The 144,179-nt window shown below is 35.4% G+C and overlaps 4 protein-coding genes across 8 annotated transcripts in view; 3 read left to right on the top strand and 1 right to left on the bottom strand.

The window, feature by feature from the left end:
• The window catches only part of LOC142351050 (uncharacterized), a 10,359-nt gene extending 745 nt beyond the window's left edge, over positions 1–9,614 (top strand). For 2 of the 3 annotated variants that reach the window (XM_075403119.1, XM_075403118.1), the window contains exons 2-3: positions 4,733–5,531; positions 8,652–9,614. In XM_075403119.1, coding sequence (XP_075259234.1) covers positions 4,733–5,531; positions 8,652–9,409 — 1,557 coding nt within the window. In that variant the 3' untranslated portion in view covers positions 9,410–9,614. Of the gene's footprint in view, positions 1–3,920; positions 4,416–4,732; positions 5,532–8,651 lie in introns of those variants that run through there. The other variant, XM_075403120.1, reaches the window with a different exon arrangement.
• A 6,622-nt stretch (positions 9,615–16,236) lies between these two features.
• On the top strand, positions 16,237–19,707 carry LOC142350503 (uncharacterized). The gene has a single exon (XM_075402353.1). The coding sequence runs from the start codon at positions 16,237–16,239 to the stop codon at positions 19,705–19,707; it is 3,471 nt and encodes a 1,156-aa protein (XP_075258468.1).
• A 34,855-nt stretch (positions 19,708–54,562) lies between these two features.
• LOC142350905 (uncharacterized) lies at positions 54,563–111,576 on the top strand. Of its 2 annotated transcripts, XM_075402912.1 has the most exons (13): positions 54,563–54,772; positions 55,653–55,904; positions 60,645–60,709; positions 83,878–83,931; positions 87,073–87,379; positions 100,039–100,207; positions 100,958–101,244; positions 103,273–103,457; positions 106,511–106,575; positions 106,876–107,064; positions 107,899–108,098; positions 108,642–108,702; positions 110,906–111,576. In XM_075402912.1, the coding sequence occupies exons 2-13, from the start codon at positions 55,798–55,800 to the stop codon at positions 111,449–111,451; spliced, it is 2,235 nt and encodes a 744-aa protein (XP_075259027.1). In that variant the 5' UTR covers positions 54,563–54,772; positions 55,653–55,797; the 3' UTR covers positions 111,452–111,576. The 2 variants fall into 2 exon arrangements, with proteins under 2 accessions (XP_075259027.1, XP_075259026.1); XM_075402911.1 differs by lacking the exon at positions 54,563–54,772 and having other exon boundaries at positions 55,494–55,904.
• LOC142350907 (uncharacterized) lies at positions 66,707–71,364 on the bottom strand. 2 transcript variants are annotated; one of them, XM_075402916.1, is made up of 7 exons: positions 71,164–71,362; positions 70,650–70,811; positions 69,863–70,042; positions 69,346–69,500; positions 68,888–68,956; positions 68,295–68,480; positions 66,707–67,143 (listed from the first exon to the last, which is right to left on the bottom strand). In XM_075402916.1, exons 2-7 carry the CDS (start codon positions 70,780–70,782, stop codon positions 66,892–66,894), a joined length of 975 nt encoding a protein of 324 aa, XP_075259031.1. In that variant the 5' UTR covers positions 70,783–70,811; positions 71,164–71,362; the 3' UTR covers positions 66,707–66,891. The 2 variants fall into 2 exon arrangements, with proteins under 2 accessions (XP_075259031.1, XP_075259030.1); XM_075402915.1 differs by lacking the exon at positions 66,707–67,143 and adding an exon at positions 67,285–67,863 and having other exon boundaries at positions 71,164–71,364.
• Positions 111,577–144,179: the final 32,603 nt, after the last annotated feature.

Genomic DNA, 144,179 nt, shown 5'->3' with positions numbered 1-144,179 from the left:
TATGCTCTCGGAAAACTAATCGAAATTTCGCTGAATTTTCCCAGTAAATAAGGTTATCAGTTCTATGATTTAAGATCCATTAAATTTCTCATGATTAAGGGTCAATGGATATGATAGAAAGAAACTGCCAAAAAATGCAGCCTAAAGTTGATAACAAAAGCAGTCAGTCCACCATACAAAATTGCATTTTGAGCGTTCACTTTTGTCAACGAGTTTAGAATTTTTGATTGGATTTTTTTTGTGCTAAAGAAACCTTCTGCGCAAGTTAGTTTGTTTGTTGGTTTTTGATTAGTGGCTAATTATTTTAAACATGCTAACACAAAAGATACTCCTAAAAACCTGACGAATCTGGCATTTGCACCAGTTTCATGTCCCTTTTGACTTCAAAACGCTCTCTCATAATGCTTGAAGAAAGCGGTGTTAAATGTGTTGTACTTTTGCCAGCTCTCAATTGTTTATATTCAATTTGTTACAAAGGATGAAGTCCGCGACCCAAAACAGGTATTGGCCAGACCGACTTGGGTCGCGGACAGGGGGGTCCGGTGCGACCGTCCACAATGGTCTGGAAAACATTTGGGTCGCGCCTTCCGTCTGGCCAATGGCAATTTTGGTTGTTCGGTCTGGCGAATACACATATTTCGGTCTGGTCGGTCTGGCCAATGGTCTGGATAATGGTCTGGCCTAAGGTCTTTTCGGTCTGGCCATTAGTCTGGACAACGGTCTGGCGGATGGTCTGGCCAATACCCATATTTCGGTCTGTTCGGTCTGGCCAATACCCAATTTTCGGTTTGTTCGGTCTGGCCAATTCACAAATTTCTGTCTGTTCGGTCTAGTCAATACCCAATTTTCGGTCTTTTCGGTCCGGCCAATAACCATATTTTGGTCTGTTCGGTCTGGCCAATATCCAATTTTCGGTCTGTTCGGTCTGGTCAATACCCAATTTTCGGTCTGTTCGGTCTGGCCAATACCCATATTTCGGTCTCTTCGGTCTGGCCAATACCCATATTTCGGTCTGTTCGGTCTGACCAAGTCCCATATTTCGGTTTGTTCGGTCTGGTCAATACCCAATTTTCGGTCTGTTCGGTCTGGTCAATACCCAATTTTCGGTCTAATCGGTCTGGCCAATAACCATATTTCGGTCTGTTCGGTCTGGCCAATACCCAATTTTCGGTCTGTTCGGTCTGGCCAATTCCCATATTTCGGTCTGTTCGGTCTGGTCAATACCCAATTTTCGGTCTGTTTGGTCTGACCAATACCCATATTTCGGTCTCTTCGGTCTGGCCAATACCCATATTTCGGTCTGTTCGGTCTGGCCGATACCCAATTTTCGGTCTGTTCGGTCTGGCCAATTCCCATATTTTGGTCTGTTCGGTCTGGTCAATACCCAATTTTCGGTCTGTTCGGTCTGGCCAATACCCATATTTCGGTCTCTTCGGTCTTGCCAATACCCATATTTTGGTCTGTTCGGTCTGGCCAATACCCAATTTTCGGTCTGTTCGGTCTGGCCAATTCACATATTTGGGTCTGTTCGGTCTGATCAATACCCAATTTTGGGTCTGTTCGGTCTAGCCAATACCCAATTTTTGGTCTGTTCGGTCTGGCCAATAACCAATTTTCGGTCTGTTCGGTCTGGCCAATTCCCATATTTTGGTCTGTTCGGTCTGGTTAATAACCAATTTTCGGTCTGCTCGGTCTGGCCAATACCCATATTTCGGTCTCTTCGGTCTGGCCAATACCCATTTTTCGGTCTGTTCGGTCTGGCCAATACCCAATTTTTGGTCTGTTTGGTCTGGCCAATTCCAATATTTCGGTCTGTTCGGTCTGGTCAATACCCAATTTTCGGTCTGTTCGGTCTGGCCAATACCCATATTTCGGTCTCTTCGGCCTGGCCAATACCCATATTTCGGTCTGTTCGGTCTGGCCAATACCCATTTTTCGGTCTGTTCGGTCTGGCCAATTCCCATATTTCGGTCTGTTCGGTCTGGTCAATACCCAATTTTCGGTCTGTTCAGTCTGGCCAATACCCAATTCTCGGTCTGTTCGGTCTGGCCAATAACCATATTTCGGTCTTTTTGGCCTGACCATTACCCATATTTTGGTCTCTTCGGTCTGGCCAATGGTCTGGATAATGGTCTGGCCTAAGGTCTGTTCGATCTGTTCTTTAGTCTGGACAACGGTCTGGAGGATGGTCTGGCCAACACCCATATTTCGGTCTGTTCGGTCTGGCCAATGGTCTGGACAATGGTCTGGCATAGGGTCTGTTTTGTCTGGCAATTGGTCTGCACAACGGTCTGGCCTAGGGTCTGTTCGGTCTGCCCAATGGTCTGGACAATGTCTGGTCACTCTGGTCAATGGTGGCCAAAGTCTGTTCAGTCTTGCCAATGGTTGCCAAAGTCTGTTCGGTTTGGCCAATACCTATCTTTGGGTATGGTCGGTCTGGCCAATGCCTGTCTTGGGTCGCGGACTTCATCCTGGGTATTTTTTCTTCTACATTTCGTGGCGAATAGCTTTTAAGGATATTAACACCAAGGATTATAAGAAATTGATTTTCCATTCATGACAACCTTCATGACAATCTTCCATTTTCCATTCATGACAACCTCATGGTTTCTGTTTCACACTTATCTTGCTTTTCTGGCGTTTAGGATTTTTCATTTTTGTATTTTGATATACTGAACACCTTTGAAAATGGCAAAAATGGTAGAAATTTTGCATTTCATCCATTTTTGGTTTGTTTGTTTAAAGTTGGGGTCTTAGATCCTATCGATGGTCAATTAATTTGCGGTGCTGATTTTGGCAGCAGTCATGAGTATATTTTGATGTTGCTGCTTTTTTACCAATTATTCTATTCAAATTTTGTTTACCTTTGTTCATTAGTTTAGTTTTTTTCTTGTGCTTCCTCCTAATTAAGAAATAATTAATAAATTGAAGGTTGTTAGAAATAAGCATGGCAATCAAAATAACGAAGTATGTCTATTTTGCAGCTATAATCTGGCAATTTTCTGGCTATTTTGGAATTTTTAAACCACTTTCGTTCCATTATATATGGACGTAAAACGGGTCTAATAGTCGGTCTAGCAAAATTTTTGCTAGTTGCTCTATCAAAGTGTAACCAAAGTCTGTTCGGGATGGCCCAGAGCCCGGCTTTGGTCTACTTGGTATAGCCCAATTTCTGGATTGGCATTTTCGATGTAGATCAGGATCTAGCATCGTCCTTCTGCTTGGTTTGGCTCAGCTTCTGCATCGAGTCTCTACAATCTTGCTCAAGGTCTGGCCTTTGGTATCTCAGCGTCCAGATTGGTCTGTTCATTCTTGCCAACGGTTCAGCCTTGAGTCTGTTTAGTGTGGCCCAGTGTCTTGATTGACTCCTTGGATCTAGTCCAGTGTCTGTCCTGAGGTCTGGCTCAAGAATAGGCTTAAGTATGTTCGGGGTGGCTTCAAAGTCAGTTTTGTCTGGCCCAAATCCGTCTGGTGCATCCCTGTTTCGCGTGGATTGCCTTATTTTGGGCAATATTATCTTTCACTTTGCCTTGCTTCACTGTGGATACACAAAATTTATACATTGATTATTTGCAACTCTTAAAATAGATATTCTCTTAATTGACAAATTTTTTCAATTGTATCTGTCATGGTTTTAATTTTTGCATATAAAGGAAAGTCGTGTTTTGTGGTTAATATTGTTTTCCCAAATTGATTAGTGTTTTCGGATCTATTCTGCCCCCCCCCCCCCCCCACCTTAGTGGGAATATATTTTTAATGACCCCCAGGCGCATATGCATTAATTTTATATAGTAACGTGCTATATAAAAACACATAATTTGTAACTGGGGTCATAGAAAACACTGGGGGCGAAGGAGGGGGGAATAGATCCGCATTTTCACAGCAGGCTTAACCCCTAAACATTGGTGAAATAAAGGTAGATAAATTTTTTGTCTCGCTTTTCCACTCTCCACCGGTGGATTACTCGACCCTGGGAACATCGTTATGAAAATTTAGAAAGCGCTCGTGCTCGCTAAAGATTTTACAAATGAAAGAAAGAACTCGCCTAGACGTCTTGTACAGCTTTGATAGAGATAAGCTGATCCACCGTCAAAACAAGAAGTTTCATCTTTAAGTGTCTTTCAGCCGACGTCTCCTTTTGAGCTTTCGTTATGCAAACAAATACATACTTTTCTTGTACCTACGCATTCACAGTCTCTACGTGAACAGTTACACTCTGAAAGAATTTAAATTTACAAGACTTGAAGTCCAGCCTGGAAAAACTTTAGAATCTAATCTAATATTCTTAGGGCAATTGTTCCCTTTCTTCCATCAGCTTACTGTTTTATTTCGGAAGATTAAATCTGTTTGACATTTTGAAGTTTGTCTCTCTCTGAGCCGATATTGAAATGTATTTTCCGGTTGTCATTCGGAAGGCAAGTTATGTATTTTTTGCATTTTTTCTGTCCCATAGAATTGAGTTTGCAGACAGGGTTCAGAGACCAGACGAACAGAATTAGTTTAAAACATTTTGCTGAGAATTGTTCTGGAACTGGACAGAACCTGTTGAAAGATTTCCATCACACCCCCCCCCCCCCCCACACACACACACACACTCATACGCACTCAAAAAGTAGGGGGGCTTCTTAAAGCTATAGTAATTTTGAAAACCAGCTATCTGAAATTCAAGATTGTAAATTAAACTTGACCAAAAAATCGGATATAAATTCTGATTATGTCAATCACTTTTTAGGCAATGAAGTCTGTCCCAAAACATCCAGTCAGCCCAAAACCCGAGACAGACCCTAACGCATGTTCAAAACACGCCAATTCCTCGCTTGAATACTTTTGCAAACGATGTGAAATCTTCATTTGCAAACAATGTTGGAAGTCAGAACACAAGAACTCTTCCGATCATGACGTTGTTTTACTATCTATGATCCAAGAAGAATATCAAGACATCAAAACTCTGGTCGAAGTGTACAAAAACCCGATTCAAAAGTGTTCCAAAGCTGTCATGAAGGGCGAAAGGGCTTTATCAGAGCTTATGGCTGAAACTGAAGACACCGTTAAACGTTTAGACTCAATTTCAACAGAAAGTTCTGCTCGAAAAATTTTAAAAGAGTCAAAAGAAATCTATTCTGTGCTTGATGGACATATTAATTATCTACAGTTAATAAAAGAAGAATTGATGGAAAACATAAATGTCCATTTTGACGGTGCTGATCATGCTTTAAGAATGGCCGTTGGCCAAATGGGGGAGCTTACATTGTTAAAAAAACATGACAAACCGGAAGACACACCGAATTCGAAAGTTTTACACCACACCGGGTTGAGCATGGCAGTTAAGCGGTGTTACGAAATCCCGCTAGAGGGCTGCAAAAAAGCTGTTATTGATTCTAAAGGAAATGTTTTTTGTTTCGGAGATTATTTAGAGCAACTTTTCCTCTGCCGGAGCAGCTTGGAGAATGACCAGATGATTTTTAAGGAGGCGTTTCCGTGGACTTCGAGGAAAGATGGGACCATTTTGACCAACATTTGCATGGCTTCAGGTGGGATTGCTGACAATGTTTTCTCAAAGGCCTTTCAATTTTTTTCACAACAATTTTTTTTTTCAAAAAATTGTCCTATCCTTGCATTCTTTTCATCCCAATTCTTTTAATCCTTCATATCCTAACCCCATATCATTTCGCCCCTCGATCATTTCACCCCGCAAATTAGCAGCAGACATTACAAGCATTTTCTTATCATTATTTTCGTACACATTATTTTCTTGTCACTAAGCGAATAATTTAGTTCCATGTTTGGTTGTGATAGTTTATTATCAGGCCACACTGACCGCTGATGCAAGACCATGGCGCTTGAGACATGATGAAATGATTATTTCAATAGGTTTTTAGTGCGAATTATACAAAAGAACAAGAAAGCTCGTGCGAGTCTGCGCGTATGACAGTATGTTGCGACATAACTCCAAATATGTAAAAAAATGATTAATTTTGGTCAGGGAAACCATTGGGAGTATCCGAAAGCAATTTATATGAATTGGAGATAATTGCTTGTCATGTTTGAACCAAACGCATCCATTTTTACCAGATAAAAACGAAAGCTCCTTCGCACATTCTAAAATGATAAGTGTAGTACAATTTGAAAGACACAGATGTGAACAGACCAAACAAACACGCACTTCACATACATTACACAAAAAAATTGCGCAAATACAAACCTCAGCACCAAAAAAAAACAATTTGAAACTTTTTCCCTTTTGTCAACAGATCTTTATACAAGGATCGTAACGTTAATTTAAGTCTTCTTCGTTTTTCTTTCTAAGTAAATAGGTGTGAACTAAATGGAGCAATTTTTCGGATAATTACTTTTTTTGGCACTAAATTTTGATATTAAACTAATGAAAATGAGCATAATGAAAATATTATTATTTTTTAAATCTTGCGTATTAGTTGCTAGCAGGATTTGAAAAATAGAAATCCGTTTTGGACAAAGTTAAAGCTACATTTTATAACAATTACGTAAGTTCTCAATCTTTTTTGACAGTTTTTGACACTCTGCATCTATTTATGTCCAAGAATTTTAGGAAATAACTCTCTCAATGTAACCCTCGTTCTCTCTTTTACGCACTGATAACACTCTCATTAAACACACAACATACAAACTTACTAGTATAGAAAGAACTACACGGGCGCAAAAAGGCGGGAGCAGGAAGAATCATCTTTTCAAATTTTCTGTATTTTTGATGGCAAGATTTAAATTGAATATTGAATTTTTTCTTATTTTTTTTCCAACAGTTTCATCACATTTGCTGTTTCCTGAGAATGTTGGGTCAATTTGTTTTTTTCTTCAAATTGAAACTTAGCAGATACATAACTAGCTACACTTAATATAAACACTTTTTATATATAACATATTTGAAGTAGCAATTTGCAGCAACTTTTTAGTAAATTTTCCATTCTTAATATTTCTGACAGTTTTGGCAATATGCCTCTACTTGTGTCTAACATTTAAAGTGATAAATTCTCTCAGTATATATCTGTTTCTTACCTCACGCGTAAACAAAACACATTACACACACGCACGCTTTCACATACACACCAACGCACGCACACACAAACAGCCAAAGAACCCTGACACAAAAAATTACTTAATATTTTTGGCAACTACTCTTCATGCATGGATCGCATCGCTTTTTAAGGCTTTGTTTGAACTATCTATGAGTTAGGAGTGACTTTTGATGCTATTGTATTGGTAGTTTGCAAAGAATTGGGTACTAAAATTTGAAATGAACTTTTTGAAATTACTTTTTTCCAAAATTTTTCTCTTTTTGATGTTCCATGAGCATAATGTACCAGTTAGTTTTTTTTCAACATCGACCAGATGTGTTAGCAACTAGATTCATTAAGCACATTTTTGGTTTTTAACATAATTGAAAGAGCTTTTTGTGGCAATTATTAAGTTATTTTTCAAATTTTTAAGATTTCTGACAGTTTTTGCACGCTGCCTCTATTTTTGTCCAAAATGTAAGGAACGTTAAAAGCTGTCGTTAAATGCTCTAAACTAGTAGTTTTGAAAATAATTGAATATCAATAAATCTTAAATTGTGGCCATTTAATTCTTTGGAGTATTTCTAATAAGGTGAAACATGATTTCAATTTTTTTGTGAAATGAAGAAGACTTTCACAATCAATGAACTAATCTGTTTTTTAATTTACAGAAAAGCTATTAGTCTGGAAAAAATAAATTTGATGAGCAATTGCAAATTAATAGGAATGGAAAAAAGTTTTTTTTCTAGTTTTCAAAAGAAATTTTGAACGTTTGAATTAATTTTTCCAATCTCCCGATCAAAAACTGGAAACTCTCTCCCACTCAAATTTATTTGCATTGCATTTTACCAGAAGAAGTGAGTTTCAACGATCTGCTCGAACAGCATCCGCGGTTCTGCAAATATACAAATGGTTAGTTGTGTTGCGATTATGAGAAATGTTTGCTAAAACAACGCTTGAATTTGGAAAAAATGCATTTTTCTGCTTTTAGTTTTAAATTTTCACACTTAATTTTTGGCTATTTTGAGAGCTCTAAAATTCCTGAAATCTTCTTTTTTCAGCAAAGAGTGTTGGAACAATAAAATCGGGATGAATTGACAGCGGATTCAACAAAAGGGGTGAAAATGCGGGACACTTTTTTCGAAATAGTTCAATAAATTTAATCAGTGATTATAAAAAAATATTAAAAGAAATGATATTGGCGTAAAATACAGTGAAAAATCTAAAAATTAGAAGTTAGAGCTCAAACTTAACAAAAACATTTTGAACTGTGATGACTAACATTATACTTTTCAGCTCACCGATGCAAACGAAAATCTATTTTCCCCGTTCTAATGGCCTCATACTTGACACCAAAAATGTCAAATGAAGTCTAGTTTTCTTTTTTGAAATTCTCTAAGGAATTCTAAATTAAATGCTGAAAATATAAATAATAAAAATGCTTTTTTGAACCTCCATAAATTTTCGATTTCAAACGATGTGACGATAAGAATTCAAAAGCTGAGAATTAAAAAAGCTTCTGTTTTTTTTTTGCGTCTAAAACCCCATCATTGAAACCTTTTGCTGTACGTTAACAAGCAAAAATTTCGGAAATATGTCAGCATTTTTTTTCGTTCGCAGATATGTTGATTGTCATGGCGAAGAACGCGAAATCAAGACAGGTTCATTTTGAAGTTCTCAACAAAGTGACCTTCCAAACCGAGCGAAGGTTTTTCATTCACGACTTGGGTCTTCAGCCACGAGACGAGTCGGGTTGTCTTTATTACATAACTGGATTCGGCTCAAAATTTGCGGTTTTCACTCGGCGGGGTGCAAAAATTGAAGCTGTTTATTTATTCAATGGAAATATTCAAATTGCCAAACACAAAATAAACATCAGCGTTGGGGTTCTGTACCACGCCACCTATCTTCTTTGGGAAGATTATTTACTGTTAAAAGTCAACAAAAACAAATTGTTCATTATGAAAATAAACAACAACAGTGACCCGGAGAAGATAATAGTCAATCTCGACCAAATTGACGAAATCTTTTCGTTCTGTTTCGTACCTTTCGATGACGCGCTTAAAGGATATCTTTGCGTCTCAAACGACAGATTTCCGGCCAGTAATTTTAGATCTGAAATTTTCGAAGTGGATTTGGAATTATTGCAAGATGGCCAAACATTGCAACCCTACGACAACTCGAACAATGATTTGTTTGAGAAAAAGGACATCAAATTTATTGCGACACTGAACAGCTCGACAGTTATGTGCAGAGATAGTTATTCTCAACGTCTCGAGAAAAACGACGTACGCAGTGGATATGCTGTTATGAAAATTCACAGAAAGGATTCCGAGTTTGAAAAGGTACCAAAAGTCGATTTACCGAAGTACAAGTAAATATTGGCTGCAGCAACTATTGATAAGAAAAAGTTACCAGCTAGAAATATTGATTTTGATATAGCCTTTAAACTGGCAAACAAACTGCTCAAATCCCATTGATGAACTTAACATAATAATGTTACTGACTTGTTTAAAATGGTTTAAATATACTGATGATTTTAAATGATTTTGATGACAATATATCTAATTAAAGATGAGATGCAAAAAAGTTTCAGCATTTAAAGAAGGATTTACGCTATACACGAGAGTAGTCAGAATTAAGTGCGTATAGAAAAAAAATTGGAGGATAACTAAGTTGTCTAATAAAACCGACAAAAGAATTTGCAATAAACCCCGGCCGCAGCACAAAGCAAAATTAGATTGAAATAAACTCTCTGAGCAAGTTTTTTTTTAAATCACTTCATCTCCGGACAAAATATTCCTCGGCAAAAAAATCCCATAGAAACAAGGAGGCTCGCCAATGTGCGCTTGCACATAGTGATCCGACCCCACCAGTTCAACCAAATTTTTGATTTAGTTGTCCACCAAATTAGGAAGAGATAGAAAACTTCTAAAAAATCACTTATAGTTCGAAAACAATTAGTGTACCCATTAAAAAATCGCTTTAAGCTCAAAAAACTGTATAAAATAAACAAAAAAACAAGAAAAGGTCAATGATATCTGCCTTTAATGAGAGTAAGATACAAGGCATACAACAAAATAAATAAAAGCAACAAGCGATACTTACGAACAAACCTAAATTTTTACCTATTTTTTTTCTTAAAATTCTATAAAATGTCAAAATTGCATCAAATAAAAACTAAACTAAAACTAATCACTGGCAATTCACCGGAAAGGATATGGGAGCGGACCATTTTGAGAGAAAATAACGAGTAGATAGCAAAAAAGGACAAAAGCCGAAAATACGTTTACAATGTTTGAAAAAAAATTCAATTCAAAGTCTTGCAAGCACTTAGCTATCAACTGAAATCATTTATTTGCTTCGTTTTGTATAATCAAAAATAAACATTGAGACAAAATCATTGTCATTTTTCAGAATATCACTTTACAACAAATTAAGCCGGATAAAGGCAAAAATCAAAAATTCATTTTAGTTTTGCGAGGAAACGGTTTCAAAGCTTATAATATCAAAATCTAATCACTAAAAATATATACTGTAATCAATTGCGCCTCATTTTAGCGCCTTTAATATGATATTCGAATTTTTAATGTGCCATTATGTGATGGTTGGACAAGGCAGCAAAAGAGAGCCTCAAAAATTAGAGAATTGTGTTACAAAAATAATTTATGAAAACCCTTAATGTTAACACAAAAAACCTTTGTTTAAACAAAAAACAGCAATGAAGACTGGGATAAAACCTTGTGAAAGAAGGCAATCTCTTTCTTTGCTGAAAAAACGCTGAGAAATCGCCAAATAAAGATTGAAATTGGAAATCTCAAATTACCATTTTTTCAAAAAAAAAAGAAAACAATTACTTTAAAAGCGTAAGGCACAACAACCGTAAAATTCCATCTTAAAAACGGTAAATAGTTTAATATGCAACTACTTGTGAAACCAATTGCTCTTTTCGTTTGTGACACTAAACCCAAAATCTACAAATTAACACTGAATAGAGACAGAACTCTGAAACTTGCGAACAGTTTTATGCAAATGTTGTTGAAGTCAAAAAACCGTATGCTTTGCGCTGAAATCATTTTTTATGCTGATTATAACGAAATCTAATTATTAATATAATTTTTAAATATAAATATAATTACGATAATAACTTCAGCAGAACATCAAATGCTGGCAAAACTCAAGAAGATAATTGAATTTTAGGAAAACATTGTTGAAAACATTATTAATTGTCGGAGCCATTAAAAGCGTGAGCTTTTTTAATATAATTTAAAATATTGCCTCGTTGAACATTATTGGACCTGAAAGAAACTTTTTATCATTTTACGTTTTTAAATGCAATACGAAATTTAATTGTGAAAAAAATACAAAATGTATTTCCTATATGACAGACCCAAATTAGAATCAGAATCCGTTTTCAATGCAAAAATCAATGATGAGGCCGAAACCGGCCTTGCTATCGCTGTGCGGCTGTTAAAAACTTACTTGTGGAGGCAAAAGTGCGTAAAAAGACTTGAGAAGATCTTAAAATATTCACAATAAACGATAAACCTTTTCTTATGTCGGTTTAAACTTACAAAAGAGCGCAAAAATGTCATTTCCAGATGTTATTTCTTAGAAAATGGAGGTAAAATTAGCCCAATTCCGCAATAAAGGAATTTGGTTTAAGCGTTTTTGATGTTTACACTAACGGTCAATCTGGACAATGTGGAACAAATAGGCATATTTGATTCCATTTTTTATGACAAAAAAATGAAAATTGCTGCATTTTCAAAAAAATAAATAAAAATTTTGCAAAAATAGTTGGTTAAAGCGCTCGCCTATCTTTCATCCTAAAAAACCATCGAGACTATCGCTAACAGTTTTTTATTTTTTTTTGCAAAAACTAATCAAAAACTGAGCGAATGTTACGCGAAAATAGAAACAAAACAACGGAAGTGAGGCTGACGCTCAAATGACCTTGAAACTACTTAACTCCTCGGCAAAAATGAAATTCAAAGTTCTTTATTTGAAATAATATGTTAGACGAGGTTTCTAATGAAACTATACACAATCCTGTACGATGAATATATCCATCGGCGAAAATTGACCTAATAAAAAAAATCTGAAATGGGTGGGAACAGTATTAACCCGCTATAGAAGTTTTATTGATTGCTTAATTTTAGAATAAAAAATACCTTCTGTTGCGGAAGCGGTTTAAATTTTTCACTTCATTTTCAGAGCTTTACTGTTTCCGAGAAAAAAGCTCCGAAAAATTTATGCCAAGAGTTTTCTGTAAAAAGAATACATGCGAGACTCATAATGTTTGTCGTTTAAGTCAAGATTAAAATGCGTAGAGATTTTGTGGAGAAGTCGTTTTTGCTGGAGGAAGACAAGGCTGTAAAAACAAAAAAATGTTTGAATAATTTCGGATAAAGTCCTCCGTTTATTGATATTTGTTTTAAATATTTCCTTCGACAGTTAAAACAATATATATACATATATATATATATATATATATATATATATATATATATATATATATATATATATATATATATATGCATATATATATATATATATATATATACTCGTATATATATAAATGTTTATAAATATACATACATACATACATACATACATACATACATACATACATACATACATATATATATATATATATATATATATATATAAACATACATTTGTGTTTGCATATGCATATTGTACTACTGGTCGTACTATTAGTACCTAAACGACTGTGTTCCTTTATATTTTATCTCCCCCACACCCTCATTTTCCTCCCCCCACCTACACTTTCGTCCTCCAAAACCCTTTCATTTCATGATTTTCATTCCCCCAACCTATTTTCGTTGAAGCTTTTTATATGTTGATTTTATTGAAGAAGTCAGAAGTGGTTGACGTTCACTTTCAATATTATTTATAGTAAGGGATTTCCCGTTTTTGACCATAACGTGTGTGCCAATGGCGCGAATTATGATGTATTTATAGAGCTTGATTTGCTACCATAGTTGCGACTTTCAGAAATACAAATATTTATGAAAAGTTGTCTTGGTATGCAAGACTTAGGCCGAAGAGCATAAACATTTCTGGCGTATCCTAGGGTCAAAAAAGGACCTTTGAAACTTGCTCGACGCAGACTGGGGAATTTTTGATTTTATAGGGGGGAACTTAGACATTTGACACTTAGCACATTTTAAACTCTGGTTTTGATAACTTCACACTTTTTAATCAAAAACATCACAATCACAAATGATCCAACTGATTTTTAATCTGGCCCTAGAAGTGAAGACTGAGATGAGAGTTCTCCTGAAAAGGATGCTTGCGTGGGATGCCTAGTCACGACAGATGGGCTGGTCTTGCTTGCGGATTTGAATGTCTTCATTTCAAAGGCTGGATTTTAATAAGCGACTAGTTATCGTTGGATCAATATAGTATCTTTCCGCATTAGTTTTGAAAGGAGTAGGTCCTCCTCTAGGTGAAATTTAAAGCACCACCAACACACACATTAACTTAGGATTAGTTGCAAGGCCTGGTATGCCCTTGCTACCTTAAGGTTTATAGGAACGTGAAGTTATCCCCCCACCAGTGTCAGTAGACAAACACAATAGTCGAAAGTTAACCACCACAGGTTAGGGTTCCTTCTGTCGCGCTCGAGAATCAAATAGGCAACCAGACAAACATCTAATTTATCTAAGTTTTTAAGAATTTCACTGATTAGTGGAAAAGTTTAACTCTATGCAACTTCTGATTAGCATCATATCTGTATCAAACATCACTTAGTGATAGCGACAAGCATAAACATAGCAATCAAACATTAAACAAAAGCATTCGCTAAGCACAGTAAGCAACAGCCTCATTTAAATAATAGGTTTAACATAACAAAAACTAGAATAGGGCTGTTACAAGGAAACATAGTGCAGTAACAGTGCAGTATAAACTTTGTAAAATAAGAAAAGTCTTCTAACACAATCAACATGCCAAACAAGTCCAAAGCATCATCAACAGCAAAGAACAGCCTCAAGCAACAACTTCAGCTGAAAGTGATAGAGTGGAACGCAGTAAAAGACCTCTTCGAAGAACAAAGCAATAGTAACGAAGGTCTAAGCATACTACGTGAAACTTTGGAACTTTTGAGGTCTCAAAAAGAGCAGTTGGACAGAAGTTGCAGTGAACTCATGAAGCTACAGCTAACAAGTGAAGAGTTGACAACACTTGCTAATGAATCTGCTGAAAGAAACATAACCATGCTGAAATGCAAACAGAGAGCAAAAGCACACAGAACGGATGCAAGTGACACTGAATCTGCTTTCAACACATCAGCAGCGCCTTCCCCTAATCTACTGAGAAAACAGTACCCTTTACGCAATAGAGCAATGAAACAAATGAAACATCAGTTGGTAAGCCGCAACAATCAGGAAACAAACAAAGCTGACTCGTCCGACTCAGAAGACCCTGATAATTCTCAACCCGTTTTTAACATTGAAGAGAGAGGAAGGAACAGAGAATTTCTCACAGGGGCCTTGAGAATAGATGGGGGCTGGCAAAATTCAATTCGATCGAGAGAAGAGAACCATGTTCGAGGACAGAACCAGAACCAACATGAGAGTGAGGATAGAGCTGGGCATTTGCAACAACCACTTTCTTTTCACATCAATAGCCAAGCTGGTCCTACCATGAGCCATAGGTACACACCACAAAATCAACAACCACTGAACAGTTGTACCGGGCATGAAGTACACTATAACAACGGCTCTAACAACAACTTATACAATGGCTTCCCGAGTTTCCCGAGTTCTCCACCAGACTGGATGCAACACCAGGCACTGATGATACAGAACACAATGAGTTTGCCCAAGATATCAATTGATAATTTCACAGGTGATCCTTTGAAATGGCACCAGTGGTTCAGCTTCTTCAAAGCGACCATTCACAACAACAGTGGCCTCTCAGACGCTCAAAAAATGACATACCTCCAAAACTCTGTAACACATAAGGCAAGAGATTCCATAAGTGGATACTCATACAATGGGGACTACTACCATGAAGCTATCGCTGAACTGACCAGAAAGTTTGGCAAACCACAGCATATTGTCGCTGCATACCTAGATCAATTGGAGAAGTGGCCGAAACCCAGACTGGACGAACCAAACACTTTTGTGAGCTTTTCATCCTTCTTGAGGAGACTGGTACAAACATTCAGGCTTCACAACTTTGAAGCTGACCTCAAGTCTTCAGCCGTCCTGAGAATAGCCAGAGACAAACTGAACGCTACCATGATAATCAGATGGAATCAACACACAAGAAGCCAAGCCTTGCTGCAACCTAACCTTACCCACTTTGCTGATTGGATTGACTCCTACGCAGAGGCGTGTGAGGACATCTCCCCACAACGGAACCAGAGAACCAGAGTGAACAGTTCTTCTAGAAGGGGGCCACCAGATGTGTCATGTCAACTCTGCTCACAAAACCACAACCTTGGTCGATTTCCCGAATACTTGGAAAAAACAGTGTATGACCGACAGTGTTGTGTGAGAAGGTTCAATCTCTGCCCTAACTGTCTAAGAGGTCATGAAAAGGGTCTCTGTCAATCAAAAACAAGGTGCCTTGTGGACAGATGCAATGGCTTCCATCACTCAACACTCCATAGGACAGATGCAAGGCAGATGCAACAATATGCACAACCAAATGGGAACTGGAACCAAAACTCACAAAATAACTTCAGACCCCAAACCAACCAAAACCAGTCAAACTATGGACGTAACTTTAACAATGAAAACCAAAGGCAGCAGACGAGTTCAAACTACAACCAACAGAGTGGAACTCAAAACAGACATGGTGGATCTAACAGCAGTACTTCACACAGGGGCAACTGGAACAAAAATGGTTTTCACCCTCAGCCAGACAGCAGAGTAGCAATCAACGCACTGTGGCTCAGCAGCAGGCAACTACTCCGCAACAAAACTACACCTGCAGCAACCAGCAGGAGACTTCTTGGATCAGACCGCAGATTCAGTTGCAGGCAATACCAGTAACACTTTTCAACAGAGATCTTTGCATTGAAACCTACGCATTGCTGGACAGTGGCAGTGACAATACTCAAATAACACAGAAGGTTGCTGATGCACTTCAAGTTCAACAACCAAAAGACATAACCCTACCACTAGCTTCACTTCATGGTGAACACTCAGTCAAAACAGCAGATGTCATGATTGGCATAGGAGCTTTGTACAGCAGTTGTCCTGTGATCAGAATCCCTGTGTACGCAACAGCAATGGACGAGTTTCGCATGCCAAGAGTTCAAATTGAAATGTTGAATGAGATCTGCAGAGACCATTCTCACCTCCAGAGCATAAGATTTCCAACAATCAGGGACAACCGGATCGGAATACTGATTGGAGCAGACGCATTCACAGCAACAGTTCCCAGACAGTTCACAACGGGACCCACTGGTACACCATACGGAGTCAACACTCTGCTTGGCTGGACACTGACAGGGCCCATTCCTCAGAGGTACACACAGAAGAGGGTCGGACAGTCAAACAGCACAAACATAACACTTTTCAATCATATCAAGAGACGGCAAGACGATCCAGATGAAGATCTTCTCCAGCTCTTCTGGACAATTGAAGGAGTGAACTTCAATCAGTGTTCCTCAAAGGGACAGTCTTCAGATGACAAGGAGGCGGTTTCCATCCTCAATGATACCATAAGACACATTGGTGACAGATACCAGATTGGACTTCCATGGAAGAAAGACATCACACTACCTAACAACTACTTCATGGCCAAAGTTCAGTGGCACGCTCTGCAGCAGAGGTTGGAGAGGGACACAAACTTGAGAGACCGCTATGAGGAAACAATCAAAAAAGATTTGGATAAAAACTACATCACAACTGCAGACCCCAGTTGCAGACACTCTGTCTGGTACCTTCCCCATCACCCAGTGATCAACAAACAGAAACCAGACAAAATCCGCAGAGTCACAAACGCTGCTTCCAAATATAAGGGACTCTCACTCAATGATGCATTGCTGACAGGGCCGGATCTACTCTGCAACCTGCATGGCCTTCTTCTCCGCTTCAGACAGTACTCAGTGGCAATCACAGCGGACATCGAGGCAATGTTCATGCAGATTGGCATCCAACCAAAAGACCAAGACTATCTCCGTTTTCTCTGGACAGAGGATGGCAATGAAAAGATCTTCAAATACAATCGACTCATTTTTGGTGCCACATGCTCACCTTCTTGTGCGATATTTGTTCTGCAGAAGTGTGCAAATGACCACAAACAAGAACATCCAGAGTCCTACACATCAATCATGCAGCAGTTCTACATGGATGATTTCATGCAGACCTACCCTTCTGAAGAGGAGGCCCGCAGAAGTGCAGAGGAGATCAAAACTGTTTTACATACAGGAGGATTCAATCTGACGAAGTTCTTGAGCAACAGACCAGCCGCATTAGAAAACCTACTGGAAGAAGACAAGGCGGAAATGAAAGCCCAAAGAATCCTTGGTCAGACGTGGGACCCCAAAACTGACAAGTTGATGTTTTCAAAACCGAAGTTTCTCTACACAGGACAACAGATGACACAAAGAAAGGTTCTCTCAATGGCAGCTTCTCTGTTCGATCCAATCGGACTGATATCACCCTTTGCCATCAGAATTAGATGCAGCCTCCAAAGAATCATTAAAGAGGGAAGAAACTGGGATCAACCTGTGTCAGAATGCTACCAACAGGAACTACAGGAGTGGATGGATGAGTTCGACAACATGACTCCAATTGAAATTCCCAGATGCTTGATTCCCAGCACCAATGGAACCCATCAACTTCACACGTTCACTGATGCCTCAATGAGTGCAATTGCTGCCATAGTTTATGTGAGGACAACGAACGCCGATGGATCTTCCACATCCCGATATGTGATCAGTAAAACAAAAGTGGCACCGATCAAGCAGTTGAGCATTCCAAAACTGGAGTTGGAAGCTGCAGCACTTGGAGCAGAGCTAGCTGGGTTCTGTGAGAACGAGATGACAACTACAATAAGTTCAAAACACTTTTGGACAGACAGCACCGCTACACTTGGTTGGATCCAATCCAAGCAAAGACAGAAAATGTACATTGCCAACAGATTAACCAAAATTCACGAAAATTCCAACCAAGAGAATTGGAGACACATCCCTGGAAAGATGAATCCCGCTGACCATGGAACACGAGGCCTCACCCCATCAGACATACCAAAGCTGTGGCTCCAACCACCGGACTTTCTGAGCAAACCTCAAGACTCTTGGAATTTTGCCGAGGACAGTGATCCCCACATCTGCGCCACACAAGCGACACAACTTCAGAAGCCGGTCATTGAGGTTGACAAATTTTCAACATGGAGTCGACTGCTCAACTCTACTAGAATGGTGTTCCAGGCAATAAGACGCTTCAGGGCAAAAGTTCGAACTAGAAGACAAAACGAATCACCTGAGACATCCAACACTAACACTTTTGCATCAGATGAGAACAGGGCAAGGAACTACCTAATCAAAATGTCCCAAAACGAGTTGTTCTCAGGAACAATTTCTGCACTGTTGAAGGGAGGCAATCTTGAGAAAGGAGACAAGCTGATGCCCTTCACACCCTTTCTAGATGAAGACGGACTCTTGAGGGTAGGAGGAAGACTCAACAAGGCACCTCTAACCTACAATGCAAAACATCCGCTTCTTCTCCATAGCAGGAGCAAAATTGCAAGACTGTTGATTGAAAAGGCGCACCATGACTGTGGCCATCAGGGTGTGGAACATGTGAAGGCTCACCTGCAACAGACTTTCTTGATGATTGGATTGAGAAAAGTGCTGCGAAGTCTGGGGAAATACTGTTTCATTTGCAGACGATGGAGGGCAGACAATGTGAGACCCAAGATGGCCGATCTTCCTGAATTCAGATTTCCAGATGCAAACAAGCAGTACCCTTTCGTCAACACAGGAATGGACATGTTTGGACCTTTCTACATTGAGGACAGGAGAGAGGGCACCCAGATGCACTACGTCTGCTTGTTCACATGCCTGGTCACCAGAGCTGTCCACCCAGAAGTATGCCATGACCTCTCAACTGATTGTCTTCTCATGACAATCCGCAGATTTGTCTCACGACGTGGATACCCTGACCTCATTGTGAGTGACAATGGCAAAAACTTCATTCGAGCCAACCAAGCAATGAAGTTAAAGTTCCAGAGAAGCTACAAGCCAGACAATGAGTACATCAGACTGCAATTGGCTCAACAGAACATTCAGTGGACTTTCAACCCTCCATTGGCACCACACTTCGGAGGAGTATGGGAGAGGCTGATACAGACCGCGAAGAGGAGTCTACTAATAGTGCTGGGCAGTCGGAAACTAACACTCTCAGTTTTCCAGACAGTTGTGGCAGAGGCCGAGGCAATTTTGAACTCCAGGCCATTAACTCATGTGGGCTGCAGCATCTCAGATGAGGGACCACTTACTCCGAATCACTTCCTCCTTCGCCGACCTCACATGTGTTTGAAACCTCTTGTGAACAGCAACCAGCGGTTCTCCACTAAGGACTTCAAGTTGACGCAGACACTACTTGATCACTACTGGAGCAGGTTGCTGAAGGAATATGTTCCTGAGCTCAACAAGAGAACGAAGTGGCAAAGATCACATGATTAGCTGGATGAAGGTGACATTGTGTGGGTGCTCAAGGAGTTCACACCCAGAGGCATCTGGCCTCTTGGGAAGATTGTGAAAGCACACAGAGGTTCAGACGGGATAGCCAGGAGTTTCGACATCCAGACGGCTACAGGAATGGTACAAAGACCAGCAGTAACCCTAAGCCGTGTGTTCCCACAATCGTCAGGTGCGCCAGAGGGTCACTGAAACAAGTTCATCGAAACACACACACACACTCACACACACACACACACACAAAACTCAATGTCGGCAGGAAAACTTTTTGCTTTATTGTGTTTACATTTTCATATCAAATGCTTGCTTTTGTTGCCGGGAGTGTAAAGGAACCAAGTTCCTTTATATTTTATCTCCCCCCACACCCTCATTTTTCTCCCCCCACCTACACTTTCGTCCTCCAAAACCCTTTCATTTCATGATTTTCATTCCCCCAACCTATTTTCGTTGAAGCTTTTTATATGTTGATTTTATTGAAGAAGTCAGAAGTGGTTGACGTTCACTTTCAATATTATTTATATTAAGGGATTTCCCGTTTTTGACCATAACGTGTGTGCCAATGGCGCGAATTATGATGTACTTATAGAGCTTGATTTGCTACCATAGTTGCGACTTTCAGAAATACAAATATTAATGAAAAGTTGTCTTGGTATGCAAGACTTAGGCCGAAGAGCATAAACATATATATATATATATATATATATATATATATATATATATATATATATATATATATTTATATATAAACATACATTTGTGTTTGCATATGCATATTGTACTGCTGGTCGTACTATTAGTACCTAAACGACTGTGTTAATTGCGGGACCACTTAACTTGAGAGTTTGAGCACTAGTTCTACGTTTGGCATATTCTGAAATTTAAAAGAAACTTAATGCATTTATGAAATGATAAATTATGTCCAAGAGCATCAAACAGGAACCGAGCATGAAAAGATAGAGATATGTAGCGAACGAACTAAACAAATTGTAAACACTACTAATTGAATTAGAAAAAAGAGAATTTTATGATTTAGATTTTTTGTTTTTAAAAAGGGATTTTTTATCATTTAGATTTTATTGATTTGTAAAATTTTTATGATTTTTATGATTTCTTCATTATGAATTGGTCACAAAATTACGTATGTTAAGATTTATCTCGAAGAAATGAGATTGAGGCAAGGGATAAAATAAGGGTGTATATATTTTTCTGAAGTTAACAGGGACTCTGAATTGGTGGCGGGTGAGCATGCAAGCTCTTTTTGTAGTTATTCAAAGTTACGAAGTAATTGCTTCACATGAAACCGTGGACTTTGGTCAAGATAGGTTTGGTCTTTACGCACTATAACATAATCCTAAAAATAATTGCACTAGATTAATTTGCGCACGTTGCTGAGTGTAGCACCCTTCAAAACACTTTTTATAAAATATAAAACCTTTTACTTATGAGCAGTGCAGTATAGAAACGTCTCGTTTACCAGCGTACTTGTTTGGAAAAACTTTCAGATTGTTTTGTTGATATGAATAATGGAAAACTATTTTCAGTTCTTCTTAAAATCCTTGTTTCTATATCGTTTTTGTCCTCCAGGTATCTGTTTTTGGTTTTTGTGTGAAATTGTTGTATGGAAGTTGCAGTTTGCAGTCGGTTTGATCATCGATAACCACTGCAAAAATTCTCTCAGGTGTTTGATGTTTTTGAAGGATTTGCTGCTTTCAAAGATATTGTTTTTGTGAATTATTCTAATGGTTTTTTACGGAGTTGTAACCTCAAGACTCGAGGGCTTTATATTGTTGTCAAGTGATTGCGCTAATAAAAGTAGTCTTGAAGATGTTAGATTTGCTCAAGGTTTTGGGGACAGAATTTGATTTGACGATAAGTTTTGATGATTGGTATTCAAAAGTTTTTCAGTCTTTTTGCCATTTTTAAGTGTTTGGTAAATTGGTTTACGCTTAAATTTGGCCTTCATTCTTGATTACGCCAGATTTCTCCGATTTGAGTTATTTTTTCTGTTAATAACAACTTGATCAAAAATAGTATTCAAATTTTTTCTAACTCAGTTAAAATTTTTGAATACTACTTTTGCGTTTGTTGTTTTCAAGGTTGAAAAAAATGATATGAAGTTATTGAAAGCTTAGCAAACAAAAGAGAAATAGACTAATACCGGCAGGGGCTCAAAAAAATTAGAAAAAATGGACGTCATTTAAGTATCAGTGGATCGTGCTCAAAATTACTAGTCCCGAAAATTGTATATGTATTTGATTATTTCTGAACAAAATTTATCATTTCAGCCAATTCAATTCAACATATTAATTCAGTTTGCAAACAGTATTTTTGGACTATCTTCAAACGTCAAGATAGTTACAAAACCCGCAACCAAGTTCGCACAAAAATTGAAAATTTGTGACGAATAAAAAATAGACGTCCAATCCTGAGTGCCAACAAGCTACGAACATCAAGAATTTCTTTCCGATATTTTAATATAAAATCAAAAATTGGACTGAGGAACGAGACCAACATTTTTCAGTTGGCATGTAAGAACGGCAATTGACTTGATTGAAATGTACTGTTTTTTTTCCTGGTTACACCTCGTTCGATGTTTTTAAATTCCTTTTCATAGATATATACTTATAATTCACCGGAATTTTTTTTTCACTCAATAATTGTAAAAGAACATTGTTATGTGACATATGCCAAAAGTCGATAAAAATTTCACAAACAGCAAGAAATCACAATTGCATATTTGGAACTTATTATTGACAATTTTGCACTGGTTGCAAAGATTATAGTTTGTTTAAACTAGCACTTCGCTGGTGACCTTAAAAATGTTTCTTGCTTCAAATTAACTACTTTTAAAGACGCAAACTGGTCTGGAACTAATTTTGAAAATGGTTGAGAATTTCGATTTTAAACATTTCATTAAGTTCATCGGGACCATTTGCTCTCTTAACAGGTGGCCACTCAAAAAAAGATCAAATCTCAGGTTAAAAATATGTCTGTACTAGTTCCTAGTATATCGAGCCAAAAAAATGTTGTACTTTTTATATAGAATCTCGAACAATCTTAGTATTTTGATGGTTTTATCAGACGGATGTCCAGGTAAATATCAAGCAGACATCAAGGTAGATTCTGTCACAATGATTTTGTATCGCGATTTATGTTTCGCTTGGCAGTTTTTTTTCCAAATCTGATCTAGAAGAGTCACGCCTACAATACAACGCACAAATTGTTCAGGTTGTTTTTTGCTCTTCAGAAATGATTCAAGTCATGCATTAAGATCCTCTATACGTTCTCTTGTGCAACAGAATTAATCATTGGTTAGTGAAAACTCTCCGCCCTTAAAATCTTAATCCGCTCAGAAACAAACAGATTATCAGAACACAAACAAACGCGTGATCAGAACTCAGATCATATTGCTGAGGCACGCCCAAAATAACCTCAGCAGATAAGTTAATCATAACTTGATGTAGCAAAAATGCACAAACATTAATGTTAATTAATACACAAAGACTATGTGAAGGACTTAGAATAATCCAATTTGATTTCTGTTTAGCTGTCTACGCAATTGTTTCGGGTTCCCGACTGAAAAAAATGCGATTTAATTTAATTTGATCCGTGCATTTTCAAATGTACTGGACTTGTAATACAGTGAGCTTATTCCTGGATTTAATTTAGAGTACAGCCAAATTTTGTTCTCCAACGATTCAAATGCACAAGTTGTCATATTGCTTCGGTATTGGTAATTTAGTTTTTCCTAAGAGTTACGTTACTCTGATGAATTCTAAACTTCATCAGGTTAACATAACCATTAATCAAAGCAGAACTATCATTGTCTAAGAAATATGACAGTGGCAGTATTTGAATTGTGTGAAGCAAACTTTTTGGTTCAAATCTAAATTAAATGATGAGAAGAAATCTGGCGTTTGTTAAAAGAAATACGCACTCCACAAGGTTTAAAATTCTCTGAAAATTTGCAAATCCATTAAATCAAAAATTGTCAAAAATTGTTTGTAAAAAAAATCTAGAATCGGACACCAGAAATCTTTCAATTCACGTGCGTTTTTCTAGTGACCATAGCGAGTAGTGTTTCCTCAAAGAAGAGGATACTTGACTCTCCTAAACTCAAAAATCAGACATATATGTCAAACCGCTACTCGGTGTCCGATTATTGGCAGGTTTTTTCTGACATCTTTGGAGAAATGTAACCTATATTTGAAACACTCATGTGTGTGTGCAATTTTAGAATGTAAGATACCATTATATACTGCGCTAAAACTTAAAACTAGAAAGTTTGCAACTTTAGTGTTTCAACTACAAAAAAAATTAAATCTGGCACTGTGCATAGAAAACTTTGTTCTGCAATTTTCCATTTCAAGGATCTGCAGATAAATTTTAAGTCATTCGTGTATATATTACGAGACTTTGCTTGAAGCCACAGAGAAATTTCGGCGTTTATCGAGAGTTACGCAATGGTTAAAAAATTTTAGACATCATTTTGTAGTTACTTCTGTAGTATCATGTTACCTCGCTGAAAGACTGCAACTTGCACGTTTTGAAATGAGGAAAGCCCATGAAAGTCAACGTCCGGCATTTTATAATGGAACTTCTGGTTTTTCAACTTCTTGCACTGCAGACTTACGAAATCTTAAAATTATCATAAGCGAACGTAAAAGACATTTTCTGCAGAGTTGGATACGTATTTCTTTCATTTTGTTAAAACTGAAAATATGTTAAAAAATTTTCTGATGAATCTAATTTTTGACAAGCTCAAGTGAACCAATGGTTTCAATTCTTATCTCAATGAAAAAGGAAGAGTAAATGATATTAATCAATAACGGTTTTTACTTTTTTTGGGTTCTAGTGTAAAAAAAAATCAAACTGCACCGTTTTTTTGGTGTAATTGGTAAGTATTTTCACTTGCTTTTGGATAATTTGAAATATGCTATTGGTTTTTCAATATGAAAGGCCTTTCCTTAACCTGTTTTTGAGACATAAATTTTGGTTGATTCCGTTTGTTTGACAATATGAGCTAAAAGTAACCCTAATTTTGTGGCGAAAATATCTGATACTTTTCAAGCGGACCATAAACAACACTGGGGAAATTAAAATGCTCATTTAGTGGTGTAGGAGCATGCCAAAGTGCAGAAATTTATTTATTCCCCATCATGAGCGGAAAATATATTGTTTATAAAAAAGTTCGGATTATTTCAACAAAATCTCAAATAAAAAAGATTTAAAGAATTATGGTCTATAATAGGAATTGGTTTTGGTGTTTCAGAAACAAACAATCACGGAATCGACAAAAATAATGTTTTACTGCATATAAATATTAAATAATTTGAGTTTTAGCGAGGTATCGGAAATTGCTTTAATATCACAAACTGATTGATTGTTTTAGAAAATTCTGAGTAAGTGTTTTTGTAAATTGTTATGAAAATCACCCAGCTAGTTATTGAACAATTGTATCAGTTAAATGTCATGCGAAGTTTGAAGCTAAAAACAAAAAAAGAAGAGCTCTTTATTCACTGTGAATTAAATCTAGTGGCGAGTAATGTGTATATGGTGACCTCCGCGCCATAGAGTCGCGACACGGTCACCATATGCACATTACTCTAATTCACTTTATATATCCACTACTATTTATTCACTTCTTTTATATTTTCAATCTATCATTTCTTGTCTCACTTAGTGCAAACCACTAGTACAGAGTTAAGCTGGTAATTAACAATTATCAGACGGATAGTTCGGGTTCTATCCCCACTGACTCCAGTGGACGTCCCCAGATACTAGTATAAAACTAGTGAGATCGTGTAACAAGCACGTAAAACCAACTTGCGAAAATCTGTGAAGCCACTTTGTGGATTGTTGTAACCACTTTGTGGATAACTTGAATAAAAAACCAGCTTAACTCTTTTATAAATTTTAACTTTTTGCTAATATTTTATAAAAATTAATTATCTGCGAAGCAGCTTCACTGGTAAAACCTAAATTCACCATTACTATCTCTAATATTTTTATCATCAAATGGATCGATAGCTATTTTATATTGTTCCTTAGTTTCTAAATGATGTCTATTGCTATCAATAGTATAATTAGTTACATATTTACTTTTACCTTCATATATAGCACTAGTATAATCTTCCAAAATAATTTGGTTTTTAATAGTAGCTTTTGTTATTCGGTTTAACTTCTTTTCTTCTTTTCCTTTAACTGTACTAAAACAATATGCTTTAGCTTCAAGGAAACAAGCTTCTATAATAGTATCATTAGGTATTTCAGCTTTCATCTTACCTAACTCATTATTAAGTAAAATATCTTTTATCTTATTCATTACAGTTTCTATATTACCATCTAAAGGAACCTTTATGTTTATAAATATACTATCTGTATCTGTGTAATGATAACTACAATCTAATTCTTTTTCAAAGTAATCATATATGGTTTTATACATATATAGCTTAGCTTTTTCTAATATAACAAAACCTATATAATTAAACTTATCTAATTTTACATTACCTCGAGTTTTATGTACAGCTACTAATTCATTATCGAATTCACAGCATATTTAAAACTAATATTTTTACTAATTTTATATACCTATCAACATCATTAACTAACTCTATATCTTGTCTATTATATACATTTTCTATTGTTTTTCCATAGAAGGATTTATTCATCAGTTTAAAGAATACATCTCCAAGTTTATCACCTTTAGCTTTAGCTTCTTTTCTTTTCGGTATATTAAATTCAACATAGGGCTTTAACCATTCTCTCTTACTATATTCAAACTTTTGCTTAATTGTAATATCTTCTAATTTCAAACCATGATCAAAATACCAATCTAACATCTCTCCATCTATTACATAATCTACCTTATCTGTTAATTTTAGCATTAACTTCTCATTAGGTTTATATCCTTTCTTTTTATTTACACTTTGATAATCTTTAAATTGATCTACACATGCTTTTGTTGTCTCAGGGAAGATTGGATACTTATTTGTTTTCTGTTTCAAATCATCACTATGCTTAATATCAATGGTGTAGATATAACTTGTGTTACAGCTAGATCTAGTGTAGCCCAATTCTTCACATACTTTGATCTCACGATTAGGTAAAGCTTGAACCATAGCAGAAGCATATAATGAGTTGAAGTCTAAATATTTTAGATAATTCTCTTTCCCTGTATACTCAGGGTCTATTTCTTTATTTTTACATTTTACCTGGTAATCACCTAATACTGAATTTAACCCACCTCTAATACCATGTTGTATTGTATCATAAAAATTAACTGTATTTTCTTTATAAAACTTAAGTCTAACATTAGTATATTTCAACCCACACAACCAGGTTAACCCAGGAGTAGAATATGTGTAACATGGATCTATTTCATAGTATTCTAAACACATAGCTCTAAATTTCTCAAATACATCAACTGATAACAATACATCTATTTTAAGATACAACACCATATAATCCTCTATTGTCTCACATTCAGTATCTTTCCAACAATCAATTGCTTGCTTATATTCTTTATCTGTAATACCACTTTGTTTCAACTTAGAATAGAATGCTTCCTTAGGTGGTAATTTTGTTTCATGTAGTTTATCTGTACTATCAAACCTTTCATATGGGAATATACCTTTACGTCTTTCCAAGCCACATTTATTTAATGTTATACATTCTTCATTACTCAATGTCTTACTTATAGCATCTAAGCTAAGTGGATGGAAGAACCTAAACATATCTAAAGCTTTAGCATAACCCATGTCAATACTAATATAATTCTCATCACTTTTAGTTAATACTTTAAGTCTAATGGGACTCTGTCCATGGTGTTTCTCACCCATCTTCTCTGCTAGTTTAGTTATAAATAGGTGATTATCATAATTAGAAGAATTATATGCATACATTGGTAAAAATGTGTTTTTAGCTTGGAGGTTACATTTATTGTGAGCATATCCTCTAAATTTACCATTTAGATGATCATGATCTCTAACGATGTCTTCACCCATGTTCTCATTACAATAATAACATCTACTATATAACGGAGTAATAGTCTCTTCTTTCATTGAAATATTTATACTAAATATATCTTTAAATGATTTATTATAATGATCTACTCTATCCACAAACCAATCAACTACTTTATCACCACAGTTACATTCATACTTATCTTCTAATATATCAGGATAGTCACTTTTTATATATAAACCACAAGCAATAGGTAAGTGTTTACCATCTTTTATCATGCTTTCAAAATCATTATACATAGCAAATGGTACTTTGTTTTTATAATGGAACCTATCAAACTTTAGGTAATCATCTTTATGGAATGTTCTTCTACCTATACGTTTCTGTGTATTACATAAATCCAAATGTTTATTTAATGCATCTTCTGTTCTAAATGATACACAACATTTTAGACATGGATAACATTTATTATGATTAGATGATGTTCTTAATAGGAATGATACATCTTTACACAGGAAGTAATGATTATCCCAGTATAACATGTTACATCCTTTATGATCATTATGATTAATTAATACAGGATTAATAGTTTTATTTTTATTTAGATTGAATACATTAAATAATACTTTATCTTTATTTAGTTCTTGAATTTTCTTTAAGTGATAATAATCAAATGGAGGTGTAACCCCATTTGGTAATTTTATCTCATTAATATATTCCGTTTTATTATATTTACTAACTCTATTTGGATGACATTAGCAGGATGCAGATAGGATATTAGACACCATAGCAAACATTTACTATCAGTATTATGTATATTAAGTATATATCTAGACGTGAATGGTAACTCAGTATCACATCCACCACTAGGATAAAACCTATGTATATACATTGTTCTTTTGATAAATCTTTGCATACTCCATCCAGATTGATTCATTTCTTGTTCCTGCATTCTTGTCTCTAGTTCCCCATTCAGTAAATCCAAGTCATGTGCACCATTATATTGCCTAGTCATTAAACTAAAGGTGAATTCGTTTTCTTCTGATTTATCATCCGTAGGTTTTGTATACTTAACTACATCGAAGGTGTTAAACTTAATATGGGGATGTATGTTATGCAATGACTCCAGTATATTCAAGAATTTAGGATCTTCATAATTACTACTAGTTATTATTATTTGATTATGCTTCATGTTATGATCTAATCCTAACTCACTAACTTTATCTCTCCACTTCTTATCATCAAGTTTTTTCTTTTTAACATTTTCTTTATGTTCATCTGATCCACTGTGTTCCTTTTTATTGTTGTATCTGGTATTACATATATTGCAATATCCTTCAGTTATATTATGGGTCTATGGAACCATGTTTCACCATTACCTTTTATCAATATCTTTATATTTACCATCGGTGAAACCGCTTCGCGGATTAACATTATCCAGATGCATCTTTGTTTTTAAGTGTTGGTCAGCACTATTTTGACTCAGAGTAGTCTTCAATATTACACAATCAAACTTATTCCCGTTCTTTACTATTTCCTCATTAACTAGTCTTACATTGTTTCTATGTTTTAATGTTGTTACATGTTTATTATAAGCAGTATTATTATCAAGATACATATCACAACTATCACAAAATTTTATTCACTCTAGTTCAGGATACTGCTCATCCAACTTTTGTTCTATATCTTCATTAGTAACTTTTATTCCATCCCCATTAGCACTCTCAAGAATTTTACTTCTATTACAAAATCGCTCATTCTTTTTATGTTTAAGTGATCGAATGTGTCTGTTATAATTGTTTCGAGTTATCTCTTCATCACATTCTTCACATTTAATCTTATTTGTTTTAGGCTTTTGGACATAGACAAAATCATCAGATGAATCTGAGTCTAAACCTGAATCTTTAGATTGATCTAAGTCATTAGATTGATCTAAGTCATTAGATTGATCTAAGTCTTTAGATTGATCAGTGAAACTGCTTCGCAGATCTAAATCTGGAAAGTATACTGCTTCTGTCTTTCGCAATGACTCACGCATATCTTCTTCTCTTTGTTTTAATTTTGCATCCTGTTTATCATACCACTCCTTTATTTCTTCATTTACACGATTAAACCTTCTGATTAATTCTAAAGATTTTTCTAATTCTTTCTAATCTTTTGTCTTTCATTATCTACTGGTTTGATTTCGTCCCTTGGTTTGTTTTTATTTTTTAACACTTGGACCGCCATGCTAGTAGAACTAGATTGAGCTTTCTCACTTCCAGATGGACTTGTTCACTTCCAAATTGGACTTGTCCATGAGATTGAGCTCGCTCACTTCCAGATTGGACTTGTCCATGAGATTGAGCTTGTTCACTCGTGGAATGAATGTAACCGGAATAATCTTGTTGATTCATTTTTATATGTAAAATTTTGAAATAATTTATTTATATAGATTTTCAATACTATAAAAATGATTAGTACCAAATGTGATAAATGTAAAAATAAGGCCTGGGGTTGGAGTTGTGAAGAGTGTCAAAGTAAACCATTCCAGTGTTTTGTATGTAATAAGATTATAACAAATAGACACAGACATAATCATTTGCAAGTGCACTTTAATAATCCCAATCAATATTTAGTATGCAGAATGTGTAAAGTAAATAAACACATGTCTCAGTATAGATTTAAACATTTCTATTGTAGGTTATGCATATATCTCCATAGATATAGGTTTCATCATACAAAAGAAAGATTCTTAGAACATGCAAAGAAGTATAATATTAAAGTAAAGCTATAACTAATTATAATAAGTTCAATAAAGAATTAACAATTTATGATGACAGAAAGTTTATTCATGCCGCTACTAGATTATATAATGCATTGTGATAATTATTTTTATAAAAATGACTAAACTAGAAACACTCATAGAATTAAACACTCTAGAAAAACAAAACAGAAAGAATAGATTAGAAGATAAAATAAAACAACAAGAGTATTATGGTGAAATAGAAGAGTTATTTGATCCTTTAACAAAAACTTTAAATGCGAACAGTGAACACAATCTAGCATTAAGTGAACAAACATTCAGAGCAATAGATTGCCAAAATTAAGAGTTAGATAGACAAACTAAGATGATAGAGCAAACTAGAAACAGGGCATTAATGACGCCCAATTTGTCCAATGAAGTCGTGGAGGAAACTCAAGATATAGCACCAGTTTATGTTGATACAAAAACAGCCAAACTTCTTCATGACATGGGGGCTCAAACTAATCCTCAAATAAAATTAAATATTGTAGATTTGCCTACAAGAAGATATAAAATGAATGATGTTGATATAACCCTAGACCAGGACGCATTTTTAGTTAAGGATAATATATATGAATTTTCAGATTGATTTATTAACTTTCTCACTAAATCAAATGTAACATATGATGATAAAATTGAGGAAGATGAAAACAAAATTAAAACGTTTTTAAAGGATATTGGATATGATTTAGGAAAGGGGGATAAGAAAAGTGCTAGATATAGAGCAATGAAACGTACAATAGGGGTAAAAGATGATGTATATGGTAGGGGATTAAATAGCAACCCAGACCCAAATAGTTTAAAAGAAAGACTAGAATTATTATACTAGAAACAAAAACTGGTCATGATGGATTATATGATGAAATGCTAGATATATCTAAGCAACTATTATCTATGAATATTATTAATCAAGACCAACTAGATAATTTTGTTTTTAACTATGGTGAACAAATAATGATAGAAAAACAACAATAATAACAACAACAACTAGCTAAAGAAGTATTCAGTCCTCGAATAACAAAGTTTATAAGAGAAAGAATAATACCATTATATAAAGATGAAACATGGTCAGTTGATATAATTGATAAGTCATCTCTAAGTAAATACAAAAACAATTATAAGTTTATATTAACTGTTACAGATATATCCACAAAATATGCATGGGCTATTCCATTAAAGAATAAATCTGGTTTATCTATAACTAATGGTTTTAAAATAGTATTAAGTGAACATCCACAAGGTGGCTCTGAACCTAGAAAACCAAAAAAGTTATGGGTAGATAGAGGTAGTGAGTTTTACAAAAAAACATTTAAATCTTTACTTACAGAATATGAAACGAAACTATATTCTACTTATAGTGATTTAAAGGCTGCATTCATAGAGAGATTTAATAGAACAATATTACACATAATAAAAAAACCTATGTTCATCAATGGCGATGGTAATTGGGTAAATATATTAAATGATGCGGTTGTAACATATAACAATAACATTCACTCAACAATTAATATGACACCAGTTGATGATTCTAATAATCCTGATAAAGTTAAATACGCTTTTAATTTTACGAATATTAAACCTAAACTTAAAGTTGGTGATTATGGTATTAAGATTTTAATGGTGAGATAATAGAAGGTAAATATTACGAACAAGAATTAATAAAATCCGAGTTTGACTTTGAATCTAATGATAAAATTCTAGAATCATTAAATATATATCTTTCTGTAAACATCCATCGGGGAACCCGCTTCTCGGATCAACATCAACATCAACAAACAACTTAACACTAAGTAAGGCTCGTGGGTTATTCCTAGAAGATAATGATAATATTGATATGAATGATACCTATAAAATTACAAATGTACATCGTCCGATAGATGAAAAAGATGTTGTTAATAAAGAGTATTGTGACAATAACTTATTATCCTCTTCTAATACAATAGACATTTTACGTAAAAACATAACTGAACTAAGAAAGGGTCACTTTGATAAAGTTACAACTAAAACATCACAACTGAATAAAGTTAATGAAGAACTAATCAATGAGTTTATTGAATCAACAAATGAAGTCACAAATACTGTTAAGTTTTGCAATAAAGTTGCTGCTGATACTATCTCTAAATATAATCTATTAAAACAAGAATTTGATAATAATAAGTTTAATCAGAATATCACTAACATACAACTAGATGAAATGTTTACTACTGGGCTAAAAGAATTTAAAGAAGTTAAAAAAAGACTAATTCTTTTATAGATGAAGCCCTTTTAAAGAATAAAAGGACAATAGTACAATATATAGTTGCTATGTTTTTACGAAGTACGTTAGTTGATAATAAAGAGCAAGCAAGACTTGAGATGCATTTTGGTTTTAAACAGGAAGATATAACGAAAGAAATAGAAAGAATTTTTACTAATTAAAATAACCGAAACTATGACTAACCCAACAGCACCGAGTGAGAGATTACTATATCCAATATTGTCAACAGTATCAGAAAGACTGATAAACGAAAAAATCCAAGCTAATAATAAATTTAACAACAATATTAACATTATAAAAGATATTAGAAATTATTTTGAAACTGAAACTAATAACTATAATAAGAAGTTAAGTAGATATAAGAATTATATTAACGTAGCTGAGATAACAGAAATAGTTTTATCATCTATAGCAACAACTGCAACATCAACATCAGTTGCATTAACAGGTATAGGATTAGCTTATTCTATACCAACAGCTTTTGCTACAGCAACTGTTTGTGGTTCATTATCAAAAACAATTAATACTAAAAAATAGAAATATAATTATAAAGTATTCACAAATGTATATTTTAAGTGAACAGTTTAGCGACAAGTTTAATAGACTATATACTAAATCAATGAATGATAATAAAATAGATAATGATGAGTATAATGAAGTAGTTAAGGTATATGAGGATTATAAGAAGAACAAGAAAAATAAACTGAGTTTTTTTAAAATAAAGTTAATAGTGTTTAGTAATAACAGTATGTTTAGTAATAATAATATTAGTATTAATATTTATCGATAATCATAAACATAACAGAAATATAATCATATTCATAATCATAATCATAAACATAATATAATCATAATCATAATCAAATAATTATCTCTTCTTAGTACCTAAGTATAACCCTCTTCCTTTTTGTACTACATTTATACCTTCACCAGTAGTTGCAAATTTAATTAAATCGGGTGTGGCTGATAAAGCAGCTCTAGGGTTTCTAGATGCAGCTGCACTTCCTATTTTACTTGGTATTTCTAATGCTCTTACTGGATTATTAACCACTTTCTTTCCAAAGGTAACTGTAGCTTTACCAACACTTTTAAAGAAATCTTTCAATCCCTCTGCTTCTATTGTTGCATCACTAACATTCATTGATTTATTTCTCTTACACTTAACACAATTACCCTTTAACATTTTAGTACCTTTTGAAGTAATCCGTGAAGCGGGTTCCCCGATAAAACCCCTTAAGTTATTAGTGCCACTATAATGTCTACCTCCAACACCATATGAAATAGTTTTCAACTTATTTAAAAGACTCATTTCTATATATAAAAAACAATGGAAGTTAAAAAGTATAATCCTTTTATTGTTATTAAGCCTAAGCCTAAGCCTAAGCCCAAGCCCAAGGTTAGGCCAAGGCTAAGATTAAGCTTGAAGCTAAGGGTCTATCTCTAGAGAATAAAAAAAATTAGAAAATATTTATGCTAAGGGTTTTGTTAAGACTAGTAGGAAATAATGACAAGGACTATAGTTATAATTATAACTATGACTTAATCATAACTATGACTTAAATATAATTAAGACTATGTCTATGATATAATATCAACCATCTTATTACCATCACTATTCACACTAATAACTTTTCTAGTTAATACTAATGCATGACATATAACATATGCAACTGCAGCACTAAATTTAAAATTAAGTTGTTTCGGTTGTGGACCTATATGATCACTTTGATATCTAGTATCAAATACATATATTCTATAACTACTTTTGAGTGTTCTATGATTTATATATGGTTTTATATTGTGTGGTAACCCATTATAATCTTTATTAAAGCTAACAATCTCTTTAAAAGACTCATTATAATTATTGGTACCATAATTTACATTCATTCTATCCTCAGGATAAATATCACTACCAATCTTACAATAACTTTCAGTAACATTCATTATATCAAATGTACTTGCATCATGAGTTTGTTCATTACCATTATTATTTTCAAAACCAACTATTATATATTGTGGTCTTTCCATACCACTTTCCATACCTAGATCAAACAAGAAGTTAGTAGCATTGGGTACATTCTTATAAAATGTCTTTCTTTCATAATAACTAAAGTCTACATTATTCTTTTTGCTTAAACCCTTTTGCACAAAAATTCTATTATCATTACTAGGATCAATACTAGGTACACATCATGATATATCTCTAATTTCTATATTACCATCATTGGCAACTGCACCAGGACTAGCATTAACTCTATATAGAGCTCTATCATTATTATTTCTTTTTAATATTAGTTTAAATCCTAAACCATATATAATATTTTCTAAATCATTTACGAAACCAAATAGATCACTCATCTTAATCATCAAATACATATGACCTCGTTGTGCAGCAATATGGTCACCTTTAAGTTGACTATCTCTATTGCCTTGATTTTTAACAAAACCACTCTCATATTCATCACCAATACAAGTTAAAAACTTATACATCAATAGATTAGGATGACAATGATCTATATATTCAATAGTCCTACCACCACTAGTTTCAAGCTTAATTGAACTAAACAATGCCATCTTACCATAATTAATTAATCTGATATTAGCATCATTAGCAAATACACCACCAGCATCATCTGATACAACAAACTCTATCTCTAGATATGAATCACGCAAATTTAAATGATTCTCTTCTCTATTGAGAATGATATTAATATTGGTATTAACCGTATTCATTGTTGCCAGATTATTGGGTTTATATTTTATTATCTTACTTTTGTGTATATCATTATTATAACCATAAGTTGTATCCAGATTAAAATCCAATTTTTTAAGATAAAAATTTAACTTCTAATTTTAACTAAGACTATGGGGCCTCGCCCATCCGTGAAGCGGTTCCACCGATGTTTCATCATAATTATGGCTATAACAATAAATATGATATAATAATTGAATATAAAAAATGACAGAAAATTTAATCTTATGGGAACTGCAAAAGGTATATGAAGCTTTAACTAAAACTAAAGAAGAGCATACACTTAACTTTAGAATGATAAAGCCAACAGAAAAAGTTAACTTTAGTCAACCAATACTTAATACAACAAAATTAGGTTTAATTAGATTATCTGTTTATAATTCGGTGTTTAATGTGAACAGGAGAAATAAACAATTCTTATATGCTAGTACTTTTATAGAAGATGAAGAAGCTTTACCTCAGGCTCTTAGCTCTGACCCTAACTTTGCCCATAACCCTAACTCTATCTCTACCTCAAGCCCAAACGTTACATCTATACTTAATTATAATTATAAAGGAATACCGTTGCTATATTCAACTATTACACCGGGAGCATATGAGTTAACTGACATAGCAGAATTAATAAAAGAAGAAACTGATGGTAATGTTATAATAGAACCCGATAAGAATACGATGAAATGTTTAATTAAAACAAAACAAGGAGCACTCAGCTTTGATATAGAAGCTCAATAGCCTCATTACTAGGATTTAGAAAAATAATTTATAAAAAAGGTAAATATAAATCTCAGAAAGTTATTGATATTATGGGTTTCAATAATATTAACATTCATTGCAATATTATATCTGGAGCTAAAGATAAGGGTAAGGATAAAGATATATTATATACTTTTAATCTAACAGAACCACCAGGTTTCTTGATAAATATTATACCAACTAATATCTTGTATCAAAATGTAACTAAAATATTATATTAGAATTTCATATTAAAGACGAGCATGGAAGACCTATAGACTTTAATGGTGATGTATTAAGTTTTACTTTACATTTGTGTTAACAACTTCGTTAATCTAGTGTAACTAGCAACTTTGTTGATCTGACGTAGTCAGCTGGGCGAAGCCCCATCTGGTTTAGATATAGATGTAGATATAAACTTAAACGCAGACTAAACTTCAAAACTCTCTGATCCCAATTAATTCTTAGTTTACCATTAATATTTTTATTTTCAGTTATATCAATGACAATATAATTATAAGGCTCTTGCCATACCTTATTACATATATTAGCAAAATCATTATAACTAAGTTCAACATTATTAAAGAAATCTTGATATATCGATGCTAGGACTTTTCCCTCTCTGTTCAAATAAAATAAATAGAGTACAGTTCTCTCTAACACTCTGCCTATCCAGAGAAAACAGGTTTTGATTAAAATATATCATATTACAATTATTATGTCTACCCCTACAAAAGTAATCATTAATAACTGGTCCTTTGGCTCTAACATCATCGAATATCATTAGTTTCTTTAAGTCTTTGGGTAGTTTATCAGGAGATGGTAAATCTTTTATATCTTTAATAAATTCTATAATTGCTTTTCGGTTTGTTCTCTCTAAACCTTCATATTGATCACCAGTAGGTCCAATGATGTATAGCTTATCAAAATATATACTAGCTAGAATTAGTTTTTTAATAAGAACGTCTTACCACATTCACTAGGACCAGATATTATACATCTAAAGCTATTTGGGAATGTGGTTTCAGTAATTAAATCATCATCATTTAGCCATTATTGTAGATCATCATTTGTGTTTATAGAGATACTGTTAGTAGGACTATTGTTATTAGGTTTAACTTTTTGATGAGGCTTCACCCATGTTTCACCATGTTTTTCATCCAATAGATATCAAAAATTATGATTATCATTATCATTATCATTATCATTATCATTATCATTATCATTATCATTATCATTATCATTATCATTATCATTATCATTATCATTATCATTATCATTATCATTATCATTATCATTATCATTATCATTATCATTAACATTATCATTATTAGCAAAGCTACTTCGTAGATCATTATCAATATCAATGTCATTATCGCTATCATTAGCATTATCATTATCATTATCACTGACATTATCATTATCATTAACATTAACATTATCTTTATCATTAACATTATCATCAGCATTATCATTAACATTACAACCTAAACAAAAACACTCATTATACATTCCTGGATATATACATTGATTAACTAGAATATTCAAAGCATTTTTAATTCTAAATCCTCTATCAATAAGATAGATCATATATAAACAATAAGCCCCACAATAAGATTCATCATATTGTTGTATTCTTTCATTAGAGCCTAGATCAACATATTCTTCTAAGAATAATGGTGGGGTTTCTACACCAAAACTATCAAAGTAATACACACGACCACCTTCTCTTCTCATAACTAAAACCCAATGTGTACCATCAGTTGGATGTAGATTGACAATAATGTTGAAGTTAGGTTCATTAATCGGGGAACCTGCTTCGCAGATCGGTGAAGCCGTTTCACGGATACTATCTGGAGTTTGATCTCTCATTACAATCTCAATTGGTGTTAGACTTATATCTTTAGCTATATCTTTCCTTCTGATATCACTCATAGCATTATTATCAAAATTAAATTTATTTTTGAATTCCTCAAAAGTTAGGATAAGCATTTTTATATAATAAATTTAATATATAAAAATGGATAAAGGCGGTATACTTTTTTTCTTATTATTTTAATTGGAATTTGTTATATAATATATGATTCAATACCAAGTAAATATACAAAACTAGAAGAAAGCTTTGGTGGATTTATGAATAGGAGTTTAGTTAGATTTGAATATGAAAAGTCAATATTACATACTATTGTTTATGGTGGAACTGGTACAGGGAAAACATATTTTATTAGACAATATTTAAAATTATACTCAGACCAAAACCAAGACCAAAACCAAGACCAAAACCAAGACCAAAATCAAAACCAAAACCAAGACCAAAACCAAGACCAAGCTAAAAATAAAGTTATAGTGTGTAAAGATGACAGAGACTAGATAGATCCTGAGTCTAATAAGTTTTATACTAGGTTTAATAACTGTGATATAAATATGACCATAAAAAACAATATGCATAAATTTCAAAAATGTGTAATAGTACTTGATGATATGGGTGATAGATTAAATAAGGATATAGGTTATTATTTTACTGAAGGTAGACATTATAATATTCCAATGGTTGTAATGTGTCATAAACCAGCTCAAATAATTATTACAGCAAGAATGAGCTGTGATACTATTTATTTAACAACTTATAATGGACCTGATCTATTTAAAAACTTTAATGAGATATATAAATGTGAACATGGCTTTAGTAAAAATAATTAGTGAGTTAAATAGTAACCATTATAATTGTACAGATTCTATGTCAGATGATCTTCGTTATGGTATAATTAAATATAATAAGAAGGAGAATACTTTTATTATTATTAATAGTAATAGAACAATGATATATGATTCAAGAGTTGGTTTCCTTGATTTAAAAGCTCTTAGTTTAAAGGATGAATTAGAAAGAGAAGATATAAATAAATTTATAGCATATATGAAACCACTAATGAATAAAGCAGCAGATAGAAATGTTATTAATCACGATAACTATATATTCTATTTTAATAGACTTCTTAAATTAAATAATATTAAAATACAGAATGATGTTTTAACTAAAGAAATGATTATGGGAAAGGGTATAAAAAGTTTATCAACTATTGGTGGAATTATAAGATCAGGTTTAATTATATTTAGTTATATTTATCCTGATAAAATATCAAGAAATGCTGGGAGTGTAGCAATGAGAGCAAGCACAATTTTGAGTAGAGTAAATACATTGGTTAATGTTGGATATAGAGAAGAGTTGGATAATGATCTGCGAAGTAGCTTTGCTAATTCACGAAATACAATGCAAGAGGAATATATAATTCAGTGTAACTGTGACTTCGTCAATGAAGAGATGGGAATTTTGAATAGAAAGGGAGGAAAGTTTTAAACCAGACTATATGGAAATAAGGAAGAATTTAGAGAAGAGATTATAAATTTTTTTAGAGATAAAAAGGAATTAGACCTTGAATTGATTTTGGATAAGAGATGTAAAACTAATACACTCAATACGTTAGGAAATAAATATTTAGCAGTGTGTATCACATCTAAAGATAATACTAAAGATTTAACTGAAATCATGGCTAAATATTATCCGCGAAGCAGTTCCACTGATGAACAAAGTCCTATGATTAGGTAAATATTAAAATATTACCCTATTATAAATGCTTTTAAAATGTTTAGACTGTAAATATAAATATGGAAACTATGCTGTTTTAAAATATCATTATGAATCATGTCATAAAGATAAAACTGATAAATGTATGTGTGGTAATATAATACTAAGTGGTATTTGTGCTAATAATTTTTCTCCATGGGTTTGTTCTTTAAAAAATGAATCTAGTTCTAGCTCTAGTTCTAACCCTATTTCTAGCTCTAGTTCTAGCTCTAGCTCTAGCTCTAGTTCTGGTTCTAGCTCTAGCTCTAGCTCTAGCTCTGGTTCTGGTTCTGGTTCTGGTTCTAGTTCTATCTATGACTCTAACTCTAACTCAGACCCTAACCCTTACCTTAACCTTAACCTTAACCCTAACATTAACCCCAACCTTAACCCTAACCTTAACCTGAACCCTAACCCTAACCCTAACCCCAACCTCAACCCTAACCTTAGCCCAGAAGTCTTAATTAGAAATTGTAATAAATGTAATTATGTAAAACCACTAACTGATTTTGATGAGAGTAAGTATACATGTAGAAGTTGTACTTCAGCTACAATTAATTGTCCATATTGTATTTCTGTTGTGAGATGTGATGGGATACGGGCTCATGTAAAGAAACAACATCCAGATGTAGAATTAACTAGAGGATTTAGTAGAAGCTTATTAGATAAAAGACAAAATCCTAGAGCTGTAAATCCTTTAGTTATTGTCCAAACAGAGGATCTGCGGAGCAGTTTCACTGATAGTTGTTCATGTAAATACTATAATTTTGTATCATTTCTTATTAATAATGGAATAAATATAGAAAAAGTAAAAGAAAATATAAATTTATTGAAGAGTATAGATAATATGAAATAAAAAGTATAAAAAAATAAAAATATATCAAAAAAAGAGGGAATCACTCTTTAAGAGCGAAAAAGAGCGATCTTTCTACTGGGGGATCACTCCGAATAAGAGTGAATCGCTCTTAAAGAGTGATTCGCAAAATATTAGCAAAAAGTTAAAATTTATAAAAGAGTTAAGCTGGTTTTTTATTCAAGTTATCCACAAAGTGGTTACAACAATCCACAAAGTGGCTTCACAGATTTTCGCAAGTTGGTTTTACGTGCTTGTTACACGGTCTCACTAGTTTTATACTAGTATCTGGGGACGTCCACTGGTGTCAGTGGGGATAGAACCCGAACTATCCGTCTGATAATTGTTAATTACCAGCTTAACTCTGTACTAGTGGTTTGCACTAAGTGAGACAAGAAATGATAGATTTAAAATATAAAAGAAGTGAATAAAGAGTAGTGGATATATAAAGTGAATTAGAGTAATGTGTATATGGTGACCGTATCGCGACTCTATGGTGCGGAGGTCACCATATACACATTACTGTGGCGGTGATGAGGCACCATACTTTAAAAAATCTCCATTTCATTCAACAAGTGAATGGCTTCCAACAAATTTCTTCCAGAAAAATTCGATACTAATTACAGACTAGTTTTGCTCATATATGGAGAAGTTATTGCAGTCATATGATGAGGGGTTAAAATCATTAACACACTGCAAATGACTTCTCGAAGCTAGGATCCAGTAATATAGCGATATGTTCTTTGTATGTTTTTGAGTCCCTTATGTTGAATTGTTAATCATTTTTCTAAAAACTTACGGTCAAGGAATTGTGTCTTGATGATTATGTTATTCTATCTCTTTTGAAGCAAATCTCACTTTGGAAGGTAACATGAGAATGTTTACAAGAAACAATAGGGCGTGCTCGGGGATTGCAACTTGTATCTTCTAAAACCAGCGAAACTTTATGGAACAGTAAATCTCAATTGCAGTTGATTTCAGAAAATACTCTCTAAGTTGTCGTTTGGTCGTATCCAATCTGTAGCCAATAAGAAAAAAACACAAAAAATTGTGTCTTTCTTCTGAAAATTTAGAATTGAATAAGTTTGAACATCTTCCCGAATAGTGAGAGGAATCCACAGAGTTTGAAAAAAATCTTTGCGCATGAATTGTTTTTTGCGTCACAAAAATTTGATGCTCTCCATTTTGTAAACTGAACACTAAACTTACGATTTCTACCTTTCTTTATACAGGAATTGCCGTTAGATATATTAGACGGAAAACCCCTGTTCTCTCGTGGCCTCCAAGTCTGAGTTGGCAAATCTATCCTGCCCCAGTTGCTTCGATGGGTGCTAAGGATAGCGTCTATACAAGCATCCTTGATTGCGTTACGCATCGCCATGCAAATGTCAACGCAAACACAGCCGGATGTCATTTGTCGATTGCGCCAGTAACTATGTGCAAAAGGTGAGATCTTCTTCGAATTTTTCTCTTTTTTCATCAAAAATTCAGTCATCGACTTCTTTTCATACGCTGTCTTTTGAAGTTGGACTTATCAACGTTTCTTTCCAAATATTCGTAAATGATGACAATTTAATAGATCGATGTATAACTCGTTGCTTGTTTTTATGGTATTGTCTGCTGTTGACGATCGTCTGTGGCTGGTGTAATCTTTTTTATTGATTTTGTGTTTGAGAGTCCTGCCTCCTCATCCTCAAATCTTACCATTGATGCTATTAAATGTTCAATCAAAAGTTTTTCTCCATCAGGTATTAAAACCGTCAGCGATTTTATTAAACTCAAGGTAATCAGTATGCAATTGATCATTGAAATGCGTTTAGGAAAAAACCACATTCAAAATTGCGCTCTTTCATTTGTCACTAGTACTGTTGGCTTTCTTCTAATGCGCTATTCGTACCACTCTTTGCTGCTAATTCTAGTTGGAATTTGCAAAAAATCTACCGCATGAATTGGAATGGTTGCTAATTTTATTACCAGACGTCATAACCTCTTGATTTGTAGTGAAATTTTACAATAAATTGAAGCGTTCAGTAGAATACGTTTCGCGCATCGTTCGATTGATTGTGTTTTCGATACGATGAATTTTGCATGTTGTTTTTGGAATCAACTCGTTGTGGGTTGCTAAAAAACAATCCATTGTCCCGTTTGTGAGCTCAGCAAGTGGTCAATTGTAAATTCCAATTGCAAAATACAATTGATCAATCGTCTTAATCTACTGTTGTGGGACTTTTTTGATCAATTTTCTCTGATTATTAAGCAGAGAGCTGTATGATCTTTTACGACTTGCAACGGTCTGCATTACAACTAGCATTTAAGGTGTTTAATTGACCAAACCATTCCCAAAGGCTCCAAAATGTTTACGCTATTTCGTCCCTCACTTTTCTGCCAAAGCTGCGACGAGGAAATTACTGTCTGCCACTTTTCATGAGCAAATTCTTTTTCTGGCCCTTTGCTTTCTTATTTGTGTTTTGAGCTGTGGTTTGAAGCGCTTGTTTTCTGTCGTTTTTGTGTTTCTTTCTTTGTTTCTTGGATATGGACTTTGTGCGTTTTGATCTAATTGAAATTTGTCAATTTCTTTAATAGATATTAAATATTAAAAAAGTAAAAGTTTGAGAAAAATATTTCCAATCTGGCCCGCTGAAGCAAGCAAAGATACTGTATTTTCTGTCTGATTGCTTATTTGAGCAATTGCATGTCAACTGGTTTTTTTGAGAATGGTTCACTTTCTATCCACGTGAGATGGTGGCCCAGCCATTTCGTAACGCAGATTCTTTTCTTTTAATTTTTAAGACAATTGTCTTACAGATTTGCAATCTGTAGATTTGAATTGTTTCGTAGCGCCAATTAGCGTTCTTTACTTCGGCCAATTTAAGAGTGAATTGGCGGAGCGAATTCAGGCTTTATTTTGTTATTCAAATATTGACTATTTGAGTTACGAAGTTTAGGCTGATTTGGCGGAGCGAAATCACGTTCGACTAGTTATCGGGTATTTCGCTTAGCGAAAGATACCAAATTTTAGATGCGTCTGAATTTAGACTTTGGCGAATTGAAATCTAGTTAAGAGAGAGAGTCAACTATTTTGAATTACGAAATTGAGAAGAATGAAATTAGGCAAGATTAACAAAACTGCTTCACAATTTGTTCACAAGATAACATTACTAAATTGCGGCAACTTACAATCACGAGACAAGGTGAACAGACAAAAGATCATGCATAGGATATAAACAAATTAACAAGTATGAAATCATAGGATTTGATCTTCAAAATTAAACTGAATAAATGAACAAACTAAAATAGGGAAATTGAACTAAATTAAGTTAAACAGAAATTGAACTAAATTGGTTACACCAAATTAATGAACTCAAACTAAAAATGTACTATTGTACCACATTTCCCCCTTGGCGGAAATAAACAACATGTTATTTATCAGAAAATTAGTGATCAATATGTAATTGTTAAATAATTAATACTGTAATGTTTTAATCAGAGTTTTGAATGATCACTTTTACTCATTAATAGCTTTCGCTTTCATAATATCTCTCCGCTTCGCCAACTGTCATAGACAACTCTGGTTCCTCGTAATTCGGAGAGACGTAGAATTGCGTGGGATAGGAAGTTGTTGGGGAGCATGGGCCGACTGTGAAGTTTGACTCCTCTTGATTGGATTGTGCTGCAGCAGTTTGTATTGCAGAGATTATGGACTTGTTTTCGATTTGTTGTTTTTTAATGTTTTGCCGTCTCTTCTGTTTTCCAATTGCTGCAGTACTTGGTGTTGTGGGAGGGCATGATTGAATTGGAGTCACAGATTCATCCGATTCTGTGGTCGATATGGCAGAGCGTTTTCTCTTTGAAGGAATTAGCGCTGCGGATGCTTTCGTGGCTGCTTTTCTCTTCGGTCTGCTTGGTGGCTCCGCGATAATGATGCTTGAAGTCGGTAATTCCATTGGCACTGCGAGATCGTTATTTGACTCTGTGGTTTGATTTCGCGGCGCCGTTGTCTGTTGTTTCTTTGGCTTGGTCGGCATTCTTACTCGGAGGGCGCGGGTAACATTAGAGTGAATGGACGACACTGTGCTGACGTCATCTGCCACTTTTCTGTGTTTCATTTTCTTTCCACCTTCTAACTTTTTTCTTAATTCCTTTGCTTGGTGGTGAATGATTTCCTCCGTTGTTTTTCCCGTGGGGAGTTTTGGGCGTCTATTTGCATATATTTGCAAATCTGTGTTTCGTTCCGCCTTTGTGCCGAACTTTGCGAGGTCAGAATTCCTTATTGTAACCTCTCTCTTGCCCGGTTCTTTGATTACTGAGGTGTTTTCGGTTGTTTTAATGACTGACGATCCTGGTGCAAGTACGTCATATAGACCGTCGAGACTTTTTTTTGATCGTTTTATTTGTGGTCTCTTTTTTGCCAATTTGAGCTCCAGTGACGATTCTGTTCTTGGTATCGGTTGGCCCACATCTGGATGAGAAATTAATCTTGATTCTTTGTTTGGGTCGTCCCTCTGTCTTTTCATTGCCTCTTTGCCCAGTTTGTCCTTGTTTATTTCCATTTCGATGTCGCTTTGCTCATCATTGTTCCAATTTTCGTCTGTGATGAGCTGGTCCCATTTGACAGTCTCCAAATCTAAACATTTGTTAAGAATATTTTTGTAAGTAAAACTTTTTGAATCGGGATTAGTCGTTATATTGCTTAATGGTGTATTCGCTTTTCTGCCAAAATGTGCCTCAAAAGGTGATATTCCAATAGTCTTTTGACGACATATTCGTAACTGATAAATTATTGAATTTATTGATGCTTTCATATTAAATTGATTTTGCGCCGCCGTTTTAATACAGGCTAAGCGATTATTGATTGTTTGAATGAGTCTTTCAACCAAACCAATAGCTCTGTGGTCGTGTATTGGCGCCTCGATTAGCTGTATGTTATTTTGATTACAAAATGTTTTAATTCGATGCCCCGTTTGACATCTAGCCTGATCCAATCTAATCATGCGGGGTATACCGTGTAGCAAAACATATTCTTGAAGAAACTTTAAAATATTATCTGCATTGGCTCTATCAAATACTTTTGCTGTTGGGAATTTCGAAAATCGATCAAAACATGCAAGAAAATAAATCTCTTGATTTTTCTCATTATAAATGGGTCCTCCAAAATCAATTTGAATCTCTTCATTAGGAACTTTACATAGCTTTAATGGTGCCCATTTATTTGCTGGTATAATAGGTTTTAAATTTTTACCAATTTTGACACATGGGTTGCACTTTGCTGTTTTGGTGGCAATAACCCTGTGCATGTATGGCCACCACGCGTGTGTTGCCATATCCGTCATTCCCCATGTGCCAGGGTGAGTTGCGTGGATTGCGTCTACATACGCATCCTTGATAGCATGTGGGAGTGCAATTCTGTCGTCTATGCAGACACACCCATTCTTCACGTGTAAGTCCTTCCAGAAGGAATGAATGTAGGGTGAAATTTGTCTACATCTATCTTCATTGTCCGTCAAAATGCAGTCGCGAATCTCTTTCAAGATCGCGTCCTTGGTTGTCAGGCTGGCCATGAGAGAACTTGAGAAGATCTTTGAGAGCGCGAAGTTGAAGGAATCCATGTACAAATCGTCTACTGAAGGCGAAGTGGCTGTTGTATCTGTAGTAGGTGTAATGGGGGTCACAGGTGCAGCTTGAACAGTAGAAGGCCCCGCCTCTGCAAATCTGACTCTCGAAGGGGTCGATTGTTTAACAGTCATCAGCGTGTCGTCGTCAGAAGGTGATTGAGACATCATGTAGACGTTCTTGAATTTTGTTGCGATGCGTTGAAAGTGATTCAAATTAGAGTGTGACTGTTCGGTGGGTCGGTTTAAGGCAAAAAGCGAGCGAGAAATGTTAGTTGTCTCGATTTTGGGGATGGAATTTAAATTATTTATCGTTAATTCGCTAATTGAGTCGTCAATTTGCGTGCTTGTAGAATGTTCTGGATTTCGCGGTGCGAAGTCACTACATAAGTTATTAGTGGAATTTGGATTATTTACGACGCAATTTGTAGATTGATTACGCGCTGCGAAATCGACGTAATTTTCAGCATTTAATAAGGAGCGTTTCGCGCTACGTTTAATCATATCCAATTTAGCTACAATAAATTGCTCGTCGTATGTGGATATATTAGCAGCTTGTTGATGCGGGTCGCGAGATATATAATCCACTAATCCCATTTTTGTGCCCGGAAGGTGATCAATCGAGAATTCAAATGGTAGTAAACGATCTACCCATCGTGTCAGTCTACTATTATATGATTTCTGGATCTGTTTTCTCTCATAATAGAGAGAACGGCTCTATGATCAGTTATCACAGTAAAGGGTTTGCCGTATAAATAATACTTAAAGTGTTCCACTGACCAAACAACACCCAGAAGTTCAAGTTCGTTTATGCTATATCTGTCTTCAACAGAGTTCAAAAATCGCGACGCGAATGCTACAGTATGCCACCCATTAGGTGTTCGTTGTTCCAATGCACATCCCAATCCTTTACGCGAGGCGTCACATTTAATTCGCGTTTCTAAATCCGGGTTGAAATGTTTATTTTCAGTGGTTTCCGTAATTTGTTCTTTTTTAAAGAAAACTGTTTATCGTGCTCTTCCGTCCAGAGAAATTTCGAATTTTTCTTAAGCAATGGTCGGAGGGGGTAACATAATTGTGACAAATTCGGAATAAATTTTCCAAGATGGTGTACAGATCCCATAAAAGAGCGAAGTTTTTTAAGATTAGTAGGTGCCGATAATTTTCCAATTGCATCTGTTTTACTTGAAAGTGGGGTTACACCAGATTGTGTAATATTATGACCGAGCCATTCAATCGTCTCTTTTGCGAAATGACCTTTTGCCAGATTTATGCGTAAGTTTTCCTGATCCAGTTTTATTAAACATTTTCGTACTAAGTGGAGATGTTTTTCGATTCCAACTCTACTAACGATCAAAATGTCATCTAGGAAACAGAAAGTATTTTCTAAACCGGCAAGAGTACAATCAATAGCTTTTTGGAACTCCGCCGGCATGTCCGTCAGCCCGTAAAATCCAGTTTTAAATCGATATGTGCCAGTCATATCACCACTGACTATGTTGAAGTTACAATGGCGGGCCGTATCACTGTGTAGCTTTAATTGACTATAAGCGTATTGCAAATCAAGAGTTGTGAAATAAGCGGTCTCCTGCGGCGCCGTTGACAGTGTTTGTGAAATCGTTTGAATTAGCGAATCGATATTAGGCATTTGATACTTGTTTTTATGAATAGCTTTGTTAAGGATTTTTGAATCAAGTGCTATTTTGATTGACTTGTCTTTTTTTACCGTAATGACAATCGGAGATATGAAAAATTGATCTGAACAGTTGTTTAACTTTTCGATATGTCCTTCGTTTAACAGTTTTTCTAATTCAATTTTCACTTTCGGTTGGAGGTGAATGGGTACTTTTCGTCCTTTTTGATGTATTACTCGATAATTTTTGTGAAATTTTGAATTGATCGTGTGGTTTTTTGATTTCCCAATTCGGGAGATCAAATCAGGAAATTCCTTTGCCATTGATTTCTTGATTGCACAAGGTGGATCTATATTATTAACTTCAGATTGCGGGCAAGGCTTTTGAGAAATTGTAATACCTAACTGGTCAAAAAGGTCCCGTCCTAATATTGGTCTAAATCCATCGGATACAACTGTTATTTTTGCCTTCTGTATACTCCAATCATTGCATTTTACCGGCGTTTTCAAAGTGCCAAGAGGTTGGACGATATCATTCGAAAATGACTTCAATTCCAATGGTCTTTTCTCCGACCATTGTGATTGAGCACAATTGAACATTATTTCTCTTGCGAGTGACATATTAATAATGGTACAACCACTACCAGAGCCTAGAAGTAAATCACAGTTTGTGTTTCCAATTGTTAATGTTAAATTTTTCAGTGTCAAATTTGGGGAACTCGTATTTTCAACAGTGGCAACGTAATTATCATCCGAAGAATCATAGTTTGAATTGATTTGCGCATTATAATTGATATAATTGACGTTTAGACTTTCCTAGCTAGAATTTTGATTAGATGTTTCTGCCGTATCTATATTGTTAATGCGATTAGTTTGTTGAGTGTTTCTTGTAGAATTAAGTCTTCGACGACAAACTTTAGCGAAATGGTTTTGCAAACCACAGTGATTACATTTCTTACCCATTGCGGGGCAAACCTGACGATGTGTAGGTGTCCAGACTTGACCACAACCACGGCATTGTCCAATGGATGCACGGTTTGTGACTGTTCTGCTTGATTGAGGTCCTCGTACTCCCGCGCCGCGAAATCGATTGAATTGGTGTACTGTGTTTACCGTACTGCCAGTTGCTCCGTTATTAGATGAAACTCTTTGCTGATTCTGATTACCCATTTCCATGTTTACTGCAATGCTGAGTGCCCTCTCTGGTTCAACTGTGTCCCTTAGAAGTTCCCGCTGAATGTCATCGTCTAGCATGTTAGTGATGAAAATGTCCCTGATGATGGCTTCTTCACGGTTTTCAAAGTCACAATTTTCAGCCAGTTCTTTTAAGATGCTGTAGAATTGCTCTACGGTTTCGCCCTTCTTTTGCTTCCGAGGGAAGAACACAAATCGTTCGAATGTGATGTTTCTTGGGCGGATAAAGGCAATCTCCATCATTTCCCAGAGTTTTAGGGTAGTCAAATCGTAAATGTTGTCGTGCGGGAATTTTTGTGTTAACAGTCGTCTTCCTTCAGTACCAATACTTAGGTACAACAGAGACACGCATTTCTGATCACACAAATTCTAAGGACGCTCCCCACATAGTATTCCCGCTTCGGTTATTTTTTGACACTTTAGTTCCCATTGTAGCTTCAGCTGGTTGTTTCTTACTCTACGTTCTCTTTCTGCTTCCTCGGTTGTGTCGTCAATCGGCATTTCGTACTTCGGTTCCACTGGCAGGCGAACTGTCGATGGTTTGGGTTGAAGCAATGTGTCTATAGTTATGTTCTCGCGAGCGAGAATCGCTAGTTTTAATTGAATTCTCCATTTCTCCCATCTGATTGGTGGGTCTGAGGTTGGTCGTTCCCAAAATGGCTCTATCGACAGCGGTGTTTTTCTCGATTCTCGAGCTGACTGCGCCATGTCATACAGATTTGCAATCTGTAGATTTGAATTGTTTCATAGCGCCAATTAGCGTTCTTTACTTCGGCCAATTTAAGAGTGAATTGGCGGAGCGAATTCAGGCTTTATTTTGTTATTCAAATATTGACTATTTGAGTTACGAAATTTAGGCTGATTTGGCGGAGCGAAATCACGTTCGACTAGTTATCGGGTATTTCGCTTAGCGAAAGATACCAAATTTTAGATGCGTCTGAATTTAGACTTTGGCGAATTGAAATCTAGTTAAGAGAGAGAGTCAACTATTTTGGATTACGAAATTGAGAAGAATGAAAGTAGGCAAGATTAACAAAACTGCTTCTCAATTTGTTCACAAGATAACATTACTAAATTGCGGCAACTTACAATCACGAGACAAGGTGAACAGACAAAAGATCATGCATAGGATATAAACAAATTAACAAGTATGAAATCATAGGATTTGATCTTCAAAATTAAACTGAATAAATGAACAAATTAAAATAGGGAAATTGAACTAAATTAAAATAAACAGAAATTGAACTAAATTGGTTACACCAAATTAATGAACTCAAACTAAAAATGTACTATTGTACCACAACAATTTATAAAAGAATCTTGATTGATGTTGCGTTTTGCTTTCCTGACTGTTGAATTCATCTAGAAAATAGTACTTGTTCTCGAGCGTAATAAGGGTATAATATTTTGCTTTGTGGAACTCGGCTGGCATATAAGTTTGTTAGTAGAAACATGATCTGAATAGATGCGTGCCAATCAAGTCGCCACTTACAGTATTGAAATTAAAATGTAGGCGCCTTTCAAGAAAATGTTTAGCTTATCTGTAAGCCTAGTGCCAATTAGTTGCTGCAAAACATACCACTTTTGTGGTGCGATAGGAGTTACCTCATGTTGGGTACTTTTTGTGATTGATTTACTTGCGACAATTGAATCCAGTTCTGTTGTTTTGATGAGTCCCTTTAACTTCTAATAATATCGGAGAAACAAAATTTTGGTCTGAACAGGAAAATATTTTTTGAAGGTGTCCATCACTCAAGATCTTCTTGAACTCTATCTTGAGTTTGAAGATGTATCGCTTTTTTATTAAGTCCTTTTTTTGGTTTTAGTTTCATAATTTTAAGGCTGCTTCAACTGTGCTGTATGGTTTTCTTCACTTCTAATTTGGATATTTGAGTATTTAGTTCTCGCCTTATTTGTTCAATTATTGGTCAGTGATTCACGACGTTATTTTTTTGTTTTTTTTCTTTCATTTTTCGCAGAAAGTTTTACGTTTTTGTTTGAGTTCGTTTCGTTTTGATTCTGAGCACACATCTTTTTGAAGCAGTTGTGTGAGCCGAAGTGATAACATTTCCTACCAGTGCATATGACTGTTTGTGGTTGCTGGACCATTTAATTCTATCTACATTTTCTGCATTGTTTGACCACTCCGTCAGTGTAACTCTCTCTAGATGGCCGTCGGTTTCGATCAGTCCCTTTAACTTCTTATTAATATCGGAGAAACACAATTTTTGGACTGAACAGGAAGAAAGTTTTCGCAGGTGTCCCGCCTGAATTTACTAGCTCTATCTTGACATTGAAGATTTTTCGCTACATTATTGATTCCTTTTGGCTCCATAGCTTCAGGGAAATTTGAGCTGTGCTGTATGGTTTTCTGTATTTTGTAATTGGGCTATTAGAACACTGAATTCTCGCATTATCTGTTCATTATATGCAACACAATTGACGTCCTTCTTTGACACTGATTCTTGGTTTTTTAAATGTCTGGAATTTCTTTCAGGTCTCACCCACAGATCACAAATTTGCCTCAGCTACTACAAAAGATTAATGTTTCACTTTTAACATTCAAAATTTACGGACAAATACCATCTTAACCAAACCTCGTATTGAACAAATTGGAACACTTGAGCTAGATAATTGAAATTTATTGGCAGGCCTGCAAGTTAGAAGCGTCTGCAATCTGTAGATATAGATATCCATTTCGACATTTTCCCCACCAATCTCTGGAAACCACGGGATCCCTGGGACCTCAGCAACTACTTTGACATTTTTTAATCCGAGTATTCAAAGCGTTGAACAGTAAAAATGAACAAATGAAAGTGTTCTAGCTGTGAGGTACCTCTTTAGAGATAACAAGATAACATGTAGTTATATATAACATGCAGTCATAACACGATAGCATGTTGAGTCACTTATCCAAAGTTAAGAAACATTTAAGTTGTATTATGTCAGAGCAATTACTTAATTTTGTTAAAAAATCACTCGTCAAAGTCTTGATGGAAGTATAATCAGTTGCAACCGATTAAAAAACTGCACTCAATAATTGTTGGAACGCCATCTTTGCGGGATGGAGGAACTATATGCTCAACTAGTCTTGAATTCTGTCACTTTTGACAGAGCAGTATGTTCATCGTAGAAAAAATAAATCAGCATTGTCAGAAAGCCCGTCAGTCTTAGAGTACCAAAGAAAAGAAAAATTTTTTGAGTAAGGTTCTTTGTTTGATAATTGTAAATGTTTGTGGTTCTTTTTGATGTCCTTTCACGTGGTTAATTCAATAATAAGTCACAGCGATGTTCAAATAGGGCTAAAGTGAAAATTTGTAATCTTTTTAGTTAAAGACTTAAGTTTTTTTTAATTGGTTTAACACTGTGTGTTTTGTCAAACTGATTGTTTGTGAATGTTTAAATTTTGCTCTACTTGTCATTTCTTGTAGACGTTTGACTTGGTTTTACTAATCATGGCTCTTAATGGCTTCCTAATGAGCTCTAGTTATTGATTGTTTTTTTGAAATTAGCTTTTGTGTTCTCTTTTTGTCAATTTTTTGCCTTCCCGGGCCGAGTAACTTTGCCAAATTTATGTAGGATCAGCAGCTAGCGTTGAAAAGTCGGAAACACCGCAATTTTCTGAAATACATTTGCGTTGAATCCGTTGAATTTAGCGTAGATATTACATATTTTGCGTTGACTTTCGCGTAGATATTACATATTTTGAGTTGATTTTAACATTGATTTAACATCAAATCATTGCGTAGAACTCTGGGTATGGGACTCGAACCACTAACCGCCTACTTGCTTGTTGCTTCCTCTACCACTGTGCCACAGAACCTTACTTTTCTTAGGAGCCACACTTTTTACAAATCGGACTGTAAAATCACGTACCCAACGACCCCATCACGTACACCACTCGTACCCAGCCCCCCTCGCACACACACGTACCCCCCCCCGTGCCCCCACGTACAACAAACACCCCCCCACCCCCGAAGTACCCTCACCCCCACGCACCCCCCTTGTAACCCACCCAGGCGTACCCCCCAACCTACGCCCCCTCCCCCACGCCCCCCCCCCCACGAAATATTAGAAAACAAAATTAGGTAAGGTCAACGCTAGACTCCACGCCAAATTTTTAAGATCTGCGCTAGATTCAACGCAAAATATTTAAGATCTACGGTAAATTTAACGCAAAATATGTAAGATTGGCGTTGAATACGTTGAATTTATTTAAAATCTACGCTAAATTCAACGGAAAATAAGTAGATCTACGCTAAATTCAACGCAAAATATGTAAGATTGGCGTTGAATGCGTTGAACTTATGTAAGATCCACGCCAAATTCAATGCAAAATATGTAATATCTACGCTAAATTCAACGCAAAGTATGTAAGATCTACGCTAAAGTCAAGGCAAAAAATGGAAGATTTGCCGTTGAATGCGTTTAATTGATGAAAGATCTACGCTAAAATTAACGCAAAATATGTAATATCTACGCTAAGTTCAACGCAAAATATGTAAGATCTACGCTAAATTCAACGCAAAATATGGAAGATTTTCCGTTGAGTGCTTTTAATTGATGAAAGATCTACGCTAAATTTAACGCAAAATATGTAAGATCTACGCTGAATTCAACGCAAAATATGTAAGATCTACGCTATATTCAACGCAAAAATGGAAGATTTGCCGTTGAATGCGTTGAATTTATGTAAGAATTTATGTCTTACATAATTTTGCGTTTTTCAGCGTTGACACTTCGGCCCAGGTAGGGTCTCATTTGTTCTCTAGTGAATGGACATTTAATTTAATTAGCTTGGGTTTTATCTGATGATATTTTGCTTCTGTTTTTTCATGCTTTTAAACAAATAGATTTTAGTCGTAACAGCAGTTAATGGTTTTTCTCATTAAACGGCATTAATTGATTCATGTAGTAGTTTGAGTTTATAGGAAATTTATTATTCTCACATCAAGTATGTTAGCATGGTTTTTAAATATTGGAAGTTGTCCCGGCTCTTCTTCATTTGGCAGAAAATTAGGTTGAAAAATGTGGATGAGCCCGGTCAAACCATAATATGGAAACAAACAATACAGACACTCCTTGTTATTTCACTTTTCCGTATACCATCTTTTAACGACAGTTTGTGGTAATCGACTTTAATTTTTAAGAAAATTGAATATAAAAAAGTTTTTCGAAATTGTTGGCTCTACTGTTTGAGTAATGGTATTGTAGAAAAGTGGTGCGAGAACTTATTATGCAAACTCAAATTAACCCAAGCCATCAATATATGAAATATTCAATTTTTCATAAAATCTTTAATCCAAATTTAGACGTGGAATAAGTATGACAAACCCAATTCTAATAAAGCAATAACGAGATTATACAAATTGACCTCTATTTGAAACCTACTTTAACCAATTCAAGCTTTGTATGGCTGTTTGAAAAGATGAATCTATGCTGGTTTCAAACTCTCTTTAAGGTCTAATATTTGATTCGAAACTCTATTAGAAATCAGCAGTAAGTTGAACTATTGTTGAAAGAGCTGTTTTATCTTAACATATATTTGACACATTACTAATAACTTTCTATAGTTATAATTTTCATTAGTTACATCTGCAATAGTTATTCAGTAGTTATTAATTCATTATTAACTGACAGTTGATAATGTATAAATGTTGCAATAAATTCGACATGACGGTGCAACATAATAATTTTGGATCTTTTCCGCTACCCTACCCCCCCCCCCCCCCCCCGCAGTAAATTAGGCTCCCCCCATATTAGGCGCTAGCGGAAATGGTCTATTTTTTTCCTTAGAGCACCAATTTTTTCAACTTTTTATGAATCTCAAAGCAAGTTATAGGTTTAGGTAATACGAGAAAAATTTCATTATTTAGTTAGTTATATTAGTTGATTTACTGTTTTGTATTTCAGGCAATCAATTTTTTTGGTAATTATGCTTTGAGAACCGTAACGATTAGGTTTTTAAATTTCAATCAATGCCGAGAAATTATGAATGACCTCATCAAGCTACTCGCCTACGTATTTTTTTTTTACAAAAATGCAACTAAACTTCAATTCGAAATCTATCGCAAAATTTAATGCCATGAAATCTAAACTGATCTTTATTGTTTTATAATGTAATTGATTTTCCAGCTAGCCTGGAGTTATTAGCTGGAGTGAACTTTGTTCGGGGGTGCTACGATCAACAACACATCGGAAATCACAATGGTTCATCTCATAAAAAGAAAACAAGTTGATAAACAACAAAACATTTGATTAATATTCAATATTAATAACATTCTGTTTAATTACTGCTAACATTGAAAGTAGTTTGTGGTTTAAGCATGTTTAAAGATCAAAGTTTGTGCTTTCGCTCTATCCTTTCGATTAGTTCAAACCTCAATATCGTTTTAAGATCAGATCATACCCCCTTTCTGTTTAAGTATACTCACTCATTCAATCAATTGTTCTTGTAGGTTTTGTTTTCGAAAATAGGTCGAAAATAAACAAAATTTGCGGTCGTGTGCTGAATATTGCAACATTTAGAAACATTAATTGTTATGATCCAATTTGGGCCCCATTTTACCTAATGCATTTTAAAGCGACGCAATCTTGTTTCTGATTCAATATAACAATGATTATAATAATTCAATCCATTCCTTAATAAAAGTGATCGCTTGAAAACCTAAAAATGAAAGCTTCAGAACTTAATTTGAAAGACAGCTTGACTTGCTTATTGATAACCTTGTTAATTACGACGCTCATTCTGTTACCACATGTACAAGCTACTTGTTTTGGGTAAGTCAGCAAATATTTTTAAAAAATATTAATTGAACACACACTCTAATTTTTCCCGTCTGAGGAATAATTACATGATTTTTGTGTGAATAAGCGTATGAAAAAATACTGATTTCTATAGGAATATTTTTCCGCACGCTGTTTTTTATTTGTTCTCTTCAAAAGTCATAAAATCAATGCGAAAGTGATAATATTTAATAAGTCTTAGTCTGCTTTTTGAAGCAGACTAAGCTTTTTGAAGTTTTGAAACCAGGACGCCACTCGAGATTAGATTTGACCGGTTTTATGTTCGTTGTCTAATTGTAGATGACGTATTGAAGCTTTCACAGCAAAATTCATTTAGGCTTAATTAGTTTTAAAAAATCAGTTGAACAAGAACACCAGCTAGAGATCACCAAGAGATGAAAACCAAAAACATTTGTGTTTTTTGTCACATGTGAGTTATACGGTTTAATAATTAAATTTTGTCAAATATTGTGAGTTTTCCTTTTGGGTTGTAGTCAGTGGAAACTTCGAAAAAAACTTTTGAAATATGGCACAGTTGGTTTGTGACCATTGGAACCAATATTGTTCGGGTGATGATGATAATAAAAGGAATTGACCAAGCGATGGTTATTAGAGTTTCCGAGCGGTTTTTCGTGACTTTTCTTTGTCTTAGTTATATGAAAATTATCTTAACTAGAATGATTCAGTCGAGAAGAAAAATTGATTTTTTATGCCTAGCGACCCTCATTGGACAGTTTTGTTTTTAAAAACAAGATGGTCCAATCAGATGGTTTCGCGAAAGAGTGACTCTCAGGTTTTTTGGCGGTAGTTTAATCATTGACGAATTTCATGCTTTTTTGAGTTCCCTGTATTTTATCTTATCTAGAATACTTCAGTTGAGAAGAAAATTTTATTTTTTATGCCTAGCGACCCTCATTGGACAGTTTTGTTTTTAAAAACTGTCTCATATAAAATAGCCGGGCATGGGTATGAACGATATTGATATAAAATAAGTAGTTCAATGAAACAATGCAGAAAGAGGAAATATAACGAAAAAGAAGATAACAGGAAGATAGAAATTTTTCAGATCTTTTTGACAACCTATTGTCAATAAAACCATTAACATTGAGTTTTATGTAAGACTAGAAGGTTCCGGCCATCATTCCACATAAAGATCTATCTAAACAAAGTGGCGTGACAACTAATTTGCTTTCAAATTAACAGAACTACATTTAAAAAAATCACTAATGTTTTAATGAGCAAATAATTTTGCAAGAAATCAACAGGTTTGATGAGCGCAGCAAAGATAAACAGAATTTTTTAATTACTTTTCATTCAAATTCCAATAAAGACTACTCATGCAGAAACAATTTTTTCATCAATAAGATGCGAAGTTTTGGGCTTGAAAGTTTTTCTCTAACGAAATTTGAGATTTGTGTATATGTCATATCGAGCACCTTTTAAGCTTGTTGTGGTTGTCAAGTCAATGACTCACTAATTTTTGACGTATATGTTATACCACATCACTTAAAAGCTCTTAGGCCTCCATTTTTTTTTCATTTTTTGTCCTCTTTTTCTTTTTTTGAAAAAAAGAGGTGGAAGTTGTGTACAAAAGATATAACTACATTTTTTGCTGTTTATCTGTATCTTTCGGGTTTGATTGTTGATCTGTATCTATTAATCCTAATGTTCAACTAATATCAGTTGTTTGCTCTAGAGACACCACTCAAAGGACAATTGATCTCCGTGTTGATCTTTCAAAATGTTGCGGTTGTTATTTATGTAAACATTGCTGTCAGCGTCATAACTTTTTCGAAATTTAAGGGAAATTTTTTGTAATATGAACTTTGATATAAGACGTCAGCTCATTACTAGTTCAGCAGCTATTAAGCTTGTCATTATTTCATTTTTCCAAAACAGTGAATAATTTTTCTCCAGCGTAAAAAGGACGTTTGTTCATCAGAGTTCGCGTTGAAACCAAAAGTTAAAAACTACCTTCCTTGAAATTTGCTATTAAGTTCTGCAAATTTTATTAGAATATTATTATTATAAAGTTGGTTATTTTGAAATGGAGACACAAAAACATTTTATTAAACCTGCTCCAAAATGTTTTTTTGAAAGTTTTTTTTGCATTGGGTTGAAAAATTCTGTAAACGAAGCAACAACAATGTCTTAACTTGGCGTTGAGATGAAAACAAACAAATCAAAACAACCAAAATTTTAAATCTGTGTTAACGTTCAGCCTGATACCATTATCCGAAGAAAAATGCACATTGTTTTCTTATTAAGCCTCATCGATTGTTTAAACTTTCTTTAAAAAAATTTGCCAAAGTTTAAAATCTGCACAGTGGGTATTTTGTCTATCTTTTCATGAAGAAGAAAAAGAATGCCAAGGAGACAAAGAAAGAGACTCAGCTAAATTTTGAGGTTTATCGAAAGAAAAACCGGGTATTTTTTCCATTTCCTATGATCCTGAATAGTTACTTTGCTCTAACTGGTTTTAGTCTGCCCTAACAATTTTCATTAGTTATTTTATTGGAGTAATGTCGAATTGGTTTTGAAAAAATCATCTTTGAAAGTGTAAACTAAATCGTTACTCATTTTCAAAAGACTTAGAAACTAAGGAATTGTCTGAGAAAATCAACTAGACTGAAGGTTTCAAATGCCTTCTAATCTGATTGAAAAAACCAGCATTTAAAATTTTGTAACCGATAGCCCCATAAATTTATCGTGTTTGATCCCATTTATAATTTTTGTTTTCTATATGTTGTAGCAGTTTAATTTGATCAATCTGCACATATTGTTTCTCCGATATTTTTTGGGCAGTTGTTGTCAATGCTGCTGTTGTTTTCTTATTGAAAACAACTGATACATGTTGATATAATTGATTTTATCCTAGAAAAGTTTTTGTGATTTTTGCTCAAACGGTGGTATTCTACATTTCATCAACCTCAGACCATTAGTAGGTTCCAACTTATTTTCATAGAAATTTCTCAACTTTTGTTTTGGATGCTTGAAATTCTCTTAGGAGAGATTGAATTAAAAATAGGAAAAAATGGATTTTTTAAGAAGTTTTTGGTCAAATTTAGATTAGTTAGATACAATATATTTTATGAAATTAAGGTTTTGTTTTCCTATTTTTGACCTCTAAGCTTTCGCATCCTGAAAGTGTGTTGGCATTTTTCAGCCAATTGTTTCAGGGAAAGTTATGCTCTGCGTCACATTATCTTAGTTCTTGATTTTTACTTATTCTCCATTTCTAAATTTGATTGCATTTTGGTAAAACTCCCAAAGTTCAATTTGGTCATCAATTAATCATATATAAATTAAACTGTTCATGGCACCAAGTTTTAATCAGAGCAAATATTCTTTCTTTTGGTTCTCTTATGAAAGTGAAAACATTCAATTTCTTAAAAATGATCTGCTCATCTTTTTATAACTTTTTAAAATGATAATTTTAATACTTTAAAACTTGATGCCTGATTACAGCAACACACTTTCAGATTGAAATATGACTTCCCTTTGAGAAAAACAGTTTGAATCTCCTCTCTGTTACGAAAATCAAAGGAATTTAGTTCTAAAGAAATCATTATTTTTTGTAAGGTGGAATGAGACCAATTATAAGTTATAGATAGCAAAATCGTGGTTCTGCACTCACTTCACTACAGTACATTATTTCAAAGATCTATATTTGCTGTTTTTGAGAATCACGAAATAAACCGGTGAATTGATGACTTTGCGCTGTCTTTTTTGTCAATAAGTGTTTCCAAATGTGAGGGTTTGTTGCTCTCAGGGTATTAGTTAAAGTAAAAAACAGCAGTTTTGAAGTCTTGCAAATTTACTGTCCTCTTGCAATTTTATAACATTTTGCGTAAAATTCACATTTTTGACAAATATCTAAGAAATTACAAAGGAAAGCGTTTTGAAGTGAAAAGTTATCGGGGATCACCGTACGCTTCTGAGAGCAAAATTGACTTGTTTCCCTAAAAAAATCTTCGACGTCAATTGGAGAGCTTGCTGATATAAGAGACACTAACTTGGAGTTAATTGGTGCGATAAGAATTTCAATTCTGTTTATCGGTACCACAAATTTTACAATATTGAAGTTTTACGAAAATTGTCCGACCTAAAAAAGGGATTATAAATTTTTGAGCCCTTGGCAGCAACAAAAATCATTCAATTTTTCCAACATTTTCCCAAAGAATTGCCTCCTGGGTATATTTCTTAATCAACTCAAATCCTTCTTGTCGAGGGAGTAAACATTTTTTACCCCACTAAGGAAAATCTTCAAAATATACTCAAAGAGCAGAAAAGTTTATTGTCTCATAGGAAAAAGTTTTATTCCAAATTTATGGGTAACTGTTCTCTAGCTAAACCAAATTCTCTGGCTAAACAATTTTCTTCTGTATCTCTCTGATTGCAACTATGAAGCTGTATAAAAAGCAAAGAATAGCAGGTGTTTGTACCTCAGATTGTTGCGACCATACATAAGCGGATGCAGTTTGGCGTTTTGCCATCCCAGGCCGAGGTGTACGTAGGTTCATGATTGGAGTAGTACACCTCGAATTATGAATAGAATCTAAGACTGGGCGAAGTGCGCTTTTAATAAGTGGACAAGCTTGCTGATCAAAACTTTTCTGAATTCCGATCATTAATTGTTTGAAATCTGATCATGCTGGATTTGAGTGGATGCATTTGATCAATATCTGCACAGGTTGATGGGCGAGTTTTTGTTCACTATTTTTGTTGTTTCAGAAACGACACTGATCCCTGCTGTGATGGATTTGTGATGAGTGAGGTTGAAAACTTCTGCGTTGAAGGTCAGTTCTAATATTAAATGAGTTAGTATTAAGATATTTTATTAAATTACATTAGATTATATTATATTTCATTAAATTAAGGTAAAAATTTAAAACAATAAACTATACACTCAAACTAATGCCAGTTGTTACTTTAAACTGTAAAAGTTTCAATTTGAATTTTAGGCTAACGATCAAACTAATCAAGTTTTCATGCTTCAGAAATAATTTCAGATCAGACTTTTCTGCTTTGTAAGGTCGCTCGAACCCTGTTTTTTTGAGATGTTACGGAGCATTGTTACAAGTATTTGCGATTGATTGAGTTTGATAAAATGTTTGGGTCAAAGACATCGACGCAGGCCGAGCAAACAGCAGCTTTGCTTGGAGATTTACCGAACGCTTTAATATTGTAAAAGTCATTGAGTAACAACATCAGGGACAATAGGAACATGCGGAGCATAATAGTAAAAACAAACAAGGCGGCCCGGACCGTTTGAGGCTCAGCGTACCATAAAATGCTCCGCCATATGACTCTCAGGGTCGTCAAAAAATCATTTGATGTCTCCGAGAAAAGGTTATTATTGGATTATCTTTGGACAAGTGTCGAATAAATCATTGTTTTTTTTACAGAAATTTGTTATATCCTTCTTGGTAGAATTATCAATAAAAGTAACCTATGAACCTATTTTTTTTATTGAAAAACAATAACTAAACAAAAACATAATAACTCAAGTCAGAACAATTTTGTAGTTCAAAAAATTACGTTCCTGTTTCAAAAATTAACAACAATAATAATACGAATTAACACCAAGAAACTGTAGCAGTTAATAATTTTAGATTAGAGATTAGTTTTAGTTCATCAGAGATACGCACTTCAAAAATGAAGCTCTGCGATATTGAAACCAAATAATTTTCACCAAACATTTGTTTTTCAGAATTTTTAATAACATGAACGGTTATCGAAATAGAGATGAAGAAATCTTCCGCTTCAGTTGATTCGCCTTTTTACATTCATCTTTTCTGTTTTCGTTAAATGAATGCCACTCTCAATGTTACTTTAATCGTATTATACATTTGAAAATGTAATTAAAAAACTTCAAACATACCCCTTTAATTTGGCAAAAAGATTTAGCATTTTCCCATTTTTTCCTTCTAATGAGATGCGGTTAAACTGTATCATTCTAAAAACAAATATTTTTGACTTTTTAATTTAGACAAACTTGAAAGAAGCCCATGAAACTGACACCTTACTCACTTTTGAATCTGCTCTTTTTTCCTGAGACACTTTAAAGCCGGGACATAAAATTGTCACGTTTACAAAAGAGCCTAGAAAATTTTTGATTCTCTCGTTTCTTTCTTTTTTTTTCAAAAAATAAAGTAACGTCTGATTGTCATCGTTTTAGAATCGGGTCTAGAAAATAAACCCCCACGGAAAAAAAACCTCAACTTTAGATAGGAAATAAACCCCCACGGAAAATAAGCCCCATGGAAATAAACCCCCACGGAAATAAATTCCCATTTTAAAATTGAATTTTGGTTCTGATAGTTTGATATCAAGTCCCACGGGCCGTTGAGGCATGGCCATGGCGCGCAAGGCATGGCCAAACGCGCTAAATGCGCAGTTCTTTAATAGTAAAGTGGGGGTTTATTTCCGTGGGGGTTTATTTTCGTGGGGGTGCATTTCCTATCTAAAATGAAGTTGTTTTTTCCCGTGGGGATTTCTTTCCACAACCGTTTGGAAAACTGCGATCCGGTAATTGTTTGATGATTTTCATCAACTCAAACCAATAAAACAAAAAAAACAACAAAAATATTACCTAATTTTTTTTAAAATTAAAGCCATAAATTAAAGCAATCTAAAGCTTTGAGCACTTCATTTTTCATAATTATTTCGTCGTCTGTCAGTTTTTTGGTTTACATTTTTTCACACCGCACAAAGTGAACGGTTGTTTTGTTTTTACTTTAATACCACTGTTTCATTGTGATGTTGATGCTTTTATGTGCGTGACTTCATATATTGAATTTATTGGAAGTGAGTTTCAAACAGTTGAATGTGTAAACTTTACCACTATAATTGATGTTAACCTTTCCGAACGCCTTACCGTAATCTCAGAAAGTACGACATATTCTTTAATTGAAACTTTATTTCTTGCATCAGGGTGACTTGAAGGCCAGTAGACTTAATAAACTCGGGGCCAGTATTCCCATACAATGAAAGCTTGATAAAAAGTTATTGGCCAACAAAGTAAGAAAAGCAATATTGATTCTTTCAAAGAAGAGAAAAAGGCTTTTAAGACAGAAGACTCGAAGACACAATTTTTACACCTTTCATTTGGATATGACCTGTTGCGTTAGTAACGTCATCAACTTTGTTTAGTATCCGTTTTTATGTATAATCCACATTAGTACGGCTAGCTTGCAGTTATTGTTAGCAATTTACTGGTTACGTTCTTATAATTCATTTTGTCGATATCATTTTTGAATGCATCTATGATATTTGAATATTCTCAGATTTCAAACATGAAAGCAAATGTTTTCATTTTTTTCTGAAACGGTAGGAAACAAAGATAGAATTTATCAAAATTTTCCGTTTTTTGAAAAACTGTATTCTTCTTTTCATCAGTTTTTGAAACCTTGATGGAAACCAGTTTTTTAAAAAACATGTACGAAGTATAATAATTTCGGGTTGTTATATTTATCAAGTATCAATGCTGTGCTAAGAATTTTAACTTCTGTTTTTTATACAACGGATAATCTCGAATTCTGTTAATTCTGTGCCATCTAATTCAAATTTGAATCTTTATCTGAATAGAACTATTTTCGAATTCAGGAACTTGCAGAAAGTTTAGAATTTTAGGATATACTTTTTGGTTTTTTTCTTTAGAAAAAATTAGAACTCTTGCCTCTTTATCGTTTTATGATCCCGGTTTCCGAATAATTTTGTCGTTTGATATGAATTCAAATCTTAAAACACTCACTGAAAATTTGTTCTAAGGTGATTTACAAATAAAGAAAAACTCTAAAACAGAAAACAATTCAGATATATAGAATAGAATTGTCCGTTTACTTTCTTTACGGTTTCTGGTCTTATCAATTACGGTTATCGAAATAGAGATGAAGAAATCTTCCGCTTCAGTTGATTCGCCTTTTTACATTCATCTTTTCTGTTTTCGTTAAATGAATGCCACTCTCAATGTTACTTTAATCGTATTATACATTTGAAAATGTAATTAAAAAACTTCAAACATACCCCTTTAATTTGGCAAAAAGATTTAGCATTTTCCCATTTTTTCCTTCTAATGAGATGCGGTTAAACTGTATCATTCTAAAAACAAATATTTTTGACTTTTTAATTTAGACAAACTTGAAAGAAGCCCATGAAACTGACACCTTACTCACTTTTGAATCTGCTCTTTTTTCCTGAGACACTTTAAAGCCGGGACATAAAATTGTCACGTTTACAAAAGAGCCTAGAAAATTTTTGATTCTCTCGTTTCTTTCTTTTTTTTTCAAAAAATAAAGTAACGTCTGATTGTCATCGTTTTAGAATCGGGTCTAGAAAATAAACCCCCACGGAAAAAAAACCTCAACTTTAGATAGGAAATAAACCCCCACGGAAAATAAGCCCCATGGAAATAAACCCCCACGGAAATAAATTCCCATTTTAAAATTGAATTTTGGTTCTGATAGTTTGATATCAAGTCCCACGGGCCGTTGAGGCATGGCCATGGCGCGCAAGGCATGGCCAAACGCGCTAAATGCGCAGTTCTTTAATAGTAAAGTGGGGGTTTATTTCCGTGGGGGTTTATTTTCGTGGGGGTGCATTTCCTATCTAAAATGAAGTTGTTTTTTCCCGTGGGGATTTCTTTCCACAACCGTTTGGAAAACTGCGATCCGGTAATTGTTTGATGATTTTCATCAACTCAAACCAATAAAACAAAAAAAACAACAAAAATATTACCTAATTTTTTTTAAAATTAAAGCCATAAATTAAAGCAATCTAAAGCTTTGAGCACTTCATTTTTCATAATTATTTCGTCGTCTGTCAGTTTTTTGGTTTACATTTTTTCACACCGCACAAAGTGAACGGTTGTTTTGTTTTTACTTTAATACCACTGTTTCATTGTGATGTTGATGCTTTTATGTGCGTGACTTCATATATTGAATTTATTGGAAGTGAGTTTCAAACAGTTGAATGTGTAAACTTTACCACTATAATTGATGTTAACCTTTCCGAACGCCTTACCGTAATCTCAGAAAGTACGACATATTCTTTAATTGAAACTTTATTTCTTGCATCAGGGTGACTTGAAGGCCAGTAGACTTAATAAACTCGGGGCCAGTATTCCCATACAATGAAAGCTTGATAAAAAGTTATTGGCCAACAAAGTAAGAAAAGCAATATTGATTCTTTCAAAGAAGAGAAAAAGGCTTTTAAGACAGAAGACTCGAAGACACAATTTTTACACCTTTCATTTGGATATGACCTGTTGCGTTAGTAACGTCATCAACTTTGTTTAGTATCCGTTTTTATGTATAATCCACATTAGTACGGCTAGCTTGCAGTTATTGTTAGCAATTTACTGGTTACGTTCTTATAATTCATTTTGTCGATATCATTTTTGAATGCATCTATGATATTTGAATATTCTCAGATTTCAAACATGAAAGCAAATGTTTTCATTTTTTTCTGAAACGGTAGGAAACAAAGATAGAATTTATCAAAATTTTCCGTTTTTTGAACAACGGATAATCTCGAATTCTGTTAATTCTGTGCCATCTAATTCAAATTTGAATCTTTATCTGAATAGAACTATTTTCGAATTCAGGAACTTGCAGAAAGTTTAGAATTTTAGGATATACTTTTTGGTTTTTTTCTTTAGAAAAAATTAGAACTCTTGCCTCTTTATCGTTTTATGATCCCGGTTTCCGAATAATTTTGTCGTTTGATATGAATTCAAATCTTAAAACACTCACTGAAAATTTGTTCTAAGGTGATTTACAAATAAAGAAAAACTCTAAAACAGAAAACAATTCAGATATATAGAATAGAATTGTCCGTTTACTTTCTTTACGGTTTCTGGTCTTATCAATTCTTCTTCAATTTAATGCTTTTCCTTTCAATCTTAAACGGTTGATTTTCTAAATTTTTGAATCGAAATGAACATCAATCAATCAAAATTTTTTTGACTTCTTCAGTTTTGTAATTCGAATTTCCTCATTCCAATTGTCGGATAGGTTTAAGACAGTTTTTGCTCAAGGCAAAAGAGCAATTTTTTTATTAAACAAAAATGTTAAAGAAAATTTGCTATTTCAGATGAATTATAGTACAACTAAAGAACAAAAATAGAGTAAAAAAGAAATTAAATTTTATGATTGATAATATGTTTGCTAAAGAGGAGGCTCTAAACTTTCTGCTTCCTTAAAAAAGTTCCTCTCTGTACCTGTTTACTTTTTTAAATATAAATCACACTCCCAGTCAGTAGAAAAAACTGTTATTAAATATGAAACAAAACAAATTAAAAAATGGCGATTCAGAAGCAGTCTATTTTGTGATTTTTTAAAACTATTTAATTTTTTTTGAAGGATCTAGTCAAGGTAATTTGCGACGTAAAATAGTCATAAAGTTTAAGAAAAAAATGCGGACTTGGGCAACTTACTCTCTATTTATACCGTCAACCCGGCATCTCTTCTAATTTTTAGAGGATTTTTTCTACTTTTTAGAGGACTTTTAGAGAAAGTATCAAAGTCTCCTTTTTCATTTCTTTTCATTTTCAATTTGACCGTAAATTAACAGATTTTTAGTATAAATTGTAACTAACTTTTGAGAGCTACAATATGATTCTTCTCGTTTTTCTCTACGATAAATAAGTTAAAAAATTAATTTTTTGAAGGAAAAAACTCGGCCTCATTTATATATTCCCCCATTTTGTAAGGAAAAATTTGGAATAATAAAACATCTCGCGTTTATATGCACATAAATTCCTGATATGAGAAAACACAACAAACAGATTTTGCTGCTAAAACTTTACAACTGGGCAGTATTTTTTGAGCAAAAACTAAATTTTGTAATCAGTTCTGACAACTCAGAATCAAATTCCACAGATTATGATTAAATTAGGTTCATTGTACTGTGAAATTAAAGCAAAAAGGTTTTCAGGTTTGAAATTATCCGTCTTCTCTCCGTTCTCCGGATTTTGAGTTTATTTTGGCAGATTCTGTTTGAACGCTCTAATTTTGTCTTTCTTGACTTGCTCGATGTAATATTCGATTGGTTTTTTGGGCAAAGCGACTTGATGATAACGAGTTTCAACTTTGCTTCTCTGGTGATAAATGGTTTGTTGTTCATAATAATCTTCGTAAACAATGTAATGCTTCTTTTTACCAAAAATTTTGCCAAGATCGCCATCCCATTTGTCTTTTACAACTGGTCGTTGTTTCTTCACGTTTATCACCTGAAAAACATTTTGTACAGAATTGAGTTTTCACACAGAAAAAAACGCAAGATTTCAAAATCTTTTACACATCCAAATTTCGCTGTTCTCAATTATAATAAAGCAATAAGGAAAAGTAAAGAAGTATTATGTGAAAACAAACAAAATTGTAAAAATAAATTTGTAGGCAACATCTTATGACAAGATTATTATATCAAGTTTCAGAAAGCTGATAAAATGCATCAAATTGAACGTGTCGGGGAGCTCGCTACTCTCATATATTTTTTACTGCACAAATTTTTGATGATAAAAATCATATATTCAGAAGCTATCGAGACTGCAATTTAGGATCAATGAAGTTTTTTGGATTTTGGATCAATCAACCACAATTTTCTTACAAACATAAACAAATTTTAGCCATTCGAAGGTAGAGATGGGGTTTTTGTCCATATCAATACATAAAACTTATTAGTTCTTTTGTTCAGTCTACTTCGCAAGATTCTGCTTGAAAGTTTGTATTTTCTCCTTTTTGACTACTTCGATGTAATGTTCGATGGGTTTTTTGGGCAGAGCAACTTGATGATAACGAGTTTCAACTTTGCTTCTCTGGTGATAAATTGTTTGCTGTTCATTGTAGTTTTCATATTCAACGTAGGTTTCCTTCTGTCCAGTAATTTTCCCAAATCGACCTCTTTTCCATCTATCTTTCACGACCGGACGTTGTTTCGTTACATTTATTACCTGGACAAATGGAAAATCTCGAGTTGCCCAATGGATCGCTCCTCGGAACACTTGTTAAACCCGGGAATTTTATTGAATGTCGCAATTACCTTACTGGGAAAAGTGGGAATAACGGTTTTTACCGGTTAAAATTTAGCAGAATACCATTAAATTTACTATTTCTACAATTTTTAGCTGAAATAAGTTAGTTTCACCCAGCTCCTGTAAGGATATACGCAATCATATTATAACAAATGGTGGTGACTAAATCAAACTTTTTGCCGGCGATTCCCGATTTTTCTTTCAAGTTTTCGGCTATTATAAGGATTTCCGGGAATCGATGCTCTGTGTATCGAATTATATTGTAGATTCGAAACACAGGTGCTCTGTAACTGGGGGGCATAACGCACTGGGGGACACAAACGGAAAAGATCTCAGGAGTGAATCCTTACCTCTGGTTCCATATATGGAACATCAACAGTGTAACTCTTCTGTTCGTACTGAACTGGTTCAGCCTCTCTTCGTCTGTTAGCTTCTGCATTCACTTCGTTTTTCAAAGCTTGCAAAGTGGCAATCTCGTAATTCTGAACTTGGTCGATTTTGGCGAGTAGATTGACAATCTGAGCGTCTAGTTTAGCCTGCAAAACATTTAATTTCATTCAATTTTTTTCGCCTATAGATTGAACATAGTGCGACACCTAAGGGTAGTTTCTTGCTGAGACATTACAACCGGTTCTTTCCAATCAATTTTAAACAAAATACGGTTAGAACACACTTTTTTAAAATACTAAAGTAGTCAACAAGAGAGCACGTGGTATCGTCGCATTGTGGAATTCATCACGGCGCCATAACTTACACGCGGCTCACTAATCGGGGGGGGGGGGGGGGGGGGGAGGGGGAGGCATGAGCAGAAATGGGGGGGGGGGCTCTAGCAGAAGAACTGTGCAAGGAATTAAATACTACTATCAAGTTATTATTGTTCAAGTTTCACGCGTCAAACTTTGGTTCAAAAGTTGAGGGTTGTTTCGGTGGGTTCAATTCTGACCTGATTCAGTTCCTTCCACTGGCCTGTGAGCATGTCTTTGTGGCTGTTCTCCCAGAACACCGTTGGAACCTGAATTCACATACGTACACAAAATGACGCCGCCCGTTAATTTCAGTAGTTTAATAATATCAATTGATATCCAAGGATATCATGTATGTGCTATTTATTGTGATCTTGCCTACCAAGGCAAATTGAAATTAACATTTTAATTTTCTGAAATTTCAATATTAGGAACAGGTCAACCAAGGAGAACGAAAAGAAAGCAAAACTAACTTGATTTGCAATATCTTTCAAATTTTTACTAAGTACACATAAATAATAACCGCAAGTAACTAAAAATCATAATAATGATTCCCATTTTTTTTTGTCAGCACAAATTTAAAAAGCTCATCAAGCTATCTCGAAATCAAATTCGTTTCTGCAAACAATCTACCAAGCATTGACTGTTCTGTTCCTACCTCTGTTTTGAATTCTGCACAGATATTCTGAATATGTTGGGCTCTGGCTGGGTTGAAGGGTTCTTTAGTCAGCATCACAATGCATGATTTCTGAACTGCCGGTCCGAAAACTTCAACCAGAGTCGCTAAGTTGCGGCGCAGGGTTATTGCCTCACCTGAAAAAGTTTTTTTGTTGTCTATATTTTCAAAGTTATTTTAGTTTTTTTGTTCACAGATGTCTGTTGGTATTTCAAGAAGAGTTGAAAAATTTCATGTTCAATTAACACCATGTTCAAAATTTCTAAAGATCTGAACTGCAAGATATAGTCATGAACTTTATTGAAATAAATATAAAGGAGAACTTTTAATCAGATATTGTTTGGTCAAGCGGTTGATGAAATTTGCTTGAAAAAAAAGTTTTCAAAATTAACATCAAAACTTTTGAAACTGCTTCTAACGTTCTTAACTGAAAAATTTAAAAAAACAAAATCAAAACTTAAAAAAGCATTTTTTTGAAGAACCAATTTAGCCTACTTACTCTGTAAGCTCTCGAAAATGAGAAAAGCGTTGACCCCAGTTGTCAATGTAGAACTGAGATGGTATTCTAGCATTGTCTTGATCTGTTTGTTTGACAGTCGCAGTTGAGAGTCGTTCATGCCTGGAGTGTCGTATATGTTCACACTTTTTCCTTTCACACTTGTTGAACACTCCGACACTTCTGGAAAGTAAATAAATAATATAAAAAAACTTCATTAAAAATGGCCATCTGTCTTCATTCTGATATAACAGTCTTGCTTACGGCTTACACTTTAACGAAATCGGTTCTAATGGATATATGTTTATATATGCTTTTTGTTCAGTAAATAAGGAATTTTGAAGAACTTTATATCCTCCATTATGCAACTTTCTTCTAATAATATTCTATCGAAGTCTTAAAATAACTCTTTACAGCGATTATAAGTTTATGCGTGACCAAGTTCTAGATTGTTCTTTTTGTGCCAAAATCGTGAAACGGGCAAAAACTAGCTGTAATATACCATGCTCCGTTTCTAGATCTTTTCCCATATTTTTTTCCCAAAAATTTACCATATTTTTCCTTTCTTTTTTAATCAAGCCAATTGGAAATCTAATCCTATTAAGTAGTTAAAAAATTGAATAGGATGAAACCAAAATTGAGCGAACGGTTCCTCAAATGAGAAATCCCCAAAAATCCCTCCCCAGTGACTTCGGAATCTTTATTGTATAAATCTGACAAGATCTTAGACGATAACCCTGAAAATCGCAACAAAAATCGCGAATCACTAGGGTTCGCTTAGATTACTTACCAATAGTTGTTGACTCCCCGTTTTCGCTCCCAACCCGCCTCCAATCTCGTCTTCGGGCAATTGTGTTCACAAAGGAAGTTTTGCCCACTCGGGTATCTCCGATCAACATAACGTTTATAGCTGCACCACTCATTCTTTCCTCTTCTATTTTGAATGATTGTTCTGAACGAAACAGAAATAAAGGCTGTTTTTTTTAAAGTTAATTTGTGGTATAATATTAGGTGTTATCTCGTTTCTGACCTTTGTATGTTTATTTTTGTGAGAATTGAGATTTTTTTGCTCAAACGTTATGCATATTGTAATTAACTTAGAATTATAAAACTTAATTTGAAACTTTTCACTTTGTTGTTGTTGTTGTTTTTCTTCACCAGTTATAATCACAAGTTATGAAAAAGAATTGAAGAAACATATTTTTCATGCTTTAATGCCGCGGAGTAAAAATTGAACCTTAAAAAGTGCGACTTTCGATTTTTAATCGCCAGAATTGATAAATAGTGTTCAAAAAATAACTAACCGTTTTGAAATGATTTCAGCTCCAAATGAAATTAATATCAGTGAATTCAATAACAGTGAATAGTATAGCTGCGATGTTTGCAAATTCACACTTGTTTAGTCAGCTTGTTTATTTATAATCGCGACATCATTTGAGAGTCATTCTAAATGAATCATTTCGAAATCTCAACCCTATTAAGCAAACTAGCAAATTATTTGACAAATTCTGAACAAGATGACGCAACTTCTCAAATTCACAAAATTACAGTGCGATTTATGTTTGATCAAATGTAAAACTGAAACGTTCAAGCTATAATAGATGAAGAACTATTAATGGTTCGAGATATATACAAGATTTAGTAAGGTCATGTGTGTTGAAATTCGCCTCAAAGTTTGTTTGAGAGCAAACCCCATAACAGATTTGATGTCAAAGTTGAACCAATATCTTCGAACTATTAGGCTTAGTGGACAAGTAACCGAAACTTTGGAAGCCGTCGTGTTTGGTTTTGTTTGGGGGGGGGGGGGGCGCAGGGTTTCTCTTTTTGCTTTTGGTCATCTCAATTAGTCACAATTCTGTCACAGTTATCCACGATTGCTAAAATTTAAGCATTGTGGATAATTATGACGGATATATCCACTTTTGAGCAAATTTGAACCAGTTTCTCCAAGAGTCAGTGTTGTACACACGCTTATGAGCCTAGTCCTAAAACATGGGCGCAGATAATGCTGACAAGATCGCGTATATTTACTCAACCAAATTGTACGTTTGGCGACGTAATGGGTAGGTTGGGACGCATTTTCAATTTGTAGAGGTATTCCTGCGTTCTCCAGGGCAAGAAGAGCCAACTTTAGTCCCTTTTGAAGCGCGCACTTGTATATCGTTCGATCGAAATATACAGTCCGAAAAATCTTTGAGCACCCAAGGAACTGGAACTTGTCTGATCATAGTCACTTTGGTCTGAGTTGTTCTGAACAGAGGCCACTTTTGCCCCAGACAGTCTGAACGTGGGAGTTTGATGATCAAACTACACTTTTCACTATGACAATGTGTCCACAGCTTAAAGTCAAGCTATACTCTCTGGATATTATAAAAAGACTTTCAACTTCGTGATTGGAAATTTGCAAAAAAATAATTGTTAAGAACCACCACCCTTGTCGAATTTATGGAAGGTAGCTTTACCTCGTCTGGTCTGATTCACCCTTCTCGCAAAATATATTTTAACTAATTTGCTTAGATGCTTCAGTACTTGAATATGGTAACAAAAAATCGATAAAACTAATTAGTAGTTATACAAAGAACCTCAGTAATGTGACTTTGCTCGTAATTTTTCGAACTCGTTCATCCACATTTATGCCTTAATTATCTACAAAAAGAATAGATGTTTGAAAATAGATGCTTGAGTAAGAAAAATGTTACAATAAACTATTATATGAAGTAAATAATGCCAGAACGTATTTGAGCCAACATGAGGCCGTGTATAAGTCTAGGATGCAATGTGAAAAACATAAAGAATAAAAACAAAACATAGCAGGGCAAGTCCTGAAACACAATTCTAAAAATCGTATTAATTTACGGCCCGACAATCATTATCTTCGCCTTAAAAGGCATATGAGAGCTGTTAGTAATGAGACTGAGCAATAAAACAACACCCGAACAACAAAAACAAGCAAGACTGAAAATTCAACTTTTATTTTTTGAAAAGACAGGATCAACATAAAAAAACAACTGCTATGAACTCAAGCTGCCAACCATATTCCTGTATCTCTCATGAGAAACCTATCATTAAATGTCGATGAGCCCACTCACTAATAATATATACTAAATCAAAAACAACCAAAAATCCAAATAAAATTCGCTAAAAATTTTTGAGAACACTTAAATTCACGGAACGCAACAGCTACTGAAGGATACAAATACATCAATTTTTTGAGTCTTCAAGGACCACCGCTGAAACTTGTCATCAATAAGATTAAGCGATAGGACAGCAAAAAGTCCAACAAATACTAGCAAAACTAAAAAAAATCACTAAGACCTATTTTAAAGCGAACAAGCGTTTAAGTCAACAAAAAATGATAGCTATAAACTAAAATGACTTGCGTTAGTTGAAGTTTTTCAGCAAACATTGAGACCTGCCGATAGTGATACCAAGTGAAGACGACAAAGTTGAAAAGAAAAACTCAAGCAATTTGATAAATATTACTGAAAAGCAATTAATGTCAAAGTCAGTAAAACTGAAACGTTCAAGCTATAATAGATGAAGAACTATTAATGATTCGAGATATATACAAGGTTTAATATAGTCATGTGTGTTGAAATTCGCCTCAAAGTTTGTTTGAGAGCAAACCCCATAACAGATTTGATGTCAAAGTTGAACCAATATCTTCGAACTATTAGGCTTAGTGGACAAGTAACCGAAACTTTGGAAGCCGTCGTGTTTGGTTTTGTTTGTGGGGGGGCGCAGGGTTTCTCTTTTTGCTTTTGGTCATCTCAATTAGTCACAATTCTGACACAATTATCCACGATTGCTAAAATTTAAGCATTGTGGATAATTATGACGGATATATCCACTTTTGAGCAAATTTGAACCAGTTTCTCCGAAAGTCAGTGTTGTACACACGCTTTTGAGCCTAATCCTAAAACATGGGCGCAGATAATGCTGACAAGATCGCGTATATTTACCCAACCAAATTGTACGTTTGGCGACGTAATGGGTAGGTTGGGACGCATTTTCAATTTGTAGAGGTATTCCTGCGTTCTCCAGGGCAAGAAGAGCCAACTTTAGTCCCTTTTCAAGCGCGCACTTGTATATCGTTCGATCGAATTATAGTCCGAAAAATCTTTGCGCACCCAAGGAACTGGAACTTGTCTGATCTTAGTCTTTTTGGTCTGAGTTGTTCTGAACAGAGGCCACTTTTGCCCCAGACAGTCTGAACGTGGGAGTTTGATGATCAAACTACACTTTTTACTATGACAATGTGTCCACAGTTTAAAGTCAAGCTATACTCTGGATATTATAAAAAGACTTTCAACTTCGTGATTGGAAATTTGCAAAAAAAATAATTGTTAAGAACCACCACCCTTGTCGAATTTATGGAAGGTAGCTTTACTTCGTCTGGTCTGATTCACCCTTCTCGCAAAATATATTTTAACACATTTGCTTAGATGCTTCAGTACTTGAATATGGTAACGAAAAATTGATAAAACTAATTAGTAGTTATACAAAGAAACTCAGTAATGTGACTTTGCTCGTAATTTTTCGACCTCGTTCATCCACATTTATAACTTAATTATCTACAAAAAGAATAGATGTTTGAAAATAGATGCTTGAGTAAGAAAAATGTTACAATACCCAAACTATTATATGAATTAAATAATGCCAGAACGCAATTGAGCAAACATGAGGCCGTGTATAAGTCTAGGATTCAATGTGAAAAACATAAAGAATAAAAACAAAACATAGCAGGGCAAGTCCTGAAACACAATTCTAAAAATCGTATTAATTTACGGCCCGACAATCATTATCTTCGCCTTAAGAGGCATATGAGAGCTGTTAGTAATGAGACTGAGCAATAAAACAACACCCGAAAAACAAAAACAAGCAAGACTGAAAATTCAACTTTTATTTTTTGAAAAGACAGGATCAACATAAAAAAACAACTGCTATGAACTCAAGCTGCCAACCATATTCCTCTATCTCTCATGAGAAACCTACCATTAAATGTCAATGAGCCCACTCACTAATAATATATACTAAATCAAAAACAACCAAAAATCCAAATAAAACTCGCTAAAAACTTTTGAGAACACTTAAAGTCACGGAACGCAACAGCTACTGAAGGATACAAATACATCAATTTTTTGAGTCTTCAAGGACCACCGCTGAAACTTGTCATCAATAAGATTAAGCGATAGGACAGCAAAAAGTCCAACAAATACTAGCAAAACTAAAAAAAATCACTAAGACCTATTTTAAAGCGAACAAGCGTTTAAGTCAACAAAAAATGATAGCTATAAACTAAAATGACTTGCGTTTGTTGAAGTTTTTCAGCAAACATTGAGACCTGCCGATAGTGATACCAAGTGAAGACGACAAAGTTGAAAAGAAAAACTCAAGCAATTTGATAAATATTACTGAAAAGCAATTAATGTCAAAGTCAGTAAAACTGAAACGTTCAAGCTATAATAGATGAAGAACTATTAAAGATTCGAGATGTATACAAGATTTAGTAAGGTCATGTGTGTTGAAATTCGCCTCAAAACTTGTTTGAGAGCAAACCCCATAACAGATTTGATGTCAAAGTTGAACCAATTTCTTCGAACTATTAGGCTTAGTGGACAAGTAACCGAAACTTTGGAAGCCGTCGTGTTTGGTTTTGTTTGGGGGGCGGGCGCAGGGTTTCTCTTTTTGCTTTTGGTCATCTCAATTAGTCACAATTCTGTCACAATTATCCACGATTGTTGAAATTTAAGCATTGTGGATAATTATGACGGATATATCCACTTTTGAGCAAATTTGAACCAGTTTCTCCGAGAGTCAGTGTTGTACACACGCTTATGAGCCTAGTCATAAAACATGGGCGCAGATAATGCTGACAAGATCGCGTATATTTACTCAACCAAATTGTACGTTTGGCGACGTAATGGGTAGGTTGGGACGCATTTTCAATTTGTAGAGGTATTCCTGCGTTCTCCAGGGCAAGAAGAGCCAATTTTAGTCCCTTTTCAAGCGCGCACTTGTATATCGTTCGATCAAATTATAGTCCGACAAATCTTTGCGCACCCAAGGAACTGGAACTTGTCTGATCATAGTCACTTTGGTCTGAGTTTTTCTGAACAGAGGCCACTTTTGCCCCAGACAGTCTGAACGTGGGAGTTTGATGATCAAACTACACTTTTCACTATGACAATGTGTCCACAGCTTAAAGTCAAGCTATACTCTCTGGATATTATAAAAAGACTTTCAACTTCGTGATTGGAAATTTGCAAAAAAAAATAATTGTTAAGAACCACCACCCATGTCAAATTTATGGAAGGTAGCTTTACTTCTTCTGATCTGATTCACCCTTCTCGCAAAATATATTTTAACTAATTTGCTTAGATGCTTCAGTACTTGAATATGGTAACAAAAAATCGATAAAACTAATTGGTAGTTATACAAAGAACCTCAGTAATGTGACTTTGCTCGTAATTTTTTGACCTCGTTCATAAACATTTATGCCTTAATTATCTACAAAAAGAATAGATGTTTGAAAATAGATGCTTGAGTAAAAAAAATGTTACAATACCCAAACTATTATATGAAGTAAATAATGCCAGAACGCATTTGAGCAAACATGAGGCCGTGTATAAGTCTAGAATTCAATGTGAAAAACATAAAGAATAAAAACAAAACATAGCAGGGCAAGTCCTGAAACACAATTCTATAAATCGTAGTAATTTACGGCCCGACAATCTTTATCATTGCCTTAAAAGGCATATGAGAGCTGTTAGTAATGAGACTGAATAATAAAACAACACCCGAACGACAAAAACAAGCAAGACTGAAAATTCAACTTTTATTTTTTGAAAAGACAGGATCAACATAAAAGAACAACTGCTATGAACTCAAGCTGCCAACCATATTCCTCTATCTCTCATGAGAAACCTATCATTAAATGTCGATGAGCCCACTCACTAATAATATATACTAAATCAAAAACAACCAAAAATCCAAATAAAACTCGCTAAAAATTTTTGAGAACTCTTAAAGTCACGGAACGCAACAGCTACTGAAGGATACAAATACATCAATTTTTTTGAGTCTTCAAGGACCACCGCTGAAACTTGTCATCAATAAGATTAAGCCATAGGACAGCAATAAGTCCAACAAATACTAGCAAAACTAAAAAAAAATCACTAAGACCTATTTTAAAGCGAACAAGCGTTCAAGTCAACAAAAAAATAGCTATAAACTAAAATGACTTGCGTTAGTTGAAGTTTTTTTAGCAAATATTGAGACCTTCCGATAGTGATACCAAGTGAAGACGACAAAGTTGAAAAGAAAAACTCAAGCAATTTGATAAATATTACTGAAAAGCAATTAATGTCAAAGTCAGTAAAACTGAAACGTTCAAGCTATAATAGATGAAGAACTATTAATGGTTCGAGATATATACAAGATTTAGTAAGGTCATGTGTGTTGAAATTCGCCTCAAAGTTTGTTTGAGAGCAAACCCCATAACAGATTTGATGTCAAAGTTGAACCAATATCTTCGAACTATTAGGCTTAGTGGACAAGTAACCGAAACTTTGGAAGCCGTCGTGTTTGGTTTTGTTTGGGGGGGGCGCAGGGTTTCTCTTTTTGCTTTTGGTCATCTCAATTAGTCACAATTCTGTCACAATTATCCACGGTTGTTGAAATTTAAGCATTGTGGATAATTATGACAGATATATCCACTTTTGAGCAAATTTGAACCAGTTTCTCCGAGAGTCAGTGTTGTACACACGCTTATGAGCCTAATCCTAAAACATGGGCGCAGATAATGCTGACAAGATCGCGTATATTTACTCAACCAAATTTTACGTTTGGCGACGTAATGGGTAGGTTGGGACGCATTTTCAATTTGTAGAGGTATTCCTGCGTTCTCCAGGGCAAGTAGAGCCAATTTTAGTCCCTTTTCAAGCGCGCACTTGTATATCGTTCGATCAAATTATAGTCCGAAAAATCTTTGCGCACCCAAGGAACTGGAACTTGTCTGATCATAGTCACTTTGGTCTGAGTTGTTCTGAACCGAGGCCGCTTTTGCCCCAGACAGTCTGAACGTGGCAGTTTGATGATCAAACTACACTTTTCACTATGACAATGTGTCCACAGCTTAAAGTCAAGCTATACTCTCTGGATATTATAAAAAGACTTTCAACTTCGTGATTGGAAATTTGCAAAAAAAAATAATTGTTAAGAACCACCACCCTTGTAAAATTTATGGAAGGTAGCTTTACTTCGTCTGTTCTGATTCACCCTTCTCGCAAAACATATTTTAACTAATTTGCTTAGATGCTTCAGTACTTGAATATGGTAACAAAAAATCGATAAAACTAATTAGTAGTTATACAAAGAACCTCAGTAATGTGACTTTGCTCGTAATTTTTCGACCTCGTTCATCCACATTTATGCCTTAATTATCTACAAAAAGAATAGATGTTTGAAAATAGATGCTTGAGTAAAAAAAAGGTTACAATACCCAAACTATTATATGAAGTAAATAATGCCAGAACGCATTTGAGCAAACATGAGGTCGTGTATAAGTCTAGGATGCAATGTGAAAAACATAAAGAATAAAAACAAAACATAGCAGGGCAAGTCCTGAAACACAATTCTAAAAATCGTATTAATTTACGGCCCGACAATCATTAACTTCGCCTTAAAAGGCATATGAGAGCGGTTAGTAATGAGACTGAGCAATAAAACAACACCCGAACAACAAAAACAAGCAAGACTGAAAATTCAACTTTTATTTTTTGAAAAGACAGGATCAACATAAAAGAACAACTGCTATGAACTCAAGCTGCCAACCATATTCCTCTATCTCTCATGAGAAACCTATCATTAAATGTCGATGAGCCCACTCACTAATAATATATACTAAATCAAAAACAACCAAAAATCCAAATAAAACTCGCTAAAAATTTTTGAGAACACTTAAAGTCACGGAACGCAACAGCTACTGAAGGATACAAATACATCAATTTTTTTGAGTCTTCAAGGACCACCGCTGAAACTTGCCATCAATAAGATTAAGCGATAGGACAGCAATAAGTCCAACAAATACTAGCAAAACTAAAAAAAAATCACTAAGACCTATTTTAAAGCGAACAAGCGTTCAAGTCAACAAAAAAATAGCTATAAACTAAAATGACTTGCGTTAGTTGAAGTTTTTTTTAGCAAATATTGAGACCTTCCGATAGTGATACCAAGTGAAGACGACAAAGTTGAAAAGAAAAACTCAAGCAATTTGATAAATATTACTGAAAAGCAATTAATGTCAAAGTCAGTAAAACTGAAACGTTCAAGCTATAATAGATGAAGAACTATTAAGGGTTCGAGATATATACAAGATTTAGTAAGGTCATGTGTGTTGAAATTCGCCTCAAAGTTTGTTTGAGAGCAAACCCCATAACAGATTTGATGTCAAAGTTGAACCAATATCTTCGAACTATTAGGCTTAGTGGACAAGTAACCGAAACTTTGGAAGCCGTCGTGTTTGGTTTTGTTTGGGGGGGCGCAGGGTTTCTCTTTTTGCTTTTGGTCATCTCAATTAGTCACAATTCTGTCACAATTATCCACGGTTGTTGAAATTTAAGCATTGTGGATAATTATGACGGATATATCCACTTTTGAGCAAATTTGAACCAGTTTCTCCGAGAGTCAGTGTTGTACACACGCTTATGAGCCTAATCCTAAAACATGGGCGCAGATAATGCTGACAAGATCGCGTATATTTACTCAACCAAATTTTACGTTTGGCGACGTAATGGGTAGGTTGGGACGCATTTTCAATTTGTAGAGGTATTCCTGCGTTCTCCAGGGCAAGAAGAGCCAATTTTAGTCCCTTTTCAGGCGCGCACTTGTATATCGTTCGATCAAATTATAGTCCGAAAAATCTTTGCGCACCCAAGGAACTGGAACTTGTCTGATCATAGTCACTTTGGTCTGAGTTGTTCTGAACAGAGGCCACTTTTGCCCCAGACAGTCTGAACGTGGCAGTTTGATGATCAAACTACACTTTTCACTATGACAATGTGTCCACAGCTTAAAGTCAAGCTATACTCTCTGGATATTATAAAAAGACTTTCAACTTCGTGATTGGAAATTTGCAAAAAAAAAATAATTGTTAAGAACCACCACCCTTGTAAAATTTATGGAAGGTAGCTTTACTTCGTCTGTTCTGATTCACCCTTCTCGCAAAACATATTTTAACTAATTTGCTTAGATGCTTCAGTACTTGAATATGGTAACAAAAAATCGATAAAACTAATTAGTAGTTATACAAAGAACCTCAGTAATGTGACTTTGCTCGTAATTTTTCGACCTCGTTCATCCACATTTATGCCTTAATTATCTACAAAAAGAATAGATGTTTGAAAATAGATGCTTGAGTAAAAAAAAGGTTACAATACCCAAACTATTATATGAAGTAAATAATGCCAGAACGCATTTGAGCAAACATGAGGTCGTGTATAAGTCTAGGATGCAATGTGAAAAACATAAAGAATAAAAACAAAACATAGCAGGGCAAGTCCTGAAACACAATTCTAAAAATCGTATTAATTTACGGCCCGACAATCATTAACTTCGCCTTAAAAGGCATATGAGAGCGGTTAGTAATGAGACTGAGCAATAAAACAACACCCGAACAACAAAAACAAGCAAGACTGAAAATTCAATTTTTGTTTTTTGAAAAGACAGAATCAACATAAAAAAACAACTGCTATGAACTCAAGCTGCCAACCATTTTCCTCTATCTCTCATGAGAAACCTATCATTAAATGTCGATGAGACCACTCACTAATAATATATACAAAATCAAAAACAACCAAAAATCAAAATAAAACTCGCTAAAAATTTTTGAGAACACTTAAAGTCACGGAACGCAACAGCTACTGAAGTATACAAATACATCAATTTTTTGAGTCTTCAAGGACCACCGCTGAAACTTGTCATCAATAAGATTAGGCGATAGGACAGCAATAAGTCCAACAAATACTAGCAAAACTAAAAAAAATCACTAAGACCTATTTTAAAGCGAACAAGCGTTTAAGTCAACAAAAAATAATAGCTATGAACTAAAATGACTTGCGTTAGTTGAAGTTTTTTCAGCAAACATTGAGACCTGCCGATAGTGATACCAAGTGAAGACGACAAAATTAAAAAGAAAAACTCAAGCAATTTGATAAATATTACTGAAAAGCAATTAATGTCAAAGTCAGAGGAGCACTAGCTTGGCACAAAAACCCTTAAAATGATAAAAATAACCCCTATTAGCAGCATGAGAGGCCGGCCTGTACAATATGAGATTAAATGATAAGACATCAAAAAGTACAGTAAATACTTGCAGAACTGAAAAACTCGCTCAAAATTTCTGAGAAAATGTAGTGTCAAAGTAATGAAAACCACTAGCTATTAACTCAAGCTGCTAATTAGTTTCTTTTTAAGGCCTCATTAGGAACAAATCAGCCTTGTCATTGATGGTACTAAGTGATAAGACAACAGATAGTTTTTGAAAAAGGGCAGAATCTGAAAATCACTATTATTTTTTGACAAAAAATAGTGGCAAAGTCATAAAAAGATTTAACTGCACCTTAATGAATTTAGGCATAGACAAATAGGCACAATTAGAAAACACATTTACCGACTTAAAGGCACTGAAGGAGAGAAAACTCTGAAAACAGAAGTCTAATTGACTTACCAGAAAAAATATTCATCTCAAAAACCGCTAAGTTGTCCAAACACCATTTTCTCACTCCACTTTAAAGTCATTGTGAAAAAAGTCACGACTCTAACCTCGATTTTTTGTTCCCTTTACTATTTTTGTGTGACCAAAATCACCATACTAATTTGACTTCTCGCTGACTTGAAAAAGCCGAAAAAAGCGTTAACAGATCTTAAAAACAGACTGCGCGCCAATACAAGTCAAATTTTTTCAATTGTAAAAACTTCAGCACCGACAAAACTCAATATTTTAATTCTAAATCACTTTTCTTAACATCTCAAAATCAGATAAATCCTAAACTACACAAATTAATTTGTCTTTGATTAGAAAACAGATGGGATCTGTCTTTACTGGGACTGCCTTTAGATGCCAAGTAAAAAAAGAAGCAAAACAGGGTGCTAAGTTCGAAATTCTGTTGAAATTTTTGATAACAAATGTTTTTAAAAGCCATAAAATTATCAGTTTTTGACTAAAACTACCAGATAGAGCAACATATTATCTTTTGGGATGCCGACAGCACCTGTATCTGTTGAGACTAACATATAGATCATAATTAACAAATAAAGAAATACAGAAATACACAAAAAATTTTTACAATAAACACAACGTATGTATGGAGACCATTAAGATCAATAGCTAATGACTGAATGTGGTTAATCAGTTTTGACAAATATTGACCACTCACAAAAAAAAATACGCAAGCGCATAGTGTCGAAGTCATAAAACAACGGTTATAACAAAAAACAAATAGAGAGCAAAATGTGTGCTTAAACGTAAAGGAGATGGAAAGTCTCATTGATTAGACTAAAACAAAAGTGAACAAAAAGAACAACAAGAACAACAACTGCCGACTGCAGAAATACTCTGCATTTTTTACAAACAAAAAGAATTATAATGGTTAAAACTAGTAACAGTCTACTGGTGATGATATTTAAAACAGTTTACACCATCATACGAAGCTCTTAAGATCTCTTATTAATCAGAATAATTATTACAATTACAAATTGAACAACAAAAACAAGCAAAATCAGAAACTCAATAAGAGTTGCGAGAAACAGAAATAAATGTTTTTAATAAAAAAAAAATAAAAAAGAAAAAATATCTGATGTAGCTGCAATTACATGACTCCAAAAACAATGAAAAAATGTGAACAAATATAAAAGAAAGTTAAATTTGTTCCAAGAAAATATCGTATCAACGTAGTATTAGAGTGATTAAAATCATTAATACGTCGTCTAATACGTCAACAGAAGACCAGTTAGACATATTTTTAATTTCATAAATGTATACGATCACAAAAAAGACAACAAATGTAGACAAAACAGACAACTCTTTTCAATAGAAAAAAGAGAGAAAAGTTTCGAAGAGTTTGTAAGCATGTAAACCATAAAAATCTATGGTGGAAATTTTGTTTTTTTTTTCAAACTGAGCCATTTTTGTAAGAACAATATTTGTAGTAAAAAACCAAAAAGCAGTGAAATCAGTAGTTAAAAAACACCAACTAAATGAATTTCTCATTTTTGGCCCTACCGATTTACAAGTTCACAGAAATAAGCTTTAAAAAGATTTAAAAAGAGACGCATCAAATTTTTTAAAATTTTTTTGAACATATAATTTCAAGGTCATAACAGCCGTCAACTATCAGCTCGAAGCATGTTGTAGGTTCACTTATACCCTTTAAAAAGCCATTTGTACCCATAAAAATTATGCGAGCAGGTCATAAAAGTACAAAATTAGCAACAAATGCCGGCATAATTCCCAAAAAATTGAAGAAATTTCACAAAAACACAGTGCTGAAGCCATAAACTTGGGAGTGTAGTCTCTGTGATGAAGTTAGTGAGAAAATTGGGAGTTCATTGTCAACTATGGACAATTTTGAGATTTATGTCAGTATTTTTAAATGATCTTAATTGTCACGTCACTTTACTTGAAACACATTTTTGTAGTTTTAAAAGTTGTGTACTCTAAACTCTGCAATGCAGTGTCTGGAGTTGAATATTTTACACGCAACTGTTTCAATGTTAAGATTCCTCAGATTTTTAGATCTATTATTCTTTATCAGTTATTAGAAAACCTCCAAATTACACGCATTGTTTAATAAATTAGGCAGATTAACATTTGATTTTCTGGCAAAATGTCAAGATTCATCACGAAACAAAATTTGGCTGGGCGAGTCAGCATATTTTTTACTGGATGTCCATTACTGTGGAAAATTTAGAGCTTTAGCTCATAGATTCATTTTTTTTAGATTTATTGTTTTTTTCAGAATGTGGAGACGATGCAGAAAATTGCGCTGCCTATGAGCCCTGTAGAGATTTCGGTTAGTTCAACAAACTTTTTATTGATAATTTCTCAGTTTTTATTAATATATGTTTATCTACTGTTCGATTGATTTATAACTTTATGCACTCATTTAAACGGCAAATTAGTTTCCAAAATATAGAAGAGCTTCTGGATATATATCTACTGCTAACTAAATTAATTGTTTTTAAAATTGGTCACTGTTCCTTTCCCCGTTATGTTTAAAGTTTCAATCATCTGTTGTTTTGTTTATCATAGATTTGAAAAAAGCTATTAATCGGAGAATTGATTTCAGCGCAAAGTTAGTATGAGAATTCATCAATTATTAAGTGTCCACGTGACTTGTTTTTGACAAAAGAGGTCTGTAAAGCAAATGAATGTCACTCTTGCTGCAATTATTTTTAGAAGAGAAGATCAAGTTATATCGGCAAAGATTGACCATTTTGATCTTAAAACATGTATAGAATAATTTTTGAAAATAATTAAATTAAATTTTTTTTCAACTCAAATTTTTTAAACGACTTTGTAATTTTGTGGCTGAAAAACTGGTTTTAATGTGTTCATGCATGGCAAACTCAGAAAATGCTCAAATTTTAATTGTATAATAATCAAATTGAGAGGATCAGTAATTTTCTTTAGTTTGGGGAGAAAATTTTGAAAAAGATAACTGATGGAACAAGAATATACATTAGGAGGCTTTTTTACTTTAAGGTCAATATCTTTTATATCAGGTCAAAATAGTTATTTTATATATAAAAAGTTTTCAAAATTTTCAGATCTGAAAGGTTGTGAACTTCACAAAACACAACATTTTAAATTGCTTTTGTTATGACATTCTGCATAGACATTCTAAAACAGATGAAAATTGTTTGCGCAGAACTGTACTTATGCAGTTTTTTTTAATTACACTTTAAGACAGTTCAAACAAATTTGTTCTCAAATGCTAGAAATCAAATTTAATAATCACTTCAAGATTTCAAGTTAGTCCCACTGTTTAACAAATGGTAAATTTTATTTGCGATTGTTGAAATTTCATTCTCAAAGTGGTTGTCATTAGCGTGTAACCACGTTTCAGAAATGCTCAAAAAATCATTGCTCAACCAGATTCTTTTATACATTTTAATAAACATGATCAGCAAATTACTAGAAATATTGTATACAATTCAAATGGTGTGTAATTCTGCAAATAGTGAAGAATCAATCATTTAATACTGCATAATATTGACAGAAATTGTTTTGACACTGAAAAAGTTCAGCTATTTCGTCAAACACTTTTTTTGCTAAATTTTGTTTAGCTTTTTTTATGAAAAGAAAAACTTTTAGCTGAAAACTTCATCTTACCAGGATGTAGAGAGGTCATACCGGCTTCAAAAAACTTTGGATAAACCTTCATCATTGAAAAAGCAGTGGGTCATTGATTATACTGATTATATGGATAGCATTAATTGAAAGTGTGAAAACAATTTTTCTGAACACGTTATTCATCGTAAGGTCTTTTCAAGAAAACTGGACTTATTTAGTTTTTTCCTACAATTTTCCTTCAATTGTCCTTGGTAAAAATTTTTTTAATGAAAAAGCCGAGAAGAACAACTTGTCAAGACGAAACCAAGGCATTTAATTTAACATCTTTGAAGTCCAACTAAAAGTACGACCGTTGACTTGGTGCCTGCAAAAAAATCATTATGAGCTTCTGCTTGACTAAATACCTCTTTTGAGTTTCATGTGACTTATTAACTTAGCAAGTGCATAGAATTAAAAAAATACGATTTTTTTTCTTGCGCCAGTTTTCTCTAAACACTGTTGTTTAGGAAGGGTTCTGTTGCACAAAAATAGCTGCGAAAATAAAAATTTTAGCACTCTTTTGAGCAAGTGACTTCATTATTGCACATTTGATGTTCTGTTACCTTGCACAAACTTAAACGTGACTTTAACAAGTATATATACCCAGGTTTAGGTCCAGACCCAAATTGAGCTATGATCAGACTATGCAGACTGAAATGACCTCTGATCAGACTTTCCAGACTGAAGTTTCCTCTGATCAGACCTTCCAGACTAAAATGATCTCTGATCAGACTTTCCAGACCAAAATGTCCTGTGATCAGACCGAACCCAGAGCACTGTCCAGACTATAGTGCGCTTATGATCAGACCCAAATTCAGACCATTGTCCAGACTATAAACAGACTATGATCAGACCATCTTCAGACCATAGTCCAGACTCAATTTCAGACCAGTGCCCAGACCTTAATCAGACTATCATCAGACTCAAGTGCGCTCAAAATAGTCTGATCAGAGAAAGATTTTAATTATGAACAATTCTCTTAATTTTGCTATAATATATTCATTTCATAAAAACTGGTGTTTGCAGTATTAAAATCATCTAAGGAAAAGCCAATTCTGACAATATTGCTAATGAAAACGAAACCTAACTGTTGAGAAAAAACTTTTATTTACAATACCCCTTAGTTCATATTTCTGACTCAATGAATGAACTTAGACAGCTTTCCACAAGAAACGTCGTGGTCTTCAGTTAATCGAAATTTCCTCTTGAGGGGACCGGCATTTGCTATCAACAGGACCCCTTGTTTCTGATCAGAGTCATCGGACTTTAGATGAGTCTCTGATCGGAACGCTGCTTTATTGTTGCCTCTTGGCTGCTTTATCCCTCAATAAAAAAACAAAAAAATTGAAAAAATAATGCACTCGAAATCAGACCTTCCAGACCGAATTGACCTCTGATCAGACCAAACCCAGACCATGTTCCTGACTAGACTATGATCAGACCGTCCAGACCGAATTGACATCTGATCAGACCGAAATCAGACCATGGTCCAGACTATTGCGCGCTCGAACTGCTTTCCAGACCCTGTAATTTCGGTCTAGGAACACAGGGGTGTGCGCTCGATTGGGTCTGATCATAGCTCAATTTGGGTCTGGACCAAAACCTGGACATATATATATATATATATATATATATATATATATATATATATGCGCAAAGTAGAGCACGTGTTTTTCGTTCATGTGAGCGAAGACTGCATTCGAACTGGATAACTGTCTGTTGTGCTGTGTGATGCTGTTACTCACCTTTTGTGCCTTTGTATATACATGCAATTCTGCTGCTATTAAACTATTAAATTGAGTTTTGTTGCCATGTTTAGATTACTCTATCAACCTACCTGATAAAGAAGAGCTGGTGATTGCTGACACCATCGACTTTTGTAACCCAGAGTCCGGCGATTATCACTGCAAACTGGGTTATTACACAAACCCGCAAACACTTGACTCACAGCAAAAAGTTTGCATTGATAAATGTAAAGTTACAGATAATGAGGATAGATCATGCGCTGTGTTGCGAGAACAATGTGAAGACGTTTGTGACCTCACCAATGTTATGGCAGACAAAAAAGATTGGTGTGACCTTGAAAAGAGGACCTGCCAGTGCAAACCTGGCTACAATCAACCCGAGTAAGAACTAATTTCTGACCAAAATTACTTGAATTGCCTTAGACAATAATACCGAGATCAAAAGATGATCGCATAAGCTCTTCAAGGGTTTTTACTCTACAAGATTATTGCCCAAATATAAATAACCAACAAGGCGGCTCGTTAATGTGCGTTCGCACATGATGTTCCGACCCGAGCTCATCTACATTTTTGACTTAATTGTCAACCAAATGAAGAGATAACAAAAATAGATGTTTGAATTTAAAAAAAAATGCTACAAAACCTAATTACAAATTGAATTACATAATGCCATTTCTCATTACAGCGCTCACGAGATCTACCAATAAAAAGACTACGAGAGAATACAGCAAACAACAAAATATGCAAAAACAAAATTTTCACGGCAGAAACCAAATATATAATTTTAAAAGCACCTAGTAACAACGTCAAAATGCAATCAGATAAAACCTTAACTCCACAAATTTAGTTTTTGCTAACTATACAGCAGATGTATGTTTTTCATAATGAGATTAGGTAAAAATTTGACATACAGAAAAAAAATGAGGTTAAGGTCAAAGATCAATCAACATTTCTCAAAACCAAATAATTTCAAAAGTCTAAAAAAATCTTTAGCTTTTAAAAAAAATAATTCTTGATAAATTTAGTAAAAAGTCAATATGAAACTAATGGGACCTGTCTTTGCAGAGACTAAACCATAGGAATAAACTAAATACGCAGAAAATCTCAAAAAATGAACAATTTACACAAAGAAGCAGAAAATCTCAAAAAATTACGAACAATAACATAAATTATTGAAGCCATTAAAATCATTAGCTATTATCTGAATTTTATTTATTTTTTACTTCAATTTAAATTTAAACTCATTCAGCTAAAATTATACTGAAAGCGAAAGGAAGTTCGTTCATTTGGGCCGCATTTGAAAATCATTGGGATCTGTTATTACCTGAATAAGCTAAAAGAAGAGAAAAAAAGAAACACAAATACACCACTCACAATATTTTTTTTTAATGAAAACGCATAATGTCCACCAAACAAAACATCATTTACGACATAATATTAGTAGACAAGTTGTTTTTGAAATTCAAGGAATTGGAGTGGACTTCTCAATGACGAGAATAAGTTGACGAAAAGAACAAAAAAAAAACTGAAAAGTTTGAAGGCATTTAAAACGCTAAATTATGCCTAGATGATGTGACGACTCGGATGTTTGTCATTCAAAATTTATCAATAGGACGTTACAACAAGTCATTGACTATGTAAACAACAACGAAAACAGGCAAAATCCAAAAGTTCGGTAGAAAATTGAGAGAAGAAATTGTCGAAGCTATTTAAACCATAAACTTTTTTCTCTGAAAACTTTTTGAATGATCCATTAAACGTCTTCACCAAGCCAATGGGAGCTATCTTTATTAAGATAATGTAATACGATTTCAAAAAGAACCAAAATTACGAAAAAAAATCCAAAAATTATAAAAATTATGAAAACTCGTGCACCGAAGTCAAAAAAACAATAGTTAGAAGACAAAACCGCTAACTAGATAAATTGTTGTTGATGTAGAAAAAAAAGCCACGATGTGATTACAAGGATGTTTATCATGCCTAGGTAATCAATAAGACATCACAATATGTCTTTTGACTATGAAAAAAAAACAACAAATACAGGCAAAAACCAAAATTTCTTTAGAAAAATGGGAGAAGAAAGTGTTGAAGCCATTTAAACCATATTTTTCTCTCAGAAAGTTTTATCTATGATCCTTTGGACGTCTTCACTAAAGAAAGATGTAGCCATCAATATTAGGATGACGTGATAAGATTTCAAAATGAACCAATTAAACGAAATGTCCAAAAAACTTTTAAAAAAATTTGAATTCTTTGAAATTTGAAAAATTTGATAAAGCCTCCAATGAGATTAACTTATGTTGCAGTGGTATGAAGGAGTTCAATCCTGTTTTTACTGAGATGAACTTACAGTTCACAAAAATAAGCTTATGATTTTCTAATTTAAAAAAAAATCGAAAATTTATTTTCAAAGTCTTAACAGCCATTCACAGCACTAGATAGGTTCACTTAATGCTCATTAACAAATCTATTGCACCCTTAGTCAACACGTTTATGCCATAGGATTATAAAACTTTAGTAAAACCTCAAAAAAAAAATCAAAATTTCATTTGAAATTACGAAATTTGAGATACGAATCCAAAAAAAAACATGAGCGATCCCTTTGAAACAAATTTTTTGTTCATTGGGCTTCATTTGATCGTAAAAGAGGTTTCTCATTAACGGAACTTCAATATGAAAAAGTCTAGTTGTCTCTAGGTGACTTGAAAAAACAAAAAAATTGTAAAATTTTTTAAAAAAAAAGAGCTCCCAAACCTAATTCGAATTTTTTTTTATATATTAAACTTCCCTCTAAGACTAGAACTAGTCTTTATTATCTCCTTTCGTCTATTAAAAACCTAAAATTGATTTACTTTTTGGCATGAAGTCTAGTTTTGATTTAAATTTTTCGTAGAAAAAACATTAATTCGAACGAAAATTACGGTAAAAGTGAACAAAAGTGAACCAAATATCCAGTCTTCACATGAAACTTTAAACCTCGATAACTCCTCGAAAAATACGAAATTCAAAAAAATCTTTTTAATTTCGAATTCTACGCTGGACGGGCTTTTTAATGAAACCATGCACATTTCTCTACGATGAATATATCGGTCGGCCAAAATTCACGGAACAAAAAAACCCATTTGAGTATATAGTTCCTCCCCCCCACAAGTGGGGTGGGAACAAAAATTTCATATGTTTATTAAGATGATTGAATTCACCAAAGCAGAGTTGTTGTTTTAGAATTTTTGTTGTTAAATCTCAGCGGTCAGTTCACAAAACAATGAAAAAATGGATTAAAAAAACAACACTCCAAACAAGCACTCAAAAACCAATTAAGGAAAGAATTCATAATTAAGTCCACATTGAGATATCAAAAAATAAAACTTTATTTCAAATCAATCTAAAAGCCCGTCTCTAAAGGAAGAGACTTTTAGAAATGTTTTTTCTTACCACATTGATCGATAACCGTTGCATTGTTCAACTACAAATGCAAAAGTAACACGTATGTTCCGAGTCACTTTGATGAAAGTTTTAAATCGATTTGAATCTAAGCCCGTGTGATCAGCAGTTTCACGAAAAAAATAATTTGTTATTTTTCCATCAATATTTTAGAAAACGAAGACTATTTAAACCAGGTTAGCTTTCTTCTGCCAATTAGAAATTTTTATACGGTCCCTAGAAAAACAAAAAGGGCATCATATGTAAGCTCTGGAAACAGAACAACCTAACTTTCAATTTTTATAAGCAAGTAAGAGGTTTTCATTCATAAATTTCTCTACTAACAACAACGATACTGCTGTTAACAATGATTAACTCGAGGGCGTGGATTATATTAAGTAGCATTTTCACCAATCTTTTCTTTTGATTTTTCACTAGTTAATAGTCGCCCTCGTCTTGCCAGTCGGCTGTTATTGAAGGCAGTGTTGTAATTCAAAGAAAATGAAATTTATTGGGGCACTGTTATTAAAGTAAGCTCTGGAGCAGTAAAATGAACAAATGCGAGTACTTTTGAAACATTAAATTTGAAATATTTTTCAAGAGATTTTCAACGGATTAATTTCATATCCAAAGTTTTTAGTGCATTTGACACTAATTGTTTTAACTTGTTGACACTATTTGTCAAAAAATAAATTTAATGTTGTTCACGCGACATAATTTTTCTCAATATTATGATGTGCACAATAATGCATAGATGAAATTCTTCAGGCCCGTAAAGGACACCTAATGATGGTTTTAAGACGTAGAGCTTATTTGCGTTCAAAAATTAGTAGGAATTTTTTGGTATTTTTGCAGTTTTTGTTGTTTTTTCTTTTGTCACTTATAAACTTACTTATTGTGTTTTTGAAATTTTATGTTGATAGAAAGTCAAATTTTTTGCATTGTATTGGTTTTTACGTCATTTTTTTTCAAACGAAACAAAAGTTTTTGAGTTCTGCCAATTTTTTGTGTATCGTTCTCCAATTTGTCTCATATGAGACAGTCGTGTTAGGCTGTCCATTGACTCAAATTGAATTTATTCCATAAATTAAACTAACATCTAACGCCTTTAAGGACTTTGTCAATTTTTTGATTTTCCTGGTTTTCAATTTTAATTTTTTATTGCATATTTTTGTTGATCACTTTTCGATTTTATATTAGTCAAGTTTTCGATTTTTCTGGTTTTCAATTTTAATTTTTTTATTGCATATTTTTGTTGATCACTGGTCTCATAGGCCCTCTAATGAAGTATTTTGTTTTGCAATTGAATATTTTTAGTTGTTTGTTACTTTTTAACAGTTATGACGGCTTTGACGCAACCTGTTTTTTGATTTACTTTATTTTTACTCTGGTCGCCTTTATAATTGTATTGTTGTTCGGTGAATTATTTTCTTTGATAGCAAGTCTATTGATTAGTCTACTGAGAATATTTCCACCTTTTTGAATATTTTACCTAATATCTAACAATTTTACTATAACTATCTTCATTCGGTTCATACCGTTGCGTGGTCCTATAAATGTTTTCAAAATTGAAAAATTTTCTTTCTAACGATGATTTGCTGAAATGGCGTCAGAAATTTTAAACTCAGGCTGCAAGTCTCAAACATTTTGATGCCATTTTTTTCAAAACTATTCGAAAAAATTGATTTTTTTTTGTCATTTCCTGTGTTAATTTTTTTGCCGCTTTCATTGTATACAAAATTGTTCTTTGCGATCCAAAAAATGAGAGTAATAATCTTTCCATTCCAAGAATTTCATAAATGAGGCCATATATAACTTTAAGACGTTTTGAGAAGTTTTTAAAAGAAAATTAGAGAAAATTTTTTATAATTATTACTTTAGTAATTGTTTTAAAGTGTTTTTATTAATGATTCCATAAAAATGGAAAGTGGTTTTAGAAAGAGTCAGATATAATTTTTTGTGTTCTGTTTCTTGAACACTTTTTCGGAACTCATCACGCTTTGGTTTTTTACTTCGTTGAACAAAACTTTGTCTTGTTTTAACCAACTGGGCAGCTTTTTTGACCAATTGCCACAATAGTTTTTTATTTTTAGGCTAGTTCTATTCTTCATTGTTAGTCCCTATAGCTCAAAGTTGCTTTAAAGAGAAACAGCTCTAAAATGAAAAAAATGCTCTGCAAAACCAAATTCAGGAAAAAAAACTGAAAAGAGAAAAAAATTCCAGTTGCTTGATGATCAAAACTGTTGAATCAAACTGCAGATTGCTTTATTGCTTCAAATAAAATGTCATAATTTTAATAACCATGACACCACTTGTTTTCAGAAATAATTACTGAGTTTTTGGCTTTCTCTCAATTTTCCAGTTGTTTTTTGTTAGTATCACTTAGTCTCAATGATGACCAGTCTTATTAGCTTTTTCGATCATTTTGTCTGATATCTGACAGTTTAATCAGTTTTGACATAACTTTTACTCAAAAAATATTTTTCTGTTAATTGGTCACTTAGGCTCAATTATAATAAATAGGATTTGTTCCCTAGTCAGAGAGGCCTCCTCCGTTCTTTTTAATATTTCTATTTATTCAATTGTTTTTTTTATTGTTTTTAAAACCATTCATTGTCAAAAATCACAAATGTTTTGCTTTTAATCGTTGCTTGCAGTTTTTGATGTATTCATTACGTGCTCCCTATATCTTTTTAATGAAATCAAAATCAGACATATCGTTTCTAACTATGGATAGTTTATTAGTTGTTATTGGCTCCAAAAACACTTTTTGGTTCCGTGTGTTTCATATAGTTGAGTTTCCGTGTGTTTCATATAGTCTCATTGTTTTTTTAAAAACAAAGTTGAGCTTTGCTGTCTAAAGTCCCATAATCTAAAAGTTTTCTGGGAAGGTGTTTTTGATCCGTATAAATTTAGTGACCCTGGTTTTTTTTTATAGAATAAAGGAATAAATGATCATTTATGTATTTATAAAATTCCTTAGATTATTCTTTCCTGTAGATGCCGAAAAACATTTTTTTGGTTTTGCAATTTTTGAGCTGTGGTTAGAGCTTTTCCTGTTATGTTTTCTGTGTCAACTAAAGTATTTTTTGAGCTTTATCAAACTTTAGCGAATCAATCTAAATTGAACAAAGTTAGTAGCAAAAACAAAAATAATGATGAAAACAGTATAAATCCAAAAATTTTCCCTTCTGGTTGCTTGAAAATAAACTCACCAAAAAGATGAACACTAAAAAAGTTTGAAGTTATAATAATGTTCACTTTTTTGTTTTTTGTCAAAAAAAGGTTGAAACAAGCCATTAACAATCAATAGTCACACAGAAATTGAAGAGCCCTCTTATTTTTTTCTATTTTGAGTTGGCCTCTCAAAAAATGAATAGAAGTGACAGGGACTTGAAACATTTACTTTTTATTAAAACTTGAATAGCAATACTAGCGATATCAGCATTCGCAAAAAATATTCTCATAATCACAGCAAAAAATGCAGGCTTCTGTCAACAGTGGATCCAAAGATGTTTTCAGAATCGAGAAGAACCTCATAAGATAAGACAATCGCTTAGGAGAGAAATTCATTCGACGCTTAATTCTGATTGATCGAAAACCGGATTGCTGCAAATATCTCTAGTACATTCCGCCATTACAATTGGTGTTTGATTATGTTGTCGGCTTAAATTTTTATTTTGGGTTGTCCGATGAACCGTTGTCGATTCGGCGATGGTTCAAGAACACGATTCAAGTGCAGAGTCGCGGCCATATGAAATAACAGCTTCGTGAATGCAACAACTGATAACAATATCTTAAACATGTTTTGGTAATATGGGTGACGAAAAGATTTATTCTACGCTTTTGAAAATATGAGGCATTGGTAAAAATCTGTTATAAACAACACGCGAAGGAATATTTCAAAAGGAATATCAAAGAGGATTATCTAATCAAAAAAGGAACCAAGTATATAGAATTTAAAAGAAAAGTGTTGATCAAAAAAGTTTTCATCATTGTTTTATTGGTCTACCAAAAGTTTATGGTGAAATACTTTGTTCTATTTTACGATATACTTGCATGTAATCCGCTCGTTGATTCACACTATCTCTTTCAATCAAGACGTGATCTAGTTTTGCCAGCAAAAGATAGGATATGAGCAAGACCTTGTTAAACCATAAGTAATGGTTAAGTGACTCTGCTTGTCACTGAGAACTTCTGGCCTTTATCGAGAACCCCGAAGCGGTTCGAGATATTAAGTCAGAATTTCGAAGTGACTTCTGCAGAGTCACTTAACCATGCTTAAAACACGAAACTCGCACGTTTTAAAATGACGAAAGTCAACGGAATTCAACTTCTGGCGAAGTAGCGACTTCTGGCATTTTGACTTCTGGCACTGCAGGCTTTCGGCATTTTAAAATGTGCACGTGAGTGTTTTAAGTTCCATTACGAGTCGGTACCTCTACCAAATAGGGTAGGATTATTTTCTTTGTCCTCAATAATTATCCGAATAAATTTAAAAGGACCCTTAAGCTATAGAATTTGGCCTACTTGTTCGACCAATTAAAATTACCTAGTAGTTCGGGCCGAGTGAAATTGGGTGACTTTGTCGCTCAGACTCCAATGTTTAAGAATATCCAACTACGCAATTAGGGGTTTTTTCTCCGCACGCAGGAGCCTCAATTTGATTAGTGTTGTCGGGTTGATTCCGACTTTCAAGGCAATTTGAAATCAACCAAAGCACAAAATGTGGACTAATTTACACCCATTTTCCAAGGACAAAGCTATTTATTCAAAAAAAAAATGTAGAATAGAATCTAAAATTAGTAATCTGTGCTTGTTCCGATCCCTCTTGAGGGGGGAGGAACTATATACTCAACTTGTTTTTACGACCCGAAGAGGAGTATTGATATTCTACAGGTTTTTACGACTCGAAGAGGAGTATTGATATTCTACAGGTTTTTTTTAGCAGAAAGCAAGTTTGTTCATGACTTGAATTTTGACTTCTTCCTTTTCGAGCTTTAACCTCCGTTTTTGATTGTTGACTTCTGTTTTCGAACATTGGACTTTAACAATAGCTTAGTTTGTAATGTATAGCAATTGGTAACAGTCTGTAATTCAAGGTGAAGAGGTCAATTTGAGAAAAATGGATCCAATTTAACTTCCTATCCCGCCCCCAAAAAACTACCCCCCCCCCACGTACCTAACACCCCCAAACCCAACGTACCTACCTACCCCCCCCCCCCCCCCCCACGCACCTACCCCCACGCACCTACCCCCCCCCCCCACCCCACCTACCTACACCCCCCCCCCACCAGAACCTACCCACACCCCTGAACTGAAAAAATTTTAACGCTTTTTATGTTATATTGGTCTACTATTTTTGTTATTTCTAGTGTTTTTTTAGAAATTATGATTTTGTCCAAGTTAGGGTAGAGATTATTTTGCACGACGATTCGAGTCGTTTCCGGTATTCTATCGGCAATGTTTTTTTTTGCTCAAACAATTTTGACCGATCGATATATTCATCGTAGAGAGTTGTGAGTGGTATCAATCATTAAACCAAACCCTACAGCATAAAATATGGAATTAGAAGATTTTTTTTAATTTCGTTCTCTAGAGCAAGTTATCATGAATTAAATTTTTGTGAATTTTGAGAATGATTTGCGTTATTTTTGTTCAAATTTCCGGAAGTATTGCCTAAAATTTAGTCAATTTTGCCAAAAGGGTTAAAACTGATAACAGAAGTGTTGCTGATTTATTTTCAAAGACACAAAAGAATTGCTGACTATTTTGATTCATTTTTTTGGCTAAAGTTTGACTAAGTATTTCAAAATTAAACTTTTTTCATCAAAAATTGCGCAAAATAAGCTTCTTTGGTGCACTTTGATTATATTTGCAGGAAGTACACACTCAAAAACCACTAACACATTTTGTGTAAATTCCAAAGGGGCTAGTCTTACTTCCAATTCTACTGAGAGTGATCTGGAATTAAAGTTTTGCTGTTTTGTGCCAATTTTTCTGGATGATTTTCAAAAACGCAGCATTTTTTTTAACCAACAAAATAATTATATATAAAACCTTCAAAACAATTAAGTGTTCTTAACGGAAGAACAGCAATAGCAAGACTAGTTCTGGTCCAATCTTTGACTGTTACAGTCCAAAAATAATTCGGATTGCATTTGTTCACTCTTTTCAAAAAAAAGTTGGATCAGTTTTATGTTAATTAAAGAACAGAACAATTCAAATCAAAGTTCACTGGTGATAGGTCCAATCGGCTTCCTAAGCATCTACAAATTATTGTTTCTGCTTTTGTGCTCGAAAGCTTGTGGTCGTTATGACTTTTAAAACTATGTGTTTTTAAATAATCTCTGGCTTCTTGGACTTTGCCACTGTTTTTCTTTTAATTTAGTCTGTTGGTAGCCTAGAGTCAGCAAAGAAAGAAAGTTTTTTATTTCTACTGAATTAAAATTTAATCTTTATTGGGTTTTTAAGAGTTCAGATATGGTTTTTTGGCTTTGATACTACCAAATTTCACAATTTATTTTGATTTTTATGAGTTTGTCCACTTTTCACTGATTTTTGTCGTTTTTTCACATTATCACATTATTGACAGCTCACCAAACACATTACTGGCGTTTAAAATAACTACAATTGAACATATCAAATTACTTAAATGTACAGATTATGGTATAAAGTTTTGGACACCACTTTCTCGAAAATTATGTTCGAGTTTCTTTTTTTCCTTTTGTCTTTAACTGTCGTTTTCACGTTACATTTTTGTCGCGTGAAATTTCCTGGAGAATAAGAACTCTCCTTAGCAATTTATGTGTGGTCAGATGAGATGATGGCTTTCATGACTTTGAAAAGACTTGTTTTAAAAACCCACTTTTTAACTTCACATTTTTGTTCTTTTTTGTTTGTATTTTTTACCTAGTCTCGTTAATTACATGGCACGTATGACATTATTGTTACTGAGAGGAAGTATACAAAATCTAAAGATTTTAATGAAATTGTTATGACTTTACTGGTTTCGATACGGGCTTTTCCCCCAAAAAACAGTAAATTAATTTTTGAATTTCGTTTATATTTGACGTTCTGTTTGTAAAAGTCAGACACTTCTGAATAATTACAGGTATCAATTGCTTATTTTGGAAGAAAAAACAAACGTACTTCACTTTTTCAATTGGTAGCTAATGGTTTTCCTGACTTTGAAAATAGTTGTTTTCGAAAAAAAAACAAAGTTATTTCTTATTTTTTAAATGTTTTTCTAATTTTTGTCAATTTTACCTAGTTTCATTAATGAGAGTTCACATAAAACATTATTGGCATTCGCAAAAGGCGCAGTTGGACATATTTTGAGAGGCGAAATATGGCTTGACGGGTTTGACAGCGTTTTCTTCCAAGTTTCAATTGAATTTTTATTTGTTATCTTTATTTGTTCTTTTTGTAACCGCATAAAAAATTCAATAAAGACAGTTCCTAATGCCCTCCTATATAGGTATTGGTGACAACAAAACGCAAAACGTTTAGATGTGTTTTCATTTAAAATCTAATGGTTTTCATTACTTTGAAATTAATTTTTTAAGCGAATTTGTAAACCTTGCTGGTTTTGTTCGTTTCTGTCTAATTGTAACCGAGGTTTTTTATGGACTGGTCCCATAACTTTTCTATCAAAGTACAAGTTTTTTGTTCAGTTTCATTTCATCTGACGCTATCTTGACTTTTCATTTAGGTTTTTTTAAATGGACATAAAGTTTTGGATGTAGATAATGTGTTTGTTGTTGTTGTTTGATTTTGCTGTTCGTCTTGCCTCGCCTTCTCAATAATGGCAGATCTCACCAATCTAATTCAGATTTTTTTACTCCTTTGAAGTATTCGAGTTGGAAGCGACATTTTTCTTCATACGCCAGTTTTTTGAAAATTACTTGAATATTTTTCTATCTGTTCATTTGGTAGACAATTATTCCAAAAATGTGGATGAGCGGGTTGGGAACTTTATGTGCGAACGCACATTACCGGGTCCCTTTGTTTTTTTCGAATTTTGAATAAAACTTTTTGTTGGCAATCAGGAAATTAAACAAGATCTTATAAAAAATAGTCCCAAATTTGTTTCTTTATTGAAATCCGTGTCTGCAGACGGTTTGATTTTGAACGTCACACCCCCAGAGTTTCTGGAATTTTTATCGTGTATGATCTGATAAGATGCTAACTAAAAAATTTTATCGTGTAAGATCTAATCAGATCTTACACGATAAAAGTTCCTCTTATCAGATCTTACACGATAAAAGTTCTGGTAAGAGGAATTTTTATCGTGTATGATCTGGTAAGACATCTTATAAAATAAACATTCCTCTTCTCAGAATTTTTATCGTGTAAGATCTGATAAGACATCTTATAAAATAAATATTTCCCTTGTCACAATTTTTCTCGTGTAAGATCTGATAAGACGGAATTTTTATCGTGTAAGATCTGATAAGACGGAATTTTTATCGTGTAAGATCTGATATGACATGTTTTAATTATTTCAATATAACCGTATAACGTAGTCAGGGTCCTATGAAAGCAAAAAAATAATCGGTCAGCTAACCAATTATGAAACAAAAAACGCTTGTTGATTCTGTTTTGGCGGCAGTTTTATTGTGAGTCTTAACTGGGTACTTTGGCTAAACTTAGCAGTCCAAGATAGTTTCGGTCTTTGAAAAAAATTTTTCAGCCTTGTTTGATAATCACCGCTTCGGAGAAAGCCCCTGCCACTCAAATAATCTTTTTTACAATATCTTATAAGTCTTAAAAGACAGTATAAGATATTTTTCTCTGTGTTGCTCTGACACTTAAGTGTTGCAAGCTGTAGTTTTTCGGCTACTGCTTGAGAGCAACTCTGAATTGTCTTCAACATGAAGAATATACAATACTTCAGGAATTTATATAAGAGGAAATTTTTATCGTGTAAGATCTGGTAAGACGGAATTTTTATCGTGTAAGATCTTATAAGAGGAATTTTTATCGTGTAAGATCTTATAAGAGGAATTTTTATCTTGTAAGATCTTATAAGAGGAATTTTTATCGTGTAGTATCTTATAAGAGGAATTTTTATCGTGTAAGATCTTATAAGAGGGATTTTTATCGTATAAGATCTGATAAAAGTCTTATCAGATCTGATATGAAGATGCATCCCCTTACAGGCTATTAGCAAAATGGTTTTGTCAGAAATTTGTCAGATCTTACACGATAAAAAAATTCCACAATCATTGGGGACAACTCGTTCATGGGCCTTCATTTTATTTTGAAGGTGCAAACTTTCGGTCTGTGATCTCAGCCTGAGCATGTATGACTATTTTTTTTTTGAAAATTCACCTATATTATCCTATTATTATTATAATACACAGCGCACTAAAAATGTATTTGAGAACTGTAAATAAGTTTAATGCGATAAAAGTTGCAGGAAACGTTGACGCAGAGGTAGGAAAGTGTGGAAGAAGAGAGTAGGTAGGGACGAGAGATCAGAAATTCGAGCTCAAAAAATTGGCAAAATTGATGAACGTGTATCGAATACTAGAGTAAGAGGAGTTACGAACTAGAAATCTAGTTATTTAAGGATAGGATTTAGTGCTCATTTTTGCTAATACCAATTCTTTCAGCTGTCGTGAGAAACGTCCTTCTGACAAAGGAGGGATCAACTGTCAACAGGAATGCAGTCATTACTGTAAAATGCCCCTTGATAGACACGATGCTACATGTGATGGAGAGAGATGCATATGTCCATCAGGGTTCAAAGAAGTCAAGGTCGTCAAAGATAGCGGCGAAGAGGTACAAAATTGGACATTTATCATCAAATTGATAACCGATATCGAAAAATTGTCTTGGGAGATGGGCTCTTTCCTATTAAAACCCCACCCCTGTTTAGTGGTAAGATAACTTACAGCCCCACTCATGGTAATATACCATAAAGGGGGGCTATATTTTCACGGGGACTATAATTTCAGGGGGGGGGGGGGGTATAATGGGAAAGACCCGAGGGATTCAGGGATACATAGGGCACCTTATTTTTAGAGCTTTTTATGAACCCAAATAGCCCAGTATATGTTCTATCTGGCACAAAGAATATGTGCTATAATTTTCACAATTTCCCCCTGTGCTCTGAACTCAATTGCTCTGTATTGGGGGTTGAGGTGTATTTTTCAACTTTAACTTTCTACTTCAACTTTAAATTCGTCAAATTCCCTCTAGCGATATTCAATTAGCTTGAGATTGCTTTAGATTTTGTATAAACTATTATTTTAAAATCAAGACTTAAAAATTTTTGGTGAAAATATCCTTACAAGGAAACTTTATTGCGGATGCTGAGATAATCTCTTGAGAATCGACACATAAATCTTTGATTTTGCATCGCATTATTTTCCTGAATTGTATAATTTATTCATGGTAAACATTTTGCTTAGAATTCGGAAAGTACTGGTCCCGAACTAAAATTTGCGGTTCATTTTTCGCGGTCTTTGTTGATTTCTTAGTTCTAAGAATGACAAAAAGAGCAAAAGTATTGATATATGATGTTTCCAGGTATACGAGTGCAGAGAATGCGAGGACGGCTTGTACGGCATAAACTGCGAACAGTCATGCAAGAGTCGCGGTCATAAATGCTTCAGTGCCTACGGCCTGCAACATCTAACGAAAGATATATGCGATAAAGAGGACGGTAGATGTCTATGCAAGGCCGGGTTTGACCCAAATTTCAACTGTGAGAAGAATTGTAACGATTACCATTATTCCACAGCGGGTTCCGAGTCTTGCACTCATTGCAGCTGCGATCATCTGGCTTTGTGTGATAAAACGAATGGAAAGTGCCAGTAGGTGTAACAAAATTTGGGTATTTCCCTTTATAGCCCCCCAGCTTAGTGGTCAGATAACCTATAGCCCCCCCCCCAATCATGGTAAATATGCAATAGTGGGGGGGGGGCATAATGGGAAAGACCCTAAAAATTTTTTCAGCAGTTTTTTTATTCCCTCAGTTTTATTAATATCCTGTAAGACATTATAACATTTGGGATCTTTTCCGTTTGTGCCCCCCCAGTACGTTATGCGCCCCCAGTTACAGAGCACGTGCCATTACATAGTAAATCACTATGTAAAATTATTGCACGTGCGTCTGGGGGGTGCAAATAATATGCGCCCACTAAGCTGGGGGGGGGGGGGGCACAAACGGAAAAGATCCAACATTTGAAAATGTGCTGGCACGCGAAGCTAAATTTATAAAGCATATTCGGTCCCACTCATTAGAGACCGTTACTACGTAGGAGCTAGGAATTAGAGCTGAACTGTCGCAGAGCGCATGAGAGAAAATGAGAATCAGAGCCGAATGCTTAAAATTGATTGGCCACTCAATCTGATTGGTTCAAATTTCAAAAAATGGCGAATTAATTAGTTGTCATCGCTTGATTATCTATGGTGTGCGGTCGGCATGCGCTCCACTTGGCTTTTCCGTGGCCCCAACACTCCCGTACAAGCGAAGAGGGGATTTCTGCCACAGATAGACCATAATTGCGCTTTTATGTATGCATTTCTTCACAAAAAACTGCCTTTAAAATAATGTGTTTATGATAAACCAATCAAAAAACGGGAAATGTTCTGCTTTAAATCTTATTTCATGGTATTCTCTGTGTGCCCGTTTGTTGTTTTTTACACTTTGAAAAATTGTACTCTCCAATTTCGATGATTTTATTTTAGTACAGAATTGAAACAAATGAAACATAGATTTTTAGCAAAGACAAACAATGGCACCCGTATACATGTGTAATCATTACGGGATCCACGGACAACACCTTAAGTTTAAGGGCAAAACCTGATTATGAGCCCGCGCCAATACTAAGTAAAGTGAATCATTTGGTTCATTTTAACATCTTTAATTCTACAAAACCTATCTTAGTACATGTAAAATGTGTCTTTGAGTATTTGAAATAGTAGCCGTACCCAACTCTCAGTCAAATTCAGTAGTGAGTCTGAGTCTAATTCAGGTCACATTTTGTACTGAATTTGTCTGATTCAGAGTTAATTCAGTGATTCCTTCTGAACTATCTTCTGATTCAGAAGAATACTTATCATTTCCTCTGAATTTTGCTTTGATTCAGAGCAGTTCAGAAATCACTTAACAGTTGGTTCTGAAATCCTTCTGAATTAGTACTAAAACTTAAAAATCCTCTGAAAATGTTTGGAATCAGTACTGATTGTCACTGTGTCTTAGGTACGTGCGATGAAGTATGGGTGGTGAATGTATTAGTGGGTAATTATGCAATGTATCCTCCGTCGCCAAATTCCACTAAATAGCGCAATATTAATTAGAGATAGGGGCTCCGGCTCGTAATGCTAAAAAACTGGAGAATATCGTGGTCAGCAGCAAACAACATTATCTGTACTGAAAAGTTGAAAATTGATGTATTTGAACTTTTATTGATGTTGAAGGCCTTTGAAAATTGAATAAAATTCCAGTACACAAATTAGCGGATCTTTTCCGTACCAAAACCTCTACAAAATTCTTAGCAGTGATGAAAAAGATTCCAGAACATTAATATTACGCAAAATTGTTCATTGAACTTCGTGCATGCGTCAATCGACATGAGGTATAGAAAAAAAACGTCTGACTATTTGATCGCGACTGCTTCTGGGGAATTGCAGTCGCAATCGAATATTTCAGAATTGCCCCTTCCCCCCCCAAAAAAAAATTGCTTTTTACACAATATTGGGAGGCCTATATTTTAGTAGTAGTGGTGTGTGGTGGTGGTGGTGGTGGTGGTGATGGTGTGAGTGTGTGTGTGTGTGTGGGGGGGGGCAATACTTAGAAGAACCCGTTTGTTCTAGATGCAAGGCTGCTAAACTTTTAGGTGTGGGAAATACCTAGCAGGTGAGAGGTGTGAACAAATAGTGGGCACGTGTCCACCCGGAAAGTCAGGTGCCAAATGTGACATAGATTGTCAGTGCAGTGCGGGTGAGAATTGCACCCGAATGGACGAAAAGGAATGCAGATGCACACCTGATGACGTCATTGATGAATATTGTGATCGAAGACGTGAGTTTAGTTTTGAACGTAGTTGAACAAAGGTTCACAAGTATAACTTAACCCACGCTGATGAGTCCAAAAATTAGGGCATGGTTGCCAGATCATGTATTGGTTTGCACGGGAACCCCAGTTAACGACGAAAGAAGGTCTGATAAAGATGACTTCAGCGTAGATGGTAACATTAATTCAACTTTTATGCAAAAACCCGATTGTCGTGGTCATTATGTGGCCACTGTCGACTTTCTCGAGTATATATACTTCAATTATATTTCCTATTTTCTCGACCCATGTTTTAAGATTAGAATTGTACTCTTGTGTCGAAACTAGTCACACTGAGCGACTTTAGTTCAAAACTGTTTTAAAGTTGGATATATGTGCAACTGTACTCCACGATGCGTGTTTTTGGGCTTGTGCGAAACCTATCATCAATACTTGGTAACTAAGTTCCACGCCATAAGTCGCTAGTTCCCACGCGTAGCCTTTTAAACTAAGATATTGTCAATTAGATCGAAATGAAAGAAAGCCTAATTGGTGATTAGTTTCAAAATATCCCCTTCCCTTTCGGTACTAATTGTGGATTAAGAAGGCAATCAGCAGGTTTGCGATTACCCATTGCACGCTCCACAAGAATAATAAAGTCTCCAAATTTCGTCTTAAATGATTGCTAATAAAATTTGGGCCATAGAGTTTTAGGCTAATTACATGCTCAAAATAGTAGAATTATGTTGCGTTTATCAATGAATACAAAATACAAAATTTAAGCCTTTTTATAAGTTGAAGGTAAATTATTTCCCTACGGTTTTGGGTAATTCTATTCCACCGAGGAAAGTGGTTACGATAATAAGAAAATGTTGAGGAAATATTATCACTCGTTTCCACAAAACGCGAAGTTTTATGAAGTTCATCTTTCTGAAGCTTGGACACGCATAATGGTTTCTAAAACTAGTTAAGAAAATAAATATCGAAATTTGAATAGAAATTAGGCTGTTGTTACACTATTGTTGCCATTACTCAAGCTACATATCTGAGGGAAGGTAAGCAAAGAAACATAGGTCCCGTAATCGAAGAGTTTAAATCTATTTGAGGTTTTATTTACCTAAGAACATCATAATTCCTAATAATCTATTTAAGAGAATTGAAAATCATAAATGGGATCATAAAATCCGTAGGGATGGCGTTAGTTCCAAAAAAATAAATCGTGAGTAGCAGAAATCCATCAATGATGATTTTTTTGAAAAATCATTATAATGATCAACATGGTTCCTCAAGCATTATGTTTTAACATAGTGTAATTCCCTGGGCCGTTTTAAGTCTGATACAAAATTTGATTTCAATATGAGTTATATATCAAATCAATGTCAAGTTGTCAGGATTAACTCATCAGTCTCTCAACATATCAGACCGCACTTTTCCTATTTTTTTAGCCAAAAACATGCTTATCAATTTCACAAAACTTTTGGGTTCTCATTAGTTTTTTAAAGTTTTTTTCTCAGATTTTGAGCTTTCATATTTGTTTTTTGCGAGAAATTCCGCTTCTGAAACAACTTCATCTTAATTTGACGGTTCCAAATTCGGATTTTGAACTTGGGGTTAATTTTCTGTTTTAACATCTTCTAGTGGTTGCAACACTATTTTGACCTTGTCATCTTTTATTTTAAAAGTTTCATTGCGATTTACTAGAAACATACTCGCTGACTTTTGCTCCTGACCAAAAAATTGCTTAGTCCGTTCCAAATAATGCTACAATTCTCCATTTTGTCAGTCGTCTCTTATAATTTTTGTTTTTGTATATGAAATGCGGCTAGGAAAACTGCAGTATTATTGTAATGCAGTTTGTTTTTACTGTTGTTGCTGCTGCCCAATTTACTGTCTACTTTTCCCTGTAAAATGTATTTATAAATTGTGAAGGATTATCTCGCAAGAATTTTTCGAGTAGAATGGTGACCTTGCCAGATTTTTGCAATTAGATTGATTATCGCGCAACATCTTGCACAATTATCGCGAAACCCTGCAAGATAACCAGTCGAGTTCAACTAGAGTAATCTGGGCATGCAATTGGTTTTAACCGATGAGAACTACTAATAAAAGAAGCTGAGCATTTCACAAAATCAGTAAACACTCATGAAGCCCTATTTCAAGTGGTTAAATTCAGAACACAAATTGTGAAACGATAAGATGGAAATCAAATCTCTAAAATAAAAAAAATATCTGTAGCCTGAAAGCTCTTGTAAACTTGAAAACAGCTAACAAATAATCATACATCAAAGCGTGAAAATCATACGCAGGACTATAATGTTTTAAGGCAACTGTGAAGTGACTTCGTTCGCAGACTGATGGCTAGAAAAAGAGATCTTTTGATTGGCTTATTTTTAGAAATGCTACTTTTCCCTCGGTACAATACTACATCATGCTAATACAAACGTCAGAGAACAAGTTCTTTTGAAAGATGGAAGGAGGGAGCTTGCATATATACTGTATCTATTTAGTACAGAAGAGGGCCCAAGTTGGGGTCCATACAAAAAATCACGTCTGATCCGATCTTCCCAGACAAATGTGACCTCAGCTCAGAGCCACAGACTGGAGTGACCTGTTCAGACTATCGTGCGCTTGAAACTCTGTGTGCGCTGAAAGCCAGCTCTGATCAGACAAAATCCTGACCATTGACCCCTGTCCAGACAAGTTCCAAACCGTTGTAAATACTAAAATGCGCTTGAAAACTTTTCCAGACATTGTATTTCGGGCGCGCAGTGCGCAGGTGTGCGCTCAAAAATCGTCTGATCAGAGGTCACTTCGGTCTGAGCACTTTGACCTCGGGGAAGTCTGAATCTCTGGTTGTCGAGATTGATCAGGAGAATACGTTTCGAATGGGTGCTGATTTGTGGCAGTTGTTTAATCTAACATTTTGATTTCATTTTGATACCTTTTCTTTCAGTTTCTAAGATAATCAACTCGCCAGTCGTTTTTCTCGGCGCATTACCTCATGATATGTGTATTTCACAGTTCAGCGCAGTTCCGACATCAATGAATTCCTCACACGCAAAAGCATTTGCTTTACTTTTCAGCAACAACTCCCGTGTCTACTGTTCCTCCATCAACATCTGAGAGCAGCGAGACCCAAATTGTAAAGGTACGTAGAACCCTATGGACCATCAAACATGAACGAGTTTTTTATTAATGACCCCCGTTTTTTAACTCAGTGGTGTTTCCTGGGTGGAGGTTTTTGAGTGAATTTTTGTAAGAAACGCTGTGATTATTTTTTTTCACAACATTTCACCGCATTTCTTACCAAAATTCACCGCCAAACCTCGACCCGGGATATCCATTTTTAGAACTGATATTCTCTGCTGCAAAAATAACTGAGAAGAGGGATATCTTCGGGTAAGGTATATTGGGCTGGGGTAATTTAACCCCTTTAAATTGCATCCAGGTGTCATCCACACACCTGGAGTACTTAGTGATGGCAGCAGTGTTGGCAACTGGGATGATAATGGGGGTGTCTGTGATTGGGTGCTACAAACTGTGCTGCAGAAGGGGCACCTATGTCAAGCCCCCCTCCAAAAGTGGAGACATCATTTACAGAGTGAAAGATGACATGGTCTTCATATGTGTCAAAAATGTAAGTACAAGGATGGTCTCGTCAGAGTCGTCTAGAAGTACCATGTGTGAATAACAATATTAAAATGAACAAATTTGAAAGTTGCAAACTGAAAACGTGACTGATGAAACTTGTAGCTTCTCTCGAGAACTAAAGAATACACTACGCAAATGTTAGATGATTCATTGCAAGTCAAAATCTAAACCAACTTTTCTTTCTCACAACATTAATTGAAGTAGGTAGTATACTATCAGGTAGTATACTAAATTCAATTTATTCCTTTGGCATTTGAGTCGTTTGGGCGATTTTCAGCAACAGTTCGTAAGACCCTCAAACGTATCGCTACTCTGGCCGATAACAGAAGTGTGCAGCCTGCCAGGTTATCTGTAGCTTTTAGTGGGTTATTGCAATCCGCGGGTCCGCAATCATGTTGATTGCAAGAGACGAGAGATTATAGGCACACATGAAACGCAAGCTAACTGTTGAATCTTTGTCTCACCCGTTTGAAGGGGAGTCTTCGTCGAATATTGTGTCACACAATCAGCGGTCACAATCAATACTGATGAGTTTGTGACGTCTCACCCAATGAGAGGTGGAACTCAAAGTTTTATGTCTCATCGTATGGATCGTAAATCAGTGGCATGAAAAATTTGGGTGCGAGAAAAGAAGAAATACCTCAAAAGATTTTTCCAAGAAGTTAGCGGAAGTGATTCCATTGATGATTTGAACTGAACTGATATTAATAACCATGATTGGCTGTGAACACCAATTATAAAGATGTTCTTAAGGAGAAGTTTACTAAATCACGATATCAACTGTACCAAAATGTAAGTTTCTGTCGTTTTTCATTTTCAGAGCAAATTTAAAGGCCAAGACCCCCAAGTTCTAATCCCAAGTATTCTGGATGGGTCCAATGTGTCCACTTCAAATGGTGCGTTCTCTTCGTGCTTCGACCTCAACCCCTATATGGACCCAGCCTCTACATCCGGGAGGTCGCGAGGGTATTACAAAGACGCACCCGGCTTGGCTGTACAACTGGAGAAGAACGAACTTACGTAAGTTATTATGTTAGCAAATGAGGCATAATAATTAACTCTATCTTCGTTACCCGAGTTGAGGTGTAGGTGCATTTTTAGCTAATTCTGACGTAACAAATGCGTCGAATGCGCTGAAATACACTGAATGCGGCAAACTTTCAAATTCTGCGTGTTTTCCGAATTTTTAGATTAACTTCAGCTCTTTTCTCACATAAAAGGAGCACATTTTTACCTCTTACAAGACTTACCAGAAGTGTAATAATCTTACCATATAACCGTCGCGAACTTGCCTCTTATCCGATAGCCGTTATTGTCAAAAACCATGCAAGATCATAGCAGATAACCGTCCCAGTTCGTCTAGGAATGCCTATTTTTTGTCAATCACAACCAACTGTAGTTTTCATGCTTACAAAGAGATCCATTACAATTTTAGTACATTCTTTGCCGTTCTATAGTCCTATATTCTATATTCTGTGATAATGGGTAAGGGGGGGGGGGGGGGTGGCTGATTGTATCCATGCAGGTCCATCCTTTTCTCTGTTAGCGAAGAACATGTTTCAGACCCGAAAAGAAGATGACTGTGCAACTGCCACTAATGGGAAAAGATCACAAAATGATTCCGGTATGGTTCCCTAATTGCTACTATTCCCATCCCTTTTTATATAATATCAATCATTTTGTTCAATTTTGAAGCTCAATTTATTTATGTAAACTGTTGCGAATGGTATCGTAAGTACCATTGCGGGCGTCAAGTATTTTGACCGAATTTTTTTTGCTTTGTGCTTTTTGAACTTATTGGGGCCATATTTTTCTGACCAATCAATATGTGCTATAAACCGCCTATTTTGTTCATATCAAATACATTCCAATAATTATGACCAATTTTTTTACTATAATTAATACTTTTATTAAAAATTTTGAGAGCAAAAATTGATGAAAAGCAGTCCACCATGAATCTTGCTATTTTTCTAAACAGATCTTCTGTTGACATTTTTGTATAATTTTTTAACCTCTAGGGACAAAGAGGAGTACATTCTTGGTTTTGCAGGCTTGCAACTGCTAATTTCAGTCAATTTTTCACGAATACAAACAGAATCAGAGAACGTATAACCTGAACCAACAAATGAACTTAAGTTGTTGATTTTGTTTCCAGGTCAGCTGAAAAGTTGTTTTCCTAATTTTTTTGTACTTTTATGTTCTCTGTTACCTGAATAGAGCTGAGAAGCTGTTCTTTGAAAAGCGTTACGAGCCGCATTACCTGACCAATGCCAAAAAAAGCTATTTCAAAAATTTTCGCTTTTTGTGGAGACCAGTGACAACAATTGGTCGCTGTTTTCTATTTTTTGCAACCATTCTCCTCGATGGATCAATTGAAAACGTTGAAATCAATTACTTATATCTTTTGAAAAGTTATGAAAGGTTTACATTTTGGTAATTAGTATTCATTGATAAACGTAACCAATTCATCTGTTTTAAGCATGTGAGGATCTTTTCCGCTAGCGCCCCCCAGTCCTATATGACCGAAACTTAGGCACCCCCCAAATATTATTGTTTTGCTCCCTTCTGCAAAGGTTACTTATGATCATGATTACGTACCTAGTACAATACATCAACAACCTCATTTGCAACATTTTTCAGGAAAATCAAAGTAGTAGACCCCTTTACAAAGCACATAATTCCTAAAAACGCAATGAGAACAAGTTTATGTTAAAACATATACAAATGGGGGTGCCTAACTTACTGGGGGGGGGGGGCGCTAGCGGAAAAGATCCGCATGTGATTAGCTAAGCATTTTTTTGCCCAAATTTTGTATTTATTTGGGATCATCTTAAAAGACTTTATTGTTATTACGAACATCGCTATGGGTAATTGCAAAACTGCTAATTGTCTTCTCAGTCCAAAATTAATATCGAGGAGATTTCTGCTATTAATTGCCGTTTCGGCTATTTCTTTCATTTCGGTCTTTTTCACAATACCTCGGTTATTAGATACTTCAGCGATTGAAAAAGGTGAAGCGTGGAAACTAGTGATTTATAGCGTGAAAATTAATTGCAAAATTCTGTAAATAGTTTTTGCACTAGCCATAAAAACACGCATCGTGGAACATATTTGCACATTTATCCGTTTTTCAAGCAAATTTAAATGGTGATCGCTTAGTGTAATATGTTTCTACACACGCTTACGACACTTATCTTATAATATGGGTCATAAACTGAGCAACAAAATCGAGTACATATGCTCAAGAAAGCCGCCACTGGCCACGCAATGTGTTTATTATTTGGTTTGGCAATTTCGTAATATTCAAAGACATTTCTTCGGAAAAGTTGATTTCAAACAACGACGTTTATAGAATTTTAGTTTCCAATATTAATTATTAGAGTTGATAAAGTTAACCATAATTTTGACAGAAATTTTGATCCTGACACTTTTTTATGGTCTTTGATCTCATGGCACCTGAAATTCTCAAACCCTTGAAGGATTCCCAATATTTTTGCTCTTTTCTAAGTTTTCGATTACACCTTTGAACTAAGTTTATAGGGAAACATTTTTTTTCAGACAATCTATCTTTTTTCCTAGATCCATCCAACTACCATTATATTAAATTCACAAAAAAAACAAACAATGCTTTTCCGCGTGATAAGTATTTGTGTCCGAAGTGTCCAAAAGTGTTGAGATGATTAACCAACTAGATTGACATGAAAAAGTTGAACTAACAACATCTCTTTATCTTAAAACTGCGTTTTTAGGTCTCTACACAAAATGATAATGCTTTTGATAAATTTTTTAGTTCAATTTGGGTTCGCCATAGGTGATTATCTTTTTAGAAAGTAGAAACAATCCGAAATGATTACACAGACGTCAATAGTTACGGACCCACAAGAACAAGTACAACTGGTGGGTCATCATCGGGTTACCGGAGACCACCCCTGCCTTCCACTCCGACCGGACCGGACCCTCGAAACCAGATACCAGGACCCCGGCCTCTGAGTTCAGGATCCTCGTCAAGTTACGGAATTCCTAAGAAGATTGCGTTGAGTCCGCCGTCAGCACCTGACGACACTTACTCGGAACCACCCCCACGAAACAATTACGGAGCAGCAAATAATGACCTATACGGTTACAATGGCAACGGTAACTTTCCCGCCTTATATGGAACATCTCCGAATCCCAATGGCGCGGCTCATATACAATCAGATTTCAGCAAACCGATAGACTTCGCTGAGAATTACGAGCCGGCAGGACCAAGTGTCTATGATGCAGATCAACCCCAAGACTACTATGGAACCGGTCAGAATCAACGGGCGAATGACTTTTACAACGTTGCGGACGACTCGGAGGGATTGATTCAACTGAAATCCAGAAAATCTTAGCTGATGCTTTACAACTTAATTCGATCATCGATTTTTTCACATCATATTAGTTTATATTGTTTTTAATATTATGTATTACTTAATTCCAATGGAGACGTGGACCTGAGACATTAATTTGTTTAACATTTTTTTTTCAAATTTACACTGACTACATTGCTCTGAAAGCTCCTCGGTTAAACTGAGTCCTCCGCACAACCAGTTTGGATTGTGAACGAACGATTTGGCATTTAACACTTTACTGGAGCAGCAGGGAATTCTAATGAAAGTTTGTACATATCTTTATTAAAGTACGGATGCAGACCAAACAAGAAACTTTGGTATTTTGCTTGCTCTTCAGGGGGTAGGGGGTATCTGTCGAAAACGCGGATTTCATATTTGTGTTTCATTCATGCAACTTACACGAATCGTTACGAACCTGCTCCCTTACCTTACATTGTTCCCACATTTTGCCAGCCCCACTTTTTGTTTAGACAATTTTTGACTTTTTTCCGGGGTATCCCAGATCAACACATGTGGTAGCATTTTGAAACTTTGTTCATGCGTGTGTGTATGTGTGTGTGTGTGTGTGTGTGTGTGTGTGTGTTAAGCGGTTTCCACCATCTTTGTCCGTTCCTTCCAAACTTTCCAAACTTCTAGGGCAGTTTCTGGATCATTGGCCATGCTCCTTCCTGTCCATTCTTCTGGTATTTGGTCGCGGATCCCTCTGCAATTTGTAACTACATGGAGAGCCGACATAAACGGAATCTGTCATTGACCTCCAGGTTCATTTCAGTCCTCCAACTTTTCAGGTCTGGATGGTGTCCAGTCCTCAGTCTCAATATTTCAACTTGGTCTCTTCGGCTGAGCCCTTTATCTCTTGGGTATATTGCACCCCAAGTTGGACTTTTGTAGACTTCCGAGTTGGCAAACGTTGGCTGGGGTTTCCGTCTCATTCTCCTTTTGATTGCGCATTTGGCTGTTTCGAAGGGCACTTCGGCTTTGGATTGGTCCATTGTTGTACCTTTCATCCTTTGCCAAATGAGGCTCTCCATATTACTGCTCCATTTCGTCCGGTTGTTTATTCCGTTAAGCCATTCGCTCAATGAGAGAGAATCTGTGATAATGCGGTACTTCCTTTCGTCTCGCTTTAAGACCAGTTCAATGGCCTCCAGGTATGCGAGCTGTTCTGCTCGGAAATTGGAAAAGAAGGTTCCTGCTGGTGCGACTACTGTGATTCCTTGTGACGGTATGACTACACCTGCGCCTCCACTCTGCGTTCCTTCTATAGCTGACTCATCTGTGTAGATGTCTGGGCAATCTTCATCTGTCTTAATCAGCGCTTCGGCACCTTCCTTCTGTTTTTCTTTCGTCTCCTTCTTGCTTGTCTTAGTTCTTGTGACAGTTATTTTCAGTGCTTGACTGCTTGACTCCATGGTTCCGGGTTGAGCGGAAATGGTTTCAGTGGTTGGCTGAATGTCTTGTTCCATTCTTTTCCCGCTTCATGGCGCCAATCTCCTCTCTTTGTCCGTTTCGCCGATCCTTTTCATGTCGGCATTCTTTGTGGGTTTTCCTTTGTCAGTCGTAACGATTTGTCAAATGCAATAGTCGCAATCTGTTTGCATCTAGTATCAAAAGGAGGTAGGTCTGCTTCCGGGAGGATACTTCTCTATTTTTTGGGCTTTCTCTATTTTTTCTAGCCCTGTTCTTGATAGCCAGGGGTGCCATGCGGGTCTCGCGTATTCCGCGATTGCCCTTCCGTTTGCGATATGTGCGCTTCGAAGGGTCGTTTTTTCGTAACCCCAATCGCTCCCCGCTAGACAGCTTATGAGGTTACTCCTTTGTTCGATCTTTGTTGATACTTCTTCGACGCGTGCATTAAATGATAGCTGTTTGTCAAAGCGGACTCCTAGAAAGACTAGGCTGTCCTTGTTCGCTATCTGCTCGCCTTCTAAGGTAAGTTCAGGCTTCCATTTATGTTCCTTGGAGTAATTGGTGAAGAATCCTGCTTCGCACTTTGAGATTGAGATCGCTGGTTTCCATTTGTTGCTCCACTCGTAGATTTTATCCAAGGCTGTCTGTACTTTCCGGTGGGCCTCATCCAAGGAATGCTCTGTACAAAAGACTGCCACATCGTGCGCAAATATCGAAAATTGAACATCCATTTCCACTTGTTCTGCAATATCATCGATGTACATTAAGAAGAGGAGGGGTTAAATTACTGATCCTTGGGGGACGCCGTTGGTGAAGGTCTTCTTCGAACTGTATGCTTTTTGATAGCGCACTCGGTTGATCCCATTTGTTAGCCAAGCTTGAATCCATCGCACGTAGATGGTTCGGATTCCTTTCTGCGATAGTTTCCAGAGGAGCCCTAGTATCCACATTGTGTCATATTCATACACTCTACTGTAATCAATGAGAGCGCATAGGGTGCGTTTCGTTCTCTGTTCGTGCAGAGTTTCAATTAAAAAAAGCAATAAAAAATCATTAGCAAGACTTAAATTTGTACTTTGTTCTAGGATGTTAAAAAACAGCCAGTGACAAAAACAGCAAAATCATCAAAGATTACAAATTTAGCTAAAATTGCTTGAAAAGCAGCACAAGTTAAGTGTGCAAAAGTTTTTGCGCCATAATTTTGTTTTTGCAAAAACGAGAATTCCTAAATATACGTTTTTTAATTGAAACTCTGTTCAAGCAGAGTTTCAATTAAAAACATATTTTTAGGAAGTCTCGTTTTTGCAAAAAATTATGGCGCATAAACTTTTGCACACTTAACTTGTGCCGCTTTTCAAGCAATTTTGGCCAAATTTTGTAATCTTTGATGATTTTGCGGTTTTTGTCACTTTTGGCTCTTTTTTAACATCCTGGAACAAAGTACAAATTTAAGTCTTGCTAATGATTTTTTTTTGCTTTAGTTAGTCAGCATTGAGAAAAACAGCAGAAAAAAGAGGACAAAAAAGGTAATTTTTTAAATTTAAGAGAGCCTATTTTACGAGAGTCTGGTTGATCGGATACAAATAAATGTCGTTTTGAAATGAAGCATCTCCTCACTAAGAAGCGAGACTCTCGAAATAATGCAGTGAAAGAATTGTCAAAAAATTGGTACAAAAATAAGGACTAACTGATTGAAATTATCCACTTTCCTTCTCCTAAAGTTGCCCCACAAACATTTTTTGCATTCTTTAACTGTACAGAAACACCGGGACAAATTTCTGACAAAATTGCCCATTTTTCCGAATAATTACCACTAAACTGTTTCTTTGTGCAGTTGTCTCTCTTCTTAGCAGATGTAAACCATCCTGCGTAATTATATCAAACTGTTGCACTTCCTCATTGCAGCAACTCAGATGAGGCGGAAAAGTAAAAAAGTAACTGCTAGGAAGGTTTCACAATTGTTAATTAGGTGCTCTCGAACATAGCTTGAAAAAATAGCTGCAAGGTTTTTGAAATGACTTTGAAAAAAAGTTGCCAGAAACTGAAAAGCATAGAGATTGGAAAATTTTTTGGTTGTTTTTGTCCTATAGTTGTCCTTTTTCACGACTAAACCACATAAAAATAGCCAAAACATAACAACATTTGGACTAAACTAAGGATGCCCTTTTAGTAAAATACTTGTTCCTTTTATTTTTATTTTTTGTTCGTTCACAATTTTAACCACGAATAAGCTTGGTTTTTAAGTTCTTTTCCGGAATTGAGCTCTTCAAATGAGAGCACTGTCATAGTTTTTCTCGGATTTTTTTAGAACGTAAGGTACACCAAAAAAATGATTTCTTTCTCATTTTACAAAAAGGTGTTCTGCTTTTTTCTTGCTATCATCCAGAGTTTCCCGAAATTTCGTTTTTCTGGTTTGTCACGAGTGATACACAGACGGGATGAAATGATGGAGCAAAATCAGAAACATTTACATCAAGGTAACAATGTTCTGTTCTATTATCGTAACCAACATTCTAAAAAATTGCAGGTAAATTGATTATAAAATGCAGGTAAATTTACTAAAATTTAAATGCCTTTAAGGCAACTACCTATAAAAAATCTGCAAGCAATCTAAAATACTTGCAAAAAAATTACATTTACCTGCAATGTAACTAGAAATTGTAGTGTTTTACTCCAAGAAATTTGCCTGCAAAAAAAAATCAAGGTAGTTCTGCCTGCAAATTGTATACAAAAATTGCAGGTAGAACTATCTAGCGATTTCATTTTTCTGACAATTTCTTGTTGAAATGACCTGCAAAATTCTAGGTAGATTCTAGATAAACTTACCTAGAATTCTTTTGAAGTTGAAATTCTAGGTAAGTTTGGCTAGAAACTACCTGGAAATTGCAGGTTTTTCGCCGAAAAAAATACTTGCAAAATGAACTTTCTAGGTAGTTTTACCTGTAATGTTTACATACAATATGCTGATAGAACTTCCTAAAAGTTTTTTGTGAATTCTTGGACGTTTACATTGGAATTGCTAGGTACATTGAAGACAAATTTATCTAAAATTGCGGGTAGTTTTGTTGCTTCTAGTTAGTTTCTTGGTAATTTGCATTAAAGTGCAAGGGTTTTAGCTGACAAGGTGTTATAATTACTGCTCAAGTTTTATATTTTTCTGCTCGGATTTACTTCTTAACATTTTATTCATCCAATATGAACTGGCACATTCACTTTAATCAGAACTTTCGAGAAAGTTTTTTTCACATCAGAATTCACAAATGAAATATGATACTGTCGTTTTGAGTTTGCAAGTTATTTCTAGGTAAATTATTCTAGTTAAATTGCAAGTATCCTATTTATGCAGCAAATTATGCTGGTATTGATACCATCATTTTCGCTTACCTGTAAACGTTGCAGGTAAATTTACATAGATTTTTTAGACTGATAAAAGTTTTTTTCAAGCTGCTAACAGGAACATGGCGCAAATGCTATTGTGTCTTATAGTCTACTAATTGCTATGTCATGATGCAATATATGACATCGATTATGACTGTCGGATTTTTCAGTTCCACTTACAAAATCAAACAGCTCGTCGTGATAATATTGCGCTTATTTTTGTTATTTGATGCCAAAGCAGAAAGATATGTTATTATTACCAAATAGTGTAACTGTTCTTTTGCCTTCATAACTTTTTTGATGCTTGCAAATAGCTAGAATCATCGAATTGCTTAAACTTTTTTTGACAAATCCAGGCTGCATTCTAAACCCTACATCCGTGCTTGCCTATTGGTTCGAAGTTACATAATGACGAACTTTTTTTTGAGTTTTCGCCTCTAGACGCAAATTAATACTTTCACTTCAACAAATGAGAACAAGCAAATTAAAAAACCATAGTGACGGTCTTCGTGTTTACTGCACCAATATACAAACTGAATTCCGTGGCATCAAGTTGAAAATCTTGCCAATGTTTCAAACTTCAAATTTCGAATTAATAACATGGAGTTATAGGCTCAATTTTTTTGTAATGCAGATTTAAATTGGAGCCGAACTGAAAGAACAAATTTCGTGTTTGACCAATTTTTTTCAAGAACAAACTTCCATTTTGACAATATGTCAATAGAATTCGGTATCGGACTTTATGCTCTCCTCTTATTCAAAATCTGGAAAAACAGCAGAGTATTGGGTAGGGGAATAAAAAGACCCCAAAATTTAATCAATATTGAGGGGGGGGGGGGTTCATGTTAACTCATATTATAATTGGGCTTTCAAAGCAGTTTGTGATTGCTTCCCCAACTCCGTAATTTTCTTCTTTGTTAAAAATTGGCTGAAAATCTTAGTACTGAAGAGTCCTAAAAATCTAGTTGAAATTAGTTGAACTGCTTTAGGCTTTTTGACATTTTGAAAAACGATGGAACGTTTTAACTTCATCTAATCATAAACTGAGCTGACAAAAAGAGAAGAACTTGAATTAGTTTGTAATAATTTAATCACTGAAATGTTCAACACAATGAGATTTAAAGATTTACAAACTTTAAACAATTTACAGCATCAATTAAAATTTAATATTCTACAAGCATCGCATCATAATAATTTCCAACATTTCCATCTCTTGATTTTTGTACCTCGGAAACATTCTAACTTTCAATTTCACGTTTCATATTAGCCAGATCATGGAAATTTTTCAAAGAAAAAACTTGAGCCGACCAATTCATCAAACAGTCAAAACTTACGATCTTATAATAAGGACAAAATAGTTACTATCGAATTAGAATTTACAAGTCGGCTAACAAATCTAATAAATTCTAGATTTAAAAAAAGAATTGGAGTAAATTGTACACCACGCGCATGATTTGTTTTTTTTTGTGAATGAGAATTTGCTAACAAACTAGTTGGTTCCTGGCTCTTATGTCTCCAAAAAATGTCAAAGACAGGTCTCGCTCGCGATTTGTCTTTCAATCCCTCTAGGCGCTGCTGCCTTAATCTCCACAAATCTATGTTCCCAATCCCAAAAATTTATGTTCTATATCTTCCATAAATCTTTTGGCGCAGCAAAATTCAACTGCTCCTTCTCTCTTATTTTTCCCATTCTTTTTAGTGGATAAAAAATTCCTCCGCCTTCAGCCGCGTGACAAGACAAGCCATTATTTCTCTGAACAAAGTTGCCGTCGTTGCACTTACAGAATATTCTGATCTTTTTTTGGAAAGGAGAGTGCCAGCTAGTTTAAATTTGTTCAGTCATTTGCCCACTGCAAAAAATTATGAGATCAGGAATTCAACGCCGACTGATTAAACTAAGAAGTCTTCCCATATCAATCCACCTCACTCCACATGCGATTTATCAATTTCCGGAGATTTATTTGGTGGATCGTCTATTTGCTAAAAATGATCTCTTTTGTCCTCAGATGCTCTCTGCGGCCGTTCATAACTGCAGCTGATTAAATGAATTAACAATCAAAAATAAATAACCAGCCAAAGTAACAATAATACTGGCGAGAAAAATTTTCGAATGCAATTAAATAATCAAGCGAAAAAGTAGATATACAAATACAAAAATTATATACAACGAATAATGAGAGCACACTCTAAAAACGTTCGGCAAATCAATTCACTGCTTCTGAAAAGAATCTATAGTTTCCGAAAAATGTTCCTTAATATTTTAAGTTCTTTCTCAACATAATTCTAATTTTGTCCTTTCCTCCTATAAAATTTTAAAATTCTAATTTTGACTACAAATTGTCTCACAGTCCGACTGACCTCGACAAAAATAAATCAGGCTCAACTTACTTTTTTATTTTTCTCCTTAATCTAGAAACAACTGTTCTGGTTTCTCTCTTTTTCTCTCTGTATCGCAGTTCTGGTTTTCTGCTTTCAAAATTATATATACAACGCCTTCTGCCACGTGGCATTAGAAATCGTTACCTGTATGAAAAAACTACTGTCATTACGTCTTTTTTCTACTAGATCTCTTTGGATAGATGGTGTAATAGCTAGTTTCATTGATTTTTTACTTTCGCTCTTTCAGAAAGCTCATCCGAAGATGAAGTCAATTCTCATTGGTCCAAGAAACAAGTCATGCTACACTATTCCTCCCTATATCACGAGTTATCAAAGTTCGTTCAGGCAAATACCAATCCGCGTACCAAATACCAATTGTCAGATGCTCTTCATTCTAAGAGCTCCTCCTAACTGTACTGATGAAACTAATCACTTGATTTTTGAAGCAATTAGAAGTCACAGTCCGAAAAACTCCCCTGCCATCGACCAAATGCAGCAGAAGTAATCTGATATTATAGAGCACACAACTGATCAAGGTCGTCCTGTTACGACCACCATCTACTAGCATAAAAGGTTTTCAAGTTAAAGCAAAATTTGTGCAATTGCAACTTAAACCGTTTGTTTCAGAACTTTCCTTAATGTCCCCTAAATCTTCCGAGATAACCAGTTCCAATTTACCCAACATTCCGTTTCAAAGATTAAATTCAGTTTGATCTGCTAACAAAGACTTTCTAGTCGGGATAAATGTTGACATATTTCTCATAATGCCAATCGTCAATTATACACTTCTATCAAAACAGACATCTATAATGATCCTTTGCATATCCCTAAAAATGCTTAAAATGCCAACCAGTATTTTAATTTCTATCAGTTGTTTTTTCTATGATCCTAACTTCGGCATGAATTTCCTCTTGGAATCTCGCTTGTCAGTTTCAGAATGAAGTGGGTAACCTAGAGTTTTTTCATTGCTCGCTAGCTATTGAATACTCAAAAGTACCCATGGAGCAGTTCATTTCTGAAATCCTGGTATTTCAAAATGTATGTGGACATACGGAATGGACGTTGCATTAGCCTATGATTTCAAAATTTTACTCTTTTATTTTAAATTTATTTTCGTTCATACAATTTCGGACAAATTTACGTTGTTTTACGCGTCTTAGTGTTTCTTCATGTCCTCTCCCAAATTTCGCAACATTTTGCCGACATAACCATCGAATTCAATAACTTCCGTATTCTCCAATTTTCCATGGAAAAACTTTTATTGACACCACGATGGGTTTTAAAACCTACTTCTATCAGAAGGACATGATGCCTCACGCTCTCATTCTGATTTTTGTTAACTTTCATTGAATATTTTAGGAGTTTTATGAGTTAGAAGTTTTCCCAGCTCTCCTGGAATAGTGACCAAGGAAAGATGATCGGGGCCTGTTTTATGTTGGATTTGTAATTAGGTCATTTGAGGTTCTAATTCTTGTGATTCTTGGAAATAAGAACAATAATGAGTATAACTTCCTCCTGCCTCAACCTAACTCACGTTGGGCGTTAATTGCTCGAGTTCAAACTTCCATATTGTAAAATACCCGCTATGAAGTTATTTTTGAAATCATCATTTCTATCTGCTCCAGATTGTAATGCCAATAGGAATTTTTTTCCATCAATTTGGCGTGCTGATCGGATTAGGTTAATTCCGTTTTTTTTGAAAATTTTCTTGGCTCTCAGTCAGTTTTAACAAACCCGATAATAGCTCTTGTTCATTTTTTTGCTGCAAATCTTAAGACCACACTTTTATTACAGCTCCTTTTTGATACACATTTACATTCCACGTTTATATTCCAAACGTTAATCTTTTCTTTTTATCTAAACGTTGTTTTCTTTCGTTATTCGTTTGATTTCTTTTAACTATGGATCAAAATGAAAGTGAACACATTTCCGCTTATCATCTCAGTAAAACAATTCCCAATACGTGTATCGACGATTTATCCCAGAAAGCTTTCATTCGTAAGTTGAAACCTATCATTTTTCTTATGGCGTTCTTTAAAAGAACGGAAGAACTGTTGTTTCCACCTCAGCGTTATGGGAAACTTTAAAAAATATTCACGATTTAACTGCTAACCATCAAGATGCGGGAAAAGCATTGGTAAGTTTTGCCACTGAACGATACATTTTCAATTTGTCGGATATTTGTCGCTCTCTTACTTCATTTTGTACTGTATGCGCCTACTGACGTCTTGTTACTATCAAGGGTAAGCGAATGGTGAAAATAAAAGAAAAAGGAAAACAATGTCGGGCATTTGGATTAGAGCCTAAGGAGAAGCTTCCTTTTATCATTAGAGGTGCTACTTCAATAGATCTACGAAGGAAACCGATCGTCGTGAAAGATTGCGTCACTAATAGCTATAATTGTTTACTTGCCTGCATAAGTACACGTCATACAGTGTCAATCAAAAACTCCGAAGCACCCCTTGTTGCGTAGGAGGTACTTTGTGAGGGTTACCCCAAGAAAAGGTCCCACAGTTATTACTTTCCGCGTATAGATCTTAGTCAGATCCTCAAACAACGCGGTATTCAAATTCACGACATGTTTGCTCTGGCTAAGATCATTGGAGTGCATATTATTGAGGACGATGCAGATAGTGCAATTTGAGGTTATTACGCTGGAAGTAACAGGGGATGCGAGAATGGGGCAGTTTATACTTGGTTCGAATTGCAATAAAGAGGCGCACTCTATGCTTTTCGTGGGTGAATTGAATAAACCCGAGGAACCGAAACCCAAGAATCGTCGCTATTGACGCTACCCAGATTGCGTGACCAAAAGTGTAATTAGCCCTGCAGTTACTTAGATTTTCTGTCGCGTCTTTACACAGGGGTTGTACTTTTGTCTATTAGCTTTGAATTGATCTTGTTGATTGATCGAATTCGCTTTTGGTTAATTAGCGTTTGATTAGTTTCATTGAAAAATTACAATTAATTCTAGCTGCTGTTGCATTGAAAGGCAACTTACTTAACAAAAAAGCTCGTTCGTATAAATTGCCTTCACGACTTTATCTAAATCTTTGTTTTATTTGGTCGTATATGTTATCCACAAATTTATATAATCTACAACCCCTTTTTATCATCGGTTTCTTCTTCATTAGATCAACCAAAGGAACTGATCGACGTGAAAGAATGCGCGATTAACCGCTATAATTTTTTCTCTGCCTGCATTAGTACACGACTTACAAGGTCAGTCAATAATTCCGAAGCACGAGGAGGCAGGCTCGTTGTTGCGTTGGAGGTAGCTTGTTCGGATTAACCCAAGAAATGGTAAAACAGTCACTAATTTCCGCGTTTAGATCTTCATCAGAGCCTCAAACATCACGGTATTCAACTTATCGACATTTTTGCTCTGGCTAAGATCAAGGGAGTGCATATTATTGGGTACGATGAAGACAATGGGATTTAGGGTTATTACGCTGGAAATAACTGAAGGTGCAAAGATATCGCACTTTATACTTGGTTCAAAACGCGCAAGGATAACGAGGCTAACTCTATGCTTGTCGTGGGTGCCTTGAGTAAACCCAAGGAACCAAATCCCAAGAGTCGTTTCTATTGAGGCTACACGGAAGTGTAATTATCCCTGCTGTTACTTAGATTTTTTGCCTTTTCTTAACAAAGGGGTAGTCCTTTTTTCTATTGGTTTTGAATAGATCTTGATTGATCGAATTCACTTTTATTTCATTAGCGAGTGATTAGTTTCTTTAATAAAGCATAATTAATTCTAGCTTCTGTTGTTTTCAAACACAACTTACTTAACAAAAAAGCTCGTTCGTATCAAGTGCTTTCATGTCTTTGTCCACATTTTTCTTTTACTTGGTCATTTGAGTGATTTACAAATTTATATAATCTACACCCCCTTTTTATCATCGTTTTCTCGTGAAGAACTGACTTCGGAATAACTAAAAATTCAAAGTCTCAATGCTTATAGAGTGATAAGTGAAGTACAGTTCCACTTGTAGTTATTAGTGGCTCCTGAGCAAACAGAATAGATAAAAGTAGCAGATTGCCAGGTGCTTGTCCAGGTATCCTCAATTGCGATCTTTTGTGATTTTAAAATTCTTAATTTCCTTCTGCTGACCAGTTCCTTCGTTCCTAGTCCATCTTACTTCCTCCTTTTTGTCTTGCTTTGCATTACATTGGCCAGTAATTGTTTTAGCAAATACAAAAAAGTAATCTTACAGCGCTAAAAGCGTGAAACTACGGTAACCACAGCTCAAAGGGGTAGTCCTTTTTTCCATTGGTTTTGAATAGATCTTGTTGATTGATCGAATTCACTTTTATTTCATTAGCGAGTGATTAGTTTCATTAATAAAGTATAATTAATTCTAGCTTCTGTTGTTTTCAAACGCAACTTACCTAACAAAAAAGCTCGTTCGTATCAAGTGATTTCATGTCTTCGTCCGCATTTTTCTTTTACTTGGTCAATTGAGTGATTTACAAATTTATATAATCTACACCCCCTTTTTATCATCGTTTTCTCCTGAAGAACTGTCTTCGGAATAACTAAAATTTCGAAGTCTCAATGCTTATAGAGTGATAAGTGAAGTACAGTTCCACTTGTAGTTATTAGTGGCTCCTGAGCAAACAGAATATTTAAAAGTAGCAGATTGCCGGTTGTTTGTCTCCTGCTTTTGCCTTCGACGAAGACGCATTCTTGTCCACTTCTGGCTGCAACTTACGTTCGGGCTGCTATGAGCAAAAGGGATGTTCGTGCTCCCTTTTTCGCTCAACCATCTCGAAGGCCGTACACAACCGAGTATGTTCTTGTCCAGATAGTTCTGCTTCGGGTGGGTCAGTGGATGGCAAACACTGACGGCGGGTGTTCTCGAAACGCTCAACATAAGCAGGTGGTGGTCTCATCCTCATATACAAGGGGTTTTGTCCTCGAGTGCTTTTGCGGAACAACCAGAATCCAGTCAAACAGAAACAGACGACCACAATTATCCAGAACTCCACATTGACTGATCAACATTGGTATGCACACCAATGGGATGGTGCATGTAGTCTTGCAGTCTTTTCGGCGAATCCTCCATTGCTTTTTCATCAATTGTCCCTTTTGGCTGATCAATCAAGTGCAAACGCTACACTTTCCGCAACTCCTCATGTAACTTCTCTCGGAATGGTTTTGGGTATAGCAATTCCAGTTGCTTCTCTATCAACCTTTTCCAGAGTTCCAAAGGGGTTCTTCATCCGAGAATGTTGTTGGATGTTGATCACTATGCCGGTTGGGTACTGGCAAGTTCGTGGGTCAGGATACAGGATCATTGAGCCGCTTGAGCGTTCAATCCTTCCATTGCAGTGCGGCCTTACGAGGCAGCTGTGACATCTTTCCATTGCGAGACCTGGGTAATCTGATTGACGAGTATAATTAAAAAGAATCCGATCTTAGCTCTTCGTCTAAAACCAATACATAGTGAGGACAAAATTCACGGGCCAATGTTGGTAGATTAAAAAACAGACATGACAAGCAGGTTGCTTCGCCGCTCTTTGATATCAACAATGATTTGAGGCATAGTTTCAGCTGGTTACTCCCGCTGCAATGAGAAATCAGTATTGCCTCCGTTAAATCTGAAACATTATCCCTTCGCACAGTAATTAGTAAGTGAGTTCTCGCGTTGTGAAAGTTGTATTGGGTTGCCGTTGCTGCGTTGTCGATAGATTGGCGGACTGCCACAACGCGGTACACGCAATGCGAGCCATTTGTGTAAAGCACTGGTATGGTTATCAGCACATTTAAGCCAATTGTTGTGATCACCGTTGACTTCTTGTAGAATTGATTCTTGCATCTTGTCCCGGTGCAGACCGTCCAAAATTCTTCGGAGCACTTTTGGTGCTAGTGTTGCTCGGATTCATCCAATGGCCAGAGAACTGAGGGCATTGTCTAGCACATAGCCGTAATTGTGAAGACCCACCTTGTAGGCAATCAATTCACTGCGTAGGGCTGTCATGGCCTCTGTGTTGTTAGCCAGGTGACTGGTAAACTCCAGTCTTTCTCGGTACGTTTCCGACATCGCTTTGTGGGCCTTGCATTGCGGAGACCGACTTTTAGATTGCCGTCCCGTCTCGTTCACCAAATGCTCGAGGACGTCACTGATCATACGAAAATTTTGGTTGGCGTCCCGAGATATAGACCATAGTTGATGCTGAGTTTTCATTCAAAGAATGCGCAGAGACTCCAACGTGACGGTTCATAATGCTTTGTCCAAGAATTTAGCTTCGTTCCCCAACTGCTGTAGAGCGATGCTTCGTCTTCGTCCACAAAAACAGAAGCACAAAAAGTGATGAGATTTAGCAATGGGGTTGAAACAACTAATGCCAGCTTGGGCAAGCCTGGCCCATTGTCTTTCCCGAACATGAGTTCCTTCGTTATCATCTGTGAACGTCCCTTCCCTCTCACGCATATCAGAAAGCGTCTTTGCAAATTCATACAGTTCGTACTCGATACTTTTAAGCCCTTATAGCTTACGTTGACCAGCACGCCTGAGAGTTCCTCCTGGCCGTAGATGTGTCCTCCATAGGCTGTCCACTGTTTTGCCAATTTGTACTGGAATTCCCTAAAGGCCAAATCGAGGGCAGTTTTGTTCAAAGCTGGCAGCGAGGGGAACGGTATGGACACCAAAATTTCCTCTACTGCAATCGCGTTAATCAGTGGGGTTTCATTTGTGAACGCTGCTGCAGCTGTGTGGTTCGTTTCTACCCATCCGTCAGTGTTGCATGGGCCAATCCGAGGAACAAACATTGGACTCCAATTGCAAAGGCTTTGATGACTACCACTGTACACATCATCTAAGGCATTAGTAGTACAAACTAACAGGTCCGTAAAAGAAGCTAAGTAAATTTACTTCAAAAACATTTAGACCTTTGTCCGTCGCATCCCTTTTGAGAAATTCAAAGACGCATTTACCACAGTTGTAAACCATCTTGAAATATTAAAAAATAATCCCAAAAAATGAGTGTGGACGGCAGATTGTCGGAATAGCTGCGAAAGAAAAGATTTGCGTGCCGTATATTAGTAATGGAACAGATATAAATATAAAATGAAAAAGAAATGAAGGCGCTCAAAAAACTATGTAAAAACATTCAGCGATCAATGGTTAAAGCTTGTTGACATTCACTGCGCAGAGGTTTTTTTCATTAGTGGCCTTTATTACATAAAATATCCTTTGACCTTAAACTAATTCAAATTAAACTCAAGTTTTAAAGTGCAAAAGTCGTTTTATTGAGTGAGGTTAGTCACGTATGATCACAACCTAATCACGCAAAAACTTTTGCTAGAGAGAGAGAGAGAGAGAGAGAGAGAGAGCAAGAGAGGGAGAGAAAGAAAGACAGTGAGTCTGAGTCACGCGCGCAAATGCCGTTAGTGAGAGGAAGTTGTTCAGAAAATTTGACTTTTCCGGAAAATTTGATCTGTGTTAACAAAAGTAAAACGAAAAGGAGCGGCTGTCAACAAAAAGAAAACCAAGATCACCGCAATACAACTCCGCTCAGTTTTTCAGCCTTGCAGCTATAAAATTTAGCTGCAATGTTTGAACAAAACTGCAAAATTTGTATAGAAATATAAGTTTAATGTGCTCTCTTTTGAACAATTAAACAGCTGACAAACATCCATAGAAATAATCTCGAAAGTAAGTAAGGGCTAATTGCAACCTGCATTGGCCGTAAGCTCAAAGTATTTCTGCAAGCAGCTTAAAGCAACGTCAGGTCCTCCTATAAACAAAAAATACCTATACAAGAAAACTCGTTGCAGTTTTTGCTTCAATTCAATTTTTCGCAAAAATCGGGAAATCAAAGGCAAACAAGTGTACAAAAAACCCAAATCTGTCGAGCAAAAGCATCAAACAAAACAATTTTTGAAAAGCAATTAGCAAACGAATTATTCGATCGTGAGCGGAGAAACGTAAACCTCGCTAAACCAACAAAAAGCTACTTTATGTCAGCCTAAAAGGAGGAGTGTAACCTGATATGGCTGTCAAACAATTTCTCGATGAATTGAAAAAAATTGAGTGCAGGCCTAAACTAGCTCCGCTCAGCTGCCACTTTCGCAGCCATCAAAAAAAAGAAGGGAATGGAAAAGAAAAATCCTTGCTTTTTGCAGAACGTTTTCCAGAAAACCTTCTTTGGCCAATACCCCGTTTTGTACATTTTTAATTTGCACATATTTTTACGGTCACTGATTTTTCTTGTATGCCTATAATGTTAGGCAATTAAACGTTGGCAGTTTTATCGGTCATTGACTTGTAAAGCATTTCAGAAAATGACTCTTTCAATCTCTGATTATTCGGCCATTGAACTTTAAAGAGAGCAATTTGTTTCGGCCATTGACTTCTCGTGATCTGTCCTCTTAACCACGCTAATCGAGAGCTATAAAACATGCTTTTCAAGAGCTTTCAAACATGCTCTTCAAAGGCCTCTTTAACATGCATTTTCGGCTTCCAGTAAACATGGTGCCTTATACACTGTCATGCAATTAATATATAGGATACCCCCAAAAATAATGAACATAGCCGTCAGATTGCTGGAATAGCTGCGAAAAAATAGACTAGCGTGCCGTATATTAAAAAATAGAAACAGATACAGATAGGTAAAAAACCTTCAGCGATCAATCATTAAAGCTTGTTAAAATTCATTTCAAAGAAGCGTTTTCAATAGGGGCCTTTACACTTATGAGTTTCTTTGACACTCAACTAATTTCAATTCAACTCAAGTTGAGTGAAGTCATTTTATTGAGCGACGTAAGTCACGTTTGATCACAACCTAACCACGCAAAACTTTTGAAAGAGAGAGAAAGAGAGAGAGAGCCATAGATGGAGAGAAAGAAAGACAGTGAGTCTGAGTCGCGCGCGCAGTTGCCGTTAGTGAGAGGAAAAAGTCATTCAGAAAATTTGATTTTTCCAGAAAACTTGATCTGTGTGAACATTCAGCGATCAATCACTAAAGCTTGTTAAAATTCATTTTGCAGAAACCTTTTCAATAAGGGCCTTTACACTTATGAGTTTCTTTGACCCTAAACTAATTTCAATTCAACTCAAGTTGAGTCGGGTCTTTTCATTTTATTGAGTGAGGTAAGTCACGTATAATCGCATCCTAATCACGCAAAACTTTTGCTACAGAAAGAGAGAGAGAGAGAGAGAGAGAGCGAGAAAGGGAGAGAAAGAAAGTCCTTTTATTGAGTGAGGTAAGTCTTCCATGATCCCATTGTGATCACGAAAAGCTTTTGGTATATATATATATGAGAGAGAGAGAGAGAAAAAAGGAGAGAGAGTCAAATATGAAGTTGCGAGTGCAAATGCCGTGAGTAAAACAATATCAGGTCCTCCTATAAACAACTAATACCTATACAAGAAAGATCGTTGCAGTTTTTGCTTCAATTCAAGTTTTCTCGAAAATCGAGAAATCAAAGGCTAACAAGTATATCGAAAACCCAGATCAAGCATTTAATTTATGATTTTTTTTATCGCCATTAAGTGTTAGGATTTAAAAAAATAGTAAACAGCCTATGGCAACCCACCCAAAATGTGCCAGTATATATCACAGGTCATCGATGCTTCAATAAAACTCGATAAAAATTTTAATAAAAAATTTGTCAAACTAACTAGTTGATGGTTTGCTCTCAGTGAATTCTAGAGTAAGTTATTTATTTACAGTTTTTTTAAGTTTAAGTTTATTAGCTGGTTAGAATTTTAGCTCCTTATTGCCCACACGTTCGATTGGCCGTCGACAACGTATGGGTCTTCTTCGTGCGATAGACTGTTCGTTTCATAGATCAATATCTTGTTGGTTGTCATTAATGGTGACTGCTGAACCTTCATCCTCGCGGTCCTTCCAAGTTCTGGATGGTAAATTGTGACGTCACTTTGATCGACATACACAATGGTGGTTTTTTCATCAGTATCTTTACCAGCCACCGCTTTGCGTCGGACGACGTTGATCCGTCTGCGTTTTATCACTTTTTGGCTCTATTTTATTTTCTTTGATAAACAAAGAATGAACCTCACACTCGTCCTTACTTTCATTCCGTTGCCAATCCAGTCAAATTTGTGGTTGATATCAATCATCCGCATAGCGCGATCTCTTTCCTTGAGTGTCCAGCACCACATATGGCCCCTCCGAGGTCAGGAAAAATATTCTTGGCTTCGCCATATGTTTTACAAAGAGCCACACTTTCTCACCCTCATAAAATGGGCTTCCCAAGATTTCCTATGGTAAAAATTTTTCTGTCTTTGCTGGTTCACGCAAAGCAGTTCACGATCAGGTCTCGTCCAGCAAATCCACAAAATCCTCCTGTTTTCTAGGTTAATCGTGGGGTTTGGGATAGAACAAGTCAATCGAGTATTGAAGCTCTTGGCCCAAAGCTAGTCTAAGCGCTGTTGCTCCTGTGGTTTGATGAATGGTCGTGTTGTAGACGAAGTTAACAAAAAGCAGCATTGTATGCCACGTCCGTGGGTTATCGGCACAATAATTTGAGGTCATGTCTGCCAAAACTCTCTAGCGCCTTTCTACCTGCTCATTTCCCTGTAGGTTGTACGGCGAAGTCCTAGTTCTGTCGATCTTGAGCAGTCTGCCCAGTTCATGCATCAGTTTCCTGCCAAAATTTTTTCCTTGGTCTGAATGTATTAGAATGGGGACTCCAAAAAGCAGGACCCCCTTCTCCACAATCTGTTTTGCCACCTCTGAGGACTGAGTGTAACCAAGGGAACACTGAGTGAATTTTTGGTGAACAAATCCGACATCAGCAGTATTTTCTTTGCTCGCGGTTTTTTTGCTTAAGTAAATGGGACCATGATGTCTGCGGCCACCGCGTTGAAACGAATTCATACTTTGAAGGGTATCAGACCTGAAACTCGTTTTCGGCCAGCCACACTCCGGGCTGCGCGTGGCAGACACCAACTGAGGCTCTGTTCTAGGTCAGAGCGGATCTGCGGCCAACAGTAAGGCTGTTTAATTTTTGCTAAGGTCTTCCCAACTTCGAAATGTCCTCCAATCACTAGAGAGAGAATGTAGTTGTTCGATTATTTCCTTTTTCTTGGAACAATAAACTGCAAAAGTGGCTCTTTCTTGTCGTTTTGGAACCACTTCTTATGAAAAATTCCGCTTTTCAATGTCAGTTCGTTCCACTTGGAGCAACAGGCAACAGTTTCAGAGCCGTGCTGGATGGCTGTGTCCTGAAAAAGATTTGTTCCCAACGAGCATTTTGTTGCATCTTCCGCAATGCTGGTCCAATGGAAAATCCAACTCGTCGGGTTGCCTTCATGTTGCATTTTCCTCACGTCTGGCTCAGCTCGTTCCCAGACCACATTCTCAATGGGATTGTCATCAGAAGCGCTAACAACTTTGACAACACGGCATTTATCTTTCAAGACGCTGAGTGCGTTTTCCAAGGAGCGTGGCTCGGCACAATCTCCCATCAAATTCTTTCTTCTCGCCCGCCCGCAGTTCAAATTCCTCTCCAATCATCCGGGAGAGACCGTCTGCATTTAAATGCTAGGTTCCAGCTCAATGCACAACTTCAAAAATGAATTCCTGCAAAAATTGCAGCTTTCTGAGTGTCATGCCGTCAGCATTTCAGCGAAACAAACAGCGCAAACTCGGATGATCTGTTTTGACGACAAACTCCAATTCCCATATTTGTCGTTTGAACCCCTTCAATGCTTGCATCACAGCGAAGACCTCACGCTGGGTTCTGGAATACAATGCTTCCGTCTTGCTGAGAAAAGTATTTGGCTAGAATATACCAGAGGATGTTCTATACTATCAACTACATTTGACAATACTGCCCCAGGGCTCACAATGCTTGCGTCGTTGTCCACTATGAAAGGTTAGTAGTACTTGGGAGCTGTAGAACAGGAGCAATTACTAACTCTAGTTGTAGCCTATAGAAAGCAATCTGACATAGAAAGCCTATAGAAAGCAAACCAAGCGTTCTTTTTCGTCAGATTATGAAGGGGTTTTGCAATTTGAGCAAAGGCTTTGACAAACCTCCGGTAATAACTAAAAGCCCACAAAAGACCTTATTTGTTGAACTGTTTTTGGCAATTGCCGATCTCAAAATGCAATTACATCACTTGTGTCCGGTCTAACTCCGTCTTTTCCAAAAAATAGGGAAACAATCTTAGTTAAACAACTTGTTTTTGGAAAAGACATTTCTGTTATTTTAATTTCAGATTCGCGACACATAGTATCCTGAAGACTGTCCTCACCTGTTACTAATGGTCTTCTTCTGTTAAATTGTAAGTGAGCACATCGTGCAGAAAGATCAGTACAAACCTATAGAGATGCTCTCGAAAATGTTTGTTCATTAACCATTGGAAAGTCCCTGGGTCAATGGAGAGTACCTGGGGCTAACTCGTATAGTCCTCTATCAGGTTTCACAAAAACTGTAATGTGGAGGTGTTCCGGCGCCACAGGAACTTGCCAATATCCACTTGCTAAGTCCAGGGAAAAAAAGAATTTAACGCCCCCTTCGAGCATCAGATTTCTGATCTATCTTTCGGATTGGACACGCAACTTTTATTGTCACGTCGTTCAGCTTCCGATAAATGACGCCAAATGAGCGCTACCATCTTTCTTTTTTAATTAGCACTACAGGCGCACTGTAGGGGTTGTTCGAGGTTTGAACCACCCTGGATAAAAATCTTTTGTAACTCATTTTGGATCAGCGTGATCTTTGTGGGGGAAATAGAATGGGGCGGGATCTTCATGAGTTTGCTGTCAGCTATGTCAATCCAATGATGGACAATATCTGTTATCCCAAGCGCAGAAAGTGTCAAAGCAAAGACATCGCGGTATTCCTAAACAAGTTTCTCGCGTTCTTGATTGCGCAATCCGGTGGCAGCCATACTCGGTATCTGTTCAACCTCATCGTCCAATTGTTTGTGGTCTCCAGATTGTGGATCTCCTTTTAGGTGTCCGTTCTCCGGCATCTTGGCAATCTAGTCTATCACTCCACTTTTCTCTTTTTCTGTGGGGTTCCGCGGGCCTTTCTTTCCTTCGAGTGTTTGGGATCCAATACTGGCAACAATAACGTTAGCCTTCGCCTTCAATGATTCCTCAGGCTGTTGTTTCCACAACTTGATGTTAATTTCGACCTCCTTGTAGTGAACAACTCCCTTTGGATTCGACAGCCGAATGGGAATTATGGTGGATTCATGCGATCCATTCTATAGCTGACTGCTGTAGAGATCAATAGAGCAGTGATGTTTTGTCAGAGTCCTGAGACCTAGTATCAGTTGCGGCTGTAAATCATGTACAATAAAAACAACTATTTCATCGTCGAAGGATCCTAACTCAATCCTCATTCTGGCTCGTCCTATTATTGTCCATTGTCGTCCATCGGCAGTTTCTAGAAGACCCTTGTATTTAAACAGTCGTACCGGTGTTTCTAGCTCGCCGAACAGACCAGCTTTCATTAGATTGGCAGTAGCTTCTGTATTCACTAGCAGTTCTACTTCAGTGCCGTTCACCTTGTTTTCTACAAGCACACTGAGGACAAGTTCGTTTACATGGAAGAGAACCCCGCTTGACTTGTTGTCCATTGTGTTTTGGTTCGGTAGCACACATTGATCGTGTGGCTGCTGAATTCGCACGGTGTCGCTCGCCATCTCTGCATATGTTCTTTCTGGGATTGTTGAGTTTATTTTTTTATAGTGGCCGGGATAAACTCTTCCCTTCAGAATCCGTCGTTCACCCCGCCATTTTTTAGTTTAAATGAGCGCTGTTGCAATCAGAGCAGTCTCTTTCAAAATGCCAATCTTTTCCACAGATGAAGCAACTCGTTGTGATTGATTTCACTGCCCATTGTCTGCTTGAAGTTGGTCTCCGAAGCCCGCGTTAATCAACTGCTGCCCATATTGGCTGTTTTCCGGTTAAGGGTTATACAACTTCTTCTGCGGGGTTGGTTCCTCCTATTGGCGTTTCGGTATTATTGAGCTCACGCAATTGCCTTTCATGGCAGACATGTTAGTCACGAAAACAGATTGATTGCGCACTTACTAATTGGTCCATCTTACTCTCAAGTGAGCTATGATTACCTCTTGCACATTTAGCAATTACCATCCCCACATGCAAACCAGTAGCCATCAGAGGAGCGGTCGGATCATCCCACCAAGTATCTGGTTTCTCTTGCAAACTTCCGACGTTGGCAATCCGTCTTCTATGCCTTCTCCTGAAAGTGCGGTTAATTGCATCCAAGTTCTGAGCACAAGTGATCGCATTGTTAAAAAATTGCGGATCTTCACTATCGCTCTCACCCTCCGCAAGGATTCACCAAAGACTTCTCAATCGCCTTGAACAAGGTTTTTGAGTTGTGTTTTTGCGGTTCTTGCGTTTCGAACAGGAGACAACCGGAGGTTCAAATACACAAGGATTGCCTCCAACGTTGATTCAGGATATTTATCCATTTGTTCAGTTAGGTGCCGAGGCAGCGCAATGAACTCGTTTAGGGCCCACCCTGTCAAACTTGTGGGAATAACAACCATCGCCTGCTCATTTGTCCAATTGTTAGCGTCAGAAACCCACAAAAAGTGCTTTCTCCATTCCATCAAATTTGGTAGTTGGACGACGGATAGCGGTCTGGTTGTGTTGCGCTGCGTCCAAAAAGCCTGTCTTCTCCCCGGTTTCCGTTTGCCGCAGCTGCAGCCGGCGCAATTTCTGCCCTCTCAACTAGTTGTTTATCCGCTATTTGTGATCAGCTACTGCTTTACTATGAGTGTCCCTTTTCGGATTCAGTTTTTTCAGCAAAAAGCTCGTGTGCTTATATTTTTTCTTTGTGGCAGCCGTTATCTTAGTTTATCGCTCCTGCCTATTATTGGCAGCTCAGTCCTTGTTTGTTGTCGATTGAAAGTACTGGTCTGATAAGGGGCGACTACTACTGTCGGTCTGTGCCAGTGTCTAGATGATGCGTCTTCTAAATGTTATTTTTACGAGTATGTTCGTCCAGGTTGATCGTCGACTTATTTTTCAGTTTCGTGCAAACAGAATGCCCACCCGAAAGCGCGACTGAAGAATTTTGATTTTTTAATGTTAGAAGGCTTCTAGCTGAGAACTGACTAGCGCCCAAAGCACTATCATTTCCAAAGGTTTTTTTTGATGTGTCGTCTATTTATTAAATGATCTCCTTGGTCCTCAGAAGCTCACTGCGGCCGTTCAAAGTTTCATTTGATTAAATGAATTAACAATCAAAAATAAATAACCAGCCAAAATAACATTAATACAAGCAAGAAACATTTTCGAAATCACTAAAATCAAGAGAAACTTAGATATATAAATTCAAAAGTTATATACAACGAATAATGGATGCACACTCTAAAAACGTTCAGCGAATCAATTCCCAGCTTCTGAAAAGAATCGTTAGTTTCCGAAAAGTGTTCCGAAATATCATCAGTTCCTTCTCAAGTTAATTATATTTTGTTCTTTCGTCTTAAAAAAATCTAAAAGTCCAATATTGATAACAATTTGTCTCACAGTTCAACTAGTCTTGACAAAAATAAATCAAGCTCAACTAAGTTAATCTAAAATCAACTGTTCTGTATTTTTTTTCTCGCTGCAGTTTAAACAATTCTCATTGTTTAAAGCAGCAAATCATGCTACACTATTCCTCCCTATATCACGCGTTATCAAAGTTCGTTCAGGCAAAAACCAATCCGCGTACCAAATACCAATTGTCAAATGCTCTTCATTCTAAGAGCTCCTCCTAACTGTACTGAGGAAATCTAATCACTTGATTCTTAGAAGTCACAGTCCGAGAAATCACTCCCCTGCCATAGACAAAACTCACCGAAAAGAAGTCTGATATTATAGAGCACACAACTATTCAAGGTCGTCATGTTTTGACCGCCATCTGCTAGCACAAATGGTTTTCAAGTCAGTTCAAAATTTGTGCACTTTGCAATTTAACTTTGCAATTTAATTGTGCACTTTTCCAATGTACCCATCATTCCGTTTCAAAGAAAAAATTGAATTTCATCTGCCAACAAAGACCTTCTAGACGGGATAAAAGAAGGCAACATATTTCTCAGAAGGCCAAACGTCAATTATATACTTCTATCAAAGCAGAAACAACTATAATGGTCCCGTATAAGTTTCTAACGGTGGTTTCTCCTGACCGTAATTTTGACATAAATTTCCTCTTGAAATCTCGCTTGTCCGTTTAAGAATGGGGAGGGTAACTTAGAGTCTCATTTTTCATTGCTCGCTGGCTTTTAAAAAACCCAAAAGTACCCATGGAGCAGTTCATTTGTGAAATCCGGGCAATCCAGAATTTATGTGGACATACTGAGCAGACGTTGAATTAGCCTATGATTTCCATCTTTTACTCTATAAAACTCAATTTTTTTTCGTTCATACAATTTTGGACAAGTTTACGTTGTTTCAGGAGTCTTAGTGTTTCCTTATGTTTTTTCCTAAATTCCGCTTCAGCGCAATAGATGGTGTAAAAAGAGTCTGAAATCAAGCCTCGTTTAACTATGTTATCCAATCTAAGTTGTATGTCCTATTTGGAAAATATAAATTGCCGACATACATTTTCAAACTTAATAACTTCCGTATTCTCCGGTTTTTGATAGAAAACTTTTTTTTGACACCATGCTGGGATTTAAAAACTACTCCTATCAGACGACAACGATGCCTCGCGCTCTCATCCCGATTTTTGTTAACTTTCAATGAATAGTTTAGGAGTTTTATGAGTAAGGTTTTTCCCCAGTTTTCGTGGAATAGTGGCCAGGGAAAGACGATTTGGGCCCGTTTAATGTTGGATTTGTAATTAAGTGATTTGGGGTTGCAATTACTGTTATTTCTCGGAATTACAATTGATAGTAAGAATGACTTCCTCCTACCGCGATCTAATTTATTTTGGCGCTAATAGCTCGGCTTCAAACATCCATATTGCAAAATGCCCCCCTGGTAAGGTCTCATTGAAATCATCATTTCTATCAGCTCCCAAATTTTCGTGCCCTTAAGAATTTTTTCTAGATATGGGGGTGCGCTGAGCGAATTCGGTTAATTACGTAATTTTGAAAAAGTTTTTTGTTTTCTCAGTCCATCTTAACAAACTTTATACTAGCTCTCGTGAATTTTTCTTTTCTACGAATCTTTTAATACCACGCTTTTAATACAGTTCTTTTTTGGTTCACTTTTTATATACAAAATTTTATTCTAATTTTCGTCTAAACGTTGTTGACTTTCGTTATTCGTTTGGTTTCTTTTCTAATAACCATGGATCGAACTGATTATGTTCGAATTCCCGCTTATTACCTTAAGACAATCCCAATACGTGTATTGCCAATTCTGCCAGAACACTTTCATTTGTAAGTCGAAACGCTATCATTTTTGATAGTGTGCATCAACAGAACGGAAAACTGTTGTTTCCTCCTCAGCGGCATCGGAAACTTTAAACCATATTCACAATGTATTTCTTAACCATCAAGATGCTGGAAAAGCATTACAAAATTTCGCCACTTAACGATATGATACTTAAAATTTTCGGGATATATACCGCTCTCTCACTTCGCTTTGTTATGTATGCGTTTATCGACGTCTTGTTACTATCAAGGATAAGCGAGTAGTGCGAATACGTGGGAAGAATTGCGTTACAATTTTTCGGGAATTGTGATTTGAGCCTAAGGCGAAGCTTCCTTTTAACTTTAGAGATGCTCCTTCATTAGATCAACCAAAGGAACTGATCGACGTGAAAGATTGCGCGATTAACCGCTATAGTTTTTTCTCTGCCTGCATTAGTACACGACTTACAAGATCATTCAATAATTCCGAAGCACTCGTTGTTGCGTTGGAGGTAGCTTGTGAGGATAACCCCAAGAAATGGTAAAACAGTCACTAATTTTCATGTTTAGATCTTCATCAGAGCCTCAAACATCACGGTATTCAAATTATCGACATTTTTGCTCTGGCTGAGATCTTGTGAGTGCATATTATTGGGTACAATGAACACAATGGGATTTGGAATTTTACGCTGGAAATAACGGGAGGTGCAAAGATGTCGCACTTTATATACTTGGTTCAAAACGCGCAAGTACAACGAGGCAAACTCTATGCTTGTCGTGGATGCCTTGAATAAACCCAAGGAACCAAAACCCAAGAGTCGTCGCTATTGAAGCTACCCGGAAGTGTAATTATCCCTGCTGTTCCTTAGAATTTTTGTCTTTTCTTAACAAAGGGGTAGTCCTTTTTTCTATTGGTTTTGAATAGATCTTCTTGATTGATCGATTTCGCTTTTGTCTCCTTAGCGATTGATTAGTTTCAATAATAAAGTATAATTACTTCAAGCTTCTGCTGTTTTAAAACGTGATTTACTTAACAAAAAAGCTCGTTCGTATCAAGTGCTTTCATGTCTTTGTCCATATCTTTCTTTTACTTGGTCAATTGAGTGATTTAAAAATTTATATAATCTACACCCCCTTTTTATCATCGTTTTCTCCTGAAAAACTGTCTTCGGAGCGAATAAAGTTTCAAAATCTCAAAGCTTACAATGTGAAAGTGAAGTACAGTTCCCACTTGTAGTTATTAGTAAATTCTAAGCAAACACTTTGCAAAATAGTTAAGAGAAAAAAACATTTTCTCCTGTTTTTAATATGTATTATTTCAATAATCAGAACTAATGTTGTTTTCAATTTGTTAATGTCAACTCTATTTTGGCGCGTTATTTTGACGTAATACCAAATTAAGAAGCTTGGTGCTAATTTCAGAGAAAATTTTCTTGAACTAAAGAACATTTCACTTAACGATTAAAAGACTACCTGAAAATATTTACAACGGAGTTCGTTCAACCCGAATTGATCATATTTTAGTCGAAAGACGGCTTTAACATATTGTTGTACTCGAAATTCTCATTGTTTTGTTGTTTTCAAAGTGCAATTACTCACTTGTAGAGCAAATTTCAAAAATTGCGCTCCAAGTGGTTTTAGTTAAAGATTTAAGACAACTTAGGGTTTTGGACAACTTTACTTCGTATGAAGGGAGACCGAAAAAATTATTCATTTGTGTGAGTACTGGAGCATCAGGTTATTCTTGTGTGAGAACTGGAGCAAGTTCTAACTTAGTGGGAAGTAACTAAATACCTCGAAGCTTTTTTTGGGTTGTGATTTTTAGAGAAACGGATTTAGAGATATGCTTGGGGGTGGAATAAACTTCTAAAAGTGGCACATTCCTTGGTTTTAGAGTTGAACCAAATGATTATGCGGTAGCGTCAGAAGTCAGACACTGCTTTTTGTTTTTGTTTTTGTAGGATTTGGAAAACCTTAGTTTTATCAGAACGTGTCGAAATTGATAACGACAAAAATTCAATTTCGAAAACCATTTCAATTCTTAACAATTTGCTAGTGAGACTGATGGGATGCCGCTCAATGCCATTTGAAGAACCAGAAATACATCAAACACGCAAAGAGTGTTTGAAAAATTGCGCGGATGCAGTATTAGTTTTCCCATACTTGGTAGGTGGTTAGTGCCTATCATGAAAAAAACCTCTTCCTTGCCACTTTTTGGGAAATTTTTTCAGAATTACAAGTGTAGGGATGATAAACTTCCAAACATGGCTAATATGTTGAGTTGAGAGTTTGACCGATTGATAAATTGTTAGCGTCAAAAGTCCGATACTGCTTTTGTTTTAGTTACAATGCTTGAAGGGAAGTGAACATTGAATAAAGTAGGGGTTCAAATCAAATGATCGTTCATTTGAAGTCAATACAAACATTACATAAGAGAGACAATTATCGTAGTTCATAGGAGCTGTTTGAACATATCTATTGCTTAAAACTTGTACTACGCTGTGTTTCGAATCGTTGGCAAGAAACAATCGTTTGTAGTGGAATCACCGTTGTAGAAATCCCAGAAAAAATCTTGACATTTTAGAAGAGATCAAACTTTAGTAACAAAAGGAGAATGACTTGAGCAGCCCTATCCGGAGTCAGAGAGTGGAGAAATTGGGGAAACGGAGACCATTTCCGCGAAGATGAGTGTGTCTTCAACAATTGAAATTCTATATTTTGTTGGAAAAGGACTGATTTGAATAAAAAAAAGTAGATCGCTTTTGAAACTACTCAATTGCAGACTAGGTGACAATTAGGTTAGCTTGAGCCTCACGGTGAGCCATTTTTAATGTTTTTAGACATTAGTTGGGAAAATAATTTTACAGATAGGACGAGTATAGAGTGTAAGATTTTCGTGCCGACAAGAATTTTTTTTCCAGAAATGGGGGTGCTGAGCGAATTCGGTTATTTACGTAATTTTGAAAATTTTTATAATTTCTCAGTCGATCTTAACAAGTTTCATACCCGCTCTCATGAATTTTTCTTCGCTACGAATCTCTTAATACAGCTCATATTAGATTCAGTTTTTATATACAAATTTTTTTTCTAATTTTTATCTAAACGTTGTTTTCTTTCGTTATTCGTTTGTTTTTTTTTCTAATAAGCATGGGTCAAACTGAATATGATCAAATTTCCGCTTATTACCCTGATAAGACAACTCTCAATACAAGTAGTGACAATTTTGCCAGAACGCTTCAATTCGTAAATCGAAACGCTATCATTTTTTGATAGCGTTCTTCAACAGAACGGAAAACTGTTGTTTCCACCTCAGCGGCATAAGAAACCTTAAACCATATTCACGATGTAAATCTTAACCATCAAGATGCTGGAAAAGCATTACAAAGTTTCGCCACTTAACGATATGATACTTCAAAATTGCGGAATATGCCGCTTTCTTACTCAGTTTTGTACTGTATGCGTTTATCGACGTCTTGTTACTATCAAGGGCAAGCGAGTAGTGCAAATACGTGGGAAAAAGTGGGTTACATTTTTTCGGGCAATGCGATTAGAGCCTAAGGTGAAGCTTCCTTTTAACTTTAGAGATGCTCCTTCAATGGATCAACCAAAGGAACTGATTGACGTGAAAGATTGCGCGATTAACTGCTTTAGTTTTTTCCTTGCCTTCATTAGTACACGACTTGCAAGGTCAATCAATAATTCCAAAGCACTCGTTGTTGCGCTGGAGGTAGCTTGTGAGGAGTACCCCAAGAAGTGGTACAACAGTCACTAATTTCCGCATATAGATCTTACTCATAGCCTCAAACATCGCGGTAATCAAATTATCGACATTTTTGCTCCAACTCAGATCATGTGAGTGCATATTATTGGTTAAGGATGCACATAAGGGTAATTAGGGTTATTACGCTGGAAATAACCGGAGGCGCAAAGATGGCGCACTCTATACTTGGTTCAAAACGCGCAAGGATAACGAGGCTTACACTATGCTTTTCGTGTGTGGCTTGAATTAACCCAAGGAACCAAAACCCAAGCGTCGTCGGTATTGAGGCTACCCGGAAAAGTTATTCCTGCTATTACTTAGAATTTTTGTCTTTTCTTAAAAAAGGGGTAGTCCTGTTTTCTATTGGTTTTGAATAGATCTTTTTGATTGATCGAATTGGCTTTTGGTTCATTAGCGATTGATTAGTTTCATTAATGAGGTATAAATAATTCTAGCTTCTGTTCTTTTAAAACGCAACTTACTTAACAATAAAAACTCGTTCGTATCAAGTGCTTTCTTGTCTTCGTCCATATCTTTCTTTTACCAGGTCATTTGAGTGATTTACAAATTTATATAATCTACGCCCCCTGTTTATTATCGTTTTCTCCTGAAGAACTGTCTTCGGAATAAATAAAGTTTCAAAATCTCAAAGCTTATAGTGTGATTAGTGAAGTACAGCTCCCACTTGTAGTTATTAGTAGCTCCTAAGCAAACAGTTCGCAAAATTCAATCAGTCCATTAGATTTTCTGGGAATATAATCTGGAGATATGCATTTCCGGGATGGGAGAGGAATTTGGTTCATAAAAAATCTCGGGTTTGTCATACCGTGCTGAAACTAAAGGGGGTTGATGGCACTTACCTCAGGACAACATCCTTTGTTGTTTTGTTGGGGAACATTTATTGTAACAGCAAAGGGGGAGAGCAAACTTCTGATCAGCGTAGTGCTTTGAATTGAAATTTCAACTGAACGGTTTTGTGGTATTGTCATAAGTCACTGTTTGTTCTGAACAGCTTGAATAGAATTCAACAATGAATAAAGTAGGGGCTCAAACCAACGGATTGTTCATTTGGAGTCAAAACAATAATTACATAAGAGGCACAATTAATATATTCTATAGCGGCGGTTCGAACAAAATTCTTGCTTACAAACATTATTACACTCTTATTCGATTAGTTGCCAAGAGAGAGAGAGAGAGAGAGAGAGAGAGAGCAACACACCATGGTTGGTTGTTATGGCATTGTTGTTGTAGAATGAATAGTGTAATGCCGACATCTTAGAGAAGTTTACACTTGAATAACAAACATAGAGAGTGGTAGTTGGTGGTCAGTACAGTTGGTCTTCCGTGATAGTAGATTAAAGTGTCGAATATCGATATCCAAGAACAAGAGATTGGCGAGGCTGATATTTTATATATTTAGGTTGCTGAAAATTTGATTAGTTCCTGCCTGAATATGTTTATCTATTACAATGAATATCGATTTACTTCTGAGCAGCTGAGTTGATTTCACGCCGAAGAGAGTGCAAAATTGTGGACGTTCAAGTTTTTAGTCATTATTCGAAAAAATAATTGTGCAGAAAGGACGAGTGAAGAGTTTGAAAATGTGCATTTTATGAATTTTGAGTATTAATAACTCAATGTTTAGAGCAAAAAGGAAAACCTCAATCAATGATTGAGGGAACAACTTCCTCTGCAAAATGTTATGAGGGGAAATTCAATCAGTCCATTAGATTTTCTGGAAATATATTCTTGAGATATGCATTTCTGGGATGGGAGAGGAATTTTATTCATAAAAAATCTCGGGTTTGTCATACCGTGCTGAAACTAAAGGGGGTTGATGGCACTTACATCAGGACAACATCCTTTATTGTTTTGTCGGGGAATTTTTATTGTAACAGCAAAGGGGGAGAGCAAACTTCTGATCAGCGTAGTGCTTTGAGTTGATATTTTAACTGAACGGTTTTGTGGTATTGTCATAAGTCACTGTTTATTCTGAACAACTTGAATAGAATTCAACAATGAATAAAGTAGGGGCTCAAACCAACGGATTGTTCATTTGGAGTCAAAACAATAATTACGTAAGAGGCACAATTATTATATTCTATAGCGGCGGTTCGAACAAAATTCTTGCTTACAAACATTATTAAACTCTGATTCGATTAGTTGCCAAGAGAGAGAGAGAGAGAGAGAGAGAGAGAGAGAGAGAGAGAGAGAGAGAGAGAGAGCAACACACCATGGTTGGTTGTTATGGCATCGTTGTTGTAGAATACCTAGTGTAATGCCGACATCATAGAGAAGTTCACACTTGAATAACAAAAATAGAGAGTGGTAGTTGTTGGTCAGTACAGTTGATCTTCCACGATAGAAGATTAAAGTCTCGAATACCGATATCCAAGAACAAGAGATTGGCGAGGCTGATATTTTATATATTTAAGTTGCTGAAAATTTGATTAGTTCCTGCCTGAATATGTTTATCTATTACAATGAATATCGATTTACTTCTGAGCAGCTGAGTTGATTTCACGCCGAAGAGAGTGCAAAATTGTGGACGTTAAAATTTTTAATCATCATTCGAGAAAATAATTGTGCAGAAAGGACGAGTGAAGAGTTTGAAAATGTGCATTTTATGAATTTTGAGTATAAATAACTCAATGTTTAGAGCAAAAAGGAAAACCTCAATCAATGATTGAGGGGAACAACTTCCTCTGCAAAATGTTATGAGGGAAATTCAATCAGTCCATTAGATTGTCTGGAAATATATTCTGGAGACATGCATTTCTGGGATGAGAGAGGAAATTGATTCATAAAAAATCTCGGGTTTGTCATACCGTCCTGAAACCAAAAGGGGTTTGATGGTATTTACATCAGGACAACATCCTTTGTTGTTTTGTTGGGGAACATTTACTGTAACAGCAAAGGGGGAGAGCAAACTTTTGATCAGCGTAGTGCTTTGAGTTGAGATTTTAACTGAACGGTTTTGTGGTATTGTCATAAGTCACTGTTTATACTGAACAACTTGAATAGAATTCAACAATGAATAAAGTAGGGGCTCAAACCAACGGATTGTTCAATTGGAGTCAAAACAATAATTACGTAAGAGGCAAAATTAATATATTCTATAGCAGCGGTTCGAACAAAATTCTTGCTTACAAACATTATTACACTCTGATTCGATTAGTTGCCAAGAGAGAGAGAGAGAGAGAGAGAGAGAGAGAGAGAGAGAGCAACACGCCATGATTGGTTGTTATGGCATCGTTGTTGTAGAATGCCTAGTGTAATGCCGACATCTTAGAGAAGTTCACACTTGAACAAAAATAGAGAGTTGTAGTTGTTGGTCAGTACAGTTGGTCTTCCGTGATAGAAGATTAAAGTCTCGAATATCGATATCCAAGAACAAGAGATTGGCGAGGCTGATATTTTATATATTTAAGTTGCTGAAAATTAGATTAGTTCCTTCCTGAATATGTTTATCTATTACAGTGAATTATATCGATTTATTTCTGAGCAGCTGAGTTGATTTCACGCCAAAGAGAATGCAAAATTAAGGACGTTAAAGTTTTTAGTCATTATTCGAGAAAATAATTGTGCAGAAAGGACGAGTGAAGAGTTTGAGAATGTGCATTTTATAAATTTTGAGTATTAATAACTCAATGTTTAGAGCAAAAAGGAAAACCTCAATCAATGATTGAGGGGAACAACTTCCTCTGCAAAATGTTATGAGGGGAAATTCAATCAGTCCATTAGATTTTCTGGAAATATATTCTGGAGACATGCATTTCTGGGATGGGAGAGGAATTTGATTCATAAAAAATCTCGGGTTTGTCATACCGTGCTGAAACCAAAAGGGGGTTGATGGTATTTACATCAGGACAACATCCTTTGTTGTTTTGTTGGGGAACATTTATTGTAACAGCAAAGGGGGAGAGCACTCTTTTGAACAGCGTAGTGCTTTGAGTTGAGATTTTAAATGAACGGTTTTGTGGTATTGTGATAAGTCACTGTTTATTCTGAACAGCTTGAATAGAAGTCAACAATGAATAAAGTAGGGGCTCAAATCAACGGATTGTTCATTTGGAGTCAAAACAATAATTACGTAAGAGGCACGATTAATATATTCTATAGCAGCGGTTCGAACAAAAATTCTTGCTTGCAAACATTATTACACTCCCATTCGATTAGTTGCCAAGAAAGAGACAGACAGAGAGAGAGAGAGAGAGAGAGAGAGAGAGAGAGAGAGAGAGAGAGCGCAACACACCCTGGTTGGTTGTTATGGCGTCGTTGTTGTAGAATGCCTAGTGTAATGCCGACATCTTAGAGAAGTTCACACTTGAATAACAAAAATAGAGAGTGGTAAATGTTGGTCAGTACAGTTGGTCTTCCGTGGTAGAAGATTTAAGTCTCGAATATCGATATCCAAGAAGAAGAGATTGGCGAGGCTGATATTTTATTTATTTAAGTTGCTGAAAATTTGATTAGTTCCTTCCTGAATATA

This window comes from Convolutriloba macropyga, chromosome 12 (assembly GCF_964194025.1).
Source record: "Convolutriloba macropyga chromosome 12, txConMacr16.3, whole genome shotgun sequence".
Taxonomy (NCBI): Eukaryota; Metazoa; Xenacoelomorpha; order Acoela; family Convolutidae; genus Convolutriloba; species Convolutriloba macropyga.
This window is presented reverse-complemented; position numbering and strand designations above follow the sequence as displayed.

Bases quoted from the DNA above. Each gene is read 5' to 3' on its own strand.
- LOC142350905 (XM_075402912.1), top strand. From the start codon at position 55,798: ATGAAAGCTTCAGAACTTAATTTGAAAGACAGCTTGACTTGCTTATTG. The intron at 83,932-87,072 runs GTTAGTTCAACA...TGCCATGTTTAG, and splicing joins TGAGCCCTGTAGAGATTTCG to ATTACTCTATCAACCTACCT. The intron at 106,576-106,875 runs GTACGTAGAACC...AATTGCATCCAG, and splicing joins GCGAGACCCAAATTGTAAAG to GTGTCATCCACACACCTGGA.
- LOC142350907 (XM_075402915.1), bottom strand. From the start codon at position 70,782: ATGAGTGGTGCAGCTATAAACGTTATGTTGATCGGAGATACCCGAGTG. The intron at 69,501-69,862 runs GTAAGTAGGCTA...AAACTTTTTCAG, and splicing joins CATTTTCGAGAGCTTACAGA to GTGAGGCAATAACCCTGCGC. The intron at 67,864-68,294 runs GTAAGGATTCAC...CCATTTGTCCAG, and splicing joins TTCCATATATGGAACCAGAG to GTAATAAATGTAACGAAACA.
- LOC142350503 (XM_075402353.1), top strand. From the start codon at position 16,237: ATGATTGGCATAGGAGCTTTGTACAGCAGTTGTCCTGTGATCAGAATC.